This window comes from Amphibalanus amphitrite, unplaced genomic scaffold, assembly GCF_019059575.1.
Source record: "Amphibalanus amphitrite isolate SeventyFive unplaced genomic scaffold, NRLGWU_Aamphi_draft 000971F_arrow, whole genome shotgun sequence".
NCBI classification, from domain to species: Eukaryota; Metazoa; Arthropoda; class Thecostraca; order Balanomorpha; family Balanidae; genus Amphibalanus; species Amphibalanus amphitrite.
In genome coordinates this window covers 125572-263620 of record NW_024882465.1, presented here as the reverse complement: position 1 = coordinate 263620, position 138049 = coordinate 125572, and the positions used below count along the sequence as shown (strand labels likewise).

The window sequence follows — 138049 nt, the reverse complement described above, 5'->3', positions numbered from 1 at the left end:
GGGCGGAGCGGGGTGGAGGCGCCGATCGTCTCGTGGTCACCGCGGCGGCGGCACACAGAGAGCTGAGCCGTCGGGCCGACAGCATCTGACAGCCCCCGTCCCCGCCATGCGTCTCTGTGTGTCTCCTCGTCTGCCCAGGTGAGACCAGCGCTGCCACAGGCAGGCAGGGAGACAGACGGTCCCGTAAAACCCGGATTAGTGTGGCGCTGGAAGTTTGAGGGGATTATCGCGTGGTTTTTGAGTCACCACTGGCTGGTTTTTAAAGGGACACGGCCTCACGGTCCAGAGTACATGGCTAATACCACCGGCCATGTCTATCTTCCAGTCTTCATACAGTTCTGGGAATGCACTTTGAAACTTACGCAAAGCATATGCAAAGTTTTCTTGCGAGAAAGTGTTTGTGAAATAAGAGCAGCCGACATGCTGCTGCGGACGGACGGCGCACCCTCCAATGTGCGAGAGCTCCTGGTGCCCCGGAGCGTGGTGTCGACCCGGGAGACGCGCGGCTCCGATGGCGGCGACCTGCATGTGCAGCGCTGCAGACTGTCATCGAGCCAGAGAGTCTTCTCATACCGCGGGGCGGTAACCTGGAATGGACTTCCACAGTCTGTCCGTGGCATGCCCACCCTCCGCGCCTTCAAGGCGGCGGTCAGAAAATGTGACAACACTTAGTGCTCCACTCATTTTACTCACTCGCTCATAGGCCTCATCTTCTTTTATCTGGTGTTTTAACGTGTTTATAGTGTTTGCCTACTGCTTAATTTGCTTTACTTTTAAAATGTAATGGCCTGGTGTTTTAGGTATGTGTTTTAATCCTGTGTTTTAGTAATGTATCATCTGACGTGAGATCAGAATAGCCACTGCGTGGATGGTCTCTACAATAAACTCATACTCATACTCATACTCATCCGACATTGTTCGTAAGCGATATCAATATATATCAGTTTAATTAAATACGTACCTATACTATATATGCTTGCTTGGATAAGTGTAACGCGTAAGACTGATAAAGTTCGCCTTTTGTTTTTTCTTTTAGCTTGCTTTTTAATCAGACGCAAAGTAATTTATTTAGCAATCGTTACTTGGACCTTTTTATCCACTCAGCAGCAGGGATCAAGCTCGACGATGCTGTAGGGCTGTGATCATATCAAAATGAGCTGTCGAAGCGAATGGCATTCAGCATCACCTTCACCGTTGACTGACTTATTGGTGTAATCGGTTTTGACATGACCTTGAACTGAACACCTAATTTTTTATTTCCCATACAAAAAGTAGTTCAATCGACGCAGCTCGACGTAGCCAAGGTGCTTGTGCCAAAATCGATGTTCTGCGGTCATTTTGCCGAAATTAGGCGTAACAATATTAGACCATTATGGTTTGTCTTTAACCTGATTGTTGAGGTCACCAGTTGACCTGTGACTCGAGGATTGGATTCAATCACTGAGCCTCGTAAGAGTGCGCACGCAGGTTTTTCTGCGAAGCTCTAGCTTAATTAGATTCGAAACGACAGTGGGTTGTACCGCTCCCCCTTCGCTCGACCGATGCGTAAGAGAAAACCGACGGATCCGGCGAGGGTTGTTAAGCAAATGGACATACGTGGTGCACTCCAGAAGTTTTGAGACTTTTTCAGTAGAGACAGTTATCTGTTTCAGAGAAGCATGAAACTTGTATGACTCTCGAAATGGAACCTCCCGAGTCCAATGTACCTGCTTTAGCGCTCCTGTCACTGCTTGAAGGCCTGCTGATAGGCCTTCAAAGTGAAGGTGCCCAGGGCCTTTGTCACAGCCTCACTCATCTCCACATCCTCCGAAAGACGGCCCCTGAGCTTCTCTGTCAGTCTGGGGAACATCCAGAAGTCAGGGGGCCAGATCAGGACTGTGGGAAGGGATACGGACGGTTTTGACGCACATCTGTGTCAGATAGTTCGTCTCCATGGTGGACTTGTGGGTGTGTGCGCTGTCCTGGTGCAGGAGCCCCTGGCCAGAGTTGAAGAGTTCCGACCTTTTGCGGCGAAATCTCTTTCTCAACTCCCTCAGAACCTTCACGAATCATTCCTTGTAGACAATCTGGCCGTATAGGGGACCCAGGTTATGAAGTTTTTGCCTTTTTGTTCTAAGTAAGGGATTAATTTGAGCTTCCCAGGGGACCTGCGCTGTCTGTCTATTGGGTCTGAAGGAGTCAGTGTGTTTTCATTGGACCTTTTGTCTCTTGGTCTCATGATGGTAAAAATACATCCAGCTTTCGTCTCAAGTCACTTGAGAGCCAATTTGCTATGTTTCTCAGGCATTTTTGCCAAGCTAATCCCAAAATTTTATTGCACAGCGACCCTCCAAGTTGTCTTCACATGAACAACCTGACTCTGCTCTACACTGGTCACTGTGACAAGCCGCGTGCGACTTGCCATGTTCAGGGTGACGCCGTTGCCGTCTTTTGCAACGTAGAAAAACAAAATTACGCAAGTACGTTTATAACAACTGTGGTAAGGACTTGTGAGAACAACAAGTATCTAGCACTCTTCATATGGATTTTACGAGGCCAGTCTCAAAACTTCTGGAGTGGACGACGTATGCTGAATGTGGACAACATTCTTCATGAGACACAGTGACGGTATGTTTGCAGCTATATAGTAAAGATAAATAATAGAGCACGAAATAACTTATTTGTATATACTAGCGGATATGTGCCCGTCCTTAGACAGATGGGCGGCGGAACTGGCTGGATCAGGAGCCCCGCTCTGTCGCGGCATCACTAATCCCCGTACCGGCCACTCCATGGCACGGCGGAGGAATGCAGGGATTTATAAAACCTCATCAGCAAGGAAAACATCACGCCGCTAAGATGTACCGGAAAGTGATTCATCCTGCCGAGCTGCACTAATCTGTCATCATCTGCAAAACGTTCATGACTTAAAGGGACTGTCCCACCTTAACATTAGATTTGAGTTGAGATAGCCATCTTGATGGACGTTCTTTGAAAATCAGTGCCGTGAAAACCGTTTCTCCAGCAATTACTTCATCGCAAAGAAATTTGAGTTTGATTTTGACATCTGTGCAAATAAGTGCCACAATGTATTGGTATAGGCACTTAAATCTGATGACGTCATCAGGCTTTCGAACGTCCGTTAAATGTTTGACTAAAACGTTTTGTAGCACGCGGTGGTATATGCTGCGTTGCGCGCAACAAATGCCGCACTTTTAAATAAAGTCGCTAGGAACAGCGGAGATCCCAAAAAGTAAACAAAAGTAAAAGTCTAATATCTTGAAAACCGGTGAATATTTTTCGGTGAAATTTGGTAGATATTCGTTTTCGCTCTTTCTGAACCGAGCGACATCACTTTCATGCCAATTCATAAACTTTTTTAAAGGTGGGAGGGTCCCTTTAAGATGGTTTATTTGGGAACAGACTTTAGACAGAAAAGTCACTGAGAAAAGTCACCTTGTAATGTGTACCTATGTAATTTTGTATTTTGTATGAAGCTGCTCGATAACACAGGAGAGCTAAGCTTGTTAACACGCGCACCGACGGGGGGGCGGATATCCGCCCCCCCCCCTGAGGTTTTCGTGAATAGCGGAAAAACCGCGGCGCGTAGCGCCGCGAAATTTGGTACGACTATTTCCTCATATCAATTTTACGCATGGTGTGAAAGTTTGAACTTCCTAACTTTAAAGGTCAGGTCACCAGGTCACTTTGAATGACCCAACCTCAAGTCACCTTTTTGCAACTTTGTCACCGTACCAGAGCTACAGTAGATGTCGGAGGCCTTTGAAAGTCGCAGGATGTTATTAGGTCATTAGTAGCTGCAATTTGTATATCTCGGAATTTTGATATCGGTGACCTAAGGTCAGGTCAATTTCGCGACCTCCCCATTATAAGTCAATGGGGGAAAAATCAACTCCCGGTTTTTACCACTAAAACGGGTCGGAATGGCCCCATATACCATAAATGACTTCATATACGATCAACCTTCACTACCTTGAGGTCTGTTTTGCTGTTGGGCAGCTGTAAGGTCATGTGACGTCATCAAAGGTCACCAGCGTTTTTTTGACAATAACTCCGTACAGGAACAAGATACAGTCGCGCGGATGGCCTCATTGCGTTCAGCTCGTCAAGACGCATCGAATGATATACATGATGACCTCGAGGTCACGTGACCTGAGGTCAACCTTTGACCCTGACCTTTCGAGGTCAACATATATATCATTCGATGCGGATTGACGAGAGGATCACGATGATGCCCTTAGTTTGTTCCTATCTTGACTAATTCGAAAGTTATTCGAGAAAAACTCTCTCCATATCTAACGCCGCCATTTTGACTTTTTCGACCCCTGTGACGTCATCTTTGACCTGACCTGAAAATAACCCTTTTAAAAATTGTAGAGCTTGACCGTGCGTATCTGATGCCGTTTACCGCTTGTCGCTATCTTGCTCCGTTCTCGAGATCTCAGGGGGAGGGGGCGGTCATCCGCCCCCCGTCGGTACGAAGCTGGCGCCGACCCCCGTCGGTGCGCGGGTTAACCCTATTAGTGGCAGGGGTGAGGGGGGTTGTTTTTATCCACCCCTCAGGTTTTTCGGGAATATCTCTGAAACCGCTGAAGCTACGATGCTGAAATTTTCTGACTTTTCCTAAAACTAAATTGGGCACATTCCCGGAAAATTTCAAGTTCATAACTTTACCAGGGGCGGCTCCAGAGCACTGGGAATTGGGGGTCCTATTCGTGTAGCGAGTCATTTGGGCGAAGATCACGATGCTGCACCAGTTTTACGAACAGTGAATGAAAGGTATCATGTGATAATATATACAAAGTTATTGTGCATCCTCTTTTGACACGGTTTTGCTATAATAGGCGGATCCAGGCGTCCAAAAAGGGGGGTTATTTTTTACCTCCCAACATAGGTTCCCTGACGCCGCCTATGCATGACCAATACAATTTTAGTCGTTCTCTCATAAGAAAATTGTAACATAACAAGACCATTGCCACCCTTTTTAGAAACAGTACCAACAAAAACCTTATTTACTATATTTTTTGTGTACCCCCAATCTCAATGATCTGTATCCGCCTATGATTTTTGAAAATGCATATTTTTAGGATCCATGTGAATTCCTGGTTCATTCTCTATCGATCGGCAAAAGTCGCGTTAAGATTGGTTCAGAAACCTGGCCGTGATAAACAGTCTAAAATGTATCTGCAATTTGCCCGTTTTTACCCCCCTCTACCCCCTATTGACATTTTTTAATTTTATTTTTTTTTTAGAAATGTAGATCTCGTTGAGCCAAATCGAATGCCGTTTGAATTTTGAAAATCGGCCGGTTAGATCTCGAGATATCAAGGGGGGTCGTAAACAGCCCCCCCCCCCCCCCTGCCACTAATATGGGGTAGCCAGGAGCCTGCCACTAATAGGGTTAAGTGTTTATACGATGCATTTTAAAAACAATTGAGGTAAACATTTTATGACAATTGTATGAATTGAAGCGAAAAGCGCAAACAAATGTCTCTCTCTCTCTCTCTTTCTCTCTTTCTCTCTCTCTCTCTCTCTCTCTCTCTCTCTCTCTCTCTCTCTCTCTCTCTCTCTCTCTCTCTCTCTCTCTCTCTCTCTCTCTCTCTCTCTCTCTCTGTCTAACGCTCTCTCTCTCTCTCTCGCTCTCTCTCTATCTCTTTATTTCTATCGAAAAGCGGCATTTAATTTGTTCTTATGGCATATATGTATTGCTCGCACGGAAACGATAGTGCAGAATACCGGAGTCCCGGATCCTATCACAACTATCCATTGAAGCTAGACAAATGTATATGAGCAGTGCTGTAAAGTGAAATGTGTGGGTTTCCATGTCGAATGTCCATGCGGCGTCCGAAATCTCGTCTGACATCTCAAGGCCATACGCTATCTGTTGGTGACGCTGTCACTCTTCTCTGAAACGTGTCAGGGATATCCAACCGTCCCCTGGCGACCTCGGGGATCTCTGGAACCGTCCCCAGAACCGGTCCTGCCCCCTCGCGCGCTGTAGACGTTCTACGTTAGACGTTCTACGTAGCATCCCACCGCTACCGAGAATACTCAGTGACTAATGACACGAACAGCGCACTTTGCCGAGATCGTGCCTGGCATCCCGCAGGTGATGCTGGTTACTCAGAGGACGGTCAGCCAAGGCCACTGGCAATGAGGCGCATCGAAAGTGCACCGGGCTAATACGTGACCTCAGAGATTGTCTGAAGCCACACGCTCACGTCACACGTGCATGCTGAACTCACATCTTCTGCACAGGGATCCGAAACGAATGAGTACTTAGGGATCAAGCGTTACGTATTGACATGTCTTAGATTCACAAAATTATCAATGGGAGGGTGTGATAGTTATTCGGTGCATTTCACAGCTCTGTCTGTGTCTGGTTTCAGCGGCGCTGGCCGCCAACAGTTTCAACTGTCCTCCGACCGAGAACACGGGCTACTTCGCCGACCCGGACCAGTGCGACAAGTACTGGGATTGTGACCGGGGCCTGGCCACGGCGCGGCTCTGCCCCGACGGCATGGCCTTCAGCGAGCGGGCGCGCCGCAACACGGACCCGTGCGTGCTCCACTGGCTGGCCGGCTGCCAGGGACGGACGCTCCGTGAGTATAGCGCTGAATAAAAGTATGGGCATGAGTATGAGCATTGAGCATGAGTATGAGTGAGAATGAACAGGGATAGGTCAGAAGCAAAGGCGAGGTGCGATTCATGGTTGTAGGTGACGACACTTGATAACGTTAAGTTGACATGTCAATTGAGATGAATTGAGGATAAGAGTCTGGCAAGCGTTTCTGAGTATATCACCAGGCCTTAAGTGATTCCTGCTCATGAATTACTGTCGCACCTGTTGATGAATATGCAGCATGAAAAGGCGGCTAAAGCCTTCTGACCGTCCAACCACCACCCGTCCAGAGGCCCCGAACGGCACCCTGCCGTGCGATCGTCAGAACGGTTACTTCGCTCACGAGGACCCCAGCAACTGCATCGACTACTACCACTGCCTCAACAACGTGCCGTCGCCGGCCACCTGCGCGCCCGGCCTCGTCTTCAACCCCAGGTCGCACGGCTGTGATTGGCCCACCGATGCCAACCGCGAGGGATGCAACACCAGGGCCTGTGAGTCAGGGGTGGCACGGGTCAGAGGGGTGTGCGTATGAATCGACTACCATTTTTGGCTTCTGGCTGGGATGTGTCCGAAACAGTTGACACATAACGCATGCTTTCTCCGTACAGAATAGTGTACAGCTTTTTATCTGCTAACAGTTTCATTGCGCATTATTTAACGAAGAATACGTTTGCTTCGTCGTTTGCTCGTTGGATCTTTTCGTCCTCTCGTGTCCAATGCACATAGGTGATCATATTTGCTAGAAATATAACATAGCAATGATGTCAAAACTCGCAAGGCTAAATAATTGGGACTACATAGCCATCGCATGTGTCAGTCACACTATTTCTGGGCAAATTCTTCCTTTTCGTTTCGGTAAACAATTTTCATTTAATTCATAGGTATGTAACATAACTTACCTGACCACGTATTAATTTCTTGTTTCAGCTGTTGATGGCTTCACCTGCCCCAACGAAATCGTGCTGAACAGCAACGGCCTTCGTGAGCAGCACCCGCGTTACAACGACCGCAACGACTGCCGGTCGTTCTTTGTGTGCCTGGAGGGCGTGACCCCGCAGAAGGTGCGCTGCCCTCTCGGCGAGGTGTTCTCCGAGAACCTCAACAGCTGCACGCTGGCCGAATTTGTGCCCGGATGGTACGTATCGCTAGTGTTGTAGGGATAGATCTTAGTTTCAGTCTCTTGTTATTGAAACATGTTTGCTTATGTACTTTTTATATAATCCGTCTTAATTAGGTGCTCGATATTTTATTTACTTCAAATCATTGTGGAGCACTGATGTAAATTTTCATTGTGGCTGTCGAGAAACGGGTGATGGATGTTACATGGCTGCGCCAAGCACGGTATGTCCCTCGGGAGCAGGGTACCGGCGCGACTGTGCTGTCACCTATACGCAGTCGGTTGCAGCTCACTCCGAGCCCGTTCGCCATCCCACCCCAATTCCGCATTTACGATCCCACCTCTTCTCGTATGCCCCAAACCTGTGCCAGCCCCTGACGTCGTCCCATCTCTGTGTCTCCAGTGAGGACTACTACAAGGACCACCCGCTGAGGAACAGGTTCAAGGATGCCGATGGCGACGGCCGCATCGACGTCAATCTGGAGGCCTTCAGCCAGTTCTGAGCTCGTCGCACTTCCGGCTTGGTGGTTGAAATGCTGCTTTATTGTCAGGAGTTCTTGAGAGCCCTTCTTGTCATGTCTCTTTACTGGTTTGATGCCACAAACAAAGGTCTTCTTTTCGCATTCGTATGTTCATGTACCGTAGCAAATGAAATATGTTGTCGAGTGATGTTCATTCTGGAATGAAGTGCATGTGGTCAGTTTCGATCGACAAGTGTTGGTTGCCGTTGGTTCAGACACACACCATTTATGTGTCATGTTCAGTTGTAGTAGGTGTAACATGTCTACATTAGTGCGAGTGTACGCATACATTTAGATCATTGTATTTGCAGGATCATGGTTAATTTGAAAACGCTGAAAAAGAAATACAATATTTGTGAATTGTTCCACTAGTTTGCTAATGGAGTAACATAGTATTAGCAAGTACCAGAAAGGCTAAATATCATATTCCTCTGTAACTTTTATCTTTAGTAAGACACTAGGGTGACCCGCGTGCTCCGCAACGCGAAAAGGGATATTTTCGATCGGCGGGTGTTCGGGGTTGTTCTCGTGTCGGTTGGGTTATCTATCCATTTCGGTCGATTGCTTTTTGACGGCTAAACGTTTTGGTTTGTGGAAAAAATATCCACCGCATCGAGGTGCCCGTGTCTGATAAGCATGCTTTCCACTTCAGAATCTGTCAATTGTGCTTTATAATTTAGGCGCGTAGTTTTATGACAAATTAAAGGCGTAGATAATTTTCACTAAAAATCGTTTTGCAGAGGTTTGGAACATTTATATTTTTAAGAATACGGTTGCTTGTCATGCAAACGTGATGATTGGATCTTGGAGAGAATTGAATGCTCTTTCCAATGATAGCATTTTCAATTGTCAAACGTATCAGGTTAAGCAGCAAAATCCGTGTAATTATTTAGTGGCACATTTTGGACAAATACCATTTAATTCAGCGATTTTTTCCACATTGTTTTTGATCAATTAGCTTTTCACAATTTTTCCATGAGAGACGGTACATTTTTATTGCTAATAGGCGCTGTTTCAACTCATTCCGTCTGGCGATCACCTGAAATTAATATAAATTCCAAAATCCGTCCAAAACGTCCATTTTTCAAAAGAAAGTGTCCTCCCCGGTGCACGTGGCGCGTGCCAACCCCTGCACCGCACACCATTCGATAGCCCGTTCGATTCTCTACACGATGCTGTTTTCCCCGTACCGGTCGGGCCCACGGTTACCGAGATATTGCACCGGGACCGGACCCGTGTCGGGCAAATTTGGCTGTTTTCGCCCGTTTTTGCCAGCCGATTAATACATGTAAAGTCTATGACGCGAATTTGCACTTTTTGGGCACGCGCCACGCGCTCGCTATCGATCCGATCGAGCTGAGACCCATCAAAGGCACGTTGTCCATCCTTGTTCTATGAGTTGCGCAAACTTCAGCGCGGTAGGTGCAACGGTGTGACCTGGAACCCGCGCTACGTAGCACCATGTCGCGACCTTCGTAATAGACAGAAACTACGTCACCACAAATAGTAATATAGACAAGCGGCTGCGCCACTTGCTTTGCTGCGTGGTAGGAAAAAATTGCGGCACCAGCCAATTTGCTTTCGAATGGTGTTCGATTCAAATCGATGTGTCGTCTAAAAGTATAGATATGAACGGAAATGTGAAGAGAATTTAAAAAAGAACTGTTCTGAGGCCTTTGTTGGATGAAATTGGCTGATACGGGGTCAGGACGGGTCAAAGGGGTCAGCCCCGGTCACTTTGGGTGAGGCCAGGTCACAAAGGTCACCTCGCGTCCGATGGGATCAGCCCGGGCCACTGTTCAACTTTTGCCTCCACCACTACCCCTTCCCCTACCACTACCCCTACCACTACCCCTACCACTACCACTACCACTACCCCTACCACTACTACTACCCATACTCCTACCCCTACCACTACCCCTACCACTACCCCTACCACTGCCCCTACCACTACCCCTACCACTGCATCTACCACTACCACTACCACTACCCCTACCCCTACCACTACTACTACCCATGTTCCTACCCATACCACTACCCCTACCACTACCCCTACTACTACCCCTACTACTACCCCTGCCACTACTACCCCTACCACTACCCCTACCCCTACCCCTACTACTACTCCTACCACTACCCCTACCCCTACCCCTACTACTACTCCTACCACTACCCCTACCCCTACCCCTACCCCTACCTCCTAGCACTACTACTACCCCTACCACTACCACTACCTACCACTGGGTCATGTCAGGTCACATACTAATTGGATCCAATAAATGTTTTTAAAAAATCAGAATTTAAAAGATCTTCTAGCACCGCTCCTATTCGTTCCATTCCATTACCCTTAATCGATTTTGTCGGGAATAGCGCTTTGTGACAAATGTGGCGTGTTACGGCAAACGCGGTGCATATTCACCCGGTGATTGAGCATGCATCTTTGCACCAAATTACACCCATATCGGACCATATTTGACAAAACTGTGCGATTTGCGGCAAAAATGACGCCCTGAGATAATTGTTGCGCATTCCGGCAAACGCGGCGCATCTGTACCTGTTGGTTGAGCATGCACCCTTGCACCAAATTGCACCCATATCGGACCATATTTGACAAAACTGTTCGATTTGCGGCAAAAATGACGCCCTGAGACAAATGTGGCGCCTTGCGGCAAACGCGGTGAATTTGTAAAATCGTATCACAAACTGTTCCCATCGAACGAAAATCAACACATTCTCTCGCCACTTTTAATTCAAATTAAAACTTGCCCATCCGCCAATGCGAGGCACCCGCCACCGATCGGCATGCATTTAGTCCACAAAGTTTGTCGACCCCGGCTCTCAATGAAGATCTACGAACCGATCAAAATTTCATTGGCGTTCTTCCAGCGCGCCCCACGCGCGAACCGTGCACCCCAGCGAGTCGGAACCTAGAAAAGGCACTGACCCGCTCTGTCACCTAGAAGGTGTGCAAATTTCAACCTCCTACGGCATACCGTCTGCCCTGTAGCCGTAACAAATTGAACCCACTACACGATGTGCGGACACACAAACTCACAGACAGACGGATTCTGTTTGAATAGTAAGTTAGACAAGCGGCTGCGCCACTTGCTTTGCTGCGTGGTAGGAAAAAATTGCGGCACCAGCCAATTTGCTTTCGAATGGTGTTCGATTCAAATCGATGTGTCGTCTAGAAGCATAGATATGGACGGAAATGTGAAGAGAATTTAAAAAAGAACTGTTCTGAGGCCTTTGTTGGATGAAATTGGCTGATACGGGGTCAAGACGGGTCAAAGGGGTCAGCCCCGGTCACTTTGGGTGAGGCCAGGTCACAAAGGTCACCTCGCGTCCGATGGGATCAGCCCGGGCCACTGTTCAACTTTTGCCTCCACCACTACCCCTTCCCCTACCACTACCCCTACCACTACCCCTACCACTACCACTACCACCAGTATAGCGCCTTTGGGGCGACTAACGGAGCGAGCGAGGGGGTGAGTCTTGCACGTGCGAAATTTCGAGGGGGTACCTCCAACTGACTTGTGCACGGCACCCTACTGACCGGTTTCTAGCGATGTGCCAAATTTGAGCACAATCGGCCCAGCCGTTCTCGAGATCTGGGAGCGGCACCCTGCACGTGCGCACGTGCAAAATGGGTCCCAACTGACTTGTGCACGGCACCCTACTAACTGGTCCCTAACCGTGTACCAAATTTGAGCGCCATCGGTCCAGCCGTTCTCGAGATCTGGAAACGACCCCTGCACGTGCGCACGTGCAGCAGCACCCCAACTCTGGCACATGGATATGCAGTGCCTAGTGGGTGCCTACCTACATGCCAACTTTCAGCGCAATCGGCCAAGTAGTTACCGAGATATTGCAACAATTACAAAACTGACACCTCTTCGTTTTGCACGTGGCACGTGCATAAGGGGTCACCCAAATGCATCGGGAATAGTCCAATACTTGGTAGAAGGAATGAAGCTACCCTACAAAAATTACCGCATGTAAATCGGTCAAGTGGTTGCTGAGATATAAGCCTCGCAAAAGCGTCCGCACGGCCGGCCGGCCGGCCGGCCGGCCGGCCGGCCGGCCGCTCATACTCAGAAATTTCCGTTAATCTAAGGAAAGACTACGCTCGCTTCGCTCGCTCCGTAACTACCCCTACCACTACTACTACCCATACTCCTACCCCTACCACTACCCCTACCACTGCCCCTACCACTACCCCTACCACTGCATCTACCACTACCACTACCACTACCCCTACCCCTACCACTACTACTACCCATATTCCTACCCATACCACTACCCCTACCACTACCCCTACTACTACCCCTACTACTACCCCTACCACTACTACCCCTACCACTACCCCTACCCCTACCCCTACTACTACTCCTACCACTACCCCTACCCCTACCCCTACTACTACTCCTACCACTACCCCTACCCCTACCCCTACCCCTACCCCTACCTCCTAGCACTACTACTACCCCTACCACTACCACTACCTACCACTGGGTCATGTCAGGTCACATACTAATTGGATCCAATAAATGTTTTTAAAAGATCGGAATTTAAAAGATCTTCTAGCACCGCTCCTATTCGTTCCATTCCATTACCCTTAATCGATTTTGTCGGGAATAGCGCTTTGTGACAAATGTGGCGTGTTATGGCAAACGCGGTGCATATTCACCCGGTGATTGAGCATGCATCTTTGCACCAAATTACACCCATATCGGACCATATTTGACAAAACTGTGCGATTTGCGGCAAAAATGACGCCCTGAGATAATTGTTGCGCATTCCGGCAAACGCGGCGCATCTGTACCTGTTGGTTGAGCATGCATCCTGGCACCAAGTTGTACCCTTATTGCAGCATATTAGATAAAGTTGTGCAATTTGCGGCAAAAATGACGCCTTGTGACCAATGTGACGCATTGCGGCAAACGCGGTGCGTTTTTATACTTGTATCACAAACTCTTCCCATTGAACGAAAATCAACACATTCTCTCGCCACTTTTTATTCAAATTAAAAACCTGCCCATCCGCCAATGCGAGGCACCCGCCACCGATCGGCATGCATTTAGCTCACAAAGTTTGTCGACCCCGGCTCTCAATGAAGATCTAGGAACCGATCAAAATTTCATTGGCGTTCTTCCAGCGCGCCCCACGCGCGAACCGTGCACCCCAGCGAGTCGGAACCTAGAAAAGGCGCTGACCCGTTCTGTCACCCATAAGGTGTGCAAATTTCAGCCCCCTACGTCGTACCGTCTGCCCTGTAGCCGTAACAAATTGAACCCACTACACGATGTGCGGACACACAGACTCACAGACAGACGGATTCTGTTAGAATAGTAAGTTAGATATAGGTGAAAAGTTAATATAATATACAACTTCTGATGCTCTTTCCACTGGTGCATAGAACGTCACTGCACGATGTGCCGTTTTTAAGAAAAGCTGTAAAAAATCAAGGCTCGACTGTGACTTGAACTCAACCACATTAGAGTATACTGACTTGTGCACGGCACCCTACTAACCGGTCTCTAGCGATGTGCCAAATTTGGGCACAATCGGCCAAGCCGTTCTCGAGATCTGGAAGCGGCACCCTGCACGTGCGCACGTGCAAGATGGGTCCCAACTGACTTGTGCACGGCACTTTACTAACCGGTCCCTAACTGTATACCAAATTTGAGCGCAATCGGTCGAGCCGTTCTCGAGATCTGGAAACGACCCCTGCACGTGCGCACGTGCAGCAGCACCCCAACTCTGGCACATGGATATGCAGTGCCTAGTGGGTGCCTACCTACATGCCAAGTTTCAGCGCAATCGGCCAAGTAGTTACCGAGATATTGCAACAATTACAAAACTGACACCTCTTCGTTTTGCACGTGGCACGTGCATAAGGGGTCACCCAAATGCATCGGGAATAGTCCAATACTTGGTAGAAGGAATGAAGCTACCCTACAAAAATTACCGCGTGTAAATCGGTCAAGTGGTTGCTGAGATATAAGCCTCGCAAAAGCGTCCGCACGGCCGGCCGGCCGGCCGGCCGCTCATACTCAGAAATTTCCGTTAATCTAAGGAAAGACTCCGCTCGCTTCGCTCGCTCCGTAATAAAATACCAGTATAACGCCTTTTGGGGCGACTAACGGAGCGAGCGAGAGGGTGGGCCTCGCACGTGCGAAATCGCGAGGGGGTACCTCCAGCTGACTTGTGCACGGCACCCTACTAACCGGTCTCTAGCGATGTGCCAAATTTGAGCACAATCGGCCCAGCCGCTCTCGAGCTCTGGAAGCGGCACCCTGCACGTGCGCACGTGCAAAATGGGTCCCAACTGACTTGTGCACGGCACCCTACTAACCGGTCCCTAACCATGTACCAAATTTGAGCGCAATCGGTCCAGCCGTTCTCGAGATCTGGAATCGACCCCTGCACGTGCGCACGTGCAGCAGCACCCCAACTCTGGCACATAGATATGCATTGCCTAGTGGGTGCCTACCTACATGCCAACTTTCAGCGCAATCGGCCTAGTAGTTACCGAGATATTGCAACAATTACAAAAGTGACACCTCTTCGTTTTCCACGTGGCACGTGCATAAGGGGTCACCCACATGCATCGGGAATAGTCCAATACTTGGTAGAAGGAATGAAGCTACCCTACAAAAATTACCGCGTGTAAATCGGTCAAGTGGTTGCTGAGATATAAGCGTCGCAAAAGCGTGACCACGGCCGGCCGGCCGGCCGCTCATACTCAGAAATTTCCGTTAATCTAAGGAAAGACTACGCTCGCTTCGCTCGCTCCGTAATCACTCTGGTATCTACTCACCGAACTGACGGTGTACCTATCAAGGAGCGTCTCTGTTCGTTAATTGTGCGTGAAATTTGAATTTAGTCGTGACACAGCTTAGCTGTCACACCATTTAAACTGCAGATGGAGGGAACGTTCAATCTCTCTGAGCGATCAAATATGTCTTGGGAACTCGAAATCTTTCACTATAGCCTATATCAATCCCTTATCATTCTCAAAGACGGTTTGAACCTTTAGGCAATGCAACTTGCACAAGAACTCATTTAAATATCGTCCGTCTAATCCTTCCCGGCAGAGACGGGTATGATAGGCTAGGGGGCTGGAGCTACCCATTGATGTTTATTTGCGATTATTTAGAACGCATTATGGGAGACTACAGTTTTTGTTCCAGTCAGGTTACTGGCCTGATAAGTGGTCATCAGCTTGGTCCAAAAATGTTACGACTTCGCAACGTATTTAGTACCAGGGAATAGTTGATAGGGAGATGCAAACATTAGGAAGTTTTTCAGTCTTCACAATTTGTGAATCACAGTCTCGGATTTTTTTCTAATGGTCAATTGGGGCCAGATCCTTTATTTAAAGGGTCTATCCCACCTTCTAAAATGTTGTTAAAACCAGTTAAATTGTGCCCGACTTTATAGATTGGATGACCAGGTGTAGGGGGGGCTCGGGCCGGTCCTTTTGGCCTTTCGCAGCCTCCCCTCTGATTGTATTACTACTACTCTACTTGATGTCCGTGTTAGGCTGAGACGTCTCCCAGCCTGTGCCCGACTGCCACTCGGGCCACGAACATCCCAATGTCTAATTCTACTATTTTACGTTAAGTTACAATGCATCGTGGTACCAGTGTGAATCACTCCGCCATTTTGAGGCACGCCGCGGTTGGTAGCGCGCCCTTATGGGTTTAGGAGTGAAGCTCCTGGCCATTGATGACTTTACTAATGTACCGATAAAGTTAGACTCCGCTCAATCACCGTTCTCCTCCGACTCATCCCGTTACCAAAAGCATCTGGTCAATTCAACGCCCCATTTATTGTTCATAATTTCGTGATGTGGTCATAACGGACTGCGCTAATTTGACGCAATCATTTTAATTTCCTACCGCGAACGCATTCTACCCTAACAATACCCTAACGCCACGCATGCTAACCTAACCCTCCACCCACTTGCTCCTACCTATCTATGGGATGTGCCTTGAGCCCGCACAGCATCCCTGCGTAGTCGGAACCTACCTTCGAGCCAGCTTACCAGCAGCGTGGTTGAGGTCGGGTGCAGCGTTGCAGCCTGGTCGGCGTACAGGCACTGACCCGTTCTCACTCCCCGCTGCGGTTATATACTCGCCCGAAGGTGGATAAGTCCTGTCACTCGGTCTGAGGCTAAAATCGATCGGGCGACAGTGACTTACGGTTCTGACTACGCTGACCTCGACGTGGTGTTTCTAAATGTCAAAAGGCGAGCGAAAACAAGAATACCGCGATTACGAATTTCTAGCTATAAACCAAAAGGCACATACCGCGATCCACCTTAACAAACATACCGCGACACACCTTACATAAATGCCCCCCTCTTTGGGCCTGGGGTTAAATCCCCTTACTTTGGGGCGGCTCGGCAATCCGTTTTTGTGTGTGTGTTTTTGTTTAGCGTCACGACTTCCTCTGCCGCGACGGCACCGCGACGGTTTCCTCTTCGGCGACGGTTCCGCGACGGTCAGCTTCCGCAGCTTCTCCTTCGTCCACATGTCCCTTAACATCGTGCAGCGGCGTCCACTACTGCAGCATCTTGGCGTTTCCGCAGGATCGGCATCCCCGCGCGGTTTTGCAGCCTCATCATGTCCTGCAACACTGGCGCGACGGTGTCCTCTTCGGCGACGATGTGCGCGGCGCACCAGCCTCCACGGCATGTCGGGTGCGCGCGCCTCCACGGCGACGACCTTCGCGGCGCACCAGCCTCCACGGCATTGGTGGGTGCGCGCGCCTCCACGGCGACGATGTGCGCGGCGCACCAGCCTCCACGGCATGTCGGGTGCGCGCGCCTCCACGGCTACGATTTGCGCGGCGCACCAGCCTCCACGGCATTTTGGGTGCGCGCGCCTCCACGGTGACGATGTCCGCGGCGCACCAGCCTCCCCGGCTTTGGTGGGTGTGCGCCTCCACAGCGACGATGTGCACGGCGCACCAGCCTCCACGGCATGTTGGGTGCGCGCGCCTCCACGGCGACGATGGCGCACCAGCCTCCACGGCATTGGTGGGTACGCGCGCCTCCACGTCGACGATGTGCGCGGCGCACCATCCACCACGGCATGTTGGGTGCGCGCGCCCCCACGGCGACGATGTGCGCGGCGCACCAGCCTCCACGGCATTGGTGGGTGCGCGCGCCTCCACGGCTACGATGTGCGCGGCGCACCAGCCTCCACGGCATGTTGGGTGCGCGCGCCTCCACGGCGACGATGTGCGCGGCGCACCAGCCTCCACGGCATGTCGGGTGCGCGCGCCTCCACGGCGACGACCTTCGCGGCGCACCAGCCTCCACGGCATTGGTGGGTGCGCGCGCCTCCACGGCGACGATGTGCGCGGCGCACCAGCCTCCACGGCATGTCGGGTGCGCGCGCCTCCACGGCTACGATTTGCGCGGCGCACCAGCCTCCACGGCATTTTGGGTGCGCGCGCCTCCACGGTGACGATGTCCGCGGCGCACCAGCCTCCCCGGCTTTGGTGGGTGTGCGCCTCCACAGCGACGATGTGCGCGGCGCACCAGCCTCCACGGCATGTTGGGTGCGCGCGCCTCCACGGCGACGATGGCGCACCAGCCTCCACGGCATTGGTGGGTACGCGCGCCTCCACGTCGACGATGTGCGCGGCGCACCATCCACCACGGCATGTTGGGTGCGCGCGCCCCCACGGCGACGATGTGCGCGGCGCACCAGCCTCCACGGCATTGGTGGGTGCGCGCGCCTCCACGGCTACGATGTGCGCGGCGCACCAGCCTCCACGGCATGTTGGGTGCGCGCGCCTCCACGGCGACGATGTGCGCGGCGCACCAGCCTCCACGGCATGTCGGGTGCGCGCGCCTCCACGGCGACGACCTTCGCGGCGCACCAGCCTCCACGGCATTGGTGGGTGCGCGCGCCTCCACGGCGACGATGTGCGCGGCGCACCAGCCTCCACGGCATGTCGGGTGCGCGCGCCTCCACGGCTACGATTTGCGCGGCGCACCAGCCTCCACGGCATTTTGGGTGCGCGCGCCTCCACGGTGACGATGTCCGCGGCGCACCAGCCTCCACGGCATTGGTGGGTGCGCGCGCCTCCACGGCTACGATGTGCGCGGCGCACCAGCCTCCACGGCATGTTGGGTGCGCGCGCCTCCACGGCGACGATGTGCGCGGCGCACCAGCCTCCACGGCATGTCGGGTGCGCGCGCCTCCACGGCGACGACCTTCGCGGCGCACCAGCCTCCACGGCATTGGTGGGTGCGCGCGCCTCCACGGCGACGATGTGCGCGGCGCACCAGCCTCCACGGCATGTCGGGTGCGCGCGCCTCCACGGCTACGATTTGCGCGGCGCACCAGCCTCCACGGCATTTTGGGTGCGCGCGCCTCCACGGTGACGATGTCCGCGGCGCACCAGCCTCCACGGCATTGGTGGGTGCGCGCGCCTCCACGGCTACGATGTGCGCGGCGCACCAGCCTCCACGGCATGTTGGGTGCGCGCGCCTCCACGGCGACGATGAGCGCGGCGCACCAGCCTCCACGGCATTGGTGGGTGCGCGCGCCTCCACGGCTACGATGTGCGCGGCGCACCAGCCTCTACGGCATGTTGGGTGCGCGCGCCTCCACGGCGACGATGGCGCACCAGCCTCCACGGCATTGGTAGGTACGCGCGCCTCCACGGCGACGATGTGCGCGGCGCACCAGCCACCACGGCATGTTGGGTGCGCGCGCCCCCACGGCGACGATGTGCGCGGCGCACCAGCCACCACGGCATGTTGGGTGCGCGCGCCCCCACGGCGACGATGGGCGCGGCGCACCAGTGATCAAATAGCATTGTAGTGCGGCGCCTCGGCCACATCTTGCTCTGCAGTGGCGTCCGCCTACGCAGCCGCCTCGGCCCTTTTGCGTAGCATCTGTTTCTGCAGCGTCATCGTGTCCTGCAGCATGAGCTCTCTTCCCGCGCGGCATCAGCTTCTGCAGCGTTACCATTTGCGGTTCGCTGCGGCAGCTTGGCTTGCGGTACAGCAGCTCAGGATGCGACTTCGGCTTTGGCTCGGCCGCTTTGGGACTCCACATGGTGGTATTCGTTGCTATTGTCGGTTGCCAAGTGGTCGCATGCGATACAGGTGGTGGTCCTGACCGTCACCCGGGCTCACCAGATGGCAGTATAGCTCGGCGTGTCGTTTCCAGGATGGTGCTGCCGTAGTTGCTGAGGTGGACACACGGCAGCGTCCGTGGTGACCTCGTTGCCGCCACAGCAGCAGCAGCGTTCGCAGCGTCATCACGTTCTGCAGCTTTGCCTTGTCTTTCCGCACGGCATCCGCTTGTGCATTCGGGTGCAGCAGCTGGGGCCTGCGGCGCTGCAGCTGAGTCCTGTTGCGATTTCGGAGCCCCTGGGGCGGGCGTGGAGCCGTCGGCTGGTTTGCTTGGGCTCGGGGCGTTATCTGGTGTCCGTCGCTTGGTGATTGCCGTCAGTCGGATGGGTACCATCCAGGTGGCGGTCTGGTCGGCCCACGGGCTGAACAGTTGGCAATGTAGTCTGGTGGTTCGCGCGTCGGGATGTCTCAGCCGTCGGTGACCGGATGATCGGCCGGTTCCGCGGGGTCGGTCCACCGTGGTTGTTCGTCTGGTCGGTGACCGGATGATCGGCCGGTTCCGCGGGGTCGGTCCACCGTGGTTTTTTTTTTGTCTGATCGCCGCCGTGCTTGCCGCCGTGGACGTTCATGTGATTGCCGTCGTACTTGCTCTCGCCAGTGCGGTACGACGCACCGGAGGTGTTCGGCACGCCATTAGCGCTCCGGGCCCGTTCGCCCCTTTGCTTGTCCTCCGTCACTGCTGTCCGGGTCACCGCTGGCCTGCCAGCATACTGTTACCTACACTCATACAACCGCACGTACATTGTTTCAGCCGTAAGCGCCACGTATGACGGTATTACGACGGCAACTTTCTTTCATCCACACTAACATACATGACGACCTACACAATACATGCATACCTACATACCTACATACATACATACATACATACATACATACATAGTTAGTTACATACATCCCCGCTACAATTTTACATATTGGCATTCATGCAGATGCAAGTTCGATTAGTTACATACATCCCCGCTACAATGTTACATATTGGCATTCATGCAGATGCAAGCTCGATCTACATGCAGTCAAATTTTATACCTATAGTTTTTCCAGTTACCAGGAGACATTTCTACATGGTGTCATAAAGCATGTGTTGCCACTACATCTATTGGGCGTAGTGTTTGTCCACTGGTCGTGAACTAGGCCGGGTTTTACATCTATGTGTCAAGCTAGTGTATTTATTTTGCGAAATCTGATTTCGCTATTTGGAGGTCACAAAAGGATGCACGAAGGTGAATCCCAAATCGATACCAGCCGGGATGAAGCAAAAGGGTAGCCTCTGGGTAGTTAACTTCGGCAGTTCGCCGGGGTCGTTCTTGTTATCCATCACGGCTGGCACGACCGGTCTGATCTCCCAAATAGCCATCCCAATTTGCACTGCTTTGGCCGGATCGAAACGAGCATTTGGAACACTGGACTTTGTCTCATTGAAGATAGCAGCATGCTGCCATTACATGTGTCAAATCGGGTATTCATGGTTACAGCAACAGGCCCATTGCTTCAACACCATTATAAGTGTGGCGGCAGCTTGCAAAATGTAATAGCAGCGTGGTAGCATTGTAACATTTCCCTGTGATAGAAATTGAGGCCAAAGCTATCGCTTACCTTTGACGTTGATTGTTTCCTTTCATTAAATTAAGTTGGTGGGGGTTTTCCCCATAACTAAATACTTGCCTTATAAGATGTACTGTATACTCACCCTTTAGGGGGAATATTTCCCAATATGATTTGGTGAAGTAAATTTATATTATAGAAAGAATGAAGGGTTGTTTCAGTTATAAACAGACATTATGAACTGAAATTTTTAAATGCCCATATAGTTGTAGACATAAAGCGCTGTACTTCAGTCTTTTGAAAGGGATAATAATACGGCCAATATAGATCCGATACACCGTGTCTGCAGTGACCGTTGAGAGGCCATTATCTGGGCGGATTTACATTTCTTATTAATTCGTCCGTTGCGGTGTCGGGATAGATACTCTGGCCGCTGTGGTCACTTGTTGCCAACCTTTGACAATTGCGAAAGAAAGCATAAAGTAGCGCAACGTTTAAAATAAAGTTAAGACACAAATGTCCACTTTTTAAGCCACTACTTTTTTTCGAAGCATCAAGCATCTACGATGCTTTATCGCCTTACTATCGTGATCAGAACCAACGAGTGACGTCTTATTTATTGATTAATTGTTTTTTTTTTAGCCTTGTCTTTCTATGCTGGTCCTTCCTTTATTGCTCTGACAGGCGAACGATTGAAGGAAGCTACCATTGCAAATAAAAGGGCTGTCATTCTGAGCAATCTTTGCGACAGGGGAAGCAGGGCAGGGTGATTGAAGTGATAATTCGAATCCAATGGCACCCTAAGCTAAACACAACTGGGCGAATGAGACGGAATGCATACAGCCCGGCAATGTATGCCCTTGTGGCTTATTTAAGCATTTATAACGTTAGCTAGGCTGGACACATAATAATGCCCAGGTAAATAGCTTCACGTGTGTCCTAGCTTGTGAAACTGAAACGAGAATGTTGAATAACAGCCGAATCGATATATGAAGGTACGGGTTTCACTGTTATTATAATAACTGTCACTCTCGAAATCCAGGTATTTTCAATGATTCAACAGCCTTTGTTTACGACAGTCTTTGTTTGTTTGCGATGGGTGTAACTTCCACACCTATGAGTTCTGGTCGAAAATGTTATATTTTGTCATGTAGCCCATAGCCTCTGGCTTCGGGACTGTAACTTTGATGAGAGAGAACATTTGCGGATTGTCGACAGTGGGGCCCCTCCCTGTCTGAAAACTAGACTGCTTCTTTATTGCAATCAGTTAATGATGCATTCATAGGTACTGTCTTAATGCCATTGTTATACCATTATAGGTAGTCCATTTGCGCCTCTGCGGGCAATTGCCATGGTCGCAATTTACATAATTTGAAGTAGGTGTCGTTCCTAAAAGCGGGGCATCCCTCATACAGATACTGAAGGATGTTTACTTTAGAATTGCAATATAATGAAAAAACGGACTCCTCTTTTAAGATGTCACTCTGAAAATGACAGATGTATCGCAAGTTTTATGGCCTATGTTTCAAAATACTGCAAAAAGCTAAGAACAAGTCGTAACATTTCTGACGGCGCAATGAGCTCTACAAATAAGCTTATTTCTAGAGGTTGAATCATAAAAGGTACTTCCCAGTGGTAAATATTGTTTTCTAAATAAACTGCTATATATGCCATTGAATTAGTGGTAACGTTGGTAGGCCGTACCTACAATATATATGCAAGCATATGCAATATCTTTGGGCATTCAGTGGATAGGTAATTGTTGTTAGTTCCTACCGAGAGTTTATCAGCTTTGCCCGATCTGAATGCGTCGCTATGGGGAATAACGTTTTGTGCCGCCATGTTGACTGTAGTGTAGCGTCGACGTATATTTGACCGACCCGTTGAACTCTATTGATTTCCGATACCCGACCACTCGACTGACAGCTGACCGATCACTCGGCGAGAAAACGTGTACTTTAGTGCACTGGGCGACCGTTTCAAGTCTGAATTTTATGAGTTATTTGCACAGCATGGCCGTACGCTTCTGCCGACGCCCGACATCCAAAATGAGTCGTCATCGAATTTTCTCGCACCCGCCCCGGGTTTCGGTTTTGCCACGGTTTGGTGAAACGGCCGCTATATTGCGTAGATCCATTATGCCAACACATAATATGTCGCGCTAAATCTAAATGTGTAGAAGATCTGCAAAATTTAAATCTATCAGTTCAGATATTGCTTTGAAACTAGGTATTTGATGATCATTGATCATCCGTTGTTATCGCAATGGTTATTGCCCCTTGACGTTCGCCGCTATAACACGATTCAATGAGTGGTTATAATTTAATGGGTAAAGCACAAATAATCCATCAGCATCGTATAAGTTCTAAACGCATTCTTTTATCGTTGTTTTAATTTCAGTGCCTTCGTTTATGTTTTTACTGGTTTTACATAGATTCTTGACACGTAAGAGTAAGATTTAACCGACTTCTTTTTAATCTCTTAAGTTCCCTTTCCAACCTGGTTAGCCAGCATAGGCATCGGCCAATGATTCGATTAGAGTTTGTGATCCGCCATAGAAATAACCGTCAGGAACGTTCAGGATACGTAGAAACAATATGCCACCATCGTTCAGTCGCCGAGCAGTGTTGGTCGCAAAAGCCGGCGATTCGCCCCTGGGCTGGTGCTAGTGTCACCGCGCGCATTGCATTCAGCATCAGGCCTGCAATGATGGACGCCGATGAAATTCTAAAATTTGTTTCGAGTGGCGCTGCTCGAGTATTAAAGAAGGGTACGTTAGAGCTTCATTAGGGGAAATCAACGAAAATGCTTGATCCGAAAGAAAAGTTCCGATATGAGACACCATTGATTACGGCATAGGTCATATTTTATGACATATTAAATATATTTACTTAAATAATCTTTTATGAATAAAATGTAACAAAATAAACCTATTCATATCATATCTTTTTTTTGCAATCGACCATCCTGTGTTTTCTTTGTGCATGTATGTACCTAAATCTGTGCTCTCAGCTACGATCTGAAACAATTCACCCAGGTGACAATAAGCTGATGGTATTATTTATAACTATGGGTTCATAAGTAAATACATACATGCTTTTGAATTTATCCACCTCTTTTTTTAAACAGGAATACTACAGTTGAACCTTTGTAAAAGGTCAATCGTATGCCAACTAGCACCTGCCAGTTCGCACTTGCAATTTGCAACAGGTTGACCATGAATGACTGACGTGGGACGTGGTTTTGCCTCTGACAGCCCATATGGTTGACTGATGTGTTTTGCATCGGACAACCCATATGCATGGGCGATTGACGTGTTTTGCATCGGACAAGCCATATGGCTGACTGACGTGTTTTCACATTTGTACGTACTAGATGTCGATTTCTCAAATTCACGCCGCGATTACCATAAATCTTTTTACGATCATCACCAATATTTTAACTTGTTACCAAGAGTAGGTATATTTCACCAAAGCTTGTAAATGCCGGAATTTACACCTTACCATTTATAAGCCGCATGCCAACTATGTATAATTCGATCTTACATAACCTCTGGCCCTATTGGTATATGTAAGTAATTTTAACTTGCAACCAGCCAGATTGTTTGTAGGTAAGATCGATATTATGTGACTGGTATTGCATCTTTTCTCAAATCATGTCTCTATTTTGTTCATTCCTGGAAATGATACTTTAATTCTGGCAAAATAAGATTAATGACTGTTCATAAATCACAATTTCTTATTATTGAAATTAGCGCGCTCGCCAATCATTTGATGGTCGAAACCATTGAAAGTAAATCTAGCATACGATTGAGAAAATACGACATTTAAGTACTGAATATCTTTATTAAACGCTGGTGATTACTGCTTATGATTCTTTTTTTTTACTGCTAATTTCATTTGTTCGTGAAATAGGCCATTTTACACGTAAATCATGCGCTATTCTCGGGCGATTCTGAGAACGAAAGATAGCAGTCACTTAGTTTAATCAATAGCAATATTGGAGCTTTGCGTTTGTTCTAGTGTATTCTGCAGCCATCGTGAGAAACCTTTAACGAATCTATCCCCTTTATAAGCCGAATATTGAAAATTGCAACCTCCGATTTTATACTCTTAATTGCATGATGAAATCGTCAATTTCTGAATAAAAAAAACTCCCATAATCCTAGTACCTACTTTTATGAAAGTTAAGTTGAAATGCACACAAAATGCTTAGACCCTTTTTTACAAACATTGATAGCCGGTACGCCATTCTCGCGGTGATTCTGTGATAGCCAGATAGCAATTAACAGTCGAGGATTATGAATCTACCAATTATTGAAATTACAACCAATGACAAACCCCTTTTCATACTTCAAATATTAACGAATCTTACGTTCATTTTTATGTACCTACATATTTAACCGTATGATTAGACGTTATATCCAATCAATATTAGGGGGAAATTCTTTTTTTACAATCTTTTTGATAAATTAGATAATATGATGTGTAATCTGAAATTCATTTGGCAGATCTTTATGTCCCAGCCGTTATAGTTCATTTGGTGATTTATCATTGTAGCGAAATCTGATTGAGTTTTCCGATAATTTAGGATCTTTCGCGACTGCGAAGTTTAATGAACACAAAATACTCTACCTTATTTTTAATTGGTCGGGAAGGCGTCAATAGCGGAGTTATGCTATACATGTAATATGTCATTTCATATATTTATGACCAAGTCCTTTTTTTAACATGGTTAAATCTAAATAAAATTTAAGTCTTTCAATCATCGAAAATTTCCGCGACTGTTAGGTTGAAAAGTACACGATTACTTCACCTTATTCTAATTTGTCACAAAGGCAATATAGCTGATACATGTTAAATCAAGTGTCATTTCATTGCAATTTTGAAATAGAATGGCGGGCAAAACAAAGGAACCTAAAACATGCACCAACAGTACAGTTAAAGTTTTATGCAGTACAAAGGTATAATTTAAACGAACAATTTTTATGGTAGGCAATAATTTATCCATTATATACATTATTGAGATAAGATCAAAATGAGTTAATGCACGTATTTGTCGAGATGGGAATTTACATATTTTCATTGCATGCTAAGTTCAGGCGAATCCTTCACTTTCGCTCAACATACTCACAATTCACTCAACTTCAGATAGGCATTGTCCATCTAATATCAACATACTCACAACTCGCTCAGATAGGCATTGTCCATCTAATATCAACATACTCACAACTCGCATTCCATTTTCATTCTTTCATTCAGCTTACACTCTCCATTCTAGAAATGCATCATTCATTCATTTAACATACTCGCACCAGCTCGAGAAACTTTTTCCTTCTTAGCGACTCGCAACATTCTACACTCTCGCTTCTCACCAATATCACTCGTCACTCACTCAAGTTTTCATTGTTTCTCATTTTTATTGCAGTCATAGCAAGCTTTTGCCTAACAATTTTGGCTGCTGGTCTGGCTCGATTGTTCCTATAGAAGTTCGGATATTGAGCGGAGTAAATTTAATAAATTTAAAATAATGGCACATCAACCGTTCTTTCAAGATTCATTCGATCGTTGCGACTTACTATCAGCCGTTTGATTTTTACAATTTATGATTTACAAAATCTCGTACTGAACACGCGCGCTGGATTTACTGTAGGCCGTCTCGCCAAATGCAGTTTAAGTCTTACGTTAGCGTCGTACCCCATACCAAGATCCTATTGCTCAGGATTAATTGAAAAACGTTTTTACGACTTACTGTTAGCCGTTTGTTTACACAGTTTAAGATTTACAAAACCACGTACTAACAAGCGCTTCGGAGTTATTACGGCAGGGCGTTTCATTAATGCAGTTTAAGTCTTACGTAATGGCGTGCCTGACCAACCGGATGAAAAACGTTGTTCACTCCTCGAATGTCACTTGAAAGAACGTTTCCCGGCCGATGCACCATTTATGTAGGGGGGGCTCGGGCCGGTCCTTTTGGCCTTTCGCAGCCTCCCCTCTGATTGTATTACTACTACTCTACTTGATGTCCGTGTTAGGCTGAGACGTCTCCCAGCCTGTGCCCGACTGCCACTCGGGCCACGAACATCCCAATGTCTAATTCTACTATTTTACGTTAAGTTACAATGCATCGTGGTACCAGTGTGAATCACTCCGCCATTTTGAGGCACGCCGCGGTTGGTAGCGCGCCCTTATGGGTTTAGGAGTGAAGCTCCTGGCCATTGATGACTTTACTAATGTACCGATAAAGTTAGACTCCGCTCAATCACCGTTCTCCTCCGACTCATCCCGTTACCAAAAGCATCTGGTCAATTCAACGCCCCATTTATTGTTCATAATTTCGTGATGTGGTCATAACGGACTGCGCTAATTTGACGCAATCATTTTAATTTCCTACCGCGAACGCATTCTACCCTAACAATACCCTAACGCCACGCATGCTAACCTAACCCTCCACCCACTTGCTCCTACCTATCTATGGGATGTGCCTTGAGCCCGCACAGCATCCCTGCGTAGTCGGAACCTACCTTCGAGCCAGCTTACCAGCAGCGTGGTTGAGGTCGGGTGCAGCGTTGCAGCCTGGTCGGCGTACAGGCACTGACCCGTTCTCACTCCCCGCTGCGGTTATATACTCGCCCGAAGGTGGATAAGTCCTGTCACTCGGTCTGAGGCTAAAATCGATCGGGCGACAGTGACTTACGGTTCTGACTACGCTGACCTCGACGTGGTGTTTCTAAATGTCAAAAGGCGAGCGAAAACAAGAATACCGCGATTACGAATTTCTAGCTATAAACCAAAAGGCACATACCGCGATCCACCTTAACAAACATACCGCGACACACCTTACACAGGAACACGGTTCTGGCATTTATTTTTCATTAAACATCTTAGGCTTCCCATATTCCAAACACAAACTTTCAAATATGTGACGTCACAGCCCAAAATTACCTCCTTCCCCAGGCCACATTACTGTCATAAAGCTGATTCTTTTTATTCTGTAGGCACCACAACAAAGTTCAGACCAAGTTTTAAGCGATTTTTCAACGATCAAACCCATTTAAATCAGAATGACTAAACGAGGTGACGTCACACTAACGGTCGCTCCATGTTGAAGATAGGGCCTTGTACAAGGCCCATTTTCAAATGAGGGGAACGAATTTCTTCAACACCAAGAGGCCGCAGGGGTTGCAACCTAGATAGATAGTGGTTTCTGAACCTCGCCGCAAACTTGGCTATCTCAACTCAAACCACATGTTAAAGGTGGGATAGTCCCTTTAACATCAACATTAGGTATATTTTAATTGAGGAGAAACATGAAAGTCACATTTTGCCGCTGGGAATGATCAACGACTATCAAAGGTAGTGTGCCACCTTTGAAAGATTTCCCATTTTATTTTTACTAGGATAAGAAGCTTCTGTTTTTACCTAAAATATCGCAAAACAAAATCAAAAATGGGCCTGGAATAGTGCCTTTTTCGCCTAAAAGTTTATCGGTTTTTCGATATGTATAACAACTGTAGTGGGCTGACCTGCAAACAGGCGTCGGCAACAATCGCGAATGCGGCGCACATGTGACAATAAACAAAGGTCATTATAGAGTTACGACGTACGGGAATGAGTTATCAGCTGTCTAATCGTAGACAACACAATGTCGAGCCTTAAACTGTAAGCCTGTATTGGTATTGTTTCTTTTATTTGACTGTCGAACATTATTTATGGTTTGAAATATGATTTTATGTAAAATAATTGATATGAAAAAGCCGTCTCTTAAGTTATGACCCCATTTCACCACACGCAAGTGGCAGAAATGACAATGATCAGCTGACGCATTTTTCTTGGCCGAAGTCAGAGCGCGCGGCCCGACGCACCACCACCGCACCACAAAGTATGAGCAGAAGCCGCGCCCAAAGCCAGGGCCCCGGTAACGTGAGGTAGCCGAGTCGGGGCAGCGTGCGCTGACCCAAGCCGGGGCCGCAGCTTTGGGCGCGGTCTACCGCATCCCCGCGGGCGCCCCGGCTTGGGTCAGCGCACGCTGCCCCGACTCGGCTACCTCACGTTACCGGGGCCCTGGCTTTGGGCGCGGTCTACCACACCACCTAACAGGCGTGTTCGAAACCGCAGGAGATGATGATGAACGGGTTTATCGAAACTTGATTGGATGAGCATATCGGTAATAGCGATTTCAGTGTGTGCATTTATTGTTCATAGTGGTGTGAAATGTGGTTGGGGTACGACCGACAACCCGTCGGGGCGAATTTCGCACTGGGGTACTCAAAATTTGAAGAATTTAAGACGTTTCCATGAGTTTTGAAGGTATGGATAAGTTCTAAAAATCCGGTTCTCCTTATCTGGGCCATTAACTCCATACGGTCCAGGAAAGCTGGCACACTACCTTTAAACATATTGAATCGTGATTGCCCAGTCCTTATACCTAAAGTATACTATTAGGTCGTTCAATAAGTAACGAACAATCGGTCATAATTTCTTTATTTCTTTATTTAACACTTTCAAACTTTCACAGATTATAGATCAGACATTTCTGAATGCAGCCTATGCCTCAAACCAGCCGCCGCCCGCTTGCACACACTTCTCCCAGCGTTCCGGCCAACGCCGGAATTCCGCCCGGAAAAACGTGTTTTCCGTCTTTTTCACCCAGTTCATGACAGCGCACATGACTTAAGTGTCGGTCTCGAAGTGTTCACCATGGAGGCCATCCTTTAGGGGACCAGAGGTGAAAATCTGAAAGAGCCAGGTCCGGACTGTGGGGCGGCTGGGGCATGATATTCAGCCCTGTCACGCGATCTCCTCGCGCGTGGCGTGAGACAAGTGCGGTCAGGCGTTGTCATGGTGTATGGTGATGTTGTTGACATCCGAGCCGCGCCTCTTCTTCAGGATTGCTTTTCTCAGTCTCCTGCAGGACTGTGATGTAGCGGCCCGCTGTCCATAGTCCGCCCAGGTTCAAGAAAGCCCACCAGGATCAAGGATGACACCATGACAACGCTCGTCCGCTGTCTCACGCCACACACGAGGAGATCGCGAGACAGGGCTGAATATCATGCCCCAGCCGCCCTACAGTCCGAACCTGGCTCCTTCAGATTTTCACCTCTGGTCCCCTGAAGAATGGCCTCCGTGGTGAACACTTCGAGACCGACGCTGAAGTCAGGTGCGTTGTCAAGAACTGGGTGAAAAAGACGGAAAACGCGTTTTTCCGGGCGGAATTCCGGCGTTGGCCGGAACGCTGGGAGAAGTGTGTGCAGGCGGGCGACGACTGGTTTGAGGCAAAGGCTACATTCAGAAACATTTGATCTATAGTCTGTGAAAGTTTGAAAGTGTTAAATAAAGAAATAAAGAAGTTATGACCGATTGTTCGTTACTTATTGAACGATCATTACGCTTTGCACTGCGTACATTACATGACGTCATATGTATGTATATTACACCAATAACGTTGCCTGTGGTTACCGGAAGTTTGCGTGAATAATTCTCGACCAAAATGCCGTAGTGATTTGTGAGCTTACTCAGAATGAATTGCCTAAGTAAATGATATGCTGCATGGCATTTCTCGACTTAATTTCGTGAGCTGAGCCACTTTGACCTGATCTTGGCCTGAGTTAAACATTCTAAGCTGAAGCCTTGCTCAAATAAAAGTTACTCTACATATGTTAAATGGCGCGACATCGTTACAAACACGATGGTGCCAAATCCGCAGCCCTGCGACCACTCTTATATAATAGCCATTTGAACGTGGCGATATGTGATTGTAGATACATGCACTGTACTGGCACGTACGTACATGCACGCACTGTACGGAACTCTACCTTGAGGCTTTTGACCTGCCCTCGAGGTCATCAGTTGAGCTGAAATCTTAAAATCGGGTATGAACCAGTCTCTTCGTCTTATAACAGCAATCACGATCGTTTTTCCCACAGTAATCCAGCTCAAATATGGGCAAAACGGCAAAGAGGTGGTATTCCCCTTGGCCCTCATTTACTCTCGTCCGAGCCTTACGTTGAGAACCGATAGGTAAGGCGAGGGCTAGGCACTAGCCCACGCCACTATAGCAATATATGAATACAATTACTCTTTTATATATACGTTATATTTACATTATGCATACACTATATTTATTTCATATAAACGCATTATGGAATACTACAAGCTCCAACTCATCATTAACCCGCGACCGCCTGGGGGGGGGGGGGGGGTCGGATCCGACCCCCCTCCGTTTTTCTTGAATAACTCATGAACCACTTTCGCTATCTACTTGAAACTTGGCATACCTTCTCCCCCATCAATTTGACGTCTCCTGTGCAATTTTTAAGAAAAAATTCCATTTTTTTAGATATATCGATTTTAGTGATGTAACTACATGGCGTTTTAAGTCAAAAAGTGGTAAATGTTTAAAAAAAATCGCCAAAAATCAGGGTTTGAAGCATATTGCAAACTAAGTACATCAAAAGACACAGCTCAACGAGTTCTTTAAAATGGCTATCTCGGATTTTCCATTAAATGCGTTTTTCACCCCTAAAAATTCAAAAAAACTATATTTTTGGAAAACAGCTAATAAAATCAAAAATTTTAGAGAATTCCAAAAAACAGGAATATATGTTGTAGAGCTCTATTAGAACATTAGATGCCCCAAATTTCAACTTTCTATCTTGATTTTTGACCCCCAAATTGTAAAAAAATAGCTCCAACATGCATAGGGCATGGTGACGTCATAAGCATTTTCGTGAATTAGAGGCACTTCTGAACATCGCATGTGAAAACAAATGGCACCACTAGATTCCTGGGACAAAGCTCGTCTAGAAAAGTGCACTTTTATGTCAAAAATAAAAAGTTGAAAAATTGACCTTTTTTCTTAGCCCTCGTTTAGTTATGGATAGTATAAACGATTTTTTATGCTTTCAATGCACATTTATCACCAGCACAGTGACTTGGGGTCACATATAACCATTACCATCGGATTCAGCGTGAAAAATAAGCCATAAAACATGTGTCGCACGCCCATGTAGCAGAAAGTGAAAACCGTGACCTTTCGTGACCTGACCTGACCTTGACCTGTACCTAGTATGACCCCTATACGCACATGGTACCTTCACTAGGCCTTTGAGGTCATTTTTGGTGAGTTTCGAGCAGCAGCTATCGATTCCGCTGTCCGTAAGCCGATTCATGCAAAACCCCTGAATTTGACCTTTGACCTGACCTTGACCCGAAAGTTGACCTCAATCTTAAAATCTTAAGAGTGCTTTGGGAAGGTCTCGTAGAGACCTTTCGAACGCTGCCTCGCGGGGCTCGATACGACCATTGGTTCTCGAGATAACAGGGGGGGTCGGATCCGACCCCCCCAGGCTGTCGTGGGTACGGAAATAGCCCAGGCGGTGCCGGGTTAAGTTTTTGGGATTGCTACGAAATTATTTACCGTCAGAAACATCCAACACTGTCGGCTGTTAACTTGTTTCAGCTCTTGTCCTAATTGTCAACACCGCAATCAAAAACAATCTGAAAATACTGTATTGCTGGTAACAAAGGTTTCGGACAGACAAGGCTGAAATTTAAGTAGGTAATACCTTATGAAACCCAACTAGGTCACGATAAATTAAGCCACGTCCAAAAGCGCACTTGACATAACTTGACAGTTCGTAGTTTCGTACGATCTTGATTTTTCGTTTCGTTTCCTTCGTTATGTTCAGTTCAGTTCGTTCGTCCGTTTCTTATCGTTTCTTATTCAACTTAAACCAAAACTTAAACAAAGATAAGTCTAACTAAACTTAAAATTCGAAAAACAGTAAAAAGACGTAGATAATATTGGTAACCCAAATTCAAATTTATATGGATGTCTCACGTGACGAGCCTTCTTTCGCACTAACCACTTGCAAATGACTGTTCGGCATTTACATTCTCCCCCATTGCAAGACCGAGAGGTCGCAATCAGGAGTCTTGAGTTGAGCGCCATTCTACGTCAACAATCTTTACCAGCTTTGTGATGGGTCGGTCCAGGACAGAACTCTTCGTCTTGACACGTACCGAGCGCACCAGACCATCACGACTCTTTCGTACCTGTTCTACTCTTCCAAGTGGCCATTGTCCCCGGGGTACGGAGTTATCGATCAATAGCACGATGTCTCCAGGAGTCAGGTTAGGTCTCGAACGCGTCAATGGCCCGGGTCTTGTTTGAAGCAGTGGTATATATTCCCTTCGCCATCTAAGCCAGAACTGATCCGATAGGTACTGAGCTTGCTTCCACATTTTTCGACCGATCAATTCGTCGCCAGTGCATAAACAAATCTGGTCTGCTGATTTTCCCTGAAGAAGAAGGATATGGTTTGGTGTCAGCGGCTCTAGATCACGGTGGTCAGCTGATACCGGGGTGAGAGGTCGATTATTCATGATGGCTTCAATTTCACACATAAGCGTTTGCAGTGTTTCGTCTGTCAGTGGTTGGAGGTCGATGAGTGCGTCCAGTATCTTTCTGACGCTTCTGATGAGCCGTTCCCACGCTCCCCCAAACCTAGATGCCCCTGGCGGATTCAGCTTCCATTGAATGCCCTTTTTTGACATATCATCCTCCAAGCGATTTCGATCGTTCAGCAATGCCTTTAGTTCCTTCCTCAGTTCTTCCTTGGCACCAACAAAGTTTCTACCTTGATCAGATATGATTGTTCGAATTTGCCCCCTGCGTGACATGAAACGCCGAAGAGCGCAGATGAACGAGTCTGTTGATAAGCTCTCTATAATTTCCAAATGAACAGCTCGAATGGACATGCACGTGAAAATTACACCGTACTTCTTCAGCTGACCTCTTCCCCGTTTTACGTAAAACGGACCGAAACAATCGACTCCCGTTACCGAAAAAGGAGCCTGACGAAATTGTAGCCTCTCGTCCGGAAGATCGGCCATTTTCTGTGACTCTGGTGGGCGGAGTCGTCGCCGACATGCAATGCAATCGTTTAAAACCCTCCTCACTTCAGCATTGGCTCTCAATACCCAAAATTTCCTCCTCAAATCGGATAGAACGTGGTGACGTCCTTCGTGACCAGCGATTTCATGTGTATGCCGTATAATTAACTCAGTAGTTCTGGTCTTGCTGGGAAGGATAATTGGATGCTTGCTTTCACGGTCAATATAATTGGAGCGAGTGAGTCTGCCTCCTACACGAATAAGCCCATTTTCCAGATATGGGCTCAATCGAGATAATTTACTTATCTTGTATACGTGTTCACCGAGTGAGAGACATCGTACGTCGTGTGGGAACGCAATGAGCTGGACAGCTTTATATATCGCACTCTCTGCGTTTTGGATGTCTTGTAGAGTCAGTCTCATTGACTCTGACTTTCCGCTCGATCTGGGCTCATTTACCTTCAGTGCCGCTTTAACTTTCAGAATCCAAGCGACACCTCGCACCAGTCCCGTCCATGACGAATAATGTTCCGACAGCCGACTTACTGGATCTATATCTGGCTGCCTTTGAGTCGTTAAGGCGACTGACACCTTCTTGAATTCCAGATCCGTGGGCGGTAAGCTGTCCTCTTTAGGCTGAGCAGGCAATGAGTTCGACCATAGGAAACATGGACCGCGCCTCCACATCTCATTGTCTAGGAACGCTTCTCCCTTCTGTCCACGAGTTATGACGTCCGCTGGATTGTGAGCCGACGGCACGTACTTCCACTGCTGAACTGAAGATCCATCGTGTATGATAGACAGTCGATTTGCCACGAATACCTGAAACCTTGCTGTTACATTTCGGATGTATTTAAGAACAGTAGTGCTGTCCGTCCAAAAATGTACAGCCATAATCGGGACACTCAGTGCGCGTTCCAACGTAAAGTTCGTTTTGACAGCTAGCGCGGCCGCACAGAGCTCTAAGCGAGGAATACTGATACTCTTCAGGGGTGCCACGTGGGACTTGCTCATGAGCAAGGAGCAAGACATGACATCGCCATGCCTGTCCACTTGCCTTACATAAGCTGCCACACCATAACTCTTCTCGCTAGCGTCCGCAAAATAATGTAATTCCAATGCAGTGTCTTCCTTAGTTGCTTTGAAACATCGGGGTACTCGGAATTTCGTTAGTATTTCTAGCTCACACAACCATAACTTCCAAGCCTTCTGAAAGTCGTATGGAATATCGCTATCCCAATCTATCTTCAAGCGTGATAACTCCTGAAGAAGCAATCGCCCTCGCATAACGAATGGCGACGCCAGCCCGAGCGGGTCATATACCCCTGAGATCACAGATAATAGTCCCCTCCTTGTCAATGGCCTGTCTTGAAACGCGCTAACGTCGACCTTGAAGCCCAGTGTGTCGGCTTCAACATCCCAATGTACGCCAAGAGCGCGCTCGGCCGGGAGTTGATCGATTCCGAGCCTGATTTCCTTCACCTTTTTTGAGCGATGATCTAGGGGAATCGTCTCCAACACCGACGAACGATTGCTCACGAACTTGGTTAAAGTAAATCCGCCCAAGTCACAAAGCTGCCGAAGATCTCGTATTAGATCAATTGCTTCTTTTTCCGATTTTACAGATTTTAAACAGTCATCAACGTAAAAGTTGTCAAAAATAGTTTGCGCTGCTTCCGTTTGGAATATGTAGCCAAAATCGTCAGCCGTTCTGCGTAAAGCGTAGTTGGCGCAGCTGGGGGAAGACGTTGCGCCAAAAATGTGCACCGTCATTCTATATACTCTTGGGGGCGTGTTTTCATCACCATTGGGCCACCACAAAAATCTCAAATAATCTCTATCGGCTTCTGGGACATTAACTTGCAAAAACATTTCAGATACGTCCGCTGTGAAGGCTATCTCTTCCTGTCTGAATCGGAGCAACACGTCCATCAAAGAGTTGGTTAATTCTGGACCCTGTGCCAGAACGTCATTCAGACATATATTGGTGTACCTTGCGGCGCAGTCGAAAACGATTCTTACTTTATCTGGCTTCTGCGAGTGATAAACCCCATGATGTGGTAGATACCAGCGAGGACCTTGTCCCATTCGATAATCAGGGTTCTTATGAACTCTCTCCGCATAGCCTTTACTTATGAGTTCTCTCATTTTTCTCTTGTAGTCTTCCGCAAAAGATGCACACTTCTTAAATTTAGTCTTCAGAGTCTCGAGCCTCTTCCGTGCTACCCCGTAATTATTTGAAAGCATCGGCTTGTCGCTACTGAATGGGAGGCCGATCTCGTATCTACCTTCACGCCGCCGGCATGTTGTAGCCACCTTTTTTAGCCAAAGCCCGTCCTCCACAGATGATGCCGTCCGAGAGTCTGCTAAATTATCTCCTATCTCTTGTCCATTCATTACGTTCCTCACCAGTATATTACTGACCCTCATCGATGCTCTCTGCTTCCGTGCTCCACCAACGATCCATCCATACCTAGTACGAATGGCGTAGGGCCCTCCATTTTTACTCGGTATAACTTCCAGAGGCTCCATGGCATACCCACAATCATTGCCGAGTAGTAAACCAACTTCAGTTTTGCCATCGTACAGTGTGATGTCACTCTGCGCCAAATAGTCCCACGAACTTAAATCATTAACTTGAACGACGTCATCTTCCGACACTGGAATATGGTCCAATGTAAACAATGGGGGGAGGTCTACAGGATAACTGCGGTCTTCATTGGTCATGCGTAATCCTTGAACTACGTATCCTTCAAGTTGGCGTTCACGATCCACGGTGGTAAGATTTAAAGCGATGCGATTCCTCCTCACAACACCCAATTGTTCGAAAAGTTTCCCCGAACAGAATGAATGTGTACTTCCCGAGTCGAGAAAGGCGCTTGTCCGTAATTCCTTATTTCCAAATTTCACCAATACAGAAACGATCGGCAATTTAGCTCCCATGTGACATAACTGATCTGCCGACAAATGACATGATGTAATAGCGCTTGGCTTTACTTCTCGGGAATCCTTTTGGATGTGTAGAACCGTAGGATGCTTTCCCTGACAAATGCGACATGTTTGGCGATTGCGACAATTTTTACTAATATGCCCTTTGCCTAGACACCCAAAGCAAAGCCCTTGTTTCAATATAAAGTTCTTCCGTTCATCTGGCTCCCAGCGCAAAAACTCCGGACACTCATGAATCGGATGTCCTTGCGCACATACCTCGCATCCACCGGCTGAAACTGTGGATTTAAGGCTATCAAGAGGTCTTGTTCCGGAGTGAGAGGGTAAAGCCGACGAAGAGGATGCTGCCAACGAAGCATACATCTGACTATCAAATTGTTGACCGTAAGATGGATTCATATTGATTCGTACTTCTCGTTCTAATAATTTTACCAGGTCGGCAAAGGTCGCGATGCGGGTTTCTTCGTATTCGATTCGGTCGACCAGACGCCGCCAACGATCCTTTATCGACGGGTTCAGTTTATCTAAAATCGTTCGTATCGTTTTCGAATCGATTTCGTTAATCCCTTGTGGCATAGCCTTCAACGCATTCCAAGTGCCTCTCAGAAATATCACAAACTTGTCTAAATCATCGGTTTCGGATCTGATAGATGGCCACAAAACAATTTTTTCGATCATATAAGCCACCGTTTGAACAACATTTCCGTAGCGCTCTTGAAGGAGTCGTCGCGCTTCAGCATAGCCTTCCCCGGGCGGCATATACAAACAGGACGAAACAATGTCCTTTGGCTTCCCAATTGTGTACTGATCTAAATAATACAATTTTTCTTCTTCATCTTCAACTCTACAAGCAATTTTGGCATCAAATCCCCGTATAAAGTTGGTGTATAGAGTAGGGTCCCCGTTAAACGGCTGGAGCTGTAATGTAGGCAGTTGCATCTTTCTGACCAGCTCGATACTTGACCTCTCTATGGATGGACCTTGTCTCGCAGTGGGGTTTTCGTGTAGATTCGGTTCGGCTGGTTGGAATTCGGTTTTTATTTCAGTCGGTTTCGTCGAAAGTCCGCCTCGATCATCGTAATCGTTTCGTTCGTTCGTCATTAGATTTTCGTCGTACTTCTTTCGACTGAATATTTCAAAAACCCCTTCCTTCGCCCTGGCTTGTTCTAACTGCAGCTTAAGTTCCATTTCCTCTTTTCGCTGTCTAATTTTGGTTTCGGCGTCTTCGAGAGCATGCAGTTCTTCCATAACTGCCAGCTTGGCCGCCAAGCCCGCCCTTATGGCAGCTTCACGAATGCGTTCAGAATTTGCGTACGATTGGGAGGAGACAGACAACTGGTCCACCTCCCCTTCACTGCCACAGCTACTAACACTTCTTGATCTTCTAGACATAATTTAATTATTTTAGGACCTGGTAGGTTCGAGTTTACAGTTACCGGTTACAACTACTTTACGTTACCCTTACTTCGAACGTCGAAACATACTTTGTTACTGTTTCAGCTCTTGTCCTAATTGTCAACACCGCAATCAAAAACAATCTGAAAATACTGTATTGCTGGTAACAAAGGTTTCGGACAGACAAGGCTGAAATTTAAGTAGGTAATACCTTATGAAACCCAACTAGGTCACGATAAATTAAGCCACGTCCAAAAGCGCACTTGACATAACTTGACAGTTCGTAGTTTCGTACGATCTTGATTTTTCGTTTCGTTTCCTTCGTTATGTTCAGTTCAGTTCGTTCGTCCGTTTCTTATCGTTTCTTATTCAACTTAAACCAAAACTTAAACAAAGATAAGTCTAACTAAACTTAAAATTCGAAAAACAGTAAAAAGACGTAGATAATATTGGTAACCCAAATTCAAATTTATATGGATGTCTCACGTGACGAGCCTTCTTTCGCACTAACCACTTGCAAATGACTGTTCGGCATTTACATAACTATTCTAATCTTTCATTAGACTGTATGCACATATGCTGCACATATGTACGTACCTACACATTGTTGTAAGGTACAGTCCACAGCAGAAGTATGTGTGGTTTCAGTCATGGGTATGTTCTGCTTCTGAAGCCTAGGAACGATTAGCCAGACTGCAACGAGACTTTAAATGTAGCTTACATGTATCTTTACCCTTGCAGCTACAACTTTATCTATTGACGTCTTCTTTTCAATCAGTCCGCATTTAAAAATCGTCGGTCAAAGCCATCCGTTGAGATTGGTAAAACCACACATTACTTTAGCGGTGGGCTGTACCTGCACATATGTACCTACAAATTAAAACATATGCTGCACATATGTTTCAATATGTAGGTACATATTGATACTGAGAAATAACATCTTTTACGTGCAAATCGCGTGCTACTGCCAATCTTTTACGCCAGCCGAAAACAGCCTAAAAAAACGGAAATGGAAAACAGCAGCTGATTTCAAGTTTAAGTGCAGCTTAGACTGGAAATTGTCAACTTTGCTACTTGTGATGACCTATGGCGACATCGTTTTTTATCTGAGCAAAAATAACAGAACTGCTTTCCATGGACCTTCTCACGAACTATACGAACTTCGATTGCTGCTTGACGATATGTTGCTAAATCTGTTTAGATCTCTGAGGGGCAGATATCATCCCTCCTAGGTTGCCTCAGTCCCCCTGTGCCCGGGACAACTGTCATTCAACGAACAGCACAGCTCAGCTTCTTGCTCCAGCCCAGGTGTCGGCAATCGGTACATTTTCATCAGATTTCGTCACGTTCATTTGCGACTATTTTCCTGGCAGGGCGGCGCCCCAAGGGCGCTCACATACGAGCACTCTCGTATATAGTGTGAGTAGTTTGGCCGGCAGCTGGCGGGCGCCGCTTGGGTAACCTTCTGTTTGCAGGGAGCTCGTGCTGTGTGCGAGCGTTCACTTTCACTTCCGTCCCGGCCCTCCAGCGCCGGCGCCGGGCGGCTGCGCGCCGGGGCGGCGGCCTACGACCCGACCCAGATCACTGGAAAGTGGTTCGCGGACACCGACCCGTGCGCCGCTGAGACAGCCGCCGGCGCCCGAGACCGGGCCGACAGCGATGGGGCCATGTTTTTATCAGGAGCATGTGACATTGTGAAAGGCGTGAGTGGTGACCTTCGCTCTGTGGAGAGTCGTTTATCTGAGGTCAAGTTCTGTACGTGCCGAGCATACAGCAGAGCCAACCACGTGCAGTTTCAGCCCTTATCACGTGGTGGCGAAAGGCCGGAAGGCGTCCAATAAACAGTGCTTGGTTGATGTCGGTCATATAAGCGCCGCCTCATATCCAATATCACAGTAATGTGAGCTACGAGCTCACCCATATAAAATCTATTCAGCAAAATGACCAATCTTCGTGTATTCAAAACTTTATATTGCTTTCAGTATTTTGGTGCTTTCAGTTAATATATTTTCATCGTCTATTCTTTCTGTCGTTTTTGATAAGTCATTGGCTTCCGAGACAAAAAAGGAAAGGATTAATTAAATGCATTTTAATTTAACGCTTTCGTTGTAATTTAAACCATATTTCTTCTCAACACTGATCATTTAGAAAGTCTACGTTTCCACACATTTATTTGTGACCTCAAATACCATACATCGCAAAACAATAATACAAACACCAATCAACAATAAAACGGAGCTAACACTCCAAATCAGGCAAGTCCGCTCGACCGCTTGCCACAGCAGTTATGGAACCGCTTGGTGCGGGAACGGGATGGAAAGAAAATTGATAATTAAAGGCTATGACTGATCTCCGAAGGTATGATTCGGGTAACATATGAGCTGTTCGTTTACTGTCTTGCGGGCGGCACCAGTCGATAAATAAGTCAGCTTCTGAAGCTGCAAGGAAGAGACAGCCAGAAGGGACGCCGCGGCGAAGGACAGCCGCGGAGACGAGAGACGGAGGGATCTCTATTGCTGCTGCCTTAGTTGACGGGCGTGGCCCCGGCAGGGATGGCCGGGCCCCGGAGCGGCGGCCGGCCGGCGTTGGGCCTGAACGGCTGCCGGGACAGGGTAGCAGGCCGGCTCGGCTGCGGCGCCGGCTCAGCAGGGCTCGACGAGAAGCCCGGGTCGAACTCCTCCTCGTCGTAGTAGAGCGGCTCGTCGAGCTGCTGCGGCGGCGGCGGCGCGGCGCCGCGGGCCGGCAGCCGGCCGCGCTGCGGGCTGCCGCCCTGGCGCGCCGGGGGCTCCTCGCCCAGCTCCTCGGGCGACTCGGTGGGCGGCACGTCGCAGTCCTCGGTGGGCGGGTGCACGCAGCGGCGAGACACCTTGTCGAACACCAGCGTGGCCGGACAGCGCATCAGGCGCGGGTAGCCGCCCTGGCAGCTCCAGTAGCGCTCGCACGACTTGCCCAGAGGCACGTTGCCGTTCGGGTCCTCGGCGCACAGAGCTGTGGAAAGACGGAGTGGAGTTAGAACTGGGAATGAGAGGCTCACTGGCTACATAACAATTATGCCTATTAGGTACGCCGATCCATATTACGCCGACATTCCGGCTCATCGGAAATTATACGTGATTATGCATATGTCACGTTTACTGAGCAAAGCATCATGAGTGGTGAACAACGAACCTCACTCACTCAGTTTCTCAAACTTTTCATATTTAACTATATATGATGGCCGTCCTGACTCTGATCATCGAGAGACACTTAAAATGACATCAACGGCACGGGTCTTTTTCCCTTCTTCCCCATTTGGGACTGAAGGTTACTCACGGTGCTTCTGGCAGTCGGCGACGAACTCGGGCCAGTCGCACGAGTGGGTCTTCTCGTTATAGAGCAGACCGCCGATACAGAACTGTTCGGTGGAGGTGCCGTTCCAGCAGGTCCAGTAGCGCGTGCACGACGTCTCGTGGCCGAAGATGCCGTACAGCCAGTCACAGTGCTCCGTCGAGATCGGCGGGTCTGCACGGGAGTTGGTGAGGTTAGCCTGGTGGGGCTTTGGAACGTCATGGTCATAAGAGCGTCTATTTTAAGATGATTTATAGGTAGTCCTATAACGAGATCAATTAAGTCCCATAAAGTTTGCAAGGTTTGATATATGCATGTGTTGTCAACGCTGAACACGAGTAATGCACAATACTAGCAGATCGATGTTTCAAAGGGAATGATTTATGCTATCATTTACCTATTTTTTACGTTTGACATGAAATTATTGCCGTACATTTTAAAATAGCAAATTAACGGCAGCTTTTGGAGCTGTAATACTTCTAATAAGTCAAATGTTATATAATAATTCAGCTTTTATACAGTACAGCCTGAAAAGAGTATCGTACAAAAACATGTCATGAACACTCCCTTTCCCAAAGAATAGTTCTAGAAGAGTACCAGTGTGCTACGTATGTTCACTGAGGGGAAACACGCCACCATCCGACAGGTATACCGATTCTGGTCATCTACAGACCCCAGCACCAACCGAGACGGACCCTGCACCTCCTGCTTCACTCTAATGCTTACCTTTGTTCTGTCCAAACCGTCAACTCGCCTGGGCGGCCCACAGGGACCACCTATCGGAGCACGGCCTGCCTGCCTGCCTGCCTGCCTGACTTTGAGCTGCAGTGCTAGCACGCCCGAAATACATACAATAGCGCCTGACCGTCTGAGCTGCAGCACAGTACTGTTGCTTGTAACGGAGGCCTTTGTGTGAGTTTCTCGTGCTCACGCACGCCTCTCAGCTGGACGCATGGGAGACGGTGGCTAATAGCATAAGGGCAAAATTCCTGTCTTTTTATTTACTTAAATGCACTAATTGAGGAACATGAGCTTGAACATACTTTCCATGACCTACATCTGAATCGTTTAGATTTCGAATACTTACCCAATTTGCCCTTGACGTTGAGACTTTTACTAATAAAACTAATAATAACACAACTGGTTCACTTTTAAATGTGGAGGCTAATTTTCTGGCACTCTTTGGCAAATCCCGTATGAATTTCTGATTGAACTGCGGCTGCCATTTCGCCCTACTCACTTGCGAGCTGTTTGTTGAGGCAAGCGTACGGGTTCTGGTTGGGGTATCCACAGTTATCAAGGAGTGCGGCGCCGCGCTCCGCGAACACCAGGCCGTTGGGACAGTCGACCTCGTACACCTGGCCGGCGCTGCACTCCAGGTAGCGGTCACAGTAGTCTTTGTGCGCCGCGATGCCGCTCTCCTCCTTACAGGGGTCCAGCTGCTCGGCGGGCCCCTCGCCTCGCCGCTGGGCGCCGCCTGCGGGCCAGCCCAGGTCAGCCCAGGTCAGCCCAGCCACCAACACCAACACCACGGAGAGAGGAGGCACGGAGGCCCTCGGCGTAAAGATACAGCTGGCTGCGGATGCTTAGCCCTTCCACATGGTATCGCACAACTATATTGCCTTTGATTCGATGCTAAACAAGCATGAAAACGTCATAACTAAACGATGTCAAAGACACCGTGGCTTTCGGCTAGGCATCGCAGACAGCTGCACCTCTGTCGGGCCAACCACTATCCTACATGCATGCTCTGCCACCTCTACCAGCCGGGAGCCCACAACCACCGCCTCCACTGCTGCCGGTGTCCTCCCGTCCTATGCCTGGGACGGGCGTCCCACTCACTGCGCGAGAGTCCGGCGTCGCACGGGTACTCGTGCTCATAACCGCAGACGTCGACGAGGGCCTGCCGCCCGGCGTACACGAGTCCGTTGGGACAGTCGCGCACTACGACCTCGTCGTTGCCCACACACTCGTAGAATTTGTCACAGTACGACTCGTGAGGGCTGGTGCCGCCGCGACGCTTGCACGGGTTCTCTGAGCGGCCCTGGCACGCGCCTACAATAGCGCCGGGGGTCGGGTCAGGTCAGCTAGGTCAGGTCAGCTCAGACGAAGACTAGAGCTGTAGTGTGCTGGGGTTAGTGATGATCAGAAGGGATGCGATCTTGCACATCAGAGGACATAATAGACACCGCTACACATACGGATACGGCGGTACGAATAACTTCGCGCATATCATTTCCCATAAAAACATCACGTCCAGTATTTCCAACCACTGCTGGGCTTTAAGATTGGTCCCGATCTGATGAGCAGGGCTCACTGCTGTACCCGTTACCCATCACAGCCTTTCCCATCCGTTCCACGTCGTCACCCACCGCAACCCATCGCGACCCATCGACTCGATCAATCCACCGCCGGCTCAATCGTGAGCGCGCTGACCCGGAAACCCAGAACTGCGATCGGCGGTCGCGCGCGTCGCTCGGTCACTGCCGTCGTGCGACCGCTTTCACCGCTTCCCGGGCTGGACAGCCACCCTTTGGTGGAGCCTGGACCATCACAACTGCGACTTATTGTACACAGAGACATGTGAAAACAGATTTAGCTCGGAGGAAACGGGCGAGCAAAACAAACAGAACGTGATGGTGTGATTGGGTTTTTGGTCCAAACAAGAGACTATGTCACGCTGCCAATTAACGTTTAGAGATGACTAAAAAATCTCATCAGAGAGCATTTGCAACGCAAAACCTATAGTAGCGCACAATGAAATTCCCCATTGTATATGAACCTAAATTGCCGGAAACGAGCGAATCAGCAATTTTTACGCATGTGAACTCAGTTCAATGATATTTCCATACAAGGTTTTGACTCTTGGCCTTTGTCTACCGAATGCCCGCAAAGTACTTGAATGAGATTGAAGAACTATTGACTTTTACACGTTTCTTAAGTGACCTTTACGCTTCTGTGTCCACGAGACGCTTCCTTCTTCCAACAATCACATTACAGAGTCATGAACTCATCGCGACAACTTAATCCCTCGACCACATCTTTGCCAACAAATAAACGTTCAGGGGCTTACGACCCTCCCATTTCCATGATCTGAGGCGCCGACCAGTTCGGCAGCGAGACTGGCATCGGTCAGTGAAACCAGTTCCTGGAATGGTAATGCGACGATCCGGCAATGGCACAGCACGGGGACCGAGACCTGAACAGTCGTACACGGCGAATAAGACAGGAACGCGGTACATCGGAGGCTTAGAAAGCCGGACTTCCGGCAGATGAGAACATGGTAAAGAATACACTTGACATGCTAAACATGAACTGCTCTGTGGCCAACTTCAGCATTTATGCATATTTTAGCAATGGCTAATCGCGTCATACTTTTACTTTTGAATGAAATCAGTTTTCCATTCGGAGCAACATATGCGAAGCTATTGATGAATATGAAAGCATTGTATTGAAAAATAACGGCGGTTAGATTTTGCTATTTTTTAACATACGAAAAACAGTAAGCAAAGGAACCACCAAAATTACGAAGTTACACATTTTCCACGCGTTTGGGCCAGGTCACGGTCAGGTCACGGTCAGGTCAACTCACCAAGGTGCGCCAGGCCCAGGAGGGCCACTGCCACTGCCAGTCCCTTCATGGCAGCCTCTGTTCTGTGTCCGTATGTCGACTCCGAGCTTGCCGCCACCGATGCTGCTGTCGAATGCTGCCCGGTGCCGCTGCCGCGCCGTATTTGTAGACTCTCTCGCTGGCGCGCGGCGCCAACTCCTTGGTTGGGAGGGCTGTGACGTCACGCGGGTCGGGTGCCCGGTCGCCGCGGGACCGGACACACTGCGCGGGGCCGTGTGTCCGGTGATCGCAGATCGGTCGAGCTCAGCCGTGGACCGTGGCCGCTGACCGGGGCGCAAGGTATATGGCTATATCACACATCGCAGATTCACTGAGTCGTATGACATGTGGCCAACCGGGCGGGGGATGTATCCCAATGGCAATGACCTCTAGAGATAAGCTCGCATTTTGAGGAGTGCTCTAAAAAGTTAAGGGCAAGGCGGAAGTGGTTTATGGGGGGGGATGCTAGGTAGGATTAATTTGGTTACCTATAGCAAGCGTTCGAGTGGTGTTGGTGGGTTTATGCAAACTGTACTTTCTGCTGCATGTCGATCTAGTTAATTAAAGTTACGGCTTTGGTAGTGACGGTGAAATATTTGAACTGTGTGAATATCTAAGTCATTTTACATAAGCCTATCATGAATGGTTTCCATGTGTCGCAAGCTGCAACATCTCATTCTACAGTGCATCGGTCATTCATTTTCAGAAACGGGAGCACACAGTTTTACGCTTGTCATGGATAACACACAATTGTCGTTTATCTGGATAACTCCCGAAAAAATATGTTAACCGTATCGGATATTTTGCACATTCACCTGCAATTAGGCAGGTCACAGGTCAATGGAAAGGGGTTCATGGTAGCTTCTAATGTCATTCCGTATGTAAATGTTTCTCAACCCAATTGGTCACATATTCAAGAGCAGATATGAATACGGCCCTGTCGGTCCTATGGAGGGACGGCTGATGAATCGATCAGCGTTACCAAACCATGGGCGATTGTAGTCATGATTCAAACCGATCCCAAGCTCCGATGGGCTGTACGAAAAAGCATGTGTCCTCCGCGTACAGTTACTATATGCTTAAAAACGTCCCGGCCTCTGCAGTTTGCCCTCTTTGTTGAATCTTCGTTCGGACGAGCACATGCACGCCTGCCATGTAGTAAGAGCATTGTCCCCGCTGAGGAAAATTCACTTGCAGTCCAGAAGCGAACAGAGACCCGTTTTACCATGTTTCTTGATGCACACATGCTGTGAACTGCCTCTGAGGCATCCTTAGCCGGAATTTTCCTGACCCCTGCTGCAGGTTCTCTGCAGCACGCCCAGCTGTCGCGGTCCACTGCGTTTTTATTCGCGAATAAGCGGAACGCCGGCCAGACATCGTTATCGACGTTCTGATACAGCCGGGCGGTCTGCCGGGCGGTGGACACGGTCGACTTCGTGACCGCGATCGGGCGGCTGAGGGGCGGCGCCGGCCGGCCGGCCGAGTCACGGCGCTGCCGGCCGCTGACCTACTGTGCCGGAAAGCCGTCGCGCCGTGCTCTTCACGCTCGAGCGCCGCTGCACGGGGTCCGCTCGGGCCATTGTCGCGCCTTTGTGGCCGTCTGAGTGGCGCAGATGGGTCCAATCAGACCCGCCCCCATCCCGCCCCGCCCGAAGATCGGGAACAGGGTAGAGCGGGAGCTTTGAGGGCGCAGCGCAGGTCAACGGCCTGAGATAGTTCGAAGAAGAAAGAAGCTGTGGGTAGTTTGAGGCATGACTGAAAGGATAGCTTGGTATCCGAAATAAATTTCAAAGCGATTGGAGAGTTTCTACATTAAAACGATTTAATACCAGACAATTTCCAGATAGGAGTTGTTGGAAAGTAGCGGATGCGGTCACGATGTGTGCCACAGTGTCAACCACTGTCACCAATCACAGCACGGTCGGTCGGCCGAGCGGCGGCTGGTCGCTGAGCACATGACCCTGTCCGTGATGAGGCAAACGTCAGGGTGGGTAGCAGGGTCGGCCACAGCTCGGCGCTCTACATGGAAGGGGCGCTAAACATCATCAGGCTCCGGTCAGAGAGGTGACTGGGCGTTAATCAGGTTCAGTTCATGACACACACATCCGATATCAATTCTTTTAGGTAGGCAAGCTCAGCATTCAACATCCATAAATTGAGTTGTGAACAGGCAGGACAGGACTTCGTATGATGAAATGAAAAGTTAACGTAATAGGAGGCTGAGCCTTTTACTCGAGGTTAAAAGGTTATACTCAGGGGCTTTGATGGAACGTAGGTCAAAACGTCAAACCTCAAAAGCTGTGAGGAAATACGATGTCAAAATCTAAATTTTCACATACCGTGCGTTTTGCAACCACTGCACACATCACGCATAATCTCGGTGATATCGATCAATTATTCTATGTTGCCGGGCTGGGCTATATATCCGTATAGTAAGTTGTTAAAAAGTTAGAAGAGTGTTGCTACATTTAGTCCTGTGATGCCCTGGAGTTCATGACGATCGCGATCTTCTTGGGGCTGTAAAATTACAGCGTATGAAACATTATCGTATAACTCGCTCAATTTGTCAGTTATGGTTCCTTGCCCGGTATAATACGCCCCGGATTACTCATTTACTACGTCTGAGAAACACGACGTAACTCAGGGCTCACACTTGTACGAAACCATCACACCGTGGCCATTTCGTATGAGTCACCAAAGAGCCGCGGCATTTGCCCAACTTCCTCGCGGCGCGGCGGCCAAATCGGCGCCCTGGGAGCCCCTGACGTTACATCACCTCGCAGGTGAACTGAAGCGGCGCCCCGGGGCAGACGGTCGCTCGCGAGCAGCGTCGGCCGGGCATGCAATCGAGCCCGTACAGCGCTGGTGTTGAAACGGAGCGTGAGCCTCGGACGAGTCCTCTTCAGCTGTGTGAGCCCGCCAGCGCCCGGGGGCACGGCGCAGGCGCATTGCCGTCTCGTCTAATTAGCATTAGTGATTGCCCCAGCCCCCCCCTCCCTGGCCAGTCGGGCGCCCCGCTGGAAAACCGACGGGTGTCGTATCATTAGAGAACTTTCACTGTACCGATATTTCGTGTACAGGTCGATTGTTCGGTCGTGAGTCAGTGAAATATTCTAGTCGAGTGGAGTTGGGATCAGTACCTGACTGTGTAGGTCTCGCGTCAACCTGATGCGACTCGCATTTGTGTTCAGCTACATATTTTAGGAAACCGAAAGGTTCAGGCGTCTTGTATAGTTCCCTGGCGCAGATGAAGTGACGGCAATTAGAGCATTTTCACAAGCATTGCACTACGTTCCGTAACTCCGTTTTTTGTTCGTCGCGACTGTGTTCCATGCACGCAGACCGGTTCCACTCATTAGATGCACGGTTTTTGTGTTCGGTTGGCTTTCAGTCACACCTTGGGTAACAAGCGCAAAGCACGTCTGGGTGATAAGTAACACCGGTTCTTTGGTCGCCGGTCCTCGGCAGTTTCTGTCGGGACTGAGAGCAGCAGTTCGACCCAGATCTGAGTCTGACGCTCGTGAGCGTCGACCGGTGAAAAATGGCACGGCGGTGGCGCCGGCTCTGGCTGTGCAGCGGCCCATTCACCCAGACTGGGGCGTCTGTGACCCGGCCCACCACGGGGCGTCTTCCTCGGAGTCGGCGGGGGGTCGGCCCGGCCGGCCGCCCCCAGAGGACCCTCAGCTGCTCTGGGGCGGACACGCGTGAGTGCGTGAGTGACTATGGGTTCTGCGCAGCGCCCGAGGGAAGTGACGCAGCCACCCCGTCTCTGACGTCACAAGCTCTCACGTCGCTCTTCCCACGAACATTTTCCGCTGCGATGTTCCGACGTATCACAATAGACAGTGAAAAAGACCTGCTTGCATAACAAGTCGTGCTGAATGGACTGGTGGGAGGAAAGGCATTGACAATTATGGGAGCAATTCAATGGTGCAATTGAGAAAGAGACGAGTCGACGGTGAAATATTATATGACGAAGATATATGCATATTACCTACCCGTAAGGGTGATGCATGGGATGTGCGATATGCTGCTATACCGCATGAGCAATAGGCCTGGCGAGTCCGGCCGTTGGGCGTGTCACTGCTCGGAGTTTGCACCCGGGGCTGGTCCTGGTCCGGCCCGGTCCCGTGGTCCCGGTCCGGACCCTGCAGTGGTCCCGGTCCGGCTCCCGGCGTCATTACCGCCCTGCACACACCGCCCTGGTCACTCCACTCTTACTTTCGGCGCCGCCGGACCGGCCACTGCCGCTCCAGGCCACCGTTGGGTAACGGTGCTCCGGCTAGCTCGGTCGGTCGGGAAAGGTCGACTCAAGTGACCGGACCTAGTAGCCCCTCCCCCAGCCCAGTAACGAGTCGCTGTCCCCCTCCCCAAACCTAAGAATGAGTCGTTGTGGCTCCCTTCATCAGTCGCTGTGCCCTCGCCGCCGGAGCAGACAGCAATGCAACGTGTCAGCCATTCTTCTGGATATCAGAATTAATTGGTGTAAATCGACCCAATAGGTTTCTAGTGAAAAGTGCATCAAAATGATAAGCTATAATCAAGCATATGTATATTTTTGCATTTTGCTTCAAGGGATATAGTAGCGCCGGGTCCGTCGGATATCTCGCTTGATATGTAACGAAGTTTTATCTACTTCTGGATACGAACATTTTTGTGTTGTAGATGGTCGGGTATAAAATGCATAAATACATGCAAGACAAGCCACAGAGTGCATTAAACGGCAGACTTGTGCCTTTCAGCCTGTTTTATTATTAATCTAATGCCAAATGGCCAGCCTATATCATTTTTTATGCCAAATGGTATGCAATTTTACTAAAAAATATAAGGATTCATTTATCACAATTTTTATCAGTATCCCTTCCTCTCCCTCTCTCTCTCTCTCTCTCTTCCTCGTTCTTTCTCTCTTTCTCCCTCTCTTTTTCTCTTTCCCTCTCTCCCCTATCTCTCCCAGTATCTATTCCTCGAAGCGCTAACGGTACTGATAGGCTAACCAAATACTGATAAGTGTTTGTGCACTGTGCAGGGTTGAACGGTGAAGTGTGCACTGTGTATTGATACCGGCAGGATATGTTTAACACGAAAAGACAACACATCATTCCGCCGGAATGCTACGCACCTTTCACTTGGGAGGTAAAGTCAATTGGGCAAATATTGATCTAATCAATCTTCAATCCATTACAGTGAGATAAATCTCCGAGCAGTCAGAGAAAGGCTGCACGCTGATCTGATCAGTTTTGTGTGCCGCTGATATTGCCATCAGGCATCAAGATTATGTCTTTCTGGGCTGGATTCAGTTATACTCCTGTGACATATTGCGCCAGACCCATACTTATCTGTTAGAGCTGCACTGCGTTCAGGCATTTTGCATGTAACTGACATGTGACAAATACAAAGCCACTTACTGTTTTCGGTGATATTTTTCATGCTTTTCGGGCAGTGAAATTTTTGATAAAGCGTATCACAATGTATGTCTTGGAACGCGTCGGTGATATCGGCGAAATCCATTAAATAAACAAGCTAAGTTTTCGTAGCAGAACAAAATATTTGCCTCTACCGAAAACCCACCGAAAGCGTGAACATCGCTGCACGTACGTACATACCTACGTTTTAATCAAAAAGTGTTTTAATATGTGTATGTTCCCACATGGTGTCACCCACCCACTGCACTTCTGTGGCGCAGATTCGTGTTTGTGCTCTACGCACTTCATTAGAGATGACTGGCAGCTTTCCATTACAGCAGTTCGATCTGTTCCTCTCGCCTGTCGATCTGTTCCTCTCGCCCGTCGATCTGTTCCTCTCGCCCGTCGAGGTCACCGGCGCGGCGGGGAGAGCGCGCCGCGACGCGCAATGCACGCCGCTCGGGCACAGTTCCTGTTTGTTCCATCCATCTCTGGCGCGGACATCCGGGCCATCTCCACGGGATGTGCCGCTGAGTGTGCGTCTGAGGGTTTGTTTGTGTTTGTACCGTCCCTTCCAAAGGCAGCCACTGACCCCGTGACTGGCTGCCGGGCCGTGTGACCCGTGCCACAGTGACCCGAGTGACCTCTGTGACCCGTGACGGGCGGTATCCGGCGGACGGCTCGGCTCCGGTCGTCGCCCGACCACCGCTGGGTCAGCGGTCGTCCCCGTTCCCGACCGGTGACCGGGCGCCGGTGTGCTCGGCTTTCTCTGCGGGAACACGGTAACACCCGCGCGCGGCGGGCACTGGGCAGCCAGCGGCACCGGCCAGCGGCAGTTCGCCGCACAAAGGCACTGCGGGATCCCGGAGACGATGGATTCATAGTGGAGGAACGGAGACTCCGGAAGGGAAAATCACACATTGAGAACACAAGAAATAACAGCGGAAAATGATCAAAAGTGTTGGTTATTGGTATAACCAGATGAAGCAAGATCACCATAAAATCAAATCATGAAGCCAGACTAACAGACGCCATCTATTCATTTATACGGACAAAGTCAATTAAAAGGAAAGCCAAGCAGCCAAGTAGTACAAAAGAGTGAGAAAGGCTGAGCCGCACGAGAGGCTGGACACCTGCAATATTTGGGTAAATCATTCAAAATTATTTTTACTAAAGATATTTCCCTACGAAAAAGCTGGTACATACATACAATGCGTAGGTCACCCTCTCTGGCAAGTAGCTTTTGCAGTCTCGTATTAACAAAACATCGTAAAATGGCAAAAAATTGGCTTTCTGTTGCGTTATACATACATTGATCCAAACTACATTACCTTTTTAAAATTTTGTTAGAAGGATGGGTACAGTGGAGGGTTGACCAGTAGCGGCGGAGCACCTTCAATTAAGGGGGGCACTGCCGACTTTTGGTCCCGTCCTTTCCATGCAACGCCCATAGGGCAACTGTTAAAATGCCCAAATCAAAGGGGGCACGGTGCCCCGGTGCCCTCCCCGTTCCGCCGCCTATGGGGTTGACAAAATCACCACGACGATTTGAGCAATGGATCGTTTATCGACCTCCCCTGGCCCGGCAAATAGCTTTAGGGAAATAGCTTGGCCGAACGAGGCTGAAATTTGTTATATGTCAGTGGGTACTTTACCGTCGGTATCCTCAAAGCGCTTCTTTTCATGCTCACTGCCTTTTGTGCAAATCAAAATTTCTTTATCGCACCAGACAAGGCCTATGCCACTCACACTTCATTGGATGAAACGGAACGGAGGGCTCCGGCACAGGTGGCGCCACGGGAGCTCACGAGAGCCGCACAGATGGTGTTGGTCAGACATCAGCACCGTAAAGAGACGTGACTCTGCCCCAAGCGCGGCGGCGACGCTCTGCTCTCCTTCAGGGGAGATCGTGTGAAGCCTCAGTGATATTTATCCATGTGCACCAGTGTGCAAAGGACAAATGAAAAATAAAACCATCACTGGCTAGAAAATTGTATCTCAGATAATATTTCACCTGCATAATCCTATATACCTATATTAGGTACGTTATACCTGTAGCTGCAGATAAGTAGCACCATTCCGTCACCGTTCCATTTTTTCCATCCCGAGGGCGAGGACAGTCAAATCCTTCTCCTCCACGCCTCAAACCCCTGCTCCGGGCTGGACGGGCAACTTTATCTCCTGCGGGCCATTGAACATGCCCGTAGCCGGGTGCAGTGAATGCTTGGGGGGCTGCAGGAGTCGCCTGTCCACTGGATAGGCTCAGCCCCGGCGACTCACTAGGGTGCTCGCATAGACCAATGTCTACCCCTATAATTTCTATCATCCTTCCGGCTCTGAAATGGTCTCATCAGACCGTGAGGGCCCTACCCAATAAAACAAACAAACAAAAACCATTCTGTCTTTTCCACATTCAATAGACAGTCCACGCTTCTCTTCCACTTGAGTGAACCCCTGATCCGGGCTAAACGGTCACCTTCATCCGACATGAGTACATATAGCTCATGTAGGATCACAAGCCGACCGTTTGCGGGGCTGGTTGGCCTGTCCACTGTGACGGACTCAGTCCCGGCAGCACACCAGGGTGGCCGCCCATACCACTGAGTTCTTTAAATCCTATATCATCCTTCCGGCTCTATGTAAAAACTTCCAGTTAGACCGGAAGGACCGAACCGTAGGGGAGAGTGGGGCAATGGCGACACCATAAGCATTTTGCTCAATAGCTTAGCTATTTGAAGCTATTTTATGGTGATTTTGATTGTGGTTATAGCCAAAGGAATAGGCTTTCAGATAGCACCCAGTTTTAGTATCTCAGATCACTTATGACAGATTCAGAGCCTACGCGAAAATGTGGTGAAAAATGGAGGTGCAAAAAAGCGAGGGGTAATGCCGGCCACTAAGTGCAATAGCACAAAAAGTCGAAATATCGTCACTGGTATTGATCCTTACACCGTTCTTTCGATGGAAATTTAAGTGAGAATTAACAAACGACAACTGTATTCAGCAGTTAACAGTACACTGCACTGCAACACAACACTGCACTCGCTGCAACACAACAGCGCGGCGCCAACAGAGCAGCAAACTAACACAACCGTAAACACAGCAAGCAAACTAACACAGCTGTAAACACAGCAACCCGAAACGTTGAGCTTTAACGACAGAAGTCACAAACAAAACCGCGTGGAGTCATTCCGGACACGTGTCCGGTATTACCCCGAGGTCAGCTTTATTTTAAGAAAGCAGGCAGCAGTCAAATGCATTGCGCCGCAAACGCCTCACATCCAGCAGTCGCCTAAAAAAGGCTTAATTGAAGGTCATTGCAAAGCAGCACTTCTGAAAATGCGTTAACACATTTCACAGTCAGCAAATAGATGCAACAAAAATTAAAAATCAGATACGAAAAACACATTTAACGCTATAAAAATGAAAATAATGGAGCTACCGTGACAAACTTGCACCACGTGCTAGAATGGCGCTCAACTGAAATGTAAACAACATCAGCTGATTAGTGATGGACAAAGTACTCACTAGAGATGGGTGGCCGGCATTACCCACCGTCCGCCATTGCCCCACTCCCCCCACTCTCCCCTATAAAGATAGATGTATCCTTGTAAATTGGAAAACAGTGTTTGAAAAGAGAGAGAGAGAGAGAGAGAGAGAGAGAGAGAGAGAGAGAGAGAGAGAGAGAGAGAGAGAGAGAGAGAGAGAGAGAGAGAGAGAGAGAAAGAGAGAGAGAGAGAGAGAGAGAGAGAGAGAGAGAGAGAGAGAGAGAGAGAGAGAGAGAGAGAAAGAGAGAGAGAGAGAGAGAGAGAGAGCAGTGGCGTACCCAGGAATTTGCGAAGGACCAGGGCATTGGACGAGAGGGCGCCAATCAAGGAGGGCGCCAACAACAAGGAGGGCGCCACATATCTGAAACTTGAATGTGTCAGTTATGTTCGTACACGTGCGGAACGAACATAACTGACATACTGGACAGAGGGGCGCCACCCACCATCATCTAGGAGCGCGACGCTATCGATTGGAGGGGCGCCAATACTGGACAAAGGGGCGCCACCGGCCCACCATATCGTCTAGGAGGGCGCCACTATCACCAGAGGAGCGCCAATACTGCACAGAGGGGCTTCGCCATCAACTAGAAGCGCGCCGCTATCGACTGGAGGAGCGCCAACACTGGACAGAGGGGCGCCAGTCACTGAGGGCGCCGGGGACGATGAGCCAAAGGGACAGGGCATGCACGGAATGTCCTGTATGTGCGTACGCCACTGAGAGAGAGAGAGAGAGAGAGAGGAGAAAGAAAAAACAAACGATATACCTAAGCCCAAAAACTGACGTCACTTCAAGGGATCAAGGTACATACAGGCTGTTCAAGCCTTTCCTATTGCTCTACCTGACAAAAAAATCCCTGCCCCCTACCTACCTAGACCTCATCCTACTGTTGCTGTAGGAATATGAGAGTGGCAAATCTATAATTTCACATATGACGTCACTGTGACGTCATTTCAAATGGGATCAACACCAAATTTGGACACAACCTCGGCTAGGTATTCAGAAAGATGTGTGCAAATTTTTGCTTCTCTATCTCTTCGCGTTGCGACGATATCGTCGCAGAAATAAAGGGGGGGGGGCAACTATATGCCCCCCCCCAGCGGCCGGCGGGTGGCGCGGAGGCCCAGCGGCCGCCGGGTTAAGCTTCGTTTGGCGGAAGATGCATGGCAGTCTCTTTCATCAGTGCATTCCACAAAGTAGGTACCTGTTTGAGAACATCCAAATACAATATATAAATTTGCAATGAACATTCTAGCACAAGATCCCAAAGACAGCTCGGGCAGGGACTGGTGACTGCAATAATACATAGTACCTAAGCTAGCACTAGTTTCGCGTCGTGAAGGGCTATCTTGTAGTGCTGAGCAGCAGTCTCCACTATGCCTTACGAATTATGAGCTTTTTGGCACGTGAATAAAACTTGTACCGTGTTGCATATGTGACAGGATCATCATTCGGCCACCTTCAGTTCATGAGCGCAGTGGAGGATCCATATCCCTCGCGGGCCCGAGGGGTTTTCGCCCCCCTCCCCCGGTGAATATTGGCGATAGCTCCCGAACGCTTAGGGATAGAAAAGCGAAACTCTCAGTACCTTTTCTTTCCATCAATTTGACATATTCTGAAGTAAAAAGTTGGGCCTAGTCGCCTTGATGTCGTCACAGGGTTGATTTTGTTAGATCCCTGCACGGCAAACTTCGGCGTCACAGACGTGAATTTCAAATAACTGTCAGTTATAGGCTATAGCTGCCAAAAATACAGTTTTAGAGATAAAGACAAGTCACGAGCACGGATGTGTAGCGTTTGACCTAGAGAAAAATCGAAGCTTTGGTGACCTGAGGCCGTCAGGTCAACGACACCGGGTCGTTTTTTTTTTTTTTGCAAAAAGCAAACAAAAACGGGCTTCTATGAGCTACGGCAATGGTACTTACCAACGCATTCTTCTTGTCAAGCCACGTCGAATGACATATGTTTTGTTTGGAAGATGTCTAATTTTAGGTATATTGACCTCTCCTGACCTCGAATGACCTATGGTTGACCTTGGCACATGACAGATTATTCGACAGATGGATTCGTAGCCGCTGATCACGAATCTGACATCCATTTTGCTTTTTATCATCATTTAGAGCCTCAGGATGGCACAATTGTCTTTTATTATGACTGACTTCAAAGGAAACTATTACGAGATGGTGACCTTTTAACTGCCTTGTACCTATCGTAAGGTGAACCATTAAAAGGAACCTGATGGGCCTAAAAAACTTCAAAACATATTGAAACTTAGTTACCTATATAGGTACAAGATATACGAAAAAGTGCAAAGCTTGAGGTCAATTTTGAGCATGACCTTGTCCTATGTTGAGGGCATCATCGAAACACTCAGATTCTCTTATTTTAGTTCACTCACACCCATTTCAGTCGGTTTTATGCATCCTGCCGTCCTGTAGAGCACTTACTTTGAGATCACTACACATGTGCCGGCTTTTGTCTTTGACCTTGACCTGACCTTGACCTGAACTTCATCCAGATGTGGTCCATAGCATATATTGAGTGTGCCTATTGAATTCTAAGAATGAAATGACCTGTAAAACATGTGTTGCACATGCCCTTTTCTATATTTCGTTTTTGGTGACCTGACCTGACCTGACCTTGACCTTTGTCCTTTTCATGATATTGTATGCAACGAATATTGTCTTGGTAGCCTAAGAACACGTTTTGGGCAATCAGTCTCAGTCCATTCTTCGGCAGCTACGGTGCAAGGCCGATACTGTTGAAACTTGCATTTTGTACCCTTGACCTGACCTTGACCTGACATCTGACCTACTTTAGCAAAAAGAATTGGGCTCTTAAGAGCCGCCTTGTTGAGAGCTTTTGATTACCGTTTTCCCCGTCTTTCTACGACCATCGGTTCGAAAGTTAGACAGGGGGGCAGAATCTGTCCCCCCCCCCCCAGCAGGGCGCGTAGGTATGGCTGAATAGCCCAGCGGGGCGCGGGTTAACTCGACCTGGTGACCTGACCTGACATGACCTGGGGTCAAAAATTTCGCACATTGTTCAAAATTGATGTACAGCAAGCTACTTCAAGCTGCGCGGCACTACGCGCCGCGGTTTTTTATTCACACGCAAAACCGCGACAGAGTGGTAACATATGCCCCCCCCCCACTGGGGTGAAGATTAAGGGTTAAATAAGAGATCATGGTGATGAAAAGCGTCGAAATATACTTAATCTTCCTGTTATACGCCCCTAACTGAGCTGCATTTTGAAACGATCAGATTTCGACGATTATTTCGAATCGGAATCTAATACCAGCTTCACGAAGATCTCGGAATCAGCTGTTTCAAGGGCAGCGTAATGTGTTTGTGACGCAAGGTGACAGACGGAATAATCACGGGAAGCGTCGAGGGATAAGGTTACTGTGAGTGAATCCTGCTAATTTTTCCAAGCTTTTTTATTTTTTTTACTTATTAGAGTTTCTTGTTTTGTGGCTTGTTGCATTTGAGGTGTACCAGAGAAGGTGAGCACCTTCATTTATCTTGTTTTAGAAGTGGTGCTTTCGTCTCGGGAGCTTTTCCGGAATCCTTTGTCTTGGATGATTGTCCTAATAAGACAGCTTGGCATCGGAGTAATGTGATGCCTAACCCTATCTAAAATGAGTTATTATTCCTTGGATTTTCAAAATTTAAATCAATTTGTATCAGCCTTAGATACCAATGTTTTAAATGTCCTCATTCCTTTGTTGTATTGGTAACATGAACACCAATGATGTGTAAACCCACCCACTGTGACTGGGTTATGCTGATTTTTTTTTTGCACTATGGCATAGACTGTTCAGTTTTTATGAAAAACACTTCAATTTGCTGAAAAGCTGTTATTTTTTTGCTATTTTATTACAAGTATATTAAATTATTACATGAAATAGGAATCATTCATTCGGAAGGTCAACTGTTGAAGGCCAGCTGGTATATGTCAAGTTTAGGTCCTAACTACAATTGTGACGCTGTTGATACGAATATGAAACAGCAAAAATTTTAGGTTTTAGGTTAGGTTAGGTTGTAGGTTTGTAGGTTTTAGGTTGTAGGTAGGTAGGTTTGTAGGTTAGGTTAGGTTAGGGTAGGTTTGTAGGTTGTAGGTTGGTAGGTTATAGGTAAGTAGGTAAGGTTAGGTCAGGTTTGATTATGTTTTATTCTTTTATTTGCGAGACATATGAGTATCATTTTTGGATTCAGGATGTCAAATAATGTAAAAATATGAAAAATTTATCAATGAAATCTTCATATTTACCGGCCAACTGTCAGCACTCAGTACCTATTGTTTTTTTGGTCTGTTGTCTTGTGCTACTTTTAATGCTTGTTTTTTACCTTTTTTGAGCAACCAAGTTCCAACTACCTACTTATTTTAATGAAATTTATACATGGCTCGGCAAAATCCTCCTTTTGCAACTGATTCAAGAATGATAAGAAACCAAGCCATATTGTCAAAAATCACATATTAACCTAGAAAATGGTTTAAACAATCATTTACATACTCCTAAAGCAGCAGGTTCACTTCAAGCAGAAACAACAAAACTTAATCTAGCCTGACCTAACCTTACCTAACATAAACTCACCTTGCCTGAATCAATGGGTGGTTGGGAATAACTTATAAATGTTTTGTGTAAAAGCATCATAAGTATTGATGTGTGTTCTCACTTTTTAAGCTTAGAAGGATATGTCCTTTCCTTTCATGTTCTTATTTTGCTAATTTATCCATTTTTAGAGGGTGCCAACTGCCATTGCCAAAAGAGGAAATGACCCATGGCGCTGTTAAAGCTATTTGCATGTTCTAAAATGCTCTGAGCTGGGCATACCCTAGAGTGTAGAACAATTTGTCAAGTCTTACCTACCATTCAATTGGTTTTCTCATTCTTATTTCATTCCCAGCTTATTTGGTATTTGAAATAGAGTAGAGTCTCAGCCAATCAGCTTAAACCTACTGCAAAAGGTAGGCACTAAGATGGATATTATATTTTCTGCTGCATTTTGAAAACATTTTTATAACTTCGGTTGCTTGCATAATGAATACCATCTTAATGAAAGAAAGAATGTCATAAAAATAGAATTAACTGACAAATATGATCTGTTTTTATCTATGTAAAAAACTACTTGCACTTGTCTTACTTGTGTACTTTTGCTGTAGACTGACCAAGCAACCAATGCTCAGATCCAACATTTTATTTGATATGCCAGTGAATGTGTTACCTGTTTATTATTTTAATTGCCCCAGGCCCAGTCCCAGACTTGCTTTCCATTTCAAACCATGTTGTTTTAGGTAAATGAGCCATATCCAATGCATATGGCATATCTTACTTTGAACAGAAGTGAGATAAATGCTTGCTTCAATATTTGCTGAAAGTGCTAAAACAGCTATTTGCAATGTGCATACTATATTTTGCAATGTCTATCATATCAGATTGTTTGGTAGTCCTAGCCTGTCTTCCAAAAGGGGTTGGTTCACTCCATAGTCCATATGAGCTGAAAACAGGAGGGATACCTACCTAGCTGCATGTGGTCGTGAACTACACTGCCTACATGTGAGTTATAAATGTAGTTAAGCCTGTGTCTTATATGAGCTAAATATGTACTAGATTTCAGCATGTTTTATCTTACTTTGATTGTGCCAGCCTAAAAGTTTGATGCATAGGATCTTCTGCTAGGTTAGGATTGAAAAATCCTGACTGGCCTAGCACTGTTGTGGGCTGCATGTAGCCCCACCCAATCAGGGCTGCTAAAATAGGACCCTGCTCACTGCTGATCACTGGGTGCCACAAAACGCTCATCTGGCCCCAGTTTGGTGCACATTTGGGCTCCATATGGTTCCCAGATGTGAAGGCTGGCTGACCTTTCAATTGCCACAGATTGAAAATTCATTGCTAAAAACTTGTGTGCATTTTGATTGTCATGTGCCTAGTAGTTAATGCATGCAGGTGAGTTCAATGATCTGCATTACTGCTTAAATAGCTTAGGGCCTACTTCCAAACATGATGATTAATTAAGGTCATACTTTTCATATTCTTTGTTATGCACTTTTTATGACAATATATGCATATAAAGGATAAGAATTAGGCTTTTGTGAGACAGCTTATCTCTGTTCTCTGTAATCAACATTTGGTACTGTGCAATTGCACAATTTGTAATAGATTTATGCGGTTTTCCTTATGGAATGAGTTTAATTTTGTCTATGAGGTAATATTCATACAAATTAGAGACAACTGGCATTAATAAGGTCTGAAGTCAACTGGTTCCATCCAAGGTCAGTTACTAGGTACCTCATAAGTCATAATGACCTCATCAAATTTGTATTCAGACACGTCAATTTTGCACCATTTTATTTGTCATGCTGTATTCTATTCATTGATCTATTCAAGCATATTGTCTGCAAAATCTAAGCATGAGACCTTTGTGTCCACTCTCAACCATAATTTATTAGGTAGATATGGAATATTGGATGTAAAATGGCACCTGTGACCCTCAGCATGAGGTCAGATTTTAGCAGCATTTTGAATGCCTTAAGCTGTTTGTCACTATGCTCGTAGTACCCAGTAGCTAAACTGACGTGAGTCAGTTACTCTACTCTGTGAATGGATGATGAGAGTGTGTCATTCTTATTACCTCTGATTGTGTCCCCTGTTGAGTTGTAGAATGTAATGATAATTGATCAATGAAGAGCATAGAACCACTGTGATTCCACGCCATATGCTGCCATAACCCCACCATCCAGCCTATTCTGGATGCTCTTTCATCACCAGACATCACCTGTCTGTCCTCAGGTGTGACATTTAGTGTTCCTGCACTGTGTTGACGTGAGTGAAGCGGGAAGGAAGGATGGCCCAGGGCTCTCCACAGCCAAGCAGTAGCGCCCTCCGCGCGCTGGCGCTAGAGTACAAGAGCCTCCAGGAGGAGCCTGTCGAGGGGTTCAGGGTGAAACTGGCCAACGACGAGAACCTCTTCTGCTGGGAGGTGGCGCTCTTCGGACCGCCTCACACACTATACGAGGGTGGCTACTTCAAGGTGAGCTCTCCTGATCTGGGCGAAAAAAAATGGCAAGTAAAGGCCTGGCTACACTATGCGTTTTCTTCGTGCGTTTTTTGCGTGTTTGCGTGTTTTGCGTGATATCGTCCTAGAAAAAAGAACGATATTACGTTTTTGTGATGTTTTTCACCTTAAATTTTAGTTACATAAGAGTTATATTAGCTTTTGTATATAACCAAAGTAAAAATTATATTGTTTATAACTTTTTTCCTAGAACGATATTACGCAAAACACGCAAACCTGCAAAAACGCACGCAGAAAACGCATAGTGTAGCCAGGCCTTTATGATAGTTTTTCAGTTACTGTATTATGTACAATCACTTTGATCCCTCAGATGATGCATTTTTTATTGCTGTTTTGTTGCCAAAGATCCTAAAGTCAACATTTATTTTTAAGCAGACACTCATGCCTAGGGAACTTTCTTGTGTCTTTCGAGTGAATTTTTGCATGACAGTGTCCTTCAAGCTAAAATCCCCTTTCGTAACAAGTGAATGATGCTTGTCCGTCGGCCGATTCTGACTCGATTGCGACGTTTCAGGCACATTTGAATTTCCCGTCAGACTACCCGTACTCGCCGCCCACGGTCAAGTTCCTGAGCAAAGTCTGGCACCCGAACGTGTACGAGGTGAGAATCGAGCTAACCTTCGCTCATCCCACGTTTTGCAGCTTTTTCATACTTTGATAACTTTCGTTGAACTCACTTGCATCGTTCGGTCATTAATTATATAATCGTGTATTGTCTGCCAATTCCTTACACATCTGGTAGCCAGGTTTCGTCTGTATTCTTAAAGTAAATTCTTTCGTAAATTATCACTGCTTCTACGATTATTTCTCATTTCAGCGGTATCCCATCACATGATATCAGAGTCTTTTCAGTCGTGTCGGAGCACCATCTCACTGTGCGCCGGCACGTGTTTGTGCGGGCCACCTTTGACGGCGGTGATTCGTCAGTGTGTACCCGTTCACGGTTTCACCGTCACCGTTCCAGAACGGTGACCTCTGCATTAGCATCTTGCACGCGCCCATTGACGACCCGCAGAGCGGCGAGCTGCCCTGCGAGCGCTGGAATCCCACGCAGAACGTCAGGTGAGAAATCCTACCTCACGCAGAACGTGAGGTGAGAAATGTATGATCCCACGCGGAAGGTCAAGCGAACAATCTTATCCCACACAACGTCACGTCAGCAATCTAACCCATCACAGAACGTTAGCTGAGAAATATAACCCCACGGGGATGGTCGGAAAAATAAATCATCAAGACGTGGTCAATATACCAGTAACGCTATCCTATCCTTAAGTGGAGCTGGACCCTTCTCAGATCGTCATATGGGGAATATAACCCTGCATTGAATGAACGTCAGGTGGGAACAGGAACACAGCAGAGGGCTGTACCACCGGTAACAAGTAACAACCTCGCCGAATTTCAGGAGTGGAACCCCACACAGAACGCCTGGGTAGGGTCGGAAATCGAAATGCTAAATAGAATGTCGAGCGATGGCTATTCACTTGGCCCGACACAGGTTGTCGGGACGCGCTGGAACCTCAAACGCTAGTTTACGCTGCCACAATCTCACTGGGTGTTTCTGCTCTCTGTGGTATGATATCTGGTGACTGTTACGTTCAATGATAGCTTTGCTCTCTGTGATCTGACATTCGATCACTTTTCTGTCGTATAGCAGCCCTGCTGATGATAATCTGACGTTTTGTGACTGTGTCTATCCCAGGACGATCCTGTTGTCGGTGATATCGCTCCTGAACGAGCCCAACACCTTCAGTCCAGCCAACGTGGACGCCTCCGTCATGTACAGACGTTGGAAGGAGTCCAAGGGCAAGGACAAGGAGTACGAGAACATCATTAGGTGAGGCGCTGGTCTTTACGAGGGAGGGGGTGCTCGTGAAATGGGTTGGGGGTGGTACGTAACGGTGCCCTGGGAACCTGTTCGGCTTCGCTCACATCCATTTTGAGTTGTAACTTGAAAGTGAGAACACCGTGCAAACTGCAATGAAACACGGCCGTGAAAGGGTGACTGCATCTCCGCGTATGACCAATGTTCTTCAATGTCCCATCTCCCCATTGACTGTAGCCGCGGCACACTCCCTACCGGTGTTATCGTCAGTACGACAGTTTGCCGCCCGGTGCCCGTGTCCTGACCGGTTACACAGCGCCAGTCTCGGCGGTGTCGGCACCGGACGGTGCTGACTCGGCGGTCAGTGTGGTCGGGCTGCTGAGATGCTATCAGCCAGCCGCCCGGCCGGCCGGCGCCCCGTACTGCGTACACAGCGGTGTCGACGGTGGTGTCACTGTCACTGGTAGTGTGGGCGGGGAGGGGTAGTTGGAAGGGGAGACACACTAGAAACTTGCGGCCAGCTATTGTTAGGGGGGAGGGAGGCTGGTGAAAATTATCCTAGTTATGTCACTCCTAACCTAATCCTAATGTGTGACGCAGGGACTACCCTGGGGGTCGCCGCACTCTACTTCCTCGACTCCCGACGTCCGATTAATGCGTTTTTTGCGCAATGTAGCTTTATCTGCATGCTTAACCTTCGCCCCAGTGGGGGGGGGGGGGGGCATATGTTACCACCCTGTCGCGTTTTTCGCGTGTGAATAAAAAACCGCGGCGCGTAGCGCCGCGCCGCTTGGGGTAGCTTTTGATACATCAATTTTGGACAATGTGTGAAATTTTTGACCCCAGGTCATGTCAGGTCAGGTCACCAGGTCAAGTTAACTGACCACGCCTAAAAAAAAGTTTGCAATCATGTCCAGCCTGCAGTGTTTGTCAGAAAGGTTTTAAACTTCGTGGATTGCATGCTGTTATGGGCGCCTACAATTTGTATATCTCGGATTTTTTATATCCGTGACCTAAGGTCAGGTCAGTGGCGTGACCTTTCCATTACAAGTCAATGGAGAAAAATGAAAATGCCTCTAGATCCGTGTGTACGCATAGGAACAGTCCAAATATTTCAGAATCACAATGATTTAGTCCACTCGTGATGACCAAGGTGTCATTTTTGCTGATAGCCTCTAGAAAGGTCATCCGAGGTCATTTGAGGCTACAAACAGTTTTTTTGCCAATAACTCGCGATTGGAAAGAGATAGAACGCTGGGGATGGTCTCATTGTGTTTGTCTCGTTAAGACGCATCGACTGATATGCAACATGACCTTTTCCGGTCAGGTCATGACCTTGACCTGAGGTCAAATTTTCAAGTTGCCCTTTCAAGGTCAAATTATGGTTCATTCGACGCGTCTCGGCGAGGGGAACACGATTCTGGCAATAGAAATGTCGTGGCTTTTTGTAGTCGAAAGTTATTGTCGAAAAACACTTTTCGTAAAAACAGCTATTTTTGGAGTTTTTGCCCTCTGGAGGCTAAACCGTTGACCTGAGGTCAATATTGATAATGACTTTTTCAAAAGAACAGTTCAAAAGCTATCGATTGCTCTTTCACGCGTTTTTCTAGCTACCATAGTTCCTGAGATAGCGGTATGTTTTCTGAAAAATATAATGACAATTGGCAAATTTTGACCTTTGATGACCTCTGGTGACCCCAATATTGCTCTAAGGTGAAAAATGACTGAAATACTTTCAAACGTACGCATTGAGAGCTATCGTCTGCTTTTTACCGCGTCTTTCTAGCCCTCTTAGTTTTTGAGTTAGAGGTGGGTGGTAACATATGCCCCCCCTCACTAGGGCGAAGTTGGCTGAGACCGCCACTGGGGCGCGGGTTAATACTATACGGGTGTTTGAACAAGATCTTCCTGTTTGCGTGGCGTTTCCAATCTAATGACTCACTGTGAAATCAGTAATATAATGCATGAATCAATGGCACTTACCCAATACCTTTATCCGTATGTGACGCCAATGAAAGCCACTGTTTTCTTCATGTTCATCATACGTCGTCGTGCTAACCCGTCGCCGATGCTCCCCCCAGGAAGCAGATCTCGGCGTCTCGGAAGGAGGCCGAGCGTGACAATGTGGTGGTACCTCTCACCCTGGAGGAGTACTGTGTCAAGCCCAAGGCGCGGCCGCCACCCGACCCGGTCGACATCACAGACTTTTACGACGACGACTACCTGGATGACGACGATGACGACTCGTGTGATGACGGTGAGTTGGTGACGGGCGTCCCGAGCCCGACTCGGTGCCATATAAGTCGCCTAGTCGCCGCCGTTACGATAGGCGACAGGCAGTGTTGACGGTAAGTCGTGCATTCCGTGGGTGCGCACTGGCCTTGGGGCAGTTATTTACAGTTCGGCGGACGGAACTGCGACACGTGTACTGGCCGTATCAGTGTCTGCCACGGGTAGCTGGCTGGTTTGATGGTGAGATCTGACTAATGTCATTAGACAGGGAGATTAATTAGAGGCAAACTAGCCGGTATCGAGCTGATCCCGCCAGGATGAATTATTAAAGACAACACGGCCATGAGAGTAGGCAATTCTCAGAAGGTGATTTATGCCTCGGTCATTCGCTGATTGTTTTTGTCCGTTGTTGACTTATTTTTAACAGTTACAGTACCTAAATGCTAAAAAAGATGAAGTACTGGCATAACAAGTTGTGCTGATAGAAAACGTATTTTTGACTGGGACGTCCGTCTGGATATTCACTTTTCTTCTCCCCTTGCTTCCTATCGTGTCAATCGCTGTCATCTGACCCTTTGCCCATCTTTCCCTCCTTTATTGACCGAATTAGCTAATATCGGTAGCTCCGGTCAGAGAGTTTTGTACTGTTTATGAAATAGCTACTGGTGGTGACGCCACTGCTTCATTCGTTGACCCCGGAGCTGATCTGGCGTTCGACGTAGTTTCTGGCTCGTATTGCTATGTGTGCTCCCCGACCCACTGATTGAAGCTGTTATAGCGTCGCGTTTTAGGAAGACGACTGTTATGATATTCAATCACGTTCGAGGGAGTGTTTACACGGGAGTAACGTGCCAGATCTCATCGCTTCAATTTGATTCCAACATTAGCTTAAGTTAGCAGTGATAACTGCCACATGATAAACGACCTGTCACACACGGCTGGGAGCTCCGTTTGGACCACCTTTCTCCCTGGCCAGCCGCCCGTAACGCGCGTCCTCTCACGTTACAGACGAACTGGACAACGGCGATGACAGCGGGAACGGCGAGTTGTGATAGCGTCGGCAGCGCGCCGTTACGTGACGTGACGTGACGGTGGGGGTGCTGTGACGGCCCCGGTCCGTGACGGAGGGACGCCCGGCGGTGGTTCGGGCGGTGACGCGTCGCTAGCAGCAGTTGGCGTATGGATCGGTTGTGCTGACGATAATAGTTGGGTATCGCGGGGAGGGTGGGGGTGGGGCGATATTGTGGTAGTGACTGGGTGAGCGGCGGCCGGGTGGCAGTCGGTACAGAGGCGCCGTGTGGTGTGTGCGAATGTCTGTATGTGAGCCAGGGTCCGGGTTCGTCGTTACGTGCGGCTGAGTGCGTACCGGACGGGGGGAGCCGAACGCCGCACGCCCGCGACCGCCACCGACCGCGGCTCGCGACAGGCGCTCTAATGGTGGCTTTTACTCATCTAGTCCATAGCCAAGGCTGCAGCGACGCTCACTTTCGTTCGTTTTTTTTTTTTTTGCACGGTCTTCGAGTGGTGGTTTGTGCGTGTCCGACGCGCCGGCCGCTAGTTGCTATCTCTGTACATTTATCATCCATCGCAATATAATGAGTCTGATGTCACTGCTAGTGTGAGGATGGCGAAAGCTGATATTTGACGCGGCACGTGCACTCAGATGTAGGTCGTGCAGCAGACGCCCCAATTCCACCAGCTCTTAGTTCGACCAAAAACAGCGCCGAGTATGAGATAATACGATGTATTTTGTCTCTCGCTCCAATATACTCCACACACACACACACACACACAGACATACACACTGAGGCGTTCGCGGTGGCGCGGCGCGCGGCGCCTACCACACGTTAAAAACTCGGCCGGGCCAGCCCGCTCCGGGGCCGTCAACGCTGCTACATCGGCTAGGAACATTGTGTGGCGGCGGGCGCGGAGGTAGGACACGACCCCCGGCCAGGGGGTGGAACCGGGTGGCGGCAGGACGCCCGTGTGGTGACCGCTGGCCAGGGAAACCGACTGCTAGTGCTCAGCTGTCGGCTCTGAGACGATGAAGACGTCAAATCCTCTGACAGGCTCGCAACCCTGTCTCGTAGCGGAATAACTGATTCAAACAGAATGCCGCCCTTGTTTTAGAGCTGAATTTTCACCCTGCAAACCATACACCGTGTTTGGGTCCGCTGATTTCCGCGCTCCATACGCGAGTTGCGGCTCTTGGAGAGCCACCAGCCCGACCGGGTCCGGGGTAGCGCGCGGGGGAACGGTTTGTACCTGCTCTGGGCCGGGCCCGTCGTCATCCGGCGCCCGGCGTCGGCTCACGCTCCAGAGAGCCGGCCCGGCGGCCACACTGGCCGCGGCTCACGGAAACCCAGCGCGGTGGACCTTGGCCCAGATACGGCCGTGCGCGGCGCGTGAGCGGAGTTCCCAGGCACGCGCGTGCTGCCTGTTGGACCGCGCGGCCGCGCAGAGTGCCGAGCCTGAGCGAATCCCATCCCCGCTCCACAGGCGCGCGTCGGGCGGCTCGGTCGCACCAGGTCACACCGGGGCGAGGCCGGGGCAAGCCGAGATGGTCCAGGCATTGACGAGAGTCGGCCAGGGAGCAGCAGCGGTAGCAAACGAGTGAGAAGCTGGGGCTGATTGAGGTCACTACGGCCGTACACAGAGGTACCCTACCCAGGAGTAAACTCCTTCTCACACTTCTCACGGACCCAGAGGAGGTATACGTACGTAAAGTAAGATCAAAACTGACCTTGTACAAAGGCTGGGAATTCAAATAATTAAATCGACGTACTTCAACAAATTACGTTGCAACCACTAAAACAAAACCTGCATTCTTCCAAAAAGAATCATATTGAACACTGCAACTACCGAATTAAAGTGTCCATGTCTAATAAGATGATCTTTGCGTCAAAAGGTGACAAAACAATAAAATTCATGCCATTTTCGGTGTAAACCCTTTTAAAAAATTGATTCGCATTGACATATTCTTATGCGATTCACTGCCATAATGTACAGTGAACAAAAGCGGGGACAGCATACACAATAAAAATTCAACCATTGCTACCGGAGGTATGCCTTTTACGAACATTATGGAGGTATACCGGCCATACATCACTTCCAATAAGTGATTTCCTTCAACAAGCAAGGATTAAAACCAACAAGAGCATTGTAAAAGCATAGGAGGTCACGATATTCTAGCAGCGACACCATTATTCAGTATGTGCCGGCTCTACGGGGATGCCCTGGACAGAGTACGTATTTGGCGGAGACAAGGTAGCCCAGAATAAGGACATGGGAGCTGACAACTCCCTATGGCGTTCGGCCTCTGCAATTGAGAGCGACACCAACACAAACGCAGAACGAATAATGACTGACAGCCCCCGGTCCAACTTGTGGAGAACGCCCGCCGCGCAGATCGTCACATACAAGAAGACGTGAGCAAATCGCGATACCGAGCCAGCAGCGCAGCGCAGCGCGATAGCGGGAGGTAAACAGTCAACGCGCCCCTGGTTAGACGATAGGTAGGTAGGTGGTAGGATAGCATGGAAGCACCGTTCGCGCAGCGTCCGAGCGGTTAACTAGACACGGCGGTTCGCCCCTCCGACCTCCAGCCAGCTCGACCGAGATATGTGCATTCTAACTCCTCTCCAAGAGGGCGGCCGCTAGTTGAGCAGCACTTCCGATCCGGACCGTCCAGGGCACGGAGGGCACCAGGAGGGTCGCCGGAGGGCTCCTCCAGCCGAGCGCGGGATCGCGACAGGCCGCCGACATTCCCTCAGATATGGTCACCGATTACGTATGTGATTAATGGCATCATAGGCCCACCCGCCTACGGTCCCGGCTGAGACTGCCCACTAAAACGACCACCCACGGGCCGGCCAACTAAACTGTCCGTCCTCTAGCGGCGGCGCGCGGCCCTACTCTGCAGGGGGCGCCCCTCCCTCCGTCCCGTGCGACGGTACCCGTGTGGCTCGAGCGCCAGACCCCCGCGCCCCTAGTAACGACCGTGATTAAATCGCGTCGCGCACGGCCACTCCAGGTACTCAGTCTCACGTCCAACAACTCTACACAACGGCTCGCGTACTACCCACGCCACGCACGTGAAATGCACAAATACAACTGCGCGCTGATCTTCCCGACCGGCGCGGCTCCGGCGCAGAGCGGGAGCTCGGCACTCCGCATATGCATCTGGTCGCACACTAAGACCCCCCCCCCGCTAAACGGTCGCCCTCAGATACTGGGCGCTGCATTCTACGACCCCCTTCCTCCCCAGCCCACCTGCGGTGTGTCAGGCCCCACCCTCAGGTCACGTGATCAAGCTCACACATCGACAGGTGGTAAGTACTGCGTCCGGCCGCGTGGCGGCGCTAGAGTCGCTCCCCTGGAGCTCGCGCTGGCCGTACCCGGGTGCTCGGCCCGCCAGGCGCCAACGCCCCGACGCGAGGCGGCTCTCGCAATGACTGTGAATGGCAGAGAACAGATAGGAACAAACCAAACTTGCTGAGGTAACAACATTTGTACTGTGGATGTCTTGGGTGGAGCGCGGTGGAGCGCGGCCGGCGGCGGCTAGACCCCGACGGCCGGCGGCGCCGCGCGGCCCGCCAGGATGATGGGCGTCTGGGAGTTGGGCGTCGAGTTGGCCGACTGGCCACCGCCGCCGCCGCCGCCGCCGCCGCCCCCGCCAGCACTGCCGCCCACCGGCTCCAGACCGGGATTCTGCGGCACTGCCTGGAAGTGGTGCCGCTTCGTCGGACCTGCAACACGGGGGAGAGGGGGGGGGGGGGTGGTGGTCAGCCTCAGGGCGACAGGGGTATGCTTAGGGATCGAGGCAACGGGGATAGCGAGACAATAACATCAACAATAGGGCAGAATTGTAACTGAATGAATTGAATTGGTACCTAGGGCACAAAACGACGATGAGGGATGAAGCAACTAAGTTCTTTAATCCGCTAACACGAAACAACGATGTAGGTAATGACATACACCGTGCAGGGGCTAGTAATTCAGTTTCTATACCTGGCAACAGCCCAGGTGGATTTTGTCAAAAGTTCTTAATCCATGAGCAGAGCAGGCTCAAAGGAAAAGCCGACGTGGGACTAGGATCTCAGTCAGAAATGAATCATTCATCCTGACAGCATCTGTCAGCAGCCCAGAGAGATTTATACGTTAAAAATAGCCGACTCCGGCTAGACGTGTTCTCAGAATTTCAGTCATCATTCTGGCTAACTTCTCTGAATCAGCGATATCAGCCACCTAACGTAAATCGACGGCCGTGAGCGATAACGCTGGGCTCGCTGCTTAATGGCCATCTGGGTGGCATCAAAGTAATCCGATTAACTCCAATAAAAAGGCAGAGCTCAGAGCCTGCTGGAGTGCTCTCGTGACTGTTGATGCCATCACTGCTCTCTAAGTGTGGCACCCGCAGGGGAGTGTCAAGCACAGCAGGGAGCTATATTTTAGACGGGCCATCAGCGGTGACACACCTACCTACCGCAAAAGACCGACTCAGGTTATATAATTGGCACTCAGTTGGCTTTTTAGACATACTTACGGCCTATGACCGACACCAGTACCTACATACCTACTACCAAACGTCACATCTTACACAAGGACCGCGATAGAGCGAACCGACAAAACGTGATATTCTTCTTCTACATCGGAAAAACAGTTCAGATGTAAGAGCGTAGCGACGGTGCAACACCCGACCTCCCCTTTAGTAGTCTATACATCCAGGTAAAGACTAAGCACCATACCCCCGATCCCTCCACGTACCAATTTTGGTGTGTATGAGCCACACGCCTCCCATGAGCAGCACTCCCAGCAGAAAGGCTGCTATCCCGATACCGGCTACCGTCTCGTGCGACACCCCCATCGGAGGCAGCGGACGCCGACCGGCGGCGTCCCCGTCCCCGTCGCTGTCCGCTGTAACACACAGGGGTAAAGCACGTGTCAGTTGAGTCAGAGGTCAGAGGTGAGCATATCGGTAAATTACACCTGAAGCTGACAGTGGACCAGTCAGGGTTGTGCTTGACTCATGAGTCAAGTCAGAGATTTGACTCAACTCTGACTCAGATGAGTCAGGTTTGAGTCGAGTCGGATAAAATGTTGAGCTGTTGAGTTGAGTCAGAGTTGAGTCAGACCAAAATATTAAGATGTTGAGTTGAGTCAGAGTTGAGTCAGTAAAAAAAACTTTTGACATTGAGTTGAGTCAAAAACATTTAGAAACATGAGTTAGCTGACTCATCTTTCTAGAAACAATCTATACAAGCTTTTCATTCTCCCCCCGCTTAACAACTTAGGCCTGGCCCTGCTGCCGGATTTTTTTCACCCCCCCCCCCCCGTTCAACAACTTTTTTAGCTGAGTCAATTTTGAGTCAACACACTTGACTCAGCAAAAAAATTGAGTCAAGTTTGAGTCAACTCATATTTTCATTGAGCCGCTTGAGTCATGAGTCGAGTCAAGGGAAGAAATCAGCTCCTTGTTTGAGTCAGAGTTGAGTCAGGGCTTTCTGAAGTTGAATGATGAGTCGAGTCGGCAAATTTTTTTGAGTCGAGCACAACCCTGGGACCAGTCGTATATTTACTGGGAATATCGTTCTATGTAGAGGTGGGTGGATAATGGATATGATATAGCAAGGGGTGAGCTATGCAGACAGTCCATGCGCAAGAAGTTTATGCGTGTCGTAGATGGGACCAGACTCGGTGATAAGCAGCTACGCAGACCAAGCCAAGGTCGCAGCGTTGACGTGTACCATCACACAGTAATCCACGCATCGGGAACCTGGCCAAACACCTGCACCACAGCTGCACAGAGCTTTATTTCTCCCGAGCCAGGTGAGGCCAGGCGGCCAGGAACCGTCTCACTGGATAAGACTTGTAACACCGGTAGTACGGCTGCTCCCCGAACCTGCACGCCAGTGCTCTGTGTCGTCAGGGCAACTGGAGTACCTAAGCCACACGGCTCGGAGGAACTCACGCCACCATAAAACTTCTTGTGGTGGTCCTTAAGCCCGTGTCAGTGCGGTGTGAGAGAGAACCGGTAGACGGCTTCACCTGTTTTTAGCAAGCGTACGTGGGCGAATGCAGGGAAAAGCTGTTGCTAGCCGTTCTTGTTGCTAGCGAAATGATCCTATTGTCGGGATCATTGCAAAAGCAAGTCGAGCTGACGCAGATTCATCGAACTTTTCTCAGGAATCCCGCTCGTGACTATTAGCGTTCACATGTAGAGTGCATATAGCCGATAAAACTGCTGCTACCAGTTTTCGGTGACCAGCCTAAGTCATCAGCCAGTCAGCACGCTCGCTGCATGAATGCACAACAACGAAAACACAACATCCACACGGTTGTGCAAGGGTGGTCAATAGTAAACAAACGGGGCCGCGTCGCGAACTGCGGAGCTGTACACATAATCGCAAAATAAACAGCCCTCCAGCAGCTTGGCCGTATCATTCTCAATGCCTCACATACCTTGAGATACATCTCAGTGTGATAGATGATGTTTTGCGTTGGCTCGGGATAGTTATCTCAACTAGATGGCTTCGATGACCTGACAGCTGCTTTTCTATTGAACAAGTCTCCACGAACCTTGCCGAGATGATAGACTATATTTTGGAAATTGATGATCCTCAGTTTGGCTACTTGTCTGTATTCGATCCAGTAGACAGTGGTACTAAGATTGACCAAGGAAAGTATGCAGCAATAGTACGGCAGTCTAGTTAGCTTCCTTAGTCTCAAGGCGTCCTCTGACAGTGTCGACTGCCAAAGGGTCACGATTCAGTGACGCTGGTGGCCCAGACTCATGACGTCACAGCGCTTCCCCCAGCCACTAACCTGACAGTGATGTGAAGAAGGGTCCCTTGCTGATGACCTGTAGTCCGGAGGCCAGCCGCCGCCCTGAGGTCTGGGACGCTACACCGGCGGCCGAGCAGTGACCCACCGGGTCCTCAAGACACTGAGAACAGAAGATCAACTGTTAGAAAAGGAAGAAAGGGAAGAAAATAAGAGACGGATCCTTCATCATTTAATTGAGACGGATCATGTCATGGTCCCGCTCCAAAATCCTAGCCAAGTTCGTATGATGTCGCGATACGTTTTTCAGATCACTGAATGACTGGATGGTGCGGTTTTCTATGAACGATAGCCCCATACACTCTGTCTTGGCGCCGACACTGGCTAGGGTCCAGTTCAGCACTGGTCCCCATTTGTCGAACATAGCCCCGGCGGCAACCACAGCAGGATACCGCGGGCGACCCGACATTTAAAGAACTACCGCTCCCGAGAAATCACCCGTCCGCACATCATCGAAGTGATATTTTCAGTTCGCATCAGCTGCAAATCATAATGGACTTTCCATGTCGTCGGTCGGGCGGCGACTCTGTGCCGCAGCCGCGGTGCGCCGTCAGCACGACCCCGGTTAGTTCGCCGAGTGGCCGCGGGGCGGCGCTGCACTCACCTGCACAATGTGCTGCCGGGCCGGGGAGTCGGGGGTGGCGCAGACGCCGATCCGGCAGTGGAGGTAGTATGGTCCCAGGGCGGCGAACTCGCGGGTCACCTGCGGGCAAAAGGGGGAGTCAGGGGTAGGGTCGAGTCAGGTTAGCCTAACCGTGTCTCCCCGTCTCAGTTAGCGGTATCCGGATAACAGGGACAGGCTAGGCCATATCGCTCGCAAATAAGTTTCAGATCCCTTGAACAACAACCAAAGAAAATCTGGACTTCGCTGCCAGTTACAGTACAGAATGTAGCTAATGTTGCACCTTACCAGAAAATGTCTGAATAATAAGCCACGAATTCTCCTAAACATGCACAAAGTTCACGAGCAATGTGTTTTCCTCTCGAGCCTGAAGGACACTGGCTGTCACTTCCCTAACGGTCGAACTTAGTTGACTTCATTGCACTTGAAAATACCGACCTCCACCAAAGGCAAAGACCTTGAATATCCGTTGACCAAATTGCAAACGGTATTCGTGCAGTAAAAAACCCAGCGTAAGCCCTACAACCCGCATTCCGCAGAGGCCTTTAGGGATAACTACATTCATGTGTAGCATGCACTGTCTTTTTTTCGCCGTAGTCTAAAAATTTTTGCACAATTACTCGGCGTGTTTTCGTGCCGCCCGTAGCGGCCGAAGCCGATGGCCGGTGAGCGATGCCCTGTGGTCGAAGTGCGGTGCCCTGTGGACTCTCACCTGGACCCTGTAGACAGCCGCCGGGGAGGAGGTGTCGCGACCCGTCAGACGGGTCACCGTCGAGCGGGCCGGACACGCGCCGTCCACCAGGGTTACCTGAGCGGAGGCGGCCGCAGAGGCCGGCGAGGCCGCCCCGCTCGCCCAACACTGCTCCGCCACCGGTACCAGGTACGGCGCTGAGGAGACCAGTCAGGTCAGGTCAGGTCAGGTCAGGTCAGGTCAGGTCAGGAGAACAGCTCAGGTCAAGTCGGTATGACGAAATGGGGGAGAGACAGGTCAGGCTAATTCGTCTAGATAAGCCATTGCCCGGTCTGCAAGAAAACATTATGGAGTTATCGGCGTAGCGCATTACTTGGATTTACAGCGCCAGTGTAGGCATTTTATAACGTGCAGATACGCTGCACCAACAGCAAAAATCACATTCTAACAACAGAAATCGTGGCTTGAAAACCCATATCGAGGTAACCAACAATAAAAAGGAAACTCGTTAAGCAGCTCATTATTAAACATAGCGCAAGCAGTTCAGGAAAATCCGAACCACCTGTCACGAAACAACGGTATTCAGATCAGTCCAATGCACGCGCCTGGATCACGACTTGTTCACTCACCCATGAAGAGGGTGGCCCTGATGTAGACGGTCTCGGAGACGGCCACCTGAACGTTGGGCTCGACGGGCCGGGCGAACTGCGGGTCGCTCGCCAGCTCCAGGTCGTACATGGTTGCGCCCACCTCGTCAATGTCCAGAGTGACGTCCTGTAAGAACGCGGAGCTGCTGACGTCACTGGAGGAACGAGGATACACGGAGCGAGCGGACCGGCACGGGCGGCGACCTTGTCGGACTAAAACACGAGCTGTGGGGTACAGTGGCATACCGCAAACTCAGTGACATACCGGATGCATAAATAGCGATGTAGTGGATGCATGCCCAGCGATTTTGTGGATGCACAGAGAGTGCTGAACGGCACACTATGCATGGCACGATAGGTATGTGACTGAGGCAGTCAGCCGCTGACGTCACAGGTCACGTCAAGACGGGTCAAAATATTTCCGCTACCCTCTGTGACTTTGCGACGAGCCAGTTTGGATTGTCAGGGAGTGCCGACCGAAAGTATTCGGTATTTCTAACCACTTTCCAGTAATGTCATCTTATTATCATTTATCAATGCCCTTTACATAACTCGTTGCTAGTTTAGCGAACAAGGTAGTTCAAAATGAATGCGTATGACAAAACAGTACCAATAATAAAATAGCCGTACACGCTCTGGCAGGTCTCGTTGGACCCCCGCTGAAGGCGCTCGCACCTGGTCGTCGTTGGGCTGCTCTGCCTGCGGCGGTATGCAGCTAAGCGGCACCGAGCCTCCACTGGTCCGCTGTGGCCTCGGCCAGGAGCTGAGGGAGCCATCACCGCCGCCAATCCCGGCTCCGGAGCCCTCGAAATCCTCGTCATCCTCCGGCAGAGGGGCCGCCACGAAATGGACCTGAAACGGAGACCGGAGAGTCAGAGAATGAGTCATAGTCGGACCGCAGAGTCAGAGAGTGAGTCATAGTCGGGCCGCAGAGTCAGAGAACGAGTCATAGTCGGGACGGAGTGGGAGCACAGCGAACTAAGCCTGCACTGAGTTACGACTTTTAGAGCAGGCTGAAGATCACAGCCTTGAGCCTTGACGGTTCAGTTGCTAGTGTTATATCTTTTTGAGACAGTGTGTAACATCGTCATGCTCTGTCGTTTTCATACCCAAAAAGGGTAGGTATGTAGATTTATAAGGCATATTGCTGTGTACAAAGGCAGAACGTTGACACGAAATCCCTTGTTAATCTAATGTTTTTGAGTTCAGAAGGAACAGCCCAATATCACACGTCGTGCTCCCGACCGGCAGCAGCTCGTCACTACCAGGTGGATTGCCTCAGTCACTGTGTAGTACTCCGAAAGTGCGGCCATTACGCGGCTCCGAGCGCCGTGCACGCCCGCTCCCGTAATAGCTGTGAGAAAATAGCCGCTAATGCCGTAAGTGCCTTATTGACAGCGTGGGAAGACAGCGTAGGTATTTCTGGGAAAACCGGTAGAATGCCATTAGCGTCCAGAATCCGATAGATGCACGCTGCCAACCTAATGCTCCGTATCAACTGCCGGATCTACTGTTACATAGCAGCACCTGTCGATGCCGAGACGGCATGAAGCTATCAGGCAAAGATTCAGGGAGAAATGAAAGGCTGTACATTCGTGTTGATAGGTTTGCAATGAATGCTTAGGACAGAGTGTTGGTTATTTGAGGCTGTGTAAGAGCTTATGAACCCACAGCTGGAATGTGCAAACGTTTGCAGCTGTGGATGCCTATATTTAGCCGGGGCCTATGGCGTTTACTCTGAGAATATCGTGGCTTTCGGACGTTACCTTCACTGCGCCTCGGAGCAGGTAGGTGCTGTACAGATGAACGACATTTTAATGCTCACATATACCATCATGGAGAAAGTGCAACGCCGGGAATAAGCGGCATGCAAAATATGTCTCGTCAAATTAAGCAAATACAAGTACCTACCGAAACGAAGCATCGGTTCGGTAAGGCACGAGTAGAGTTCAATTTGCAGAACTATTGCCCCGCATTCCACCCAAGCTGAGACCGCTATCCGCCGCTGTACTCGTATTTCCGCATTTTCCCCATAAGTCCATTGGGACACATCGGATAGGCACCGTTACAGCACTACTGCAGTACTGCACTCGGACCAGCCCAGAGAGGTCACCACTGGCACACTGCACGGCGACGGGCACCGAGCCTGTCGACCGCGTGTCTCGCGACCCTCACACATCACAATGCGTCAGCTCCGTGTCTGGCCGTCCCGTTCAGCCAGCCTCCGCTATGTTAACAAGGCTACCAATCACTAGCGCCCGAGAAACACCGCCAGGCTAGAGCACAGCCCAGAGGGAGATGCAAAAATAGCACTCTAAAATAACTAATATTTCCAATTGTTATGTAACTTCTAACTAGTGGTAAAGGGAAGGGATGCAAAACTTCTGGCATCTTCCTTACCCAGAAGCCAAAATCACGGCGTAACTCGTCTTATTTGACTTGTCTCATTGTTCTTTCCGCCTTTCCGGTTCAACGAGCTTATTCCCGGCGTAGGCTCCTCATAAGGAAGCACACTACACTGCCAGAGCAAATTGTAGAGCACTACGCAGGACATTGCAACTTCGCAAAAGTACGCGGAAGACAAACGCACCTCTCCCGGGGGCTAAAGGTCACGTGGCGGGCGCCTGCCGTCCGCGGCCGATCACGTGGCCGGCAGTGCGTTGCCCCTCTGCGCGCCGATCTGATGTCAGCTCAGGGTACAGAGTGCACCTCTGGACCATGTCACACTAAGTGCTCGGCGCGGCACTAACATCGATACGCCCTCTGTGTCAAAACACCGATCGGCAAACATTTCAATCATCGCACGGCATGTTTATCGATACGTTCTGCGAAACGTGCGCTCAAGTGACTGAGCGAAAATGGCTCTCTGCTGCAAAAAGACAGCATGAGTGGCCCGATCAACCGATTCGAGGACATAACTCATCAGCTGACAAAATGGAATTTATCTGTCCAGTGCTGCCCTGGAACGAATGAGTCATCTATACCAAATACTGAATGGACTTATCCTCGAAGAACAAAACAATGTAACTTTGCTCTGTAATTATCACTGGAAACTATTACCTGGCTGTTTCTTGTCGTACGCTGATGTATAAACCGTGTTTTGCTGTCAATTAAATAAACAAACCGACACCGTTCCTAACGATGTTTTGCTGCCACGACAATATTTTCACCGTGTACCCAATGAACCCGACAGACTGAATCAGATTTCACTTTTATTGGCTGATATGTCGAATAAATCCCCGTCTGAGAAATCCAGTCATGCATGCGATAGCAGAATTTGGGTAGCTACGTTATATATTTCTTCGACGATACCCAATACACATCAATTATTACAAACAAAGGCCTGACTACACTATGCGTTTCCGGGCGTTTCCGGGTTTTTGCGGGTTTGCGGTTTTTGCGTAACATCGTTCTAGAAAAATAAACGATATTACGTTTTTGTGATGTTTTTTATCTTGCATTTTAGTTAATATAAGAGTTATGTTAACTTCTTATGTAACTAATGTAAAAGTTATATAATTTATAACTTTTTCTAGAACGATATTACGCAAAAAACGCAAACCCACAAAAAACGCACGCAAAAAAAAAACGCGTAGTGTAGCCATGCCTTTACGGGATGAACCTTCATTCTGCAATGCTGCATCCAAAGTATACCGACTATATCTACACTGCACAAAAAGGACATGCTCTGTCCGTTCAGTTCTATCACATCTCACATTCGCCGTGGCATCCCCGCTCATCAGCCATGTGACACGTGTCATACCCGTCACACGTGTCACACGTGTCATACGTGTCACAAGTGTCACCGTGTCCACGTGTCAGCAGCCGGCATATGCCGCGTCTAATGCTAATGATATCAGCCACCGGGTTGCCGTAAATAGACAGCGTTGCACTCGATTTATATAGCTCGGCCCGATCGGACGGGCATCCGTTTGCAGGCCATCAATTTTACAGTAAGTATATTTGAAACAGTGTCATTGACACATAGGCTTGACGTCGTAGCCGTAACTGGGAGAGAAATGATTGCGCTTCTTATCCCAACACAATACTTCTTTCGCACAATCCACATTTCCTTTCATTACCTATCTGGCGTGAGTTGCTGAGTAGTTCTGAAACAACATAGCATGACTAGGAGCTTAAGGATAGAGACGAGCTCCAAATGATTTAAGAAATACTAAGCCTAATTTTGAAAATTATCCGTTCATGAAACAGAAAATCATCTTCTGCACGGATATGCCTTGATCTCATTGAGTTGTAACCCTTGAGGGCTGCCGCCTGCCAACGTCAGCACGTATTACGACCATGCTGATCCTCCAGCTGTAGGTCCTAAGTATCATACATGAATCCTATTACCCCTAACTCCTTCCGCCCCTGTATCTTACTTCTGCATTCCTGTGTGTCACGTACCGTGTTAAAGTACTCGGTGGCTCCGCTCCTGTCGCGGCGCTGGCCGGTACCGCACTCTGTCAGGGGCCCGCTGACCACCAGATGCGTGCCGTTCCGGTGTGAGTAGCAGCCCCAGTCGTCCAGGTGCAGGAGACTCACAGAGACGGCATCCGCGTCAGACGACGGGACGGCCACCGTCAGACGGCCGCCCGCGCAGGAGACGGACACGGAGCGCCGCAGCTGGCCAGACGCCGAGCCTGTGTGGGACAGGAGACGCACTCGTCAGACAAGGAGACGGAGGAGACATAAACAAAGACAGAGACAGAGACAGGAGACGGAGACGGGGCGACGCAGCTGACCGGGCGCCGCGCCTACGCAGAACTGACCAATCCTTGTGGGTAGGTACAGAAATATGAGACAGAGACATAGACAGAGGCAGAGACAAGCGAAATAAGAGGAGACATGGACGGAGACAGACAGCAATGGTTCTGCCCAAGCTGACCGGAAACATAGAGGAGAGGGACTGGCATATTTCTCGGAACAAATCACCGTTTAGCACTTTAGACACACAAGAAATAGAGCAATATAATTAAACGCGCAACAATATGCTATTGCCGTCTACCTTGTCGCCGTAGGTACGCCAGTTTAACCTATCTGCAGATGTTACAGGCGATTTTCCTGGACCACCCAGCTGAGCGCACAGCCTGACTAATCCTTCCGCCACCCCGCACCGCCCCAGGTGTGCTCACTGTCAGACGCTCGCTGGCCATATCTCCCGTATTAAGTCACAACAGCGAGTTAATTAATTAAACAAACAGCCACACTGGCGATCTAACTCAGCGTCTCCCGCGGACATCCTCGTCACAGCTGTGTTGCATACGGCTCGGTGGCCTCCGGCGGCGGGCCACGAGGTGCGCACCAGCCTCTGGTGGTGGGGCCCCGCAGGTTATCAGTCCCAGCTGACTGCGGGGAGCGATGTAGATACTGTACGGAGTCTCGGTGAACGGCCGGGCTTTGTGTGCCACCGAATATCACAAACGAGCCCCGAGTGCAAGGCAAACACTGCACCGATTGCCGTGTAGTTTTAGCACACTGTCGAACCGGCCCAGATCTTTGAGAGGGTACGACGGTGAGCTGCACTAGTAATCTTGAGCTCACTCTGTCCAGCTGTTCGTCGACCGTCGCAAACGACAGTACCAAGCCGTCGTGAGCGATACAGTCAGCCGCTGGAGTGTCTGACCGGGAGCCGGGAGGGAACAGAGGTCCGCCTTCTGTGCAGACACCACCCGGGTCCCAGACAGTGATGCAACAGACTCAATGAGTGCAAGGTTCCAGACGGAGTAAACCACCACACCGAGGCTGCAAAACACCTCCCGTAGAGACACTGAGCTAAGCCGACGCCTGCTAACGTTTTAGGGCACGGTGAAAAATTGACCGAAACTTCTTTAGTAGCCGCACGAGACGGAGTGTGAGGAAAAATGAGACCTGCCGCTTTGTTGGGTTGTTTTATTTTTGACATTTTGGGTGAGATTGACACGCTCTTACCTGCGCCGTCGCCAGGCGGAGGGTGAGAAGCGTCCGAAACTGGTGCCTCGCGGAGCGGCACTCGAGAGGCATCGTCCGCCGGCAGGATTTCGGACAGCTTGTCATCTGAGGGACAGAACACACAGGTCAGGTCTGAGGTCACAGGTCACCATGGGTCACCTGAGAAGGCACTGGGAGCGCAGAGAGGCGGCTGACAACTGTTGAATGTTAGCTTAAAACGGCTACAAAGTAAGTTACTGACCGGCACATCATGCTACAAATCGGGACATAGCCGGACAGTGGATGTGCCCATGGCGACACACACATCTACAAATGGTCCAAGTTGTCATAGAAACATGGCGATACACACGATGGGGCCACGGCGACCATAGCGACCGTTTTCACAGCGTACGCCGCATCTGCCGAACATTAATCATCGCCTGCCCGACTTCCAAAAGGCGTGACGCTTGAAACTGTGAACGTCAAAGAACATGTCATGCAAAACAGCTGATGGAATCTTCGGTCTTAGGCTCAGCAACAGGATGGTGTGAATTATGTCCACATTCTTGTTTATCGTTCTACAAGTGGCAGAGCTGAAACGAACATAAAATTCTCGATTTTCTCGCATAAACCACGTCCTGAGTGGCGGGGAGCGCGGCTCGCAGCGGCCCGCCATGCTGCTCCTATCTCTCCACACATCGCGCCGAGCCATTAAACAAACGCAGCGGTCTCTGAGCAGCCGTCCGGCGGCAGCTGGCCGCCGGCCGTAGCGCCGTACCGCCGTGCTGGCCCGAGTGGCGGCCGACGGACGGAGCTGTAAATATAGGGCCACGTGGTCGGCCCGAGCGGCCCGCCCGCCCCGGCCGAGTGGAAGGTGACGGACAGGAACAGCGGCGACCGGGGAGCGGTGGGGAACGCGCTGTGGTAACAGTTGTCCGGGGCGTATCAGAGACGTGCTCCAACGCGTGAAGAGCGTGAGTGATAGGCACTTTGTCCCTCAAGTATAAGCATTACGCCGTCCACACGAATACGACGCAGAACACTATGGAAATCACAGGGACTGTTTTAGTGATTGGAATAAAAGTTACGACTCACATACCATCAGCAGATGCAAAATTCCACGCCGTACCACCACAGCCCCCGAAACACGGCCTGATTAATTTGGCACGCAATCTTCCATGCATACTGCTTCGTGACGCGTTTGAAAAAGGTAAACAGATCCGCAATCCGTACACTTCTGACGCAGGTATGCAGAGTGTAGATTGTAGGTACAATGAATGTACCCAAATGATACATCCCTAGGCGCCTGTCTTGACTAATCATATCAGACGTTGCAAGTAAGGTCAACCGTGTTTTGCTCGCCTTTTTATCAAGATTGTCCCATATCAAATGTTTCAGTCCAAGTCCGCACAATCAGGACCGTGCGAGCCGAGCTCATATTTGAGTCGCTGGCACCTATCGCTGCGGTTCCCAGATGGGTTTTAGTCCCGGTTCCAAAGATTCCCTTCGTCAATGGCTCTTTTCATCGGTAGTTCATGTATATGAACTGTCGGTTTCGTCCACTTCTCATTCCTATGTCAGATTCACCGTCGATCGCTATCACAGTGTCGATCTTGTCCAGTGTCGCCGCCCCTTCTTGTCAGGTCCGTCCCCTGTCGTCGTTCCCCTGTGGAACTCCCGGTTGGCACGGCCCGCCGCTCCGGTCCGTGCAACTGCACCACTTTGTTAATAAAATAAACAAATAGCTGGCTGCATTATGAGCGTTTTCGGCAAGGAAAACGGGACCAGCTAGTTGTGCTGATATACCATCTAATGAACATTTAATTACATTTCATGTCCCGTTTCAAGCGTGTTACATGTATAATCTCCACAGTTAACATTGACATGATAAATTAACTCGATTCATTCTGCGGGACATCTATTATGCAAATGAGCGGTGCTCACATAAATAGACCAGTAACCACAGCCCCGCAACTACGCCGTGTATCACTTTCCACAATGTTGAGTAGCGTGAAACGGCCCATCACCTAAATATATAATTCATAATTATAGTCTTACACCACTTGCAACGCGCAAATGGTCAATCGCTGCTGCTCATGTCATGATGTAGGTTTTATCGTTAGGCAAACATGAAGCCGTCAATACCGACAAAGATTTCAGGGCCTCTGAAAAGTACCAATTCGTAGAGATTGCTGTAAGTCAGCCGCTTACCATTATACATAGTAAGCGACTGTAGAGTGTAGAAGCGACTGTAGGTATACCTATAGCAAGTAGTTTCAGCAAAGAATAATCATTTTTACAATATCTTGTGCTGCAAGTTTTCATCCTGCGGTATTCTTGTTTTAAAGGCCAAGACAGATCGAGGACACCAAATCAAGCCGTTTCATTCGGTTTCCCTTTAAAAGTCAATTCATTGAAATGTCCCGCTCGCAGAATCACGATGAGAAAGCAGATGGCACCGTTCGACCTGAATATTGTGGATGGTCGTCAGGTAGCCAATCTCCAGAGTGTCACAATGGTAAATCCTAATATGGCTTATCTACTCGGTCTTCATTCAAAGAAAGAGACGCCGCCCCTGTCACATTCGAGGTGAGTTATTAGCTACAAAGTACGACATGGTCGACACACTAAAATTTCCATCCAACCTTTCAGAGCGAGTCCATATCATAAGAGCCCACAGAATCTAGCTCTATGGTTTTCCAGAAACAAAAACACCACCACCGCAGTTTCACGCGGCATATCTGACTGAGAAATAATTCACTTAACCCGCGCCCCGTAGGTGGAGGGCGCGGTGGACCCTAACCCGTTGGTGGACCCTACCACCCGTAGGGGGAGGGCGTTTCGGCCCCCCCCCCCAAGATCTCGGAAATTTACCGGCCGATTTTCAAAATTCAAACGGCGTTCGATAGCCCTACGGGGAACTACCTCGTGACCAAATTTCCTTGACCTAGGTTAAACCGATGACGTCACAGGTCAGGTCAAAGGTCGGATTTTCACCGTTCGCAGGCATTTCAAGAAATGTGTTGTGAAATCGAGTAAATTGGTAAGTTATTGAAAACCATCGATGGTACATTGTTCGTCAAACACATACTTTGCTATCTGAGGTCACTGATACCAGGTCAATTCACAGAGGTCAGGTCACTGGGGGGGGGGGGTCACAATATGAAAGTGTCGTGTGATACATGTTTTATGATCCATTTTACATGACAAATGCGATTAGGTGAGTCAGGCAGTCTTTGGGGCCAGCTTAGGTCACGTTTTGGTGAAGGTCAGGTCAAGGTAAGGTCAAATTAGGTCAAATTTCGAAGTTGATATTTTTGCATAAAATGGGTATCGATTCGATGCAGCTCGTCATGGGGAGTCTAATGGTGGTCTTTGTTTTTCCCTACGTGGTCTGAAGTTGCAAAAAATTGAGTTTGAAAATTTGACGTCATTTTTGAACAGTTTTTTTTTTCGCTATAACTTGGCCAAAAAACGAGACATCGATCTGAAATTTGGTATGTAGATAGAAGACGATGGGTACTATCACATATATTCCTGTTTTTCGAAACTCAAAAAACTTTTTGGATTTTTTGGCTAATATAGAAAAAATACTGTTATGCTTTTTGGGGGTCAAAACTCAAAAATTTCAAAAATCCGAGATAGCAGTTTTGCAGCCCATTCAATTTTACACCTTTTATGTCTTATCATTTTTTTTTTTGTATCTTAAAAGCTGTAGGCCTGATAGCTCTTCTCGCGAAGGTCCTTTTTCGGTCGAAAATGGCAGAGCATGACGTCATTCTGACGTCATTTGTGGCCAACCTATCATAGTTTCTGGAAAAAATTGGTCACAATGTGTAAAATTGATGCCCGGAGGGGTACTGAAAGTTTGGTGGCGCTATTTCCAGCCGTTTAGGAGATATCGACGGAAAAGGACAGGGGGGCCGCTTCGGACCCCCCCCCCCCCCACGGGGCGCAGGTTAATTCTTGTCAACGTTATGTCGCCAAACTTAAAAAATAACAGGTGAGCTATCCTTACATAGTCTAGGGTTGTTCAAAAAAATCGAATTTTGGAAAAGTATACGGGCTCATGGCTCGTGTGGTGAGGTATTCTTTTCTGAGTCCAACGATGTCCTTTTTTCCGAAAAATATTAACTGCTTCATGCTCCCCAAACGGCTTGAAGAGGACCATGTCACGCCCGGCGGCGGGCCGGTGTCAGTAAGGGCGAGAATTCGCCGCCGCGCGCCGGCGGAGGCGCCTTATCGGCACCGCGCGCCACGACATCTACCGGGCGGCCGGCCGGCCAGTGGTGGGAGGGAATAAAATGCGTGGTCTTCTTTCACATGATAGGGGTGCGCTACCCATATTGTCGGAGCGGAAAGTTTCAGTGCAGCATCGGTACCTCTGCCGCGTTGTTCTGTGTCGATTGTTCAGAAAATAAGCCAAACAGAACTAAGAAAAGACTCAACGCTTCTGGGTAATTCACTCGAAACATTCCGTTTACAGAATACAGCTGCCTCCTTAGCGTAACATATCGCTTTGTTTATTCATCAAGCTGCAAGGATTGACGTTTGTTTTACTTAGATTAGCAGTTCGAAAGAAAAGATAACATGTCTGGGAATGACAGTTTGGCCACCCTTACAGTGTGACGAATTGAGTAGAGACAATAGCGGGAGTACACATATAAATCAATTGTGTCGCTCAATCCAGCAGCGGCACCGGCAGCCGGCCGTGCCCACCGCGCTGGTGTCGTTCAAGACCCGAATCCAGAGCCGGCATAGAGCGCGTCACACATCCCCCAGGGCAGAGCCGCCCTGACCTGACACACATCCCCGGCGTGTCATGACGGACAGACTTATGCTTGACATCGCCTGTTTGGCGAATGACGATGGCAATGTTTACTTTTCCTATTTCTAATTAATTACGCATTTAACAAATATCTACGCTGTACGCAACAATTGTATCGTGCTAATCGCAACACAACAACCTGGTTTTGTAGTTAGGTAAAACAGACGATTGGAGATGTCTCGTATCGATGTGGCCATTAGAAGCCGCGGAAACAGGGCAGAGCCGTGCTCTCTTTGCCAGGTCTGAATACGAGTCTTCGTCGAAGTAGAACTGGATGCTGATCACTTCTTGCCTCAACATGAGACTTAGAAATAGGTAAGTTAGGTATACTGTATACATTGTATCAGGGCCTCCTCTAAGGATTTTTCACTGGGTGGGCAAAATTTTCGCCACTTCCCCGCCCAAGGGCGGATCCAGCCACTTGTTTTGGGGTTCAACCAATTTCAAAACCTGTTACCGGGGGGGGGGGGTGCGGGGATGAGACGAAATAAGCTGTGCCATTATTGGAAATAAGATGATAGTTAACGTTTGTCGTATGTTTTATGGTTAGCGATGCTCGAGCGATTCGTTCCAGATTACATGTACAGCCCTCAGCAGACTGCGTGGTAGGTATTCTTTTTCCGACAAAACTGATTATAATTCAAAAGTCATGTTATCAGTCGGTCGAAGCTCACTGCAAATAGATGCGCCATGCTCCACTCCTTCGATAGGGCCTATCAATAAACAAAGCATACCTACGCCTTGTGTGGCAACAAAATGTTTAAGTTCGTTTTGGGGGCAAATATAAACTTTTGGGTTTTGTTGCCAAACTGGATGGAAAATGCATACGATGATAATGCCAATCTAAGCTGCGGAGTCTCGCGCATCTTTCTGTTACGATTTCCGAGTGCCCGATAGCATAGTATTCGCGTTATTCTCGGTTTTGTCGAAAAAAGGATACCTACCACGCAGTCTGCAGAGGGCTGTACTTGCAGCCCTCCGCAAAAACTGCGTGGTAGGTATTCTTATTTCGACAAAACCGATACCTAATATCTCAAAGGTTATGATTATCAGTCGGTCGGAACACATTGCATATAGATGCGCCATGCTCCACCCCTTCGATTAATTCAGTCACTGAACAATGTGTACCTACTCTTACCGTAGCAAAAAAGCAAAAGTTTGTTTTGGGGGGAAATATAAACTCTTGTGTGTTGTTGTCAAACTAGATGGAAAATGTATACCAAAATAAGCCCAATCTAAGGTGCGGAGTCTCGCGCGTCTTGCTGTTACGATTTCCGAATGACCGTTATCGTATTCGCGTTATTCTCGGTTTTGTCGAAAAAAGATACCTACCACGCAGCTTGCAGAGGGTTGTACCTTTATTGTACGTGCCTTTTCACTTACGAGACAATTACTTGATAACTCCAATATCGGCAGGGGCGTGGCCAAGGGGAGGGGCCACGGGGGCAATGGCCCCCTCCCTTGAGCGCAGAAGGCGCCATGGGGGCCCCACAGGCCCCGGGATATTTTTTTCTAACACTGGATAAAACGTATTTTACTCGGAAGCAAATTTATATCAATTCAAGTTTCATTTCTGTGGCCCTGGTTACCCGAGGTGCCCCTGATTACCCAATGGGCCCCTGCACTCATCCGAGGACCCCCGGTTTCCTGGGGCCTCTGGTCGCCCAGGGGGCCCCTGGTCGCTTGGGGGGAGCTAGTCGCCTGGGGGCCCCTGGTCACCTGGGGTTCTGGTCGCCTGGGCCCCTGCCCCCTGGTCGTCTGAAAGAACGTTTGTCACCTGCAGTGGCATAGCCAAGGAGGGGGCCAAAGGGACCATGGCCCCTCCTGGAAGCCAGGGGTCCTTATTCCATAGGGGCCCCTGACTGACACAGTGGGCCCTTGGCGACGCAAAGGCCCTGAGGCAGATCCTTTGACACAGCTGAGTAGTTATTCTTTGGCCAAGAGAGACCCAATTTTAGAGCCTTGGGGCCCTATTGAAACCAGGGGGCCAGTTGGATGGGATGGGTCCAACTTGGGTCCAACGGTGTGTAAACAGAATCAATGCGTTCCGACTGTTGGTCTGACCCTATATCGGTTTGAGGGAGCTCGGATCGGATCCACTGTCGATTTGAGGGGCCCTTATCGGTTTGAGGAGGCCCTCAAATGACCTGAACGGGCCCTTAGTTTGTCTGAGAGGGCCCTACGTCGGCCTGACTGGGCCTCTGCAAGTGCAAGGGGCCTTTTGTCGGTCTGAGTGGCCCTAGACGGCTTATATGACCCTCAGACGGCTTACGAGGCTCTCATGGGCTATAGGGGCCTGTGACGGTCTGAAGAACCCTCATCCGACCTACGGGTCCTCAGACCGCCATCAGAACCGGCTGGCGACTCTATGAAGCTATTCGTGGGCCTGTCTAACAGGGGCCCATATACTGCTTACCCCCTCAGTTCTAACATTGTTTGTTAATGAATATTTTTTTCCATTTATTTGGGCCCCATCCAAAAAAATATTGGATGCAACCCGATGGCTTTTTGGATTTTGAGGGGGTTATCTTGCGCCCTTGTGCGTTTAGCCCCCTCCTTGAGGAAATCCTGGCTACGCTCCTGAATATCGAGCAACCGGAAAACTTTTTTTGACCTTCAAACAGCATCCAGTTTGCTTAAGACCGGAAAGGTAGTACCGGACGTCCGGCCGGACCTTTATTTTTGCATTTGCTTCTGGGTGGGCAAATCGACGCCACTGGGTGGGCAATTGTGGCGACTGGGTGGGCATTTGCCCACCCAGTGGGTATGTTAGAGGAGGCCCTGCATTGTATTTATACAGGCGAGGTAATGGTCTGTCCGTCATGACACGCCGGGGATATGTGTCAGGTCAGGGCAGAGCCGTGCTCTCTGCCGGCTCTGGATCGGATCTTGAGCGGCATCGGTGGACATGGCCGGGCTGCTGATGCTGCTGCTGCCCGAAGGGTTGGATTGATGGGCGCTTGACATTATGTGTACTCCAGCTATTGTCTCTACTCACACCCAACTTCGTCACGATGTCAGGGCGGCCACCGCGTCATTCCCGGGCATGTCATCCTTTTTTTAACTGCTAAGTGCTAATGTAGGTTAAACCTAACGTCGATGTCGGGGTCTCCATATTCTGTCCTTGCACATTGCCAGCTCCTGCTGTTCTTAGTAAACTTCAAATTTTCGCATACCGTTGGCAACAGCATATGTGGGCTGCAAGCCACCGTCTAAAAGCAATGTAAGTTGTCGACAGCAGTGCAAAGAGCTGTGTTATTGCTCAGAGTTCGCGTCTTGACTCATGAACAAAGCGATATGGTATGTTGAGTGGCAGCTGGGTCCTGTTTCACGGGCGCTTTTGTATTGAACAACCATGATCGATCCACATTCTCAAAGTGCGTGGCGATTACTGCTCGCTAGCAGCCTACGTGTCAAATTGGGTGTCCATGGAGATATCAGCAAACTCGGACGATGTAGTCAGTCAGCCTGCCGGCAGCGTGGTAGCAGCAATCTTGGTAGCAGCGGCCGTGAAACGCCGCGCTGTATTCTCGAAACGAGATGTTTATAGTGAACTAGCCAGAAGCATTGAGTCTTTTCTTAGTTCTGCTTGGCTTTTTTCTGAACCATCGGGCATCGACACAGAACACTGCGGCAGAGGTACCGATGCTGCACTGAAACTTTCCACTCCGACAATATGGGCTAGCGCACCCCTATCATGTGAAAGAAGACCACTCATTCATTCCCTTACACCGGTCGGCCGGCCGCCCGGTAGATGTCGTGGCGCGCGGTGCCGATAAGGCGCCTCCGCCGGCGCGCGGCACCGAATTCTCGCCCTTATTGACACCGGCCGGTCGCCGGGCGTAACATCCTCCTCTTCAAGCCGTTTGGGGAGCATGAAGCAGTTAATATTTTTCGGAAAAAAGGACATCGTTGGACTCAGAAAAGAATACCTCACCACACGAGTCATGAGCCCGTATACTTTTCCAAAATTCGGTTTTTTTGAACAACCCTAGCCTGCACTAACAGCAATGTTACCATGCACCGTCATTGCAGTCCAGTTAGCACGGCTGCAGTGATTTCCACTGATCCGGTCTAAGCCCGGTGAGAGAAACCATCCACCAGACACCCTCCAAGAACCGCCCACAAACTTCATACCTATCGCGTTATCGTTCCGCCTGACTTGGAATACTCCAAGCAGCACAAACATACATGCACCACTCATCCCCAAATCACCGTTTTCCTGCAACCTCACATCATCACCGTTCTGCCTTGGCATACCACTACGGCAGTGTTGTTATCACATCACCCAGCGATAGAGCGTTTCGGTGATTTTCTGCAGAGCACCCGATCGCCTTGGCGGCACTCTCTGGGTCGCCCGGGTCACTCGGCCGAAACCAGCCGCGCCGGGCTCGGAGTAACTGAGCAAAGTGGCATCTCGCCCAGAGTGGTGGTTCGGTATCACCGACAGGGCCGGCACTAAACTAGATGAAATGACACGACGCAGATGGACGATGCTATTTCGGTCCAAATTCAGCCAGATATGTGACGAGTTGAAATTACTCATGGCTAAAGGGTTACCTAATCCGACCACGGAGATAAACTTGTGTGTCACTGTGAGTTTGCTATTGCTGCGAGCCAGAGTTGATCATCGACCGCGGCGATCAACCAAGCCCATGTGGCTCTGGTGATCTGACCTGCCTCTCAGCCAATCCTCTCATTCCTGTGACCTTCAGTGACCTGACCTGTCGCTCAGCCAGTCCGTTCAGCCCTGCGACCTTCAATGACCTGCCCCGGCACTGACCTGCGCCGCCGTTCAGTCGGATGTCCAGCTCGTTGAAGGCGGCGGCCCGGACATAGGCCACGGGTGGTCCGTGCGAGTATTTCACGGCGAACAGCATTAGCGCAGTGAACGAGCCCGGCAGACGGGTGAAGCGGGTATCCACGGCGACATCGGAGCCGAGTCGCGTCTCCTTCACCGGCCGCTCCGTCTGCCAGAGGTCACATGAGAGGTCAGAGGGAGGTCAGAGGTTAACGGTCAGGAGTGAGGGACACAGGTCAGCGGGAGGGTTAGAGGTCAACCGTCAAGAGTGAGGGACACATGTCAGCGGGAGGGACAAAGGTCAATAGTTAGGAGTGACGGAAATAGGTCAGCGGCAGGTACGGAGGTCAGCAGGAGGGTCACAGGTCAGCGAGAGGTCAGATGACCCAGCCAAGATAAAGAGTAAGGGATACGGGTCAGCGGTGAGGGTCAGAGGTCATAGTCGGGTTTCAGGGCACAGGTGAGGATCACAGGTCACTAGTCGGAAATGAAAGCGAAGGTCATGGTACACGGTCTATGGGTCCACCGGTGCATGTCACGATCAGGGTCACAGGTCATGGGTGAGGGTCAACAGGCAGTGCACCGAGCGAGTCGCGAGAGTAACAACTCAGGTAAACGTTATTACCTCTGTTACAATTCTGGGAAAGCTCATGGCTACGTGATTGGTCATAAGTGTGCGATGCATTGATCCGGGAATCGTGTCATGTTTCAAACGCTGAAGATAAATCTGTCATATTTTTGGAGATCTTGTTGCCAACTAGTTTCACTCTGGCAAGAAGGAAGTGATTGCTCAATACTCGGTACTCACAGCCCAGGAGTGATAATAAAATGATGGCATTGCTGATAACCGGCATTTGTCATAAATCTCCCAATCACGCCGTTGGTCGGTGTAAATTGGCTAATACCGAGCCGAGTTGGTCGAGTTGGATCCAATTGAGGACCTGCTCCCCCCCCCCCCCTGTCTGGTCGGCGGTAGGTATTCCTGCCGGCGGCTGCAGCCCCCCGACAGCCAGGTGGCTGGACCATTAGCAGTGCTGTGGCGGCGGCACGACCGTGCGATCGACAGGGCCACACAACGGCGGCGACACGGACGGAACGGCCCGGCCACGCCGTCACCACCGCCGTGTCGGGCGCGACACGCCGCCACGCGAGACAAATATGGCGACCGTGGCGCGGTCGGCTCGTCGCAGACACGCCAAAAATGCCGTCCGCCCGTCCGACCACCGCGGGAGACGGGTCAATTCGCAAACATAATTTCACAGAAGCGGCACTCAATCGCGGCGAGATTACGCATTCATGAAAAGGCTAAAAGCACCAGTGGTAAGGAAGTGCACCCCGTGCGGCGGGGTGACTACAAATGGGACGCTCTTGCCCTCATGAATTGTATGACGCAACGTCCAAACGGGCGCCGCCAAATTCGCCGAAGCGGTGATACGGGAAGCGCCGTTCGAAGACGTGTCCCAGCAGCAGGACGCGGGCTGAGGGCTTCCAGCCGGAGCTTCTCCGGCGCGGCGGCGGCGCCACATCCGGTGCGGTAATTGAACAGTGAACTCGGTCTGCGCCGCCGGTACCGGGAACACTGCGGGCGCGGCCCGCCCCCGCCCCCGCCGCGCCGGTCCGATCGGGCTGTATCAGCGGCCCGAGTACGTCCGCCGCCCGCGGCCACGGCAGCGCTGCACGGCCCGGCCCAGCCGCCGGCCAGCACGGGTCAACGGCCCGGCCGCCCATTTGCATACACGTCCATAAATTGACCTTGAACATTCCGGCACCGTAAGACGAAGGCATGCGCCATCTCCAGGCGGCGCCATTCTCCGACCGGCGCCGCTGACTGCCGACGAGCTCTCAGCAGTCAGCGGTGAGCCGCGTACTAGCCCCGCTGACAGGTCACCGTTGACCGCTGACGGCTGACAGATCGGCGCTGATCGATAACCACTGACAGCTGACCAGTCGTTAATGGCCGCTGACTTCTGACCACTGATCGGTCGTCACTGATCGCTGACCGGCCCGCGCTGACTGATTGCATAGTCGGTCGTAACTACCTGCTGACTGACCGTAATTGAACGTTGATCGGTCACTTCTGACCTGTCACCGCTGACCGTGACCGCTGATTGCCGATCGGCGGCACGTCCGGCTCCGACTGGACACCTGGCCAGCTCGGCAGGCTCCGCACCAGTCCGTGTGTGCCGCGGGTCCTGATGAGCCGCTCACAGAGGGGCGGGGTCCGCTGCAGGAACCTCATCAGAGCCAGCGCCCAGCGCCGCTGCTGCCGTGGCCTCTGCAGGTAACGCGCACATAGCCGACTTGGAGAGGTAGTGAGGCTCATGCAGCGAGAGATGTGTGGGTCAGTTTACGCAGCGAGCGTGTTTGGTTGAATAATTTATTTCTATTATGATTGTAGTTCTAGGGTTTTATGCTTTATTTCCTCGGTGCTTTGAGTGTCTTCCACTAAAACTTGATGGCCCTTTTCGCTTTATGAAGCCGCTATGCCATGATCATTGCTGTGTTGCCAAACAGTGCATCCATTTCTTAGTTTTAATATTAAAGTTTATCTCTTTTCAAGTTCCCCTTTCGTTCAATCTTGTCACGGTCAACGTTTTACGTTTATGGCTCACTAAACGGGTGCTTTTCATTTCGTTATTTGTGATGGCTGCACAGTGTCTATCTAAATAAAAAAGGAAAGGCTTCTCGGACATGAATGAAGCTAAAAAAAGAGTGGAACCATGTCAGTGACGGGTTCAGACATAATGCCAGGCACGCATCAATACTGAGCAACTTTGACAGGGCACCCTGGCCATTGCGTAATGGTCACCGGCCAATTAGTATAAAACGACCACTGCAGGACCTCCTGTCTCTCCTATCGCAGAGGTCTGTCTGGAGATCATACGGCATCTGTTGTCAGCCCTCCTCCCAGCGGCCTTGAACGCTGCCCACGTCAAACTGCAGCGTTATATAACGGCATAGACGGCAGTCCATGCATGCCGGCGATCGGCCGCCGGTCGTCCCATACGAATACAAACTAATTCCTATCACCGCGCCGCTAATGAGAGATCACTGAGAGCCGCGCCGACCCAGCTGGAGACCGCTGCGTGACCCGGCACGGAGAGAGAGAGAGAGAGAGAGAGAGAGAGAGAGAGAGAGAGAGAGAGAGAGAGAGAGAGAGAGAGAGAGAGAGAGAGAGAGCGGCGTCAGCGATGGAGTGGAAGGGATAGCACACCACTGATGCCACAAGGCAACGGGTGACGGTCGGGCCACAATGCAGAACCGATTTTTATAGCTAAGCAATTGAAGTGTCACAACCCAATGTGTCAAGTGACAACAAATTAGTGATCATGAGCATCAGAACATAGATATATGAATGTTACTGGATTTGCCTTTCACTAGGTAAGCGCTGTGAGCGCCCATTGATACAAATGGGGTAGAAAGCACACAGTCAAATGAATCAATTGGCCCATGACACCCAACTCATTGCTTAGGTTTGTGCATGAATGTAGCAGAGCTTTCCGCAGTTCCAGCAATGCTCCTGACATTCATCCTGCACTGCAATCACAAACATGAATTGGGTCCGTAACTGTTGATTTATAGAAGCCCAGAGTGAAAAGAACACCCGAGTCATGCGGGGACGTATGGTCCGCGGCCGGGGCTAGACCGAGCTGGTCAGCCGGGTTCCCGCGGGTGCACGGGGTATGGCAGATACAAATCGGCCCGTGCCGTGTGGGATAGCACGCCACACACGCCCCATCAGCTGAGTCTGAGCGCCCGGACGGCGGTCAGAAGCGGTCTGTGACTCGGATCCCGCTTCCCATGGATTCGACTCCACAGTCCACAGGCCGTGAACTAAGCACCATCTCCGGTGTTGCCAGCCACAGTCCATGAGCCATTCTGGTCTAATGTGGTCAAATGAACAGGCTCGGCCCGTAGTGGTCCAAGCCGGCACGGTCCAGTGCGGTCTGATGAGCCGGTGTGGACCGGTGAGGTTCTCGCAGAGTCGGACCTACATCACCGGTCGCCTCACCTACCGACCCCTCTGCAGACACAATCGGCCATCTACAGTGCTACACGGGTGGCGACCACGGCCGTATACAGAGCAGCGCCGTCCGCCGGACCGCCGCCATCTGAGCACGCCATAAAACCGACCGTGCATTGTCAGAGCGCCATGAATTCATCATCTGTGTGTGCATCTGGAGCTGCACTGTCATACACGTCCCCCAATCTGGTGTTCATCCCGTTACTAGGCGGATAAATAAACACTGCGCGCGAGGCCGGCGCGACCTCACAGCTCACCAGGCGCTCTGCAGAGGCACCAAACACGATTGCGGGTGGCCTTAATTGCCGGTGCGGCGCGCTCAGTGCAGCGTCACCGTGGCCCCGGCGGCGACCGGTGCTCCCACTGCACCGGCCGGGCTGGCCAGCGGAGAAATGGGCTCGCGAAACTCACCGGCGGAACGGACTCCGCCTGACCGCACCGGGGCGGAGTCCGCTGCGGGACGGCCAATGCGGACACTCCAGCGCACGGCGAGTTGTGAGTTCCATGGTCCACGCGGACTTCCCTAATATTCGCGGAGTAAATTTTCCGCCGCTCCGTTGGCACCAATCGCTCGGTAGCAATGGTGCAGAGGTATGCAGCCGCCGCGGGCGCCTCCTCCCTCCCTCCTCTACCGGGCTGAGCCAGGGTTGCTCTCTCCAGAGCGAGCAGCCGGCGGGCACTGCCATTTGACGCGCAGATCACTGCTCTGAATGCCTCCCTGCAGTGACCCGATGACTGAGCTGTTCAACCTGCTCCGACGCCGCTCTGCAGGCGCCAGCTGGCAGAAATCAACGCTGCAAAGGGCGAGGCGACCGCGAACCCGCAACTCTCCTGCCAACTGTGAGCTGAGGTTGGACGATCACCGCGGGCGGCGAGAGCGCAAGTCAGCGCTCCGCCGACTCAAAGGCCGGGCTGAGTTTCTTCAGATAACTAACGAGTTGGCTGCTAATTTGAAACATTATAGCAATACTCAATACATACTTGTTTGATTTAGCGGAGCAGCTTTCAGTACATTTTCAAACATTATCCAGAGTCAAGGCTTTGCGGTAGCGCCGAGCGCCGGCCGAGCTACCGAGCAGCCGCTGCCTGTCATTCATTCTGGGATGGCCTGTCTTCGCATGGCCTCCCGCCCATCCCCCCTCCCCGCTTCCCAGCTACAAGAGACAGTAAAATTGCTCGACGACTTTCTGCCAATGAGCCATATTCTCCACTGACAGCACGAGCTCCAGCAACGATATACAGCAGCTCTCACTCAAGCCGTCAATACTCCGGCTCGGCGGCGCGGCGGTCGGCCGCTGATCTCTGCCGCAGCCTTCTGTACCGTTTATGTAGCCGAGAACCGGCTGCCGACCGGCCGCCATCACATAACGGCGCTGACTTCAGCGTATCGGAATGCATGTCAGCGTTCGACGGCGCATTCCTGGTGCCGGCCGCGAAACCGTGCACTGATCGGCGGGCCGAGCCGGGCAGCGCGGGAGGCCGCGCCTGCGCCCGATCCATGACAATGAGCGAGCCGGGCTCCGCAGCGCAGTCGAGCCCGGCGGGTCAGCCTAACAGCCAGGCGAACGGCCGATGGCCATCAGCCAGACTGAGACGGAATGAGCGGTCAGACTTGTAATGTAAAATCAAAATGGCGACAATCGAATATCTCATGTTTTAATAAGGAATCAGTGCTGTTGAAATTAATATTTAATTAAGTTTACATTACAGTTGCTAATTATCGAATCGGAACGCCTAAAATTTCATCCATGAGGACTGGAGTTCAGCAAAAATCCCCAGACATGTTGCAGTCATTTTCATTGATTTCAGCGGCGATCGCTACGTCTGTTGTGCCGAGGTTGCAGGGGATGGCCCTCCCGCCTGCGGCCCCCGCTGATTGACCGCGTTTGGTTGGCAGCAGCGCCCGACCACCCGTATCCAACTGTCGCCACCGCCCATCCGATCTGACACCGAGCCCTGTGAACCGAGCCTGAGCCGGGCAAATCGCTGGAACCGTCTGAAAAAGGCCGAGAGACGCTCTGTTGCAGGACGCCGAACGGGGGTTTCCGTATCAAAGGGCATGTCTGACGTCACAGTACTCACCAGAACGAGCAGATCCCCGGAGAAGCCATCCGAAGCCAGCTCCCAGGTCACCGGCACGGCCGACTTCAAAATCTGAAAACAAACACATTTAACCGTAACAAATCACATTTGACGGGAATCTGGTGGGATACCCCAAAGCACTCGTCACTTTGGTGCGCGACCACAGACCTTGTGATCAAAGGACAGCGATAAAGCGTTGTTACCGACTGTGATACAATACGAAAGATATAAGTAGTTAAGTACACTTTATCTCTTTCTAGCAACGCTCAACAAACCAAACGTGTGGCAGATTCGCCTATCCCGGCAGCACCTGCGCGCTGCAGAGCGTCGCTCCGCAGTCTCCAGTGCAGCCGTTTACGACCCGGTCAGACCAGATATGTCTGCAATGACTGATTGGGCGGCCCCGGAGCTGATCGGACCGCGCCGCCCATCCACCCACCCAAACCGACACGCAATATGTCCGAGTGGCGAGACGACCCGACCCGACAGAACGACGCAGTTCGTCGCCTCTATCTCTGACAGCGGTCACCGCAGCGATAAAATAGAAACCGCACGCAGAGAGCCACTTACCAAGGTTAAATTGCCGGCGGTCGATTTTCTGAAACAGAAAAGGGATTTGTCAGTTGATGAGCGATGCGAATCAAAAGAGGTACAAAGAGAGTTCAGTGATGTCGGGGGGGGGGGGGACAGCAGGGACCGTCTGTTGTTTTGTTAGGATTCCATGAATGCATTGCATTGGGACTGTCCAGAAAGCGAAAGGTCATGTTGTCAGGGTCAATAGCGGCCCCGCTGACCGGTGACAGGTCAGAGAAGACCTCCAACTGTCGCGGTCGCCGATATATACCGGAGCCACACAGACATAATCCCATTAGCTGGGTGGGCCAGCTGATGCTCCCGGACTGGACCAGTTAAAACACTCAACGGTGAAGTTCACAAAGCCACCAGGACTGGAGAATAGAGCTCCTCTGCTGAAGAGGCGGGGAGGGGACTAAGTAGACGGAGCTCTGGGGAGGTCGGACCGAGAAAGAAGGCATTGGGACGTAACAAGTACCCAGAAGAACCACTAAACAAAGGTCTAAATATAACATAATAATGGATTGACATTCCAATGGTGCACCGTAACAATCTGCAATCAATATTCATCACCTCTTGAGAAAAAGAGATTAGGGACATATCGCGAATACGACCACAAACACGGCGGCACGACCACAGCTGGTCGACCACAGGCCGGTGCAACGCTCGGCGGTGGCGACCACAAACATGACGGGCATAATCGCTGCCTCCTTAACCTAGCCGGCCGGTCCCAGCCCACGCTCCTGCCGTGTCGCCATTTCTTCATCTCTCTGACGTCCCGCTGACAGCGTCCCAGCGGGATGCGCGGTACCGCGAGGTTCAGTCCAGCGGTTCACGGATGTTTCAAGTCTGTGTCAGACTGAGAGGGACCTACCTGTCCGGCATCGGCAGCAGGTTGACCGTCACGCGGCTGTTCCAGAAGCTCTGACTCTCGGTGGTTACTTCTACGACATAGACGTCCCTGAAATGGAAGGAGAGAACCACGTTAGATCATCGTGTATAGGCATCGCTGAATGGAAGGAAAGAACTATGTTAGTCCGCCACATACGAGTACACAACGATATCAGTTAAAATATTGGCGTAGGGTTAAATCTAACATAGACATTCCTGCAACTATCAGACACACGAGCATCAAGGGGATCGTCGCTCATCAGCTCGGTCAGATGACGAAAAAGCCTATCAGACGGAGACAGAGACAGAAGACGGCATCGCGGAGTTTTGATCAGCATTAGCCAAAATGCATGCGCGTCTGTCGGTCCGATCCCGCGCCAGTCAAATAAATTTGGCCAGTCTTTTCTGCGCCGGAGCTCTGTAGCCTTGATTCTGCGTCTCTCTGTCAACAGTGACGAAACCGGCGCGGCAGACGCGTGCCGCAGCTGCGACATTTGCGCAGCAGCGTATGTCGGCCAGCGCACGTCAGGGGCGCCGTAAAAGCGGCCCGGCTCGCCTGTTGGTGTCGCGTGTCGACCTGACAGGGCATTCCCCATTCAATTAGAAACGTCCCGCCACGGTCGGCCGGCACGCTATGAATGACCACAGAGCCGGCCGGCGGACGCGCCGCGACAAACGCGAGCCCATCGATAACGTCCACACTAATATGCATTCTGGCGTGGCCGGTGCCGCAAACAGCTTAATGTCAGCGATCGGTCGGCCGGAAAAATAAACACTCCCGCTGCTCCAGGATCCATGCACAACGCAATACACGTCAGTTTTATACACATAGTCCGATAACATGGACGCATTTTAAGGTACATTCTATTTGAATTAGGTGCTCTTTCCATATTGTACGATAAACGTCCCGTTTATAATTTCATTCAACCGTCACTTTTCTATACGCCAGGCATTCAAAGATGTAGCCCTAGATGTCATTCGAACATTAACGCGTGTTTATCTTTCAGTAGTAAAGCAATTTCATTGCAATGAAAGTTTTGAACGTAAACTTGAACAATAAGCTGGCATCTCATCATGCCTAATACGCAACAGCTCTTTTGCCCGCGTGAAGAGACGTGCATTGTCGTACCGTGTGCCTTTTGCATTACTGTGCAGGCGTGACACCGGCACCTGGTCCGAAGGCAGGGGAGGGAGGGGGGAGTGAGAGGGTGAGCGTTAGCAGCTGTCGGTGACGTCATCGTCAATACAACTCACACAAAGTTCGTGACTCATCAGCGTCCGGTTAATTACCGCCAGGCCGTGTCAATTTCATGAGCGATGCAGTGGCAGCCTGATTAACCGGCACCCCATGGCATGAGCGGTCGCGGTGCACTGGCAGTCCATTGTACCGAGTCCGACACCCATGGAAATAGAATGCAGCGGCCCCCACGGCAGTCCAACGTAACGGCGCCCGCGACAGCCGGACGTATCGCCCCCATCGGTACCCACGGCAGCCGCGCGGGCTGACTACGCAGCGTCAGATTACCCCTGCGTGGGCCACCTGACTTCAATGCGCAAAATTGATACTGAGAATCCCGCGCATACTAAAATGGTATCTGCAAAGGTCGGGCTATAAATAGAAACGACGTGGGCCGCTGGTGGTATAAGCTCGCTGCCATACGGTATGCATGTGTGTGCGTCACATCCTCGCGCGCACAAAGAGCTCGCCCCGCTGGTTCGGTGCGCCGGGGACCCTGCTAATGCCTCCCACGGCTCCTGATGCATACCCAACGAAGTCCGCTCAGCCATGGCGCTCACCGCTGTGGCTGGCGCTCAGATTTGTATGCATGAATTTGCAGTTGACGATTAAATATTATCTAGCCAGCAGAGATACGTGGTGCCGGCCGTATCTGACGAACGGTATCATCGCACAGCCTTGGTGCGGCCGCTGGCGGTAGTTTATAGGATCGTCCGGGCCGCTACACACGCCCGCTAGCCTTGGTGCAGACCCAGTGTTATTTGTAGACTGGCGCGTCCAGTTGAGGCCAGGCCGGTGTGAGGCCACCCTTCCTGTCCGGGGCTCTGGTGGGCAGATCCGGCCACCTCCACAAACAAACCGTCACCGTACCACGGCCTCGAGACGAGTCGTACCCCGGTCATACCGGCAAACTCGGCATTGGACGTTATACATCCCCAGACATGTATCGGACGTGGGACATCTCCACTCTCCAGATGATTACAGTGATGCGCATTCGCATCAATGAAAAATGCTTCGGTTGGGCCATGCTCAATGCTCATTGTTCATGATTGGCTCCGTTCTGACCAGTTGAAACCATTTACGTGACCGAAGATGATCTTGGCTTCCCTTGCCCCATCGTTGCGCGTCCCCAAATTTAGATCCCATGGGGACAGATATCAGGCAGTGACACATACTTCAAAGAAATCCTGTGAAGATGGCTACCCCGGTGTGAGCTAAGCATAACAGGATCCAGGTGTTCACTGTGCGAGTTAAACACCGTGTCAGGGACTCCCAAACAGACCGGGGATCAGAGAGTCGCCCGCCGAAACCCCCGTGGACAGCCCGCGGAGCTCCAGCCCTCCCCGACACCTTCCAACCAAACCTGCAGGTGAAGACACGAACTGATCTCGCTACAACTGACCTAAATTCACCACTGGAAATTAATGACGGCAGGGCGGCTCAACGAAATTCCCCAGACAATTCGCTGGGAGCAATGCATCACAAGTGTTGCTAAGCCACCTCCTCCTTTGTTACCCCCGGACCCGGGTGACTGGGCGTGGGCGGGCTGGATATGGGGTGTGATACGGCTGGATGCAGCCTGCAGAGGTCGGCAGGTCACCGCCAGGTCACGACAGGCTCAGTGATTACAGACGCGTGTTCGTGACACGGCCGGCTAAACATAGCCCGGAGGCCGGGGGCGGCGGCTTCAGAGGGAGGCCGAGGGAGGAGCTGCGTCAGCTCGGCACGCCGGGGTGACAGCCGCCGCCGCGGCCTAGCAACAGCTTCCGGCAGCCAGCAACAGCTTGGTAACATCCCTAAAATGAACGAGAACATGAGAGTAGTATGTGGCAACAGCTTTGCATTACCAACACAATTTGGTGAAGGCTTTAAAATGACTGAACACAAATTTTGAACGGTTCTGCAATGACCAATGCAGCCTCGACTAAAACAAGTTCTATTTTCGACGTTTTATGGTCATTGCCATAACAGCCACATCTTGACCTTTTTCCCCTGAAATTGGTCATGCATGGCCCTTGAAAAGACTGGCACATGTTGTGCATATTTTGGCCACAAACTGGCCACTGCCCAGCGCCGGCTCGCGCTCTGCGTGGTGACACGGTTAGATCAGAGAGTGAGTCACCCTCGGTCCGAGCCAGGGGACACCCAGGGTGCTGCGAGCACCGCCCGGCACCCGTCCTGTCCCCGGCGCCGGGCCATTTGTTGGGCCCGGCGCGGCGAGCCGGGCGGCCGTGAGCGGCGCAGCGTGACGCAAAAGGCGCCCCGGTTCGGGCGGGCCTCCGCTGCCTGACCGATGACCGCTGAATCAGCGCCCGTTGCTATGGGGTGCTGCCAGCAGCCTGCAGCTCGAACAAACACACACGGAGACAGAGCTAGACGGCAGCTGGGGGCGCCGCGAGCCGCAGCCCCGGCCCGAACCCGTTCGGCCGACATGGTGCCCTTTACGGCTCGCATCAGCACCGTACTGGGAGACTGTAAACACTGCAACGAGCTCCAACCGTCACCGCCCGGGCACAGCCAGGCGCCCGAATAATTGGCCTCCGTTTAGCACTTAGCACAATGGCCGTAACGAGGCGATAAATAACCGGACGGATTATCGCCGCTCGACGCCCGTCGTCACCGACATAAAACGGTGCGGGCGGTGTCATCGCCGGCACCTCGGCCGTCTCTGGGAGGGAGGCCGACCGGGAGGGGAGTCAGCCGAGCGTGGCGAGAGCGGGGAGAGACAGAGCACGAGAGCAGAGGAGGAGATCCTTCGAGTCGGGCACAACTGTTCCTCTGATATATGTATCGTCTGGTGTATGCGGCCATAAGATTGTTCAGACAGTGCAACACTTCACCAACACCCGATCATGCCGTTCGAAGAAACCTGCATCAATATTTCGCATACATGGGAAGCCTCAATCATGGCGCAACTACCCGTCATCCAAGAACCTAGCGCGCCCCACGCCGCCTCTGCCCGCGATCGATCCAACAGGAACACAGGAATCAGCTGTTCCTGGTCGTAAAAAAACCTTCGCAAAAACGGCACACACAAAGCGTTTTTGCTGGGGTCTTTTTCCACACACAATTCCGTAGTAGTCTTTCTTTGCCAACAACGGTGACGTCATAACGCTGCGTCATTCTTGTGCTGGTGACCAGCTGTGTTGAGTCTGGTGAGATCCGCGGTCAGGTCAGATCTGTTTGTGCTCTAGAATCGGTAATTTCAGAGCCGACTGTCTCTGGTTGGATCTCCTTGGGATATGCTCGTCATTGCGCGGATTAACTCATGGGTTTATCCGCGGGTCAGGACCAGGCTAGCTCTCCTGACAGGCTCTCCTGACATCTGTCGAGCTCGGTGCTCGCTGCCCGGTCGCTGCCGATGGGGCCCGCTGCTGCTCGCTCCACTGCGTCCGCGTCCACCCGCACCGGGCCTCTCCGCTCGCGGTCAGTTCGAGCTGGCCGCCCGCGGACCTTGAACTGGGAGCACGGCCCTCGGTCCGAGCGACACACGGTCGATTGGCCGCGGCGCGCACCGCCGACAGGCAGAGCGGAGTAACAACAGTTAGCAGTCAGAACAGGGTAACAGCAGACAGTAGCCAGAGCGGGGTAACAGCAGTCAGCAGCCAGAGCGGGGTAACAGTGGTCAGCAGTCAGAGCGGGGTAACAGCAGTCAGCAGGCAGTGCGGGATAACAGCAGTCAGAGCGGGGTAACAGCAGTCAGCAGGCAGTGCGGGATAACAGCAGTCAGAGCGGGGTAACAGCAGGCAGAGCGGGGTAACAGCAGGCAGAGCGGGGTAACAGCAGTCAGCAGTCGGAACAGGGTAACAACAGTCAGAGCGGGGTAACAGCAGTCAGCAGTCAGAGCGGGGTAACAGCAGTCAGAGCGGGGTAACAGCAGTCAGCCGTCAGAGCGGGGTAACAGCAGTCAGAGCGGGGTAACAGCAGTCAGCAGTCAGAGCGGGGTAACAGCAGTCAGAGCGGGGTAACAGCATTCAACAGTCAGAGCGGGGTAACAGCAGTCAGCAGTCAGAACGGGGTAACAGCAGTCAACAGTCAGAGCGGGGTAACAGCAGTCAGCAGTCAGTCACCCGTTCAGAGCGGAGTATCAATTCACAGTCATCTCGTGATACTGCTTTCAAGATAATGGTGTCAGAACATTGTTAATGGATCGATATTTTTCCGTCTAATGAGGTAAATGAATTTATCAAATAAACTCGTTTATCTATAGTAATGAACCACATATAAATGAATTAATAAATTGCTGATAGCAGGATTATAACCTATATAATGATGCATCAGTCACGACGGATTAGCGGTTATTTATACGTATATTATATAGCGAGGCTTGTCTTGTTATGTCTCTGATTCGCATTCCGTAAGCGTTCATTAAAAGATATTACGCCACCATGCAACTAACGTCGGTCATTTTTTAGTCACCTCGCATGCATCATATTGCTTAATGCTCGTGTCCATGGGATTCATTCAAACGGGCATGAGTAAATCATTCCACACGGATTATCGTGTCTGGTCCGGCTTTCGGTATTTGAATCCGATGGGTCGGTATTTCGACCTCGACATGCCGTCTACAGCCAGGTCATTTGACGTGATCACTCGGTCGTGCATCGCTACTAAGCCTCGGCGTTTCGAGCACAATCCTGCGAGGATCCTCCATGCCATCCTCCCTGACGTTGTTTGGATGGCGGCCGGACGCAGAGCGGTGGTCTCCGGTTCCCGATATACCCCGCAGCAGCGACCTCTGGCATCGAGCGGTGCCCGGATACGCAGTTCGTCCAGGCGCTGCGCTGCGCCACGCAGCCTCTCGATCCGCCGCGGATCAGCGCAGGAGGGCGAGAGGCAGTGCGCTCCGCCTCAAATCGATACAGGAGCTAGAGTGGGGCGACGGTGCGGGAAGGCTGGTCCCATGCACTGCAGTGGCCGGTTCACTCAGGTGTCCAGTGCCCATACATCAGTTGCCGGACCATAGACCATCTACGGTCCGGCAGCTGAGAATGACAATTCAAGCGTGAGAAGTACCGTACGGATACGTGGTTTCGATAAATTCGTGTTTTTTCGTATAAACCCACTTCGCTCGACTTTCGGTATCCGGAGGCTAGCGATCAGAATGGGACAGACACAGTGTTCATTGACTGCATACGCTCTTCTTTACTCATTTTTGCGGAAGGATAATACAAAGCTTGGCTACAGTGTTGATTGTAAATAAGTGCTTCATGAAGCATTGCTCTCCGTCTCCACGATATAATAGGTAATGTCGATAGGCTAAATTATACCATATACTTAACGTAAGCTTTAAGCTGACGATTGTTTTTAACAGTGATGGACGGGATTAAGTTGCGTTCGGAGACAGGAGTTGATCGCGCATCCTCTTAGGATCGTTAATTTATCTAATAGCGATAAATTATTTACTGAAGCAATATTTCATTAATGTCAGAAGCTGAAATAATATCGTGCTTTGTTGAAAAGGTCTATACGGTCCAGCGACGCGGTAGATGTGTCACACTGCTGGCCAGCAGCTATGCCTGCAAAGCGGCGCCAAGGAGACGCTTCATACCAAGGCGACTACCTCTGGCACAGCGCCTTCGGTGATACCGATCTGCCGCCCCCTGTCTCCCTGCACAGTTGCAGAACAGGCCGCTGTCACCGGCCGCTGGCTCAGACTGTCGCGCCCTTGGCAAAGGTCAACTATTTCCGACCATGCGAGGCGCCCGTGTATTTCGGGGGCGCAGTTACAACTATATCCGGCACTGTGATGGCCAGCTGCGGGCCTGAGTCAGTGATGAGCTGTGTGAAGCAGCCGGAGCTATCTCAGGCTCTCTGATGTCAGCTCGAGGTGGGCCGCCGGCCAGCGGAGTTCAGAGTAATCCGTGTCCAAGAACACCCTGTCCCGGGGGACGTCATGCCGTCACAGTACCAGGAGCCGAGCTGGGGTGACAGTTTGCAGCCTCCTCAGGGAGCGGCCGATGAAGATCCATGCCACCGATCACTGAAGGGGGCGACAATTCGTGGTACTACTCCTCCGGACAGTGTGTGATCTCCTGAGAGAGCGACCGCGATAAGATCCAGGCTGCCGATCGCTGAAGGGAGCGGGGAGCGGTACTTAATGATATAACTCCCTCTCAAGGCGCGCTATCTCCGATCTTCCTCATGCTACTCTCTCGACAGAGACTGACTGACCTGTGTCCGAGTCCGGCCAGGTGACCGTGGTAGCAGCCGAGCAGCGGCACAGGACGGGAGACGTGCGCCACGAGACCGGTGCTCGGCCGGCGGCTCTTCACCTTGGTGTCGCACGTGTCCGGCGCATCCAGATCTGTCGGGCAAGGGAGAGGGAGGTCAGCATCGATCAGATGGCGGTCAGAGGACGGTCAACGTCGATCAGAAGACGCTCAGAGGACTGAGGACGCCGGACGGCCAGTGGAGGCGGTCAGCGGAGCTGATCAGAGAACTGTCTGGAGTGCACCGACCATGGAAACTGTCGAACCAGTTACGCAAGGTCAGCACTGATGAGATGCGATCGACGGACATTGAAACTCCGCATCAGAATTCGTATAATTGCCGAATCATATATTTGATCAGTGGTCATGGCCTAGCATAACAGGTGCAGCGCAGGTATCTCATGCAGGCAAATTGTAGCACACGTTGTGCGACGTGCGTTTTCTGGCCGGTAATAGGTAGTTGAAAAGTAAATAACATAGGGTTTTCAAGCCCATTTAACGTTACCGGATAAGATTTGCCTTCAGAGAGCTTGTCGTTGGCACATGACTTCATTACAAAGATTGGATCAATTTCGGAAAGGCCGAATCGCTCAAATCTTAGCGAGAAACACAAAGCACGGCTAACAGTCAATGTTGGAAACGAATGCGTCTGTTCGTGTGTATAGCTTGAATCACGGTTTATTATCAGCTGCAACTGGGCTGTTGCACCTTGCAGCCGAACAGCGCGTTTTAAAACAGACATGACCTGCAGTACACAAGAAATGTTTTAGTGACAATTCATGAATCAACCAGTTCATTCCAGTTTATCGGCACAAAACTGGGCGCCCGATCTGCACTACACCTGTTTGCAATTACGGCGACTTCGATGGCGTGTTGCACGCCAGCCGGGCTGCAGCTCCGGAGCGGGCTGTGCTCGGTCGGCTGGAACAATCGACATCGAACATCACCGGCGGTCGGCACGCATACACGGCCAGGGACAACTTCCACAAAGTGTCCGCTGTCCCCGAGTTCGCCGTACCCAGTGGACGCTGCCGCTGTGCCGTGTCCTTGCCACTGTCCGGATGGGTGACGACTGGGCCCGCTGACGTAGGCTGGCGACCGTGCGCCGGAAGGTGCTCGTGTCTGTATTGCATGTGCCCGATCCTTGGCGCGGATGAGTAACCATGCCGTGTCCGTAGCCGCCTCGCCGGAAGGTCCCGTGCTCGGCGGACTGACGGGTGGCCGTGCCGTGTATCCGTGCTGAACCCGTGTCGTGCCCGTGCCAGTCAAAACCGAGGAATGGCCGTACTGGGTCTGTGCCGTGTTCGAGGGATGCTGTGTCCATGCCGTGCCTGTGTCATGTCTAGTCGATTGATCGGCTACATTTGGCCGTGCCGCCGGAAGGTGTCCCCGGTCAGCCATCTGCGGGCGGCTGCTCGCGGGCTGGCGGTGCGTCCGCCAGGTGCGGTATGACCGGCAGTGTCAGCTGCAGGTGCTGCTCCTGCTAACTCAGTTCGAGCCTACCTCAAACCGGCGCCGCCTGCCCCGCGGCCGGCACAGCGGCGGCGCATCACACGGCACCAGCCGGATCTCGGCAAATCCGAGTTGGGACTCCCGACGGGCGGAGCTGCCGACATATATCTCCGCCCATCTCGCGGCGAGGCCGGTTTCAGAGGATTCAGGGCTGCCCGCGGCTCTGAGACCCGCGCCGACTCCCACTTCGCCAAACATCACGGCGCTGTAGTTCAGAATCAGTTTCCAAATACTTGACCCGAAACGATTCAAAGACACCGTCAGAACGCGATCAAATCAATCGCTGAGGGGCCTCGCTTTCGGCGAACGAAGAGGGCCACCCTCGACGGTACCGCGAAGGGTGAGATCACGCGCAAACCGCACACCCATTATGAGCTGCACTGATCGCCCTGCACGCGGACAGGTCTGTACAAGGCGCTGACACCAGGAGTCACTCGGTCGGCGGGGCGTCTCCCGACTCGACAGGCACCTCTCCTGGCGGTAGGCACCGGTTGGCACCGCCGCAACCTACCGCACCACAGCCCGCACCATCAGTCACGGAGCTCCATCACACCAGCCGCTCGCTGCAGGGAACTGCGCCACGCCGTGCCGCGCCTCACACCGACAGCAGTGAAGCTTGAATGTTTTAGAGGAGTTTGGTGTACTAACCTAAAACATTCCTTTCTTCTGGATTTGAGCGAGATAGCTAGTGCCGATCCGACTAATCGTAGTTGGAAATGGGTGAAAGTATGAGGTCTTCTCTGAAGTCGCATAAATGAAATAACTTGCTCTGAATGAAATTATCAATTCAGGTCACAGCTGACACGCCTAATGCGTGACTGGAATGACCTGAGATGGTGTCAGCTGCCTTCCGTGGTGACCTGGCCCCGCCCTGAGGACGACGCCCTCCAGCTCGCGTGCTGCGGGCCAGTGTCGGTGCCGCGATAGGAATACCCCATCACGGCGTGTTACACTACGGGCGTCGGGTGGCTCTCCCACATAGTCACGCCAACTCACGGCACCGCCTCCCTGACCGCAGCCCGGACCGCGGAGCTGCCGTGGCTCCTCGGCCGCGGCGAGCTGTAAGTCGGGTCGGGGAGTACGACGGCGTCGGGTGATACAGTGCCGGTACGCTGCTGTGTGACGAACCAGTCTCCGCCATGTGACAGGCCGAGACACGCTGTCATGTGACAGACCAGCCGCGGTGTGACAGAATGCAGCGTCGTATGACAGACCGTGCCAGCGCCGTTGTAACAGACCATACCAGTTGCCGCTGTGTGTGACGGGCCACCTTGCCGGCGATCGGACCACTTCCGACCAGCAGCAGACGGCGCCGCCGCCACCCAGCCGTATAATGTTTATGTTAATGGGCCATTATGGGAACTGGTTAATGCTGGCCACCCGGTCTATCGATGGAACATGGTAATGAGGCTTACAAATGAGACAGCGGACCGCTTGGCGCAAACGATGTCTTGATTCAAAGCAGATTTATTTACCAGCACTGCTTAGCAACTGCACCACGTTGAAAAAAAAAACTGTTCGTGATCGTTCACGCGGACATTTGTGCGTGGTGCTCCTGTCATGAGCTGTGTTCGGTCGGTAGGTGACATTTGCAGCTCCTGTTGGCGTGTTCCCGTGCCCTTCCTCCGAGCGTCGCAGCACAATCGGCCCATTGTGCGCCCGAGGGCAGCCATCAGTGTCCTGTCAGCGGAGGCGACGGTGACACGCCGAACACACACGGCGGCTTTCTAATGGTTTCCGACACGACTCGACCCGTTCAGCGCCACGGCTGTCGACCGGCGCCGTCACGGCTTATGTCGAGGTCGGTAGTGTCAGAAACAGGGGGTTTCTGACCCCATAGCGACCCCCAGCCACGGACACCGACCAGCCTGTTGGCTCTCTACCGGCGCACGGCCGCTCGCCTGACCACCACAACAAGTTACGACGCCATTCTGGGGGCGTTAAATTCACAGACCGTCGACGTAACTCGAACGATTCAGGCGGCCGACATTTACGCGGCATCGAAAACAACCGTCGGCGTCGGCAACGGCCACCGGGCACGAACGGACCGGCAGCTACTGTGCTGGGACGCGCTCAGTCACCCTGCCTGCGGCCACGGCTCCGGGGCAGCTCGTAACTCGGGATGGCCACCGCACCCCGGACATCGACGACAGCATAAAGCCTCCGGTACTGGGGCGACCGGTGAACGTCCCCGGCGTAACCGTGTCGCCGAGCGGCGGTCATTTCACGCCAGTAAAGCGCGCACGGCGCGACGCGCAATGGTAGTGCTGCGACTGAACGGCGCCGGGCGCCGACAAATTCCCGTGCGTGTAATGTCGCCAAATTGTGATAATGTGACGGTAAAATGCTGCTTTCAGAGAAATGGCGCCATGCACGCGGCAGCGGGGAAACGAGCCGGCGCGCGATGCTCATTGCGATTCGCATCCGTGATGCACCGGAAACGTGTGGCCTTGATGCAGGGGATTCTGCGAACTCTTGTGTAACGTGCATCAATGCAGCCTGCACATTATTCCACATGTTATACAGAGAGACCGCCCCGCGGGTGGCCGTTGGACATGATGGCACCAGGCGCCCGATCTGAAGCTGACAGTTACATAACCTGCCCCACCGCGCCGGAAACATCAAATTTCGCCAGCCGTTCAAATCAATTCCGGCGAGGTTTATAGCAAGTCCCATTCCCACGCACCGGGCCGGCCGCGGCGGTGTCCGTTTGAGCGTCCACTGACGCGCAGTTCACGGTACTCGGAGTGTCTGTCAATCGCCCGGCGCGGCCGGCTGACGTTCTCAGAGCCGCCACCACCATCGATCACCGATCCTAACGATCGCGTCGCTCGCCTGTCGTTTCCCAGAGCGTCGTCAGCGGCGCGTATGTGACCAGGACACATGGCCCCGAGCGGCGCCCACCGGGGCGACACTGACGCCACCCGAGACGCAGAAACAACACCGACTGTCGGCGGCCGTCGAACTAAGCCGGAGAGCGGCGGAGCGACGGGCCGAGACGCCGCTAACGGCCCCAGTCGTCAGCCGACCTGTCACAGAGCCCATACAAAATAACCCGAGCCGTGCCGGCGCCGCTGCACTGGCAGTGAGATGCGTTCCACTGCGCACTGCCGACGACCCGGCGAGATGCGCAGTTCTCGTGCCTTGGAGCGCGCCGGGCCGCAGTGAGCCAGCATAAAACGCGAGTGGCTCACAATGGAGCCGCCTAGCCCAGGCCGCCACGGCCGGCGGGTCGGCCGTGCCGTCAGCCTTGAGCCGCCCACCCCTGTCAGCGCGCGGCGAGCTGGGGTTGAGCTGGCCAGAGAGCACGGTCCTGGGACAGCTCCATCACACAGAGACCCACGCCGGCCGCCCGGCGCGCTGTGACGAGCACTGCAGCTGGTCCGACTATCTGCTGCAGCGTATTCGGTACCCAAACACTACACGGCAAAAAGTCCAGCCCAGCTGCATCATCGCGTGCGACGTGGGCCGCCGTTCAGTGCAATGCACTGGGATCACCGGCGGGTGGGACAGACCCAGGGCGTCCTGTCCCACCCTCTCCCGTGCCGAGCAACTGCGTACTGCGTAATAATGACACTACCGATCGACCCATGACCCCGAATGTCCTAAGCAGCGCCCCCAGAGGTCGCCTGGGGACCGCCACCAGCGAGAGGCCCTGCCGGCCAGCGCACGCGTATCAACAATCAATAGAGTGAGCCGGGTGTTCTGGCCTGGTGCCAGAGACACTGCGAGGCGAGCGAGCAGCAGCGGCATGAGATGAACACAGCGGCAGCGACGTGTGAGATCGCAGAGCGCAGATGTCGGACCCGAGAATACGTGCGTCACGATGGGTCTCGGAGGAAAATGTCAATAGGAAAGGTCAGGCGGATCAGGAACTAGATCTGACACTGATAGAGATTAGTGACGAGCACTTAGAAATCGGGTTGTGTAGGTGGAGGAGCACGATGCAGCATTTAGCCAACTTCGCTGAGTATCGCGTTTAGTCTTAGTACCATCTAGGACACAGACCATACTGTATCTGCAATGGTTTCATGGAACATTATGCAGAAATAGACTTCGAATAGATTTTCAACAATCAAAGATAGAAATAACTCTTCGAGCCAATAGTAGCATCCAAACGGAAACAATTCATTTTCTGTTCAAATTTATACCTATCTTTTCCAAAAATTGCACAATCAATGTGCCAGCGGATATTGTGTTCGACTTCTCTATTTTTGGTCGTTCAACCAAATGCGAAAGTTTTAAAGTTTTGCCTCAAGTTTTATCTCAACTACTATTTTAGGATAATCTGTTACACCTTGGGGCATTGCTATTTTAGTCTTGACATATCTCGAGGCTATATCATGCAGCGCAAATCCAAAAATACAACTGAAAACTTCGGTGAGACGGTCCAGAGAAGCCCGCCTCCGTCAGCGGTTCGGGGTACCGCGGGCCGGCCGTATCTGTGGAGTATCCCTGAGGGGCCCCTTCTGCGAGCTGCAGCGCGGAGTGAGTGCAGTCGATTTATCAGGGCGCGCGTCCCGCCGCGCCGGCCGGCCACCCAGCCGGCCGGGGTGCCGCTCCACTGACCACCGGCCCACGCCAGCGTCGCCGCTTCCAGGAAGCCGCACTGCAAACAGTCGGCCGCGCTCGGCGCCGGCAGCGGGTGGGCGCGTGCGGCCGACGGACGCGCTCAGCCGCGGCCCGTACCCATCGGCCCGGCCCCGGGCGGGTGGCAGTCACACTGGCAAAACACGGCACCGGCACGTCCCCTGCAGCCGGCGCCCGTCCGTGACCGAGGTAAACAAAATTACACGGTCAGCAGCCGCGCGAGAAACACGATATACCCGGGTGCCGTGAGGCGAAAGGCTTGAATTCAGGTGGCTCACCAGGTGAAATGTTAAGCTCGGTTTATTGGCGGCTCAGTGTCGGCACCTTATCACGGGATTAGTTGGCGAGTGGAGTGCACCGGACGTGACAGGCATATCGGAGCGCGCGCGCATGCCGAGGCTCTCCACTCATACACCGGGTGTAGGTGCACCCGGTACGGTCCGAGGGGCGATTGTACCGGCGCGGGGTGGGCCTCGGGCGCAAACATGGGAGCCCGCTGCTTGGTGTCAACATCAACACCAGCCTGCTCATTGCTAGGTCACGTTTACGACCGACAGCGCCCAGCGGGGTGCCTTAGTAAGGTGTCAAGATCCGACCATCACCCACTTGACACCCTATCGGACAATTTACACTGTGAAAGCATGATCACATCAAGTCTGTGTCTGTGTTACTGACACAGCCAAAACCAGCGCCACCCAGGCGACAGCAGGGGCATCAAAATGAAAACCAGCCGGGTGACTGTCACGCCGCGCAGTTCCAGCCTCCACTCACCCCGCGATCGGTGCGGGCTGCGGCCCATCTGACCTCGCGTTACATTTTATTTTTTTTAATCGAGCCTGTCGCCGCCCCTCCCCACACCCTCTCTTCATCTTTCCCACCCGCAAAGCGACCGAAGCCAATCTCTATCTCGCCGCCCACCGCCTCCCATACCGCCCCGCCCGTCTCATAAACACCGGCCGCGCCGACTCGCAGCCGGGGCCCAGTTGGGCGACATTTCAATAATTATTTCGCGCGCCATGCATGGCCAGTGGCCACATCCGTCCACGAGCTGGGCAGCTGAGCATTGTTGTGCACTACAGCGGAACGGACTTTGAGCAGAGACTGAAGCAGGTGACGACAGCTGCGCACTGCTCTCAGGGCAGGCCGGGGGGGGGGGGGTCGCTATCAGAGAAGGCAGAGCTACAGATCGACGGCACTCCTCTCAGAGCAGGCTGCTGGCAACAGCGGCCGGAAAAGAATCCTTGGCGGGCAGGAAGATAACAAAGGCGCAGCAGTAGGGGGCTAACGCTCCACTTCCGTTCGCGTTGCCTACCGCCAGCCTGGACCGGCATTCGGCGTCCCTAAATATCCGGCTACCGACGACGCCGGAGCCTGACCCTGGCCTCGGGGAGTCCCGGTGGGCCAGGGTGATAGGGTTCGTACAGTCCGCGGGCGGTCGCTGCCGACGTGTGAGTGATGTGTGGTTTGGCGGAGCCGCTGCGGTGTGCTACTGGTGCAGTGCAGTGAGCAGATGTTGCACGTGATCAATGTGTGATCTCTACTATTCAGTAAACTTAGCGACAGGCAACAGGGCATTATCAGAAAATAATAAATTGTTACTGAGAAAATTAAAAAACAACACACAAAACTGACGACACAACACTAAGGAATCTTAGAAAAGCCGCATCGGCATCATCATGTGAGAGGGGTAGAACAAGTGAGCATTAACTGGTTTGTCTGACTTTTTGTATCGCCAAGATCCGAATTCACAGCAAGTTAGTAAGAATGGAAACAGTGAGCATACAAGCGGACATCAACAGGAAAGCTTGATTGAGAAATGGTAGTGAAGGGTGGTCTATAACTATAGAGGTGTTACTTAAACACAAGACACCCGGCGTGCGTACTGCGGTACAGTTTATCTTTAGGCGTGTGTCTACTTCAGGCGTGTGTACTGCGGTACAGTCTACCTTCAGGCGTAGTGTAGTACAGTTCAACTTCAGGCGTTTATACTGTAAGACAGTCTAACCTTAGGCGTGTGTACTGCGGGGCAGTCTAGCTTCAGGTGTTTGTACGGCGGCAGTCAACCTTCAGGCGTGTGTACTGCGGATCAGCCTGCATTCAGGCGTGGCGTGTGTAGTGCGGCACAGTCTACCTTCCGACGCGAGTCGTGCGGTGCAGTTTACCTACAGGCGTGTGTACTGCGGCACAGTCTATCTTCAGGCGTGTGTAGTGGGGCACAGTCTACTTCAGGCGTGTGTGGTGCGGTGCAGTCTACCTTCAGGCGTGTGTAGTGCGGCACAGTCTATCTTCAGGCGTTTGCACTGTGGTACGTAATCAACAAAACGCTTGCGATGAGACGTTTTATGGAAAAGCAGCATGCATTTTTCGGCATTGCTGTGATATGAATAGCAAGTGAGCAACTGGTATTCGTTTTACGGACACGTGAAGTCGTGGTGCATTGCATGAATGAATAGGCTACAAGCAGGTTTGTGTTTTTAACGGCGACTGATGAGTGCTGAGGGCGGAGATGGTTTGTTCTGACTGACGTCATTCCTTTCACGCGGCCGCGCCGGTGCCGGCTGGGTGGAGGGTCCCAGCGTGCGCCGGCCCTTCGCCGCCGCCGCCCCAGCCGGGCAGTCCATTCAGCCGGCGCGTGCTGGTGACGTCAACGGGAGTTTCCTCCCCCGCGGGAAGCGCGCCGGTGGACTCGCCCGCGGCACTTACCAATGCCCACGGTGAGGTCGATGGTGTCAGCAGCTCCGACCGCCGACAAAGAGGTGACCGCCTGCAGTCGGCTCATGACGAACTTGAGCAGACCCTCGCGGCCGCGCACGCGCTGCGAGCGCACCGTGTAGGGCGAGAGGTCGCAGCGTACCACCTGAGAGCGCTTGGTCACCTGTGCGTGAGAGACGGGCGGGGGAACGGTCAGCGAGTGGGGTCACATCGTCATTCGTCAGGGTAGATAGGAAATTGAGGCTCACATTGTGTGAGCCTCCCTCTCCAGCCCCGTTGAATGACTAACATAGTGTTTGATTTGAGCTTGAAAACATTCAAAGCGCTACCACGTTAGAGTCTAAGAGAGCACAGATAAACGTTTACGAGCGTGCCGATTTGTAAGTCAGTGCAGCTCATTGATGCTTCAATACCTCTGGCGTGCACGGAGGAATGCATTTTAAGCAGGTAGCACCATTAGGTTCGGTCGTCGTAACACGCCGTTTCAGTATGCAGCCTGCGGCCGGCGGAAAAGACGTGCTGGCGGGGGAGGCGCGGAATTTCCTCTGAATGGACCGGCCGCCGGCTGGATAGCGGGTCAGTCATGCCGGCCATCCCAATCATCCGACTTCCAATCAACATTCCGCCTGGCCGGCCCGGTCTGCCCACAGAAAGACCCGCAGCTCGGATAGACCGACCTGCAGCGCTCGGCTGCGGCCGAACCAGCCGACAGAGCTCATTCACAGTGTACGAAAATAACCCGAGAACATGAACAGCTTGGAGGTTCACTGGAGCAGTTCCATCATCATCAGTATGGCGTAAGTGGTTGCAAACATCAGCAAACTGCATGAATATTACACCTAAATTGGAATTTTCCCGACAACTCACACAATAACGTCGCAAAAATACGAGCTTGCACGTCTAGCCACAGTGGCAACCGGAATGGATTTGAATCGGCCACCCAAGCCATTAGGACACAAATCTGGCCAAACTGCGGCAATGTGACAGCTGAGGTGGCGGTGGACTGATGGTTCCCCGGCACCAGTCACGCCAGGGAACAACCGACACGCCGGGCTGAGGCGAGGACTGCAAATGACAGCTCCAAACGCTCCACCTCCACATGATTTATGATCCACATGCATACCATTTACCGAAATGACCGTTTTCAAACCGTTTCGCGTTACATCAGCCGAATAGCTGCGGTTTCATTCATGAACTACCTGCGTGTTATGCGGTTAAAACGGAAGCCATTTGACCACATAAGCGGATGCTGAGAACACGTTTCCCAAGCCGTTTGCCGGTGAGTTCACAGAAGTGAGCGGCGACACGCTTAGATTGGACTCGGCGGCTCACAGCCTGTCCGTTTGGGCGATGGGATGGCGGCCTAAATCGACCCCCGATGGCGCGTAATCGCCATCGGAAACGGCGCGCGCCGCGGGTGTGTGACGAACGACGGCGCGCGCGTCACATTTGTGACGCCACCAGCGCGACAGACGCGCACACCAGCGATGAAGAAACGGGTTTTAATCGAGGAAAAGTGTTCGGTTATTTGGGCTCTAGAACATCCTTTTCTCGTTTGTCATTAGCCGTTGTCATGGGCACTGGTTTCAATCGTCATCTCAATAAGTGATTTTACATGGCTTAACGAACATAAATCTCATCAAAGCACTAAGCAGTTAACCAGGCATGTGTAACTTGGCATGGTTGATGTATTGCGCAAATATTAGGTACAAAGTCAAAGTCTTTCTGTACATGATATTCACATTTTAATTGACAAACCCAACAAAAGTTTAATATTCGGTAGAAAATGTTTCATTAAAAGGAAGCAATACCAGGACTCACACGCCGCATATTGCTCAGTGTAGGTCAACATTCTAGAAAGGCCCCCTAATGAGCGAGTGATTACTCACTACGGGGAGAGGGCGGCACTTTGGTCCTATCAGCTGCACAATGTGCGCGCCGCCCATCTGATCACGTCACCACCCGCGCTTCGCACAAACCGACAGCAGGTGATCACACCCGAGCGCACTCGGTCGTGAAATCGATTTTCCACAGGCTCGATGGGAATCAAAGCGCAAAATTCACCCCATTCACCGCCATTCACCACATAACGGAACAGCTATCCGCCCAGCATGTCATTTGGTGCACACATACTTGATGACCGGCGATGCCGACACAAAACTCAGTGGCATCATTTGTGCACGTTTTCCGGAAGTTTGCGGTCTGCATAGCGGATTTGACACCGTGCTCTGTGCACTCTGTGCAGGAAATATAACCCTGTGCCGATGTAGCCCGGTGTTGCGGGTTCCCTCCCCTTCGAACGGCTCCTCTCATCTCGGCGGCGCCAGTGTTTGCCCAGCGCGGCCGGCGGGGCGTGGGCGCCCGTTTATTCGCCGCTGCGAGAGCGCCGTTAACAGTCACCGCCTATATTGGCCGACTGCAGATTGGCGCCGCCGTAAATCGGCCCATCGTGCAACAATGACGGACCGACACCGGCCCGTGGTCAACTGGCGCTGGCTGACAGAGGACCACAGCCGCGTGCACTCGGCCGATCACAGACACCGCCCGGCCGGCCGGCGCCGCCCGCGTCCGGGTCGACCGGTCAGTGTTTACATCTGTGTGCGATGTTCTGCCCCGTCGTGACGCACACCACACGCCGGCTCGAGTCCGGACCGAGCTGCGTCACTGCGTTTGGTCCTGGCCTGGCCCCGCGGATGGCCCTGCTCGTGGCAGTGAGTCACAGGGAGACCCAAGGAAATTTACCGAAAGTCCTGCATTTTCACGCAGACTACCTGGATCCGAATCTATCACGACTTATAAAAGTCTGATAAATTGATTTTACACATAATCAGTTATTTGAGAGCCCACTTTGCATATTTTTGAATAGGCAAGAGCATCAACATATGGAAGCAAAGGTTTGCAATTTTGGATAACGATTATAAAAAAGACGTGATGAAAAAGCAATCATCACTCCAATGAATCATTCGTTCAAGCAATGCAGGGCCGTATATTCACGCAATTTCTGTTGTTTTCTACTGATGAAACGTTTTGATCAATGATCACAGCAAAGAAAAATATCAAAGTGTGCATTATATAATGATTGCGTGAAGCTCATTATTAGGGCTTTTCTACGAGAAGCAGAAGCATCTGATAGTTGAAAGCCACAGTTTCTGATAAAATGCTTAAAAACGACTAAGCGCTACAGCACAGAGTTTGAACAAATTTCCCTTTACCGCATATCACGCGACACACAAATATGGTCTCCGTTTCCAGTGAAGCCTTACAAGAAAAACCTCCAAGTACACATCCGATACGCAAAACGTAAACTGTAACGACATACAAGTCCCGATGCAGGATTTGAACAAGCGCTAACAGCGTTGTCAGTGCGAATAAACAGCGCTACTGATGGCGCCTCTGCTTCCAGGAAACAGAGCGTAACTTGAAACCGGCCGGGTCCCTGGCCTTCCAGAAGTCCCTGATGACAGCCCGCTGAGTTTCGCTGTCCTGTGTCCACTGTCCAGTAAGACGTGTCCGGTCCACCGTGCCCACTGTCGTGTATTTACTGAGGGGAATGTAGCCCGACAGTTTGATCCCATGATGCACTTATGGCCCTCAGCGTCAATGTGATTTGTTATCTTCATCGGTATGTGGTAGCGCTACTCGAGCTTTTACGCACCGCTAAAGGTCACTCGACAATCACAAAGGTCACCCGATAACGGCTGACACTGGCGTAGTGCGCAGATGAATGTGCCTCATGGCAAATGACATTCTCAGATAGCGCTAACCGCTGAAATAACACTCTCATCCAGCACGCTTTTTTTTGCAGATAAGGAGAGTAGCCGGTGGACCTACGTCAAGCGCCCCGCATTTGGCCTCCCTCGTCACCAATGAACCGGCTGACAGCTTCCCAAGTCTCCCCAGTTACACGACAGCTGGGTCCCACAGTCCCCCTTCCAGCTGGTCCCGTTCGCGCCTCCCCGTTCGACCCTGAAGGGCCGGTTCAACGACCCATCCGGGCCGCGCCTCATTGTTGGGGAGGGCGCTGAAAGGGCGCAGGGAGGGACGGGGAACCAGCGCCCGCACTCCCGTGCCGCCGCGGCGGTCCTCTGCTGTCGGACGGACGAGGGAGCATTGACTCGTCTTTCACCCAGAGCCGACCGACCGAAGAAAAAGCCGGGTTCGAATCCCTATTCCTTCTGCAAAGTTTCAGAGGTATACATATAGTATGCATTCTATGAAAGAGGGCCTTCGTAATAAACAAAAACATATCAACAGGCCATTAGATGCCAAAACGTCAGTATCACATACAAGCTGCGATCAATCGAGCTTCTATTATCTCCATCAGTAAACAGGAATACTTATATCAGATAACTTCTACCGTAACCTATAAATTGCCGCAACCGGCACGGGTTGGATGAAGTGTTATCAGCCGGACTGCGCGTACCGAAACAATTTTAACCTGTAGGGTAGTATCAGAATGTCAGAAGTGCGCAGGCCCCGGTGACAGTCGAGAGGCGCGGCGTCTCTCATCCGGCATGTTCAGACCCTGACATTTGGTCAGAGCTGGCAGGAGTGACCTTTAGCGTGACACCGACCACCGAGCCGGGCCAGAGATGCGAATGTCACCACCCGGAGTCCCGGGAGACCTCCCAACATAAACCACAAATGGTGTTTATGGCTCTGTCGGCGAGTCAGGTACTGAGCTGGCATTCTTGACACACCAGAAGCCAATTGAGCTGTAGCGCATCACAGATAAACGACAAACGGATGCTTATGCTTTGAATGATAATCTCGACATATAGCACATGTCCTTCACACAAATAACACAAATGAACTTCGCAATTATAGAAGCAATACACTATGCAGGCAGCAAATTCTCGAAGTTGCAAAAAGACCAAAATAAAATAGGTATACTCACAATTATTTGAAACGATGTGCCATTTAGGAATCCATTGTGGCCATGAATCGTCCTGAAAATAAAACAAAGGCTCAGTTGACACACAAAAAATAGCTCAATTTGATAAGCCATTAAGTGGCATATCAAAGCATCATATGTTGTGCATTTATCGCGGTACGAGGCACATGTTACAATGGCATTACTCTTCATCGCAGTATGTATGTGCCATGTGCATGTTATTCCACTGCATTTGCAGTATTCAGCAATGCTGCACCGTATCAGTAAGATCGACTGAAGAAGCATCGTACGTAAAAAAGCATCGCAAACGCCGGTGAAAGACGCATCGTACATAACGGCATGGTATAAAAGCGACGGCTAGCGTTGATAGCGCTGGACAGCCGAGGAAAGAAGAAAAACAATCGCCCGTCTATGGGAGAAGGGAGGTTTACTCACAATGCAAAGAGAACGAAGATGCTAACGCTTAGATTGATAGAATGGGAGGGCTGTCGGTAATGCACCAATTACAGGTGCGTATGTGTAGAGCCACGGGATAGTGTTATGAAGCCTGCATCAAACCATTCGACACCAGCAGTTCGGCAGAGGAGACGGGCGTCGGGAACCACTCACCAGTCGACGGGCGTTGATGAGGCGAGCACGATGATGATCTCACGGCTGTGAGAGCTGCCGTCCGTGGGTGAGAACACGGTGAGCGTGACGCTCCGGCGGGCCTGCCGGAGGTGAGAGAGGGGCGTCAGCGGAGCGAGCGGCTTACACAGCAACAGAGGCATTAAACGGTGCACAGAGCAACAGCTGGGAGACACTCGGGAGCACAGGACGAGAACCATGGCGCAAAACGGCAGCATTACAGCTCTGGCGGTCGACGGCACAACATGGGTTTTATCTGGTTCAGCTTTCAAAGTAATTACAAACATGACAATAAGATAACATACAGGGTTTTATGTGGTTCAGCTTTTAACGTACAAACATTACGATTAGACAACATACAGACTACAAACTATACCTCTAGCTCCCGTCCCACCGCGGAAGAACCCTTCTACAGAGCCAGTGGCTCAAGACGGATGTCAGTGGCCGCTAAACAGTGCCGTGTCCCCTGCGTCGCTCCTGCTGTCCCGGACAGTCTCGTGGTGTTAACAAGGCCGGTGCAGGCATCGACGTACCCCAGTCACGGGGTTTGAGCACGGGTCGGCAGGATGCGGGTCACTTATGCCTTCTCCGGCCGAGCGTGGACAGGGGCCGGCGGGTCGGTATTTCCGGGGAGATGGAGGACGCCGGCAAGATGGAGAGCGACAGATCCGGCCGACCGAGGGACGGACGGACGGAAGGACGGATGGACGGACGGACGGACGGACGGATGGAGCGCTATGGATGAGTGGGACAGGACAGTCAGTGTAATTGTAGTTTCCAGCAAAGCGACTGTGCGGATTATTTCTTTTCGATAGATTGCATCACGGACCTATTTGCGTCGCGAATGAGGTTAAGTATGCTATCAAATATAATATCAAGTAAATAATACCGCATTATATAATACGAGTCTAAATAATACACGCAATCCCATTCCGTAACAAGTCCACGAATGAAAACCGATTAGGTTACATAACGGATCCAAAATCACCTTCTGCGCGCTGCAATGCAAAAAATTATGCGATAGCATTAAGAATGGTATGTGAATTCTATTTCTAAATCAACGACAAAAATGCATCAATTCAGCACATTCGTTTGGAACTGGGGCGCCATTTTGGTGGCACCGCTCGCCAGGCGTCGGTCCGGTCCGTGGCGGCCTCTGCCCGGCCCGCTGACGGAGCCTCTCGGGCCGGGCCGACGCCAAACTACGCCGCAACTCCGGCCCGCAGCGAGAGCGGCAGAGGAGGGGGAGCCAGAGAGCGCGGCGAGCGGCGTACGCGCGCCGGCCGTCCGCGCCGCTCGAAATAGCGGCGGCCTCGACGGGATGACGTCAGCACGCGCACGAGGCTCCGTCGGTGACGGGCGCGCGGCGCGCTGACGGATGGCCGGCGCCGGCTGACGCGCGTGGTCCGATGGCGCACCGCCACCGCTGCCGCTGCCGGACGCCATCCGCCGACAGCGGTAGCACTGCGCCGCCAACAGCCTCCCAGAGGACAGGCAGCCTTCGCAAAAACGAAATAATCATTTGGCCAAGTTTGTGTGCTAGGATTTAAATACTACATATATTTACATTCTAAGGGGCCAAATGACATTGAATTAAGCAGGAGATATCGTGATCGGATTTAGTTAATTCTTCGAGCAAGTAGCAATTGGACACGGATGCGAAAGCATCGTAACTTTTACAAGTTGTAAAACTTAGGCGTTAATTCAAGTTTCGCATAAAGTTTTACATGAACCATTGACACTTCGTGAAATGGCCCAGTGCATAGAAGTTGAAACGGCCAGATGGCTGTTGAAACTTTCCGACGTATGTCCGTCAGAAATGTCATTAGGATGTCGCTGAATGGGGTGCTCTGCAGTTGCACTTACACCATCCAAGCAGCTTGTGTTGGCAAACTTCTAACAGGAACTGGACGTACTACGTAGTAGTAAAACAAATAGCACGGCCGCGATGGTAACGGCTGGGCCGTCAGCATGCAAGCCCAGGTGTGGTGCTGGTTGCCACAGCCCGGGGCGCTCAGGTGCTGGCTACTTTTGCTCAGAACAGTGGTGTCTTCCGACAGGTCACTGATGAAACGGTAAGCCCGGACTGAATACGGCGTGGTCACGTGTTCTGATTGTCCTGTTTTTTTTTTTCGATCTGGACTGCGACGGGCCCGTGATCCCCAATTAACCAGCCCACAAGCAGTGAGCAGCGAGCACCGCACTCCCCAGTCGGCCGGTTGAGTACCGGCTCATGGACGCCTCTCTCCTTCTCCCCAGTCGGTCGCCCCATGCCCTTCCCGCTCCCCGGCCGGCTCACATGCGTGGTAGATCGATAGCAGCGGGCACGGCGCGGTGGTGCGCCCAGGGACCTGCGGGCGCCGCGCGGTCCGCCGCTGCGCACGGACGCAGCTGGCGGCCGGCCGCTCCTCGGCCATTGATCCCAGCTCGGGGAGCGGCGCCGTGCGTGACGTGATGTGACGTGGGGAGACGCGGCGCGGTATGACGTGACGTGACGAGGGGAGACACGACGACGAGCTATGAGTTATGGCGCGAGGTGGGAGGAGGTAACGCCGTAGGACGTAACGTGGCACATAGGGGACACGCGCGATCTACGCTGTCGCTGTAAGCAGATAAGAACGAAGCGCAAATTTGAGCGAGTGGACGATTAATATCACTCCGACCATGCTCAATGCTAATGAGCTAAAATGTTAGCCGTTCAGTTCGCTGTTACTGAGGTGACTCTGCATTTACGTTTTCACCGATCTTTATCTGTTATGTTTGGCGATGACCGGGCTTTACTTGTATAATTGTTATTTTTTACCTGCATTTCAAATTACAAGTAACTTATGTAAAACAAATGGAATAGTGAGCCATTAATAAGGCGCGATTTCTTTTCCCCAAAGTTTGTCCAAAAATAGCTTAAAACTACCTAGAAGCAACACAGAAAAAAATGATAACTGTGAAAGGTGGCAATGTTCTGCGGATTGCGACTGCTATATTTGCATGAAACAAGAGCTAACGGTCAGCATGGCGACACATTGACGTCAAACGGCATATAGAGCGAAACATAATCAAGCCGAACACGCGCCTGCCGCCGCAGCAGAATATAGGCCGGGTATATAGTGTTCCCGTGAGCTCGGTGCTCCTACCACGGACACAGCGGGACACGCGACCATGCATTACATGCATGCACAATGCATTGTTTTCGGCCGGTCAAGTCACAGGCACTCCCCCCCCCTCCCCGGGGAATGTGACCCCACAGTCCGGCGCAGGAATGGCATGAGAGGTGATTGGTGAGCCCAACCGGGGCGTACCAGGGCGTGCTCTCGCGTTACATGTTTTGTAAATGGTCATGGTATGCAGGAATGCTTGCATCTGATTACCGATAGTATTTTTAGAGAGATCTTATCATATCGCATGTCGTTTTATTGATTTGTGATTGATGATGCATTGCTAAAATGAAATAACTAGCCAAACAAAAAAGGAAATGACGCAGTTGCTGCGACATTTCGCTGTATTTCCATCCGAGTTCGCCTTATCATTCACCTGCTGCTCACACAAGGAGGCTGAAAGTCGGGTTACCTATGGGGTTACCGACGCAGCCACGGGCATACACCCAGGTCAACGGTGTTCATATCTAAGCCAGGTGGGCTAAAGTAGGGTTAGGACCCTGATTGACAGCCGCCCGATCCGCGGTCTCTCATCACACACCGGCGTGGTAGACCGAACCCGACCGAAGCGCACCCCCACTAGCTCTCACGCGGGTTCTCCTCGAACAGACACCTGGTGCAGGGGAGGGCCCGCGTGTGCACAGCTGTCGTTTGGAGCGGGGAGGGTGACACGGGACCGACTAAGTGCTACAAACAAATGGGACTGACGCACGGACACACACGACGCGTTACGATCAATCGAGACTTGCCTACATCGGTGCAGAGTGTCTATAACATCTGAGTGATTTATTACGCAATGTAGGTATTTATATTCGCAGGATTGATGGCAGCTTCAGAGCTGAACTTTCTCGGCAGGCATGAAGCAGAAGCATCTAAAAAAAAAAACGAAGTGACGTGTACAGTTACCATCTGTTCGAGTGCATAGCAAATGAAGAGGTCAGCGACTGGTTCTTTTTTCGAATTGCTTTGTGCTACCATGGTCGGCAGCCAATCATGTTGACATTTGCAGTGCACAGCTAGCACCAATGTGTCAAAATGCAAAGGTCTCTTACAGAAAGAAGTCAACTGTCACTTCAAAATGAATCCACCATAGCGTTTCTCGTCGCTTGAATATTGGTGAGCATTTGACATTAAGATGCATACCTATGTATTTAACATATCTACCTATTACCTAAGTCATTTGAAAAAAGAACGCGTCCAAGCGATGGAATGCAAGAAGCACTTTTTCATCGCTTCCAAATGTCTTAATACTATATAATTGTATAGTGAACCCTCCGCAGCTTTACACAACAAACATCGCGTCCACCGGTGATCACGTGACCGCACTGCCGACATATGGCCGCCGACCACGTGACTAGTCACGCTCTAACGAAGATGGATCGGCCCGGAAATGGCCGGCCACCGGCCGCCGCCCGGCCCGGCCGGTTCCCGTAGAAAATGTAACTGTCGCCGCCGGCCGGCCGGCCGACCGGCCGGCCGGCCGGACCGGCGCGCGGTAACAGCCCAATCGAGAGACGGCCCGCGCTGAGAAATGGAGGTGATTGAATCGCCCAATCGGTATCCGGAAGACGGCCCGACGCCCCGCTCTGTGTGTGAGACGCCCGGTCGGAAGCGCACCAATGGCAGTAAATGGCGGCCGCGCCTTCAGAGTTTCCGAGAGGGTCCATTGAGCTCCCGGCGAGTGGTTGGGTGGGAGGGTAGACCGGAGAGATTCGAAACTGGCCGACAAACACTGTAAAAAAAAATTCACTAGCTAATTTTGAAATTAGGCATTTTTTACGAGTGCCTCCCTTGCTCCTCGTTACAACATATATGGACATTAGTAGTCAGAGCCATGCACGTTAACAATGCCGCTTGTGGAACAAATGCCTACGAGCGAGAACATGTTCAGGAACCTAATTTTGCGCAGTGTTAATGAACTACGCACAGCCTCACAGTGTTACCCGCCGTTGGCTTGTTCTCGGCCAGTTTTTAGCGTGTCCCTCAATTAGGTCATTTCGCTATTAGCTCAGCTGACGAGGCCCCGGCTGGCACCTACTAAACGGATAACCTTGCGTGCAACCCCGCTTGTTGTCACGAACGCCTGCAGCTGGTAAACGTGCTGGCAAGCTTGCGTGGTAAGCGGCTTCGGATGGCTATGAGGATGTGCCTCATAGCTATCCTCGTCGCATGTTACAACCTAGGAGTCTGTGGCTGCTTTCAGAAGGAGTCCCCCCCCCCCCCCCGCTTCCGGGAGCCGGCGTCCATTTTGTGTTGCGTCGCCATTGCTGTGTGTGTCTGCCCAACTGCTCTTTGGCTTGATTGAAGGTGAGGCATCTTGTATCATTTGCTGTGTGCTCAACAAAAAGGTTGTCCATTTGTAAACAAAGGTTATTATGTTGTTGAGCTTCTTAGAAGATGTATAGTATCGCATAATGTTGCCCGTCGTTGGCAGAAGTGCGCCGGTATCGTCTATCCAAGTCAGAATAGCTATATGTTTGGGACTTAAGCTAGCTTGTGGCAGGAATCTATCACTTTATTCAACTTTAATTTAATCATTTTCCAGATTGGTATGCCTTATGATAATAATAATGTTAATATTCGTTTTTTCACCCATTACAGACTTCTCTGGTGAAGAATGGGGCCATGTATGTCCTGGCCTACCTGCACCCCGCGACTGCCGCCGGTGCAGAGCTAATGAAAAAATCACAAATGTTTGATGGTGGTTATTTAAGAAACCTTATTGAAAATTATTCAGTTAGTTGTTGTTGTTGTTGTTGTTGTTGTTGTTGTTGTTGTTGTTGTTGTTGTTGTTAAAGTTATAGTTATTGTCCTGGCGTTGTTATTGTTCTCGTTCTCGTTCTCGTGCCCGAATAAATGTGCTGCAGCGCTACTCAGTCTGTTTACTTGCGGGTGGCGGTCGAGAGTCGGGGGCACTGGTCGACGGAATTCCGTCGACCGTGCCTCGACCCCGAAGGCCAGTAGTGGTACTAGTTAACTAGTGCCACTACTGGCCTTGAGCTAGTACCATTACTAGCCTTGGGGGCTAGTACCATTACTGGGTATCGATTAGTAGGCAGTGGCTAGTTACCTTACCAGGCAGGGGCTGTTATGACACCTAGTAGACGCACTACCCACGCTATTTACGTGCGTGTTGTCAAACTAGGTGGAGCACGGTGGTCGTATGCATACGAGGCACAGCCTTGTCGAACAAGCTTGTTACTCGGCAACTAGCCTAAAATTAGCCAAATTTACACGCTCCTGCAATGTTATTTTTGCGCTGAGAATTCCTCTACGAGGGGCTTGTAAGTTTTTTTTACAGTGAAGGGTTAAATTTTTTAGCAGCTTCACTCGGCTGAGCGGCTCATCTCCCCGTCCCGATTCCAATGGAGGTCAATTCAGGCATTAATAAGCTCGGTAATCTAGTCAGCATTTCCATTTACTATTCAAATGAGATGGGCCATCGTTAACCAGCGAGACACAGCACACCATATCAAAAGAACGGATTTTAAGCTTGCTCTTTTATCCATGATGTGTTTAGGAAACGGCATAGGTACTGACATAGGAAACGGCATAGGGAGTAGCTGACTACCATTAATAAAATATCGGCCATTGGGGCTAGTGAGAGGATCCAATAATTCAATCCCCGCCTTTGAACCCGCCATTGATGCCACCTCTCGTGACCTTGTCCCTGTCAAGCATCAAGAGACTACCTATCTTACCATACAGCTACCTATACCCTCCCCGGCACCGCGAAACACCCCTATCTTTGACACAAACACACATCAACACGACAGCCCGCGGCCGACCGGGCAGATCAGTGACGTCACGGCTGAGCCACAGCTCTGATTGACCGCGGTCCTGATGACGTCACTGGCTCTATCAGCTGCGCCGTGGTGGCCTTTTTATGACGGCCTGGACGACGTGGGAGTTCCGAAGGAGCCCGCCCGCCCACAGAGCAGAGGAACATGTTCGAGGCAAAGGAGTGCACGCTTTGAGTTACACGGCTCCGGGAGCAATGCATGATGGATAAAATATTTTAACCATGGACTGATAGTTGTGTTATCTAATGCCAGCTAAATCCATTATGAGTTTGCTAGTCACGTTTATTGTCTAATTTCCCACTGGATAAAAAAACCTGCCGACCATCAAGGTGGATTCCAGACATGCTATTGTTCCTTACACTGCAGTGTACCTACTCGTAAAAGCTTCTTCCCTAACGAGTTATTTTCACAGTTCTCCCTCCCAAATGCTGGCTTATTTTCAAGCGAAAATGTCTGGGTAATGTGGAATGCAGCTCTGATGAAACATGAGAGTGATTTCTTTCACTTCCAGGTAACTTAATGTGGGTATGTTCCAGGAAAATGCCTACCGTTAAGTTCACTTAGCCACTAGAAGCGTTTCCAGCAAGTTCATTAGTTAAAGCTGTGGCAACTGTCAGTAACAAGTTCGTTTTCCTTGACTCAGCTCTGAATAGACAGCCAGTAAAAAGCCGTGACAGAACACCCACGGTGCCCTGCTTCCAGCGACCACACATGTTCTTCGGTTTTCAAAACAAGCCATTCAGTTTCAACAACACGATTTCCCAGCACCGTTTCAACCTTTGTCCTCGGCCATGACTTGCACGACTGCCTCAATGGGCCGGGTCAAACCGATCCACCGTACCCCGGGCTCAGGGGGAGGGAGGGGCCATGCGCTGCACATACCAGTGTCCTCCGTAACTGACCTCAGTGGCTGAGCTGGCACCCGGGTAGTGTGACCCAGATGACTTGTAACTGATCTGGGTAACCCCTGTAACCTTAGCGGCTGACCTACGCAACCCCAGTGGCTGATCTCAAGGTGACCGTGCAATGATCTCAATGGCTGACCCTCGATGACCTTCAGTGACTGGTCCGTGTGAACCTCAGTGGCCTTGCGCTGACCCGGGTGAACCTTAGTGACCTCAGTGCTGACTGCTGAACCATCTGAACTCAGCGACTTTCAGCGGCTAACCTGCGTAACATTCGCGACTGACCTGTGTGCCCCTCACTCCTCAGTGACCCTCAGCGACCCTCAGGTAGGTACTGACCTGTCGCCGGTGCGGGTCGCGCGGCGCCGACAGTCGCACCACGTGCACCTCCTGTCCCCGCGGGGACACTCGCCGGCTGAAGCAGCCAGACGAGGACACCCGCTGCAGGATCCGCGCCGAAAACGGAGACGACACCAGCCGGTCCACCACGCACAGGTCCGGCTCTGGGGGAGGGGCAAAAGTCAGGTCAGGTCAAAAAGTACTTTGAGGTGCAGCTTATGCCATGCCATAAACTTTGGGAAGCGACACAGGTCAGGTCAGTCACATCGGATCACGTCACAGAATTTGGGAGCTGCTCAGGTCAGGTCATGCCAGGCACGGACAGATCGGGTCCTCCGTTCGAGGGAACTGCACAGGTCACGTTAGCTCAAATCATAGGCTCTGAGGGGGGGGGGGGTCATAGATCAGGTGATGTCCTAGAGCAGCAAAGTTCAGGTCAGAATAGCCTATTACCATTCACATTTCAAGCTATGAGTTAATCGTAAGATCGATACGATCCTAGCCAATAAACAATGTCCTCGATTACAATTAAATCATTCAGAAAATGGCGCACTTGAGCATGGGGTTAGGAACAACATGTAAGTGCACATACATACATGGATTACTACTATTGGGGGTTATGGGAGTCGTAACAATAAAGCATACATTATACACTATACAGCGCCAATAACCACACCCCCATCGACAGTACTCGTGACCGGACTGCCAGTGGCGTCGGCTCAGTTCCGACCAGGCCCTCGGACCACGGACAGATGGACGGCGCCTGGGGACCTACACGAGGTCAGTTTACTCCGACTGCGTTCGAGAGGTCAGTGCCCCCCCCGGCGCCGCCCCGCGGACAGTGCAGGCCAGAGATCTGAGGCGGCATACGGCGGTCAGCATTCCTGACATAGTGCAGCTGTAGCATGGGGAGTGGTCCTGGGTATGGGCAGACACGGTGTCGCTCAGTGCAGATGCGGCATGGCTCCGTCAAATTGCAGCGGCACGTCGATGCCAGCGTGTAATTTATCACGACGCCTGCGGTACGCACCCCGCAAGGAGCAAAGTCATTTGTGCAAGTGTCGCCACATACTCGTATTGCGTAACAAGCGTGAAGGATCAAGGAGCCAGTGAGCGAACGGATACCTACAGCCGCGAGAGCAGCCCGGTTACTGGTCAAATCATGACGACTGGCTAGCGTATCGGGTGAGAAATCATTGTCTCAATGTCATTCTTAGGTCTACGTATGAAGAAATACCATCCGCGCAAAAGAAACTAACGGAGAACATCATACAACATTCATGACGACAAAGAGCCTTAACAACCCGGCAACAATGACTTTTCCAGTAACATGCATGAAGCAACAAATGACATATTTGCAGAAATTCCGGTAATACAACATCACCTACATTTTTATAACAAGCTCAGAACAATTGTGGCATCAAGCGTAAATTAAATGTCGCTGGCAGTTTGCTGTTGATTTTTGTGTGGCGCGATCAGCCCACGGCTCCTGCGTCACCGACCGCAGGCCCGTCGTCGACAGCTCAATTGGGCACCAGCGTGGTATTAGCGGCCACCACGCCGCTTCCCGAAGCAGCGCGACCGCGGCGCGGACAAAAATGCCGCACTACGACCACGCGATCGGCCGGTCGTCGCGGCGGCCACTTTTCCAGCCGTGTCACGTCGCTGGCGCATGGCCGGGGCCCACTGTCGACTGCCCGCACCGGCCCGGGGGCCTCGCCGGCCGTCTCGACAGCCGCGAACGCCGACCGGGCACGTCGTTTGACGGCGCACGACCGCCAGCACGTCGTGACGGAAAAGTGAGCATTTGTTTATTTTTCGCGCCACGGTGTGCCGCGCTGCACGTCGTGGCACCTGCATAGCGCCGGGCGGCTCTGACAGGCCGTTTTCCTGCCGGGTCGCGGCGCATGGTGACAGCGGCGGTGCACACTGCGCCGGGCGGGAGACAGAGGTGGGTTCCGGGGCCCGGCGGGGTGCGCGGAGTGTCCGCGAGGCCCGGCGGGGGTGCGCAGAGTGTCCGCGAGACCCGCCGGTGACAGGTGCAATGGTGAGCGGCGACCACGCGGGCTCCGGCCGCTCGGGCCCCTCAGCTGCAGCAGTTGCCGGCCGCCCCTCCAAGCAGGTCACATTGACGCACTCAAGGACAGTGCGATGGTATCGCTCCCATTCAGCGCGCCCGCCCACCAGCCGCTTCCGACTTAGCGGACACAATGGACGCTTAGCAAGTCAAACAAAAACTTATTTCAGGAAGACAGAGATATGTGAAAACGTGGCCTAGCCAGTAACCATAAATACCGCAAGTCAACAACGTTCGGAATTAAAATTCCTGGAAGCGCTAATTCTAGTTGACTGTGCAGAAACAGTACGGTGCCTCTTACTTTTCTTTATAGTTAAAGGATCAACCGTCTGTCCTTTTCAGGCAAGTGAAGATATTTTGGTAGGTAAATCGCCTCAACGATGGGTTTCATCACCTAAATGCAGACGACATTGATGTAGCATTTACATCACTTTGGTGTTCGAAGCGAACTGGATGAATCCTTACATTTTGTGCCGCTTTTTTGTGAGACCCATTTCTCGTATTCATCAGCCAGCTCTAAAGCCGAATATCGAAATGGGATCATTCTACAACTTCATCTAATTAGGCCACTCAGCTTGTTCAATTGATAGCGAATGTTGTAACTTATAATCAGAATCGTGACTCACTTGCAATTGCCAGCTTTGCAATCGCTCTTTTCTTTGTTGGACACCTACACACGAAATACGTCTCGCTCTTTGTTGAATTGTCCTTTGAAAATTGTGGCATCGCAATGCGCTACCACTTGACATTTGATCCGCACTCGAGTAGCAGTCATCGAGAATAAGTACGTCCAAAACATCCCATAGTGCAGCTTTATACGATCGCCACTCATCGCGACGCCTTGCAATCCATACAGCGATGACGTGGATTCGAGGCACGACAGTGCTGCAACCCACGCTGAGAAGTGGATAGTTCAGCACACTCAACCTGCGGTTTACTATCTCACAGATAGCAGCATAGCCACTGCAGTTGACTGAGGCAGCGGGCACATTAGGGTGCACCTTATATTCAGCGTCTGCATTCCAAGGAACGGATAGACCACAGGGGGCGACGTGAAGCAGATACCCATGAGACAGCCACGTGAGACAAACACACGTGGTGAGACAAGCACGGGAGACAAGCACGTGCGAGACAAACACTCACCGTCGGCCGTCGTGCCGTGGGGCAGGCTGAGTGCCGCCATGCAGAGGCACCAGAGCAACAAGGACGCTACCATAGTCCCGGCGGCAGGGCGTCAGTCATTGTTCGCCAGCATCTGTAAACATATGTAAAACGGACGCCGGTTAGCGAGCACAATAGTCAACAGCGCAGCCATAGAGGCATATACTGCTGTCAGTACACCTACAGCGCATGGCAGGATCGGGATTTGGAGGTCAGGGATAAGGAATTCCACATCACCATTAGGCTCAGATCAGTGCGTAGCTGAGATCAGTGGGATCAGTAATACCTGCCCGTCGGATATCAGCTCTGAATGGTTGTTTTTTCGTTAGTCGCCATTCTTCACTCATATAACCATTAGTCGTCGAATCATCAGTCGTCGGATCAACAGTCGTCAGTCGTCACTTGACATTCGCATTTATCACTCGTCACTCTTCACTCGTCGCTCATCAGTCATCAGTCGCCATGACTCGTGTCACGTGTGCTGATTTTACTGGACTGCTTAGTTGCAGGCACGGAAAGATTTGACTGCTGACAGGACAGACAGAATCCGAACAAATGTAAGCTGGCACTCAAGACGTCGCCGGGTGGGCTTATCCTTATTGGATTATGCCACATGTATGGGCAAATCGGCAAGATTATGTTAAAAATAGTGAGTTCGGCTTTCATATCGTGATTAGCTAACATTTAATCCTTCTTAGGGCGGTTCGGCGACACTACACAGCAATATGAAAGGGATTCGGGAACAGCTCGGTCCTTGCTATATCCAGACGGGCTCTCAACTCCTTGACATGATAACCACGAATGTCGATTGTAGAGGTTTGAGGCCACATCACCCGGTAGCGAATCGTGACGTGCTTACTAATGTCAGACATCTCAATGGCAAGTTAGACCATCTGCTGCCAAAAAGTCTCATCTCCAAATTGACTCGACCGCCAAGCTTTAGAAAAACGTTTAACTCATTTCAGTATCTGAGCGTTACTGAATTAAGTAAAGACAACTGTGCCACAATGCAAACGGCCCTGCAGTGCTCAGGCATTTCAGTGCTGATGTGCTCAGCGGGGCGCCAGCCGGTCAGCGGTGCGCGGTATCAGCGCTGCGGCCGGCGGGCTCGCCGCGCTGACCAGTTGCGGTGCAAGCAGATGGACCTCACGCAGTCACGCACTCTGCGCCGGGCCAGCAGTGCCGCCGGCAGCGCTCACCAATTAGTCAGCGTTCGCAGCCGGCCCGCACCGGTAATCCACCCCCGGCATCCGGCCCATCAATCCTCGCGAATGGCCTCCAACGTAATTTGTAGCACAATCAGAACGGCAGCACTTGCTTCGATCAACCGAGGTGCCGAGTATAATGGCTGCATTATGGCCATTTTATGGCCGAGTTAAGCTGTCTAACTGCGCTTTCGACAGGTTCTGAAATTATCATTAGTGCGCATTAATTTATTAACGGGAAATTAAAGGCGCACGCTTGTAAATGGGAGTATTTGCGGTTTGATCGTGACACGCAACTTCTCGTGCGGCAAAGGTAGTCCGTCGCCATTACAGCAACGCTGGAGAAATGGCCGTATACATACCTACGCCGCTGGCTAATTTTAGACAAACCAAGGAAACACGATGGTGTGACTACCATGCCAAAACTTTGTCAATCACAATACAACCTCTGAATTGTATCTTAACAGCCTAAAAATAGACAAGAAAATAGGAAAGGAATGTGACTAAGTAAAGATATATCAAGGGCCTAGAGTTCGCTCCGGTTAAATTTGACATCAGATGATCTGATCCAGTAGCATGTTTTATGTAAACAAGTATGGCATGCCTTTATTCTGCATGCACAGCGAGGTTATGTAACTGAGTAAAACTTTAAAACGTCATAAAGCATTTATCTTGTTTGCTGAAGCAACAGGGAGTGCGTGCTTACAAGAGACGCAAAGGAGGAATAAAAGTAATATATGACCATCGTTACTATGGAACATGTAATTGCACATGAGCATGATCATTATATAAATAAAATGATACGTTCCAATGCAATGCGCCGTACACGATACCAAGCACAAAAAAAAAATTATTCCCACATTCTTACAGCAACTACAAACGAGACGCGATGAAAGCGGTTCGGTTCTTATACCTAAGGCATTTATTGCATCGAAAGGCGTCTCAATGCATCCACCGCCCATAAAGCGTGCCCGGCCGGGCGAGGGCAAGGTGTGGCCGTGCAGATAGGTGGGCCGTTTGCATGCAGAGAAGCTCTGCCGATTCCCCGGCGTCTGATAGTGAAAGGTGCGCGCCGACTACAACACGCTCCCGGCCAGAAAGCATCATTGAGCCCGTGATCAAGTAGTTAACAGAAGAAGTTTTTAATGAAAGTAATAATAACCATAGTTGGATGTTGTAATTGGCGGTGGAGAAAAACGGAGTGATGAAAAAATCAAACATCATCAAATACATAGGTATACCTATGTCAATAAAGAAGACGTAACATCAGATAAAATACGCATGATAGCGTTGCGAAACCTGGGCGAAGAAGTTACATGTCATGCATCGCAAGTACGCAGTTCATATGCTGAGCCAGACCCACGTCTACGTATACAATGCATCAAACACTTCCTCGTACGTACACATACATACAGGGTACCCGACAAAGCTCAATCTCACCACTCTCTTGGGCGTGGAAAGAAACGATGCTATCAGGAACAATAATAACAGTCATTTGCACTTTCTATGCTTCTGATGAACCCACACTGACGTTTTTATTTCACTGTTTTATGCACGCGTGAATACAAGGAATAGCGGGCGAACTGCTTGGAAGGTACCACTTAACATGCATTTCCTAATGAGCGTTATTGCCTGCAAAATGTCTGTTATTCACATCATTTCTCACAAACACACATTAACAAGGCCTGTCCGGTAATTAACTGTGCGCGTCACGAGTTGAGAGCAATGTAATTAAAAGCATTCGCGGGCGAATTTCATTTAAAACGTAGTGGCGCCAAGCTGCAAAAGAGCTAAAGGGCATTTTTGCATGCGTTTAACTGCTAGGACGACTGTTGAAGGTACGCTGGTGGGAGCCAGTTAAACAGCTAGAATACAGATTTTAGGGCCTTGAAACACGCTGCCACTCGGGGAATGGGAGCCAGTCCCGGGGGCTGGCATACCTGGCCCACATCATCATCACCGTCCGCCGAACACCGAGAAGATTTGTGCCCATGGGCAGAGCGACGGGAGCACGGCTTAGCAATGGACCAATGGGAAACGCCAACGCGCAAAAGGTGTGCCCGATGAAGGTAATTGAGTGAAGCATGCGAAAAAATATTGTCGTGCAGTATCAGAGCATTACAAACACTGTTCAATGCCGTTCAGCAGAATCGTTTGATGATAAAATGACTTTATCAGGAGAAGCTAAATTCAGGACAACTTTTGCTCGTTGTGTTTTGTTTTCCAAACGACCACGCAAAGGTTATCAGCGAACAGTTGAAAGGAACTCATCAATTAACGTCTCTGGAATCTGTCCTCAGGTGCTGCAAAATCATGAACTTCGCTTAGCTTTGCATGCAACCAAAAACCATATAAAAAAAATCGTAAATTGCTTCATTCTGACCGAAGCACAGTAACAAGGAAGCTCATTTGTGGCGTACAACCGATCATCGGTGTAACATTTTCCCTGCCAGCTGCATTGTACGAGCCTAAAATAGCCACTATCTAACAAATCACAAAAACTGTTACTACCTGAGCTAAACGTAAAGCCAACAAGGTTCGTCACTATAAGACGGACGTTCACCCGTGATTCTGTGGGAACAAAGCTAATCCTCCGAGAAAACACGCTAAAGGACCGCAATCTCCAGGCGAGCGTCTATCAAGCCGAGTCCAGATGGCACGCCGGCCGCCGCGCCGCCCGCCGTGCTGGCCCTCGGAGAGTGAAAGCGGCCATGGCGTTGCCCCATCGGCGGCGGCGACCCGTTCGATGCGTAGTTGGGCCGCCGCTACCGCCGCGCGTTCCTCGGCTAGGCGGCGAGTGCGACGCTGGGCTTATCGGGCACCGCACAACTATGAACTACAGATAGGTGGTCGTTTGGTGTAGGTACGGTGAACAGCTGAGTGGAGACGGCCCCAACGCCTGCTCAGTCGTGGGAAGCGAGTGGAGAGGGGGTACAGCCATGTGGGACTCTCCACGCGCCGGATGGGCGGGAGGGGGAGATCGACTGCCTCCTCTACATAGACGCCAAACCGTGGCCGTATACCGTGGGAAGCGGGCGGGGTGACACCAAAACCATGAGATGTTCGTTGACATACTAACTGGATAAAGAACGGGAAGATCGACAGCCCCCGAGGTACCGAGAGCGGCACCACCTCCACGGTATCGCATCCCACAGGCTAACCTCAAAGGGGTGCAAGCCCGATTGATTGCCCGATTTCCCATCCCACCACACTCCACTCGCTTCCAGTAGATCGTGCTTTTTTACACCCACTTGTAGAGCTACGTGCAGGCTATACTACAGTTTGTAACAGTATCGGTTATTGCTGGTCCCGGCCCCGACTACGGGTGTGTTAATTTACGCAGTCGTTGACGTCAGCTAGCACACACGACTGTTGACGGTGGATGGAGGGCGGAGGCGGTGGGCGGGGGGCGGCGTACGATAAGTCCGCGGTGCCACGCGGTTGCCTGCAGTGCTGATGTGTGTGGACAGAAGTACAGGATAGGAAGCCAGGCAGCAGGACAGGGTAAGCGGTGAGCCGGCCAGAGACGGGTGCGCCGGCCGGCGGCGTCTGTTGTTACCAGCGACCCGGACCATCGATCGGTGGACCACATGTGCGCAGCGCGCCGGCCGACGCCGCCGCGTGTCCATCGACGGCAGCGTGCTGACGGCCGCCGGCGCCGGCCTTGAGAGAGAGGGCCGGCCACGTGACGCCAACATGGGCAAACATCGACTGGCCGGCGAGCGAGCGCCGATTGACGACCGAACGGCGCCTCTCCGGCTGCCAGTCGAGCGGTCTCCCGAGAAGCGGAGGGGTGAGAACGCAGTGAGCCGTGGCGGCCGTAACATGGCGTGTGGCCTCGGCGCCGCTCCACGTGAGAAGGGACCGGTCGCCAGCAGAGGGCTAGATGGGAAGGAGGCGGTGCTTCTACCAAAGGGATGGATTCACTTACCGCTCAGTGTCCTCAGCACGCTCAGCTGCAATCTCGATAGTTCGCGCACACAATCACACAACCACCGCGACACCACCACCACGCAACGCCTCCGCCGCTCCACTGGTCACTGCCGGCTCCGCACGAGCCAGCGGCACGCACCGAGCGCTGACACAGGCTGCGCACCGCCGCGCCGCCGCGCTCGACGCTGATTGGCTGGCAGCCGAAACAAGGTCAAAGCCACCGTCACCGACGCGGGGCGTGCGGAGAGCGGCGGCCGACCCACGCACAGCCGGGGTACGGCGGCGGCGGCCACGGCGCACCGCCCGCGCCAACTGCGCCGGCACCTCTCTGCGGAGCGGTAGCGGCGCCGGCCTTCCTCTGATTGGCCGAGCCGGCCGCCCGGCTGCTGCTCTGCCATGCCGCGAGTATGTACTCCCGTGTGGGCGCACGACGGCCGCGAACGTGGGCGCTGGTCACAGCGTAAAAACAGCCATAAGAACCGACCAACAAAAACAGGGGTAAACGAACGCCTCCATTCAGGGCCCGGTCAGCTGGCCGGGACAAAAACAACACCGCTCGCTTCCGGACACGCACCGGCGCACACTGGTCGGAAACGCCCTCACGAGAGGCCACGGGCGATTCCGGAGTTTCGGATTATTTTTTATATAGATCGATTTGAAATTGATCAAATTATTATACTTAGGTCAAAAAACTAATCCGGGTGACCAAAAATAACTGTAATCAGCCCCCGAAGATGGGGTATCCCAGAACTCGGAAACTGACGCGGAGCAGGAGGTTTCTTGAGCCGGATATTCAGAGTCTTATTGCTGATAGACACCAAATTGAAATCCCACATATTATGCATCAAAATGTTCGTTATGAAGTTGCTGACTGGTCAGTGCAAAATTTTTGGCATATTAAATCCCTAACTAAGATGTACTATAGCTTTTTTATGAAGGCTCTCCTACAGTGATTCTGGAATATAACTGCAAAGTTTAGGTAAGGAAACAACAGGTAGTCCCATCTAGTTCCACTCTGATTTTTTGTGAGATGAAGTAGGATTTAAATTCACACCAGGGCAACATAAAAGCTAACTGCGCATATTTGCGCAAAATTTGCAGGAGCCGCTCTTCCTACCCAACTACCGCCCGCCCCGCCCCAGTTTCGGCTCGGCCGCCGCGCCCGGCTTACGCTGACCTGTGTGGCCTGCACGCATCCATGCGTAGTTGACTGGTCATTAAAAACAGATGCGCTTGAGTTTATGAATTTTGTGAAAAGCGCGTTTTATGTATGCATTTATGTATGTATTGACATCAAAAGCCTTCCACATATTGCGTGGCGATTACGGCTTGCATTTAGAGAGCCTTGCTATTGACAACCATCACTCGGCTGAAGAAAGTGGAAATTGAAACCTTCGTGAATATAAGACGCTGCAAATATAGGACACCTGTCACTGACGTCAGGTTACCTTGGGTCGTCTTTAGTTACATTAGATTACAATTCCGGTATTTAACCCTGGCCGGACCGATTGGTTTTCTATATTGACCGGGGAGGGTTGGTAC

General features: G+C 51.0%; 4 protein-coding genes across 6 annotated transcripts; 2 read left to right on the top strand and 2 right to left on the bottom strand.

Moving 5' to 3' along the window:
- Positions 1 to 6015: 6015 nt before the first annotated feature.
- LOC122368727 (protein obstructor-E-like) lies at positions 6016 to 8627 on the top strand (the record flags this gene model as incomplete). The annotated part of the gene is made up of 5 exons (XM_043342938.1): positions 6016 to 6109; positions 6390 to 6602; positions 6913 to 7116; positions 7553 to 7760; positions 8146 to 8627. Coding segments are annotated over 5 exons (819 nt in total), but the record flags the coding sequence as incomplete, so codon positions are not given.
- A 31742-nt stretch (positions 8628 to 40369) lies between these two features.
- Positions 40370 to 45282, bottom strand: LOC122368731 (protein obstructor-E-like). Of its 2 annotated transcripts, none has more exons than XM_043342945.1 (4): positions 45135 to 45282; positions 43385 to 43597; positions 41528 to 41716; positions 40370 to 41203 (listed from the first exon to the last, which is right to left on the bottom strand). In XM_043342945.1, exons 1-4 carry the CDS (start codon positions 45181 to 45183, stop codon positions 40740 to 40742), a joined length of 915 nt encoding a protein of 304 aa, XP_043198880.1. In that variant the 5' UTR covers positions 45184 to 45282; the 3' UTR covers positions 40370 to 40739. The 2 variants fall into 2 exon arrangements, with proteins under 2 accessions (XP_043198880.1, XP_043198879.1); XM_043342944.1 differs by lacking the exon at positions 43385 to 43597 and adding an exon at positions 42783 to 43019.
- Positions 45283 to 57422: 12140 nt separating this feature from the next.
- Positions 57423 to 66847, top strand: LOC122368729 (ubiquitin-conjugating enzyme E2 R2-like). Of its 2 annotated transcripts, none has more exons than XM_043342941.1 (7): positions 57423 to 57507; positions 60898 to 61138; positions 61698 to 61784; positions 62148 to 62245; positions 62883 to 63017; positions 65087 to 65262; positions 66246 to 66847. In XM_043342941.1, exons 2-7 carry the CDS (start codon positions 60953 to 60955, stop codon positions 66287 to 66289), a joined length of 726 nt encoding a protein of 241 aa, XP_043198876.1. In that variant the 5' UTR covers positions 57423 to 57507; positions 60898 to 60952; the 3' UTR covers positions 66290 to 66847. The 2 variants fall into 2 exon arrangements, with proteins under 2 accessions (XP_043198876.1, XP_043198877.1); XM_043342942.1 differs by having other exon boundaries at positions 57434 to 57606.
- A 2521-nt stretch (positions 66848 to 69368) lies between these two features.
- On the bottom strand, positions 69369 to 136820 carry LOC122368728 (transforming growth factor beta receptor type 3-like). Its single transcript, XM_043342939.1, has 20 exons — positions 136506 to 136820; positions 131352 to 131463; positions 128132 to 128295; positions 119915 to 120015; positions 119309 to 119360; positions 114403 to 114574; positions 105560 to 105692; positions 98132 to 98218; positions 97255 to 97282; positions 96685 to 96756; positions 90561 to 90747; positions 80971 to 81075; positions 79447 to 79682; positions 75715 to 75891; positions 75022 to 75166; positions 74414 to 74589; positions 73684 to 73782; positions 73062 to 73182; positions 71004 to 71153; positions 69369 to 69985 (listed from the first exon to the last, which is right to left on the bottom strand). The coding sequence occupies exons 2-20, from the start codon at positions 131422 to 131424 to the stop codon at positions 69798 to 69800; spliced, it is 2466 nt and encodes an 821-aa protein (XP_043198874.1). The 5' UTR covers positions 131425 to 131463; positions 136506 to 136820; the 3' UTR covers positions 69369 to 69797.
- Between the last annotated feature and the right edge of the window lie 1229 nt (positions 136821 to 138049).

Bases quoted from the DNA above. Each gene is read 5' to 3' on its own strand.
- LOC122368728 (XM_043342939.1), bottom strand. From the start codon at position 131,424: ATGGTAGCGTCCTTGTTGCTCTGGTGCCTCTGCATGGCGGCACTCAGC. The intron at 81,076-90,560 runs GTCAGTGCCGGG...TCTGTCCCTCAG, and splicing joins CCGACTGAACGGCGGCGCAG to ATGACAAGCTGTCCGAAATC. The intron at 69,986-71,003 runs GTACGTGGAGGG...CCCGTGTTGCAG, and splicing joins GCTCATACACACCAAAATTG to GTCCGACGAAGCGGCACCAC.
- LOC122368731 (XM_043342944.1), bottom strand. From the start codon at position 45,183: ATGAAGGGACTGGCAGTGGCAGTGGCCCTCCTGGGCCTGGCGCACCTT. The intron at 41,717-42,782 runs GTGAGTAGGGCG...ACTCCCGTGCAG, and splicing joins CCTCAACAAACAGCTCGCAA to ACCCGCCGATCTCGACGGAG. The intron at 41,204-41,527 runs GTGAGTAACCTT...GTCTTTCCACAG, and splicing joins CGCCGACTGCCAGAAGCACC to CTCTGTGCGCCGAGGACCCG.
- LOC122368729 (XM_043342941.1), top strand. From the start codon at position 60,953: ATGGCCCAGGGCTCTCCACAGCCAAGCAGTAGCGCCCTCCGCGCGCTG. The intron at 63,018-65,086 runs GTGAGGCGCTGG...TGCTCCCCCCAG, and splicing joins GAGTACGAGAACATCATTAG to GAAGCAGATCTCGGCGTCTC. The intron at 65,263-66,245 runs GTGAGTTGGTGA...CTCACGTTACAG, and splicing joins TGACGACTCGTGTGATGACG to ACGAACTGGACAACGGCGAT.